At 45.7% G+C, this 121,896-nt stretch overlaps 1 pseudogene; it reads right to left on the bottom strand.

Annotated features, from left to right (window-relative positions):
• Positions 1-226: 226 nt before the first annotated feature.
• Positions 227-66,102, bottom strand: LOC133747695 (peptidyl-prolyl cis-trans isomerase A-like; annotated as a pseudogene).
• Positions 66,103-121,896: the final 55,794 nt, after the last annotated feature.

Raw genomic sequence — 121,896 nt, 5'->3', positions numbered from 1 at the left:
CACCCAGCTTCCTCTGTTTCTTGCTTGAGTTTTTATTTTATAATCATAACTTTGACTGAAATCCAGCTGGACTTGGAGGGGAGGAGGGAAAACATGGAGCTCCAAGAATTGCAGTGAGAGCACAATGATAGGATATTGCAAATCGATGGGGTGGAGGGGTGCTCTCCCGAGCTGTGGAAGCAATGGTCTGGTGGTTCACATAAAAGCACAGGTCAGATTATTAGAATTATTCACAATTGACAATGGTTGGCTTCCTGCTGGTCTCGCCAGAGTGCTCCATGGCTTCCACAATGCTCATGCTCCCTTTCACTCTGCCAAAGACCACCTGCTTGCCTTCCTGCTATGCACTCTGGGCAGTGCAGATGAAGAGCTGGGAACCATTTGCGTTGGGTCCAGCATTTGCCATAGACAAGCTGCCAGGACCAAATTTCTCTCCATGCATGGACTCGCCCCCTGTGCGGTTATGGCATGTGAAGTTATGGCATGTGTACCGCCCTGGTACATAAACCCTGGAATAATCCTGTGAAAGTAGGAACCCTTATAACCAAATCCTTTGTCTCCAGTGCTCAAAGCACAGAAATTTTCTGCTGTCTTTGGAACTTTGTCTGTGAATAGCTTGAAGGAGACATGGCCCAAAGGCTTGCCATTGACAGTGATGTCAACAGAAACTTCAGGGTTGCCTATGGCTGATGCTGGGCAGCTTGGCTGACAACAGTGTCTGCAAAGCTCCCTTTTTGTTTTAAATCTAAACTCTATCTCTCTCACTCATTCAGTCCTCTAGTATCAACATTCTGGGTTCAGATTTTTTTAAAAAAAATTTTAGCTCCCACATATGAAAGAGAACATGTGGCATTTGTGTTTGGTTTATTTCACCCAATATGATGTCCTCCAGATCCATCCATTTTGCTGCTGTGTGACAGGATTTCATTCTTTTTTATAGCAGAATAGTATCCTGTGATGTGTATGTACCACATTTCTTCATCCATTCATCTGATGGTGGACACTTTGGTTAATTCCATATCTTGGCTACTGTGATAAACATGGTGGAATAAGCATCTCTTTGATACAATGATCTCATGCCTTTTGGCTGTATACCCAGTAGTGGGATTGCTGGGACGTATGGCATTTCTATTTTTAGGTTTCTAATATACCTACAGAGCTGGCATTGTGACCCAGCAGGTTAAACTGCTTCTTCAATGCCAATATCCTCTCATCATCAGCATCAGAGTAGTGGTTCAAGTTCCGGCTGATCTGCTTCTGATCCAGCTCTCTGATAGTGCTCCTGGGAAAGCAGCAAAAGCTGGCTCAAGTACTTGGGCCCCTGTCATTGTGTGGGAGAGCAGCATGGAGTTACTGGCTCCTGGATTTGGCCTGGCCCAACCTGGATCCTCGGAGTGAACCAACAGATGCAAGATCTCTTTCTCCCTCTGACTCTCCCCACACCCCCTGCCCTGTCACTCTGCCTTCAAATAAATAAAAATTTTAAAAATCTGCACACTGTTTTCCACAGGGGCTGCATTAATTCCCGCCAACAGTGTATGAGAGTTCTTTCTCCACATTTTCACCGGAATGTTACTTTGTCATTCTGACAGGAGTGAGGTGATATCTGATTTTTGATTTGCATTCCTTGATGCCTACTGATATTGGGCATTTTTAAATATACTTATTGGCCATTTGCAGTTGTTCTTTTTTGACTGGTATTTTATTTTTGAGTTTTTTGAATTGCTGATATAGTCTGGATATTAATCTTTGTCAGCTAAGTAGCTTGCAAATATTTTCTTCCATTTTGTGGGATGTCTCTTTATTGATTGTTTTCTTTGCTGTGCAGGAGCTTCTGAGTTTGATATAATACCATCTGTCTAGTTTTTCTTTCTTGCCTGCACTTTGGGCTCTTATCCAAGGAATCATTGCCTACACCGATGTCTTGAAGTGTTTTTCCTGTATGTTCTAGCAATTTTATAGTTTCAGGCCTTACATTTAGGTCTTTGATCCATCTTGAGTTGATTTTTGTATATGGTGAGAGGTAGGGATCTAATTTTATTCTTCTACATACATCTGTCCAGTTTTGCCAACACTTTTTATTAAAAAGACTTTCTTTTCGCCAATGTATATTCTTGGCACCTTTGTCAAAAATCAATTGGCTGTATGTATGTGGATTAATTTCTGGACTCTATTCTGTTCTATTGATCTATATGTTTGTTATTATGCCAGTATATGCTGTATTAATTACTGTACCCCTGTAGTATGCTTTGAAATCAGGTGTTGTAATGCCTCTGACTTGCTTTTTCCTTGCTTGGGATTGCTTTGGCAAATCTGGATCTTTTGTGGTTCTATATGAATTTTAGGAATTTTTACCTAATGTCTAAAGACTATCTTTGTTATTTTGTTGGGGATTGCATTGACTCTGTAGATTGCTTTAGGTAGTGTGGACATTTTATGGTATTAATTCTTCCAATCCATGAGCAAGGAACATCTTTCTATTTATTTGTGCCCATGATTTCTTTCATCAATGTTTTATAATTTTTATTGTAGAGATCTTTCTTTTTTTAGTTAAATTTAGTCTTAAATATTTGACATTTTTGTGGCTATTGTGAATGGGATTTCTTTTTTCAGCTAGGTCATTATTGGTATACAAACATGCTTTCTATTTGTGTGTTAATTTTGTATCCTGCAACATTAGTAAACTGGTTTATCAGTTCTAACTGCTTTTTGATGGTATGTTTTGGTTTTTCCATCTGCAAACAGGTCTTTTGACATCCTTCCTTCCAATTCTGATGCCCTTTCTTTCCTTCTCTTCCCTAATTCTTCTTCTTTTTTTATTTCTTTTTTTATTTTTTGACAGGCAGAGTGGACAGTGAGAGAGAGAGACAGAGAGAAAGGTCTTCCTTTTGCCGTTGGTTCACCCTCCAATGGCTGCCACGGCTGGCTCGCCGCGCTGATCTGATGGCAGGAGCCAGGTGCTTCTCCTGGTCTTCCATGGGGTGCAGGGCCCAAGGACTTGGGCCATCCTCCACTGCACTCCCAGGCCATAGCAGAGAGCTGGCCTGGAAGAGGAGCAACCGGGACAGAATCCGGTGCCCCTCCTAATTCTTCTTGACAATACTTCTAAAACTATATTAAGAGTGGTGAAAGAGGGGCTGGCACTGTGGCACACTATGTTAATCCTCCACCTGTGGTGCCGGCATCCCATGTAGGCAGCGGGTTCTATTCCTACTTAATTGAAGTTTCTTTTTTTTAATATTTTAAAAATATTTATTTATTTGTTTGCAAGTGAGAATTACAGAGAGAGGGAGAGACAGAGAGCAAAAGTGAGAGAGAATCTTCCATGCACTGGTTCACTTCTGGCTGCAATGGCCAGACTGGGCCAGGCTGGAGCCAGGAGCTTCTTCCAGGTCTACCACGTGGTTGGCAGGGGCCCAAGCCCTTGAACCATCTTCTGCTGTCTTTCCCAGATCATTAGCAGGTTGCTGGGTCCAAAGCAGAGCAGCGGGGACATGAACGGTTGCCCATATGGGTTGCTGGTGTTGCAGGTGGTGGATTTACCTGCCATGACACAATGCTGGCCTGTTGAATTTTGTCAAATGCTTTCTCTGATCATACAGTTTTTGTTCTTCACTCTATTGATATGATTTATGACATTTATTGATTTATTTGTAAATGTTGAACGACTTTTGCATCCCTGGGATAAATCCCACTTGATTGTGATGTGTTATCTTTTTGGTGTAGTGTTGGATTTGGTTTGCTAATATTTTCCAGAGAAGTTTTGCATTTATGTTCATAAAAGATATTGGTTTCTAGTTTTCTTTTTGTACTATGTCTTTGTGTCTCCTTGAGTTTAGTTAGGATCATTATTATGAATTATTTTTCAGGCATTTCATAGATCTTCTTCAGATAAAGCTCTATTGCTGGAGAACTGTTGTGTTCTTTTGGAGGCATCATGCTTCCTTTCTTTTACATGTTTTCTGTGTTGCTATGTTGATGTCTGTGCATCTGCTGTAGTAGTTCCATCTTTTTGTGGAGTAGATTTCATTGGAAAAAACTTTTCTTTTTAGGTGAAATGTGGGGTGTCACTTGAGTTGTTGCTTTGACTTTGGTTCTAGATGAGCCTAGAAATGTAACCCTAGTAATTTTTCAGTTGTAATCAGCAACAGCTGTGTCTGTGAGTGCCACAGTTGTCTAGTCTACAGCAGTTCTGGGAGATGGTAGTATGACCTTGAAGTGGGTGTGAGTTTCCAAAGGCATGCCTTTGTCCAGAGAGTTGGATATCAATTACACTAAGTTTGTGATGGCTGTGGCCATGCTCCCGGTGCTATGGAACACAAAGAAGTCTGCCCCCTTGTCCCACCAGAGAAGTCTGGATGATACTGGGACTTACGGAACCAATAGCTATGGCCCTAGGACTGTATGATGTGGATGGGACATTCCCCAAGCCTGGCTGTGTGGGCATGAGGAATGCTTGGGTTTGTCACACCAACAGCCTGGGTCCCAGCACTGGGGAATGTTAAGGAGATCTAGCCCCAGTCCCACAGGGTGCATATAAAGATTATGCGGGGGAATGAGCACTGGCAGGTATGGACCTGGAGCAGTGGAATGCAGATACATTCTTCCCTAGGAGGTGTAGAGTACTATAGTGCTAATTGTTGCAGGCTTGAAATTGCAGGACACAGTGGAGTCCTTTCCCAGGTCTCACAGAGTAAGAGCCAGTTGTGCTGGGAATTGTGGACTGACAGCCATCAACCAGAAGCAGAAGAATGCATTTAGGGCCTTCCAGATAGCACAGGTGAATGTAACTCTAGAGGTTGTCTCACCAACAGTGATGGTTCCAGAGTTGCAGGGCATGGAAGGGACTACCTCCAGTTCCTGCAGGGCATGCAGGGGTGACACTGGGGCTTGTGCGCTGGCCACTCAGTGCTCTGTACAAGGGGTCTTCCTCAGGTCTTGTCCTCCGGGATTGTGTATGACCTGCTGCTGGTGACTAGCTCCAAGAAACCAAGGGAGCTTCCCTAATGACACAGAGTGAGTGAGCACAGTTCCAGGACGTGTACCCTGAATTCCCGCAGCTGCAGGGTTCCGAGGGGCCTGCTCTCTGCCCTGGGATGTGTCCTTGCTCTGTCTCTGGCAGTTTCTGGCAGTGACAGGGCTGCTCACTGCCTCCTAAGGTAGAGGGCGCTTAGCAGCTTCACAGCAGCGCTGTGGGTCTGGCACTCTGTGGGCTCAGGGAGGCAGTGTTCATTCCTTTCTTGGAGCAAGGTTGTTGCTTGGACCCCAGTCAATGCTCTAGACTGGTTTTGAAGTCAGTGAGGTCTGCAGGAGTCATGGCATTTTCTGCTTACCTCTTTCCAGCAAGATGGTGTCCCCTGGCTAAGGATCCAGGGAAAGAGTGGTGGGTGGCAGCAGCAGGTGGCAGCAGTGGCATGCTTTGTTCCTCTCTGCTGGCTTTCAGAGTCTCTGTGCTATTGGTAGTTTTCATAATTTCTTCGCTAAAGTTTGCCCTCACTCGCCCAGCAAGATGGCATGTCCCTTAATTACTATTTAGCTCATTTTGAAAAGTCATCAGTTTTCTTAAGATATGGTCCCATGAGCTTGTCCCAGAGCTCCCACCCCTGGGCAGGGCTGGTGGTTTCTTTCTTTTTTTTTTTTTTGATAGGCAGAGTGGACAGTGAGAGAGAGACAGAGAGAAAGGTTTTCCTGGCCTGGAAGAGGGGCAACCGGGACAGAATCTGGCGCCCCGACCGGGACTAGAACCTGGTGTGATGGCGCCTCAAGGCGGAGGATTAGCCTGTTGAGCCACGGCGCTGGCCCTGGGCTGGTGGTTTCAAGTGTAGTTGAGTGGACAGAACAAGTGTCAGGTGGATGTGGGGCGGGTCTTGTCTCACTGTCAAACACTGATGAGCAGTAGAGTTTTGGTGGCAAGGATGAGGGTCCCCTAAGTCTCCTCCAGCCTTTCCCAGTGTGACTCCTTATTGAGTGTGCTTTCAGAGCTGGTTGGTTACAAAGCTGGCTTTTTTTGGTGGGGAGCTCACACTTTTTTTGTGGGAAATCAATTGGCCTTTGAATTGGGGCAGAAGCTCTGCCTGGCAGCACTGCCCTGGGCAAATGCCTCCACCTCCCTAGGGCAGGATCTCTTAGCTGAAGAATGAGAATGAGGGGTGTTGTCTGTGTTTTCCCATGGTGCCAGTGTTGTCTGAACCCCAAAGCAACCTGTAATTTTACATGATTGCTTCCCTTCTTGATTAATTCTATGCCATTTCTTTCTCCTCCTCTTTTTTGGGCATTAGTTGCCCATTAGTGTCCATTAGTTAGTTTCTAATGATGGTGATGTTAAGTCCTCAGTAAATGTTGGTTGGCATTAATTATGTTCCAGGAGCTGAGCTAAGAGCTTAATTTATGTTCTCTCTCTGTCACATAGAGCTATGGCTTATGAGACAATTATTAGCTTCTTCATCTATGAAACTGGGCCAGTGAGTCTTGGGCTGTTATCTGCCTCAGATCATATGACTGGAAACCAAATCCAGAGCAAATTGAACTCTTAACCCTTTTTTTTTTTGTCCTTGTACATGAGTGAGATATGACTGTAAAAAGGTAACTCGGATCTGAAAGGAATGAGCAGTGACCCCGTCCATACCTCTACCTGGGGACAAACTGGGACTCCCTTTTTTAGATAAAGGATTGTTTTTAGTTCACAGGCAGAGAGAGAGAGGTTGATTCACCCCCTGAATGGCTGAAACAGCTGGGACTGATCCAGGTTGAAGCTGAAGCCAGTAGCCTGGAACTCTCTCCTGGGTCTCCCAAGTGAGTGGCAGGGGCCCTTGGGCCCTCTTCTGCTGTTTTTCCAGGCACGTTAGCAGGGAGTTGGATCAGAAGCGGAGCAGCCAGGGCATGAACAGTGCTCATATATGGGATGCTGGCATCACAAGCAAAGGTTTCTCCTGCTGTACCTCTGTTCTGAGTTCAGCTTATCCTCGGAGAGGCCACATGTAGGCATAAATCTCAGAAGGTCAAGACTTGAGGGACTGGAAATACTGATTTGTCACTTTTCATCTTTAGAATGTGTGCCCAAGTTTCCATAGGTCTTTTTGAGATCACAGAAAAACTCCACAACCCCTGGTCAGATGAAGGAAGACTTTGGGGCCAGCAGAGAGCTTTCAAAGGACAAGAAAAGGTGAATGGATGAACTAGAAGTCGCTGAGTCTGGCTGGTGGGCTCTGAGGCCTCTTTTTGCATGAGAGACAGTACCAGATTATTCCAGAGGGGTCTCAGAGCTCACTGCTGCTGACGAGGGCCTTGCACTGGAGTGGCTCTGCCCTACCTCTACATACAGCTCTGAAAAACTTCTTCCAGGGAAAAGGCACTTTCCCGATCTAGATTTTGTAATAAAAAGGAAGGCTCTCATTTGGGGCTGTAGATACTAGGAGAGTGAATGAACGGAACTACTTTATTTTTAAACAAAGTTTGCAAAAAAATGAAATTGACAGAATGAACAACACAATTGTCTCAACTCAATTTCCAGTTTTCTTCTTTTTTATTAAAAAAATAGAGAGGAAAAATGTAGCTATTATTAAAAGACAAGACGAAACCAGCAACTTACTAAGTCCAAAAGCAAAATAGAAGATAATTTAGCAAGGCCCTCCAGCCTCAGCCTGCTGCCTGCCTGGTTCCTGTTCACTTGCAGCTGGAGGTCTCTGTGCACCTGTCAGAGTGTGTGATGGTTGATTTGGGCGACTGGAGAATGGGCTGAGAATATGCTGGTTCAGCATCTCTGCACTTGGCCTTCAGGACATTCATGTATCTTGGATATTTACTGGTATTTTTATAGCAAAACTATATAGGTAAGCTTATTTCCCTCCGTGTTTTCCAAAGCTAAACTTGCTGGCAACACATTAAAGGCTCTGACAGGCCTCACAGCGATGTGCCTTGACACACGCCCGCAGGGGGATATAGGCAAATTTTCCTCGAGTTTCTGGCCATTAGCTCTTTTCCACTGAGTCCCTGGTAACATTTTCCAGCCCAGCTGTACCACTCATAGCAAGTGGAAGGCAGTCTCTCAGCCACCGTTTACTGGACATGAGCTATGCACCTGGCACTGTGCCAAGTATCCCCCCCCTTCCACTTCTCATGATGGCTTTGAGATGTTGTCAGGATTTGTGTCCTTTACAAACCAGAGAAAACAATAGTAGCTGCTTGCAGGATGGTTAAGGACGCTTCCCAGGATGGCAGAGCTAGAGAGGATTTCTGGCCAAGGTCTGGAACCACAACTCAGGGCCTGGCTTTCTGCCTCAGCTATCATACTCTGCGTTTTTGTTTGCTTGAAGATTATTGTGTTTATTTGAAAGGCTGAGTTACAGAGAGGGAGAGAGAGGGACAGAGATTTTCCATCCGCTGCCTCATTCCCCAAATGGCTGCAATGGCTCTGGCTGCACTGGCCCAGGCCAAAGCCAGGAGCCAGGAGCCAGGAGCTTCCTCTGGGACCCCCACATGGGTGCAGGGGCCCAAGCATCAGGGCCATTCTCCACTGCCTTCCCAGGTGCATCAGCAGGGAGCTGGATCAGAAGTGGAACAGGGGCCGGCACTGTGGCGCAGTGGGTTAAAGCCCTGGCCTGAAGCACTGGCATCCCATGTGGATGCCAGGTTCTAGTCCCGGCTGCTCCTCTTCCAATCCAGCTCTCTGCAATGGCCTGGGAAAGCAGTAGAAGATGGCCCAAGTGCTTGGGCCCCCACACCCACTTGGGAGACCCAGAAAAAGCTTCTGGCTCCTGGCTTTGGATTTGCACAGCTCCAGCTATTGTGGCCAATTGGGGAGTGAACCAGCCAATGGAAGACCTCTCTGTCTTTCAAATAAATAAAATAAATCTTAAAAAAAAAAAAAAAGAATACTCAGTTAAAAAAAAAAAAAGAAGTGGAGCAGCCAAGACTTGAATGGGCACCCATAAGGGATGCTGGCACTGCAGGTGGCGGCTCAACCTGCCCTGCCGCAGCAATGGCCCCAGCCCCTCATTCTATCAGGTGTCTTGGGCAGGAATCTGTCTCTTGCAGCTTGAAAGAGTCCTGAATACTTTATGCAGATGGTCATAATGCCCTGGGGTCTATTGTAGCCAGGGCCCTTCAGACCTGTGGCCAAGGCACAGGTCTTTGTTGAGTTGCACTCAGCACCCTGACAGATTTGCTGTGGGCGTGCAAGAGGAGAAACATGGCTCTAAACTCAAACATCGTTGCTAACAAGGAGCCTTTGCCCTTTGCTGGCTTCGGAAGACATCCAAGACGGTGGGAAGTTCGCTGGTCCAGTTACAGGCTTGTCTGGAGCAGTGCCTGTTGCCAGCTCCCGCCCAAGGTCAGAGGCCCCTTGAAACGGCTGCGTGGAGTAAACCAGGCAGAAAATAGCAACACCTTTGAAGCATGCTGAACTTGGCTCTAATTGAGCTCTTCCTGTTGATTAGAATCTATTTGCATTTATTTTCCAGCAGAAGGATTTCTCTGCTCCCTCAGATGGCACGGAGCAGTGCAGCAGGCCTGCTCGTGCCGCTGCTGATGCTGCACGGGCAAAATCCGCCAAGGTGTATTAGGCCAAGGAAGAGAGGTCAGTGGCTCACAGGTCACGTTCGGTGGGAGCTGTCTCCTCTCCTCTCCTTTAGGGAAGAGTGGTCTTGGCGGGGCTGAGCAGGACCAGCTGGGTGGAGGGGTGGGAAAAGAGCCTATTTCCGCCTCAGAGATGAAAGGCTGCTTTGTAGTGGTGCAGCTGCTCTCATCAAAGCGCTCAGAAGGCTTTTGAAAATATTAACTCATTAAGCCTCCGTGCTCTTGTCAACAGAGGGAACTGACTCTCCCAGGCCCCAATCCTTAGGCAGTGCAGATGCAAGGTGAGGATCATCCTTATCACTGTGGGCCTTGGCTGTGGTGCATGGGGTAGGGGTGGGGGTGCCAGCAGGGAGCCTGCCTCCCAAGATTTTTCAACAGTCCTCATTTGCAAGGGGTGTATTTTTAAAAGTTCAAGAGTGTTTTTGAGCTCATGGCTGGTTGTTTGCTTCTTCACTTGGCAATCACTGAATTTGAACATTGCGCTGAACTTGGAGCATGGCCGTGAACTCATTGCCTAAGTGTTTGCTCCGTATTTGGCCTCCACACTGTCTTTGTGTGGTTTTGAGAAGATGGGGAGGAAGAGCCTGGACTCTGTCACCATCCACTGTGCGTGCTTTCTTAAATAAGTAGTCATTTGTGAGCTCACACAAAATATCCCTTCCCCATGATCAGTGTAGTTGTCTGTGGGTGGTTAACTGGACCTGGCAAAGCACCTGATTTTGCTAAGGGGGTGTTATTCCCTCTCATTGAGCCTCCCTCTCATTGGCTATGGTCTTGGGAGGATGGGCACTGAAGGTTTCCTGTTCTTTTCTGGCCAAGAGGTGGACAGGTGATATGAGCTTGGGATATTAAACAGCTCTGGGATTATTTTTCTTATAGCCTGTCAAATATTTTTACATATTATGATTATTATAAAGGCAAAAATATCTCTACATTCTTTTTTATTATTTATTTTTAAAAAAGGTTTATTTTACTTATTTTAAAGACAGAGTTGCAGAGGGAGGTAGAGACCAAGAGAGAGAGAGAGAGAGAGAGAGAGAGAAAATCTTCCATTCCACTGGTTCACTCCCCACACCAACCCCAAAACTATCACTTCGTTGCAGAGAAACAAAAAGCTGGGCTTGTTTCAGGTTCTTGGTTCCATAAAGAAAAGAATTCAAGGAGGAATTATAGAAGTGTACAGGGAAGCAAGATCTACTGAAAGGGATTGTACACACTCAGAGGTGAGTGAAGGAACCTCTCTTCTTGGGGAGGGGCAGGCTGCTGCCCTTACCAAAGTCGGGGCTTTCCTTTTAGAGGGTATGGGGTGATGCAGGGGATGGGCCTAACTGAATAGGCAAGAAGGTGGAGTTAGGGCGGGGCTTGGGTGCTACTAGCTTCAAGGTCCCCCCACCCCCTTTTTTGGCATCTCCATGTAGGGTTGGAACACCCAAATGTCATCTCTAGGGAAGTGTCATGGCATCTTGAGCATGATGGGAAGTGAGGCTCAGGTGCAGGAGGGAGAATGGGTGCACCAAACCTGTAGTCATGTTAGGTAATTCCAGCCAGTGTGCATGGCAGGGGAAGGGGGTTGGGGTGCACGTGTGTGCAGGTGCTACTGGCAATCCTCAGCTTCTCCTCATTCACCAGCTAACTACCTGTCTACACCAGTTTCAAGGCTGTTAATCTGGACAGAATTCTTGGTGGTGGTAAACTGATACATAGGTGGAAAGCAGAAACAAAAAATTAAATTGCAAGATGATAAAATGAAGATGCCAACTAAGCAAGTGGTTTCACAGTGCACGAAGTTACATGTTTCATGCAGGAAAAAAATCCCAGCACTTTCACTGTGGAGAGCTCAGCCCTTTAAAACAGAGTCATTCTTTGACTGTGGGAATATCCCGGGAGTCTAGGTCAGGAGAGTGGTGTTGCTCTTGACCTGCTGCTTAAGAGTAGGAGAGCCTGGTGATCAGGTTATTCCGAGTCCTATCAAGCTGTTGGGCCCAACCATCTGATGTTCTTCTGTGCAATGGGGCTACCTTTGTCCCTTTCCTGGAATCTAGAGCAAGTCTTCCTAGGGATATATCTGTGCATTGCTATAGACACTCAGCCAAACTCCCTGGAAGTTTGTTCCTGAACAGGATGACTAAAGAATGAAAGGGGCAGGGGTTTGGTCACTGCCAAGGGCAGGGTGTCATGCAGGTTTCTGCTCCTGCATCACCAGGGCTACTCTAGTTCTGTCTGTTCAGACAGCATTGCCTTAGTCAACAAGCAGGAAGAAATTTACGGGAGAGATCTGGAGTAGGAGCTTCCCAAGCTCAGGGTCCATTTCTAGGGCTTGCGGTCATGGCTCCATCCTCTCCCTCATTCCTTCTTTCTTGCTACTTACACCTTTGTGCATGGCTTCACATGTCACCTGCATGCAGTGTTGACCTAAATAGTGAACAGACTCTGCAGGGGTGAGCACGTTTATATGGGAGAAGCACTGCAATGGGAACACCTGTGCCATGGTATATGATGTGTACATTCAAGGGGGCTAAGGTGAGGGAAGGCTTTAGAAGCAAAATGAAGAGGATGTGTGTGCTACTTTGAAACAACAACCCTTGGCTATAAGGACCAATAGGAAGAGTATGTCAGTTCAAGGTTGCACAGCCAGCTGTGGGGCAGATGTCCTTGCAGAAGTGTTTTCTAAATGAGGTTGTGGCGGCCTTTGTGCAAGTTGTGGTCCTGGCAGAGTCTCCTGTGATAGTTCTTTTTTTTTTAATTTTTTTTTTTTTGACAGGCAGAGTTAGACAGTGAGAGAGAGAGACAGAGAGAAAGGTCTTCCTTCTGTTGGTTCATCCCCCAAATGGCTGCTACGTCTGGCGTGCTGTGCCGATCCGAAGCCAGGAGCCAGGTGCTTCCTCCTGGTCTCCCATATGGGTGCAGGGCCCAAGCACTTGGGCCATCCTCCACTGCCTTCCCGGGCCACAGCAGAGCTGGACTGGAAGAGGAGCAACCTGGACAGAACCGGCATCCCAACTGGGACTAGAACCCAGGGGTGCCGGCGCTGCAGGTGGAGGATTAGCCAAGTGAGCCACGGCGCCAGCCCTCCTGTGATAGTTCTTATTATCAGGCATGAGCATGAGGTCCCCTCCTTCACAACCTCCTCGCTTTATTTTATTTTTTTTTTTGCTTGGGATTTGACAAAAGCAATTCTGTTTTGCTTCTGACAACTTTTACAGAGCCTGAAGTCCAGCTCAGACCCTTCTCCAAGTTCTCAGCCTCTCCTTTTGAGGGAGGTACTTGGGGGTCAGACAGCCACATGAAGGACAAACCGGATGTCTGCACACACATCCGCAGGGATTTGATGTTATTAACCAAGAGATACTCCCCCTCCTCTGAGAGCCCACCCTCCCTCAATCCCAACCTCCAGCTCCCTGGCTCACCAAACCCACCGATTCTGTCCTGAAGTGTTCCCTACAGGCCTCCCTCACCTCTTGCCTGTTGCCTCCCTTCCCTAACTGGTTCCCACACTGGTAGGCAAAGTAACACAAACTCAAAAGCCTTTAGGGTCCATACAGATCACACGCATGTGTGAAGTAGCCTGGAATTAGCAGGAGTAGGGCTTGGTGGGAGCAGTGGCTGATTGAGTCCCCCTGCATTATCTGAGCGCTCGTGCCTTCTCCAGAGCTCTGCCACAGGGCAGTCCAGGTCTCTCAGAAAGTCCTTCATCCAACTCTAAAGTCTTTGAATGCCATGTAAGGAGCTTATTCTCTGGAATGAAGCTTCCCCAAACCTTCCACAGTGGACCTGCCCAGTTGGAGTGTTGGGGGCCTGGTGGGATTTAATGGAATTGCTATGGTGTGGTTTGAAGTATGGTATGTCCCACTGAGCTCACACAGCTCAGTGCACTCACTGCACTCCAAAGTCACGTGTTGATGGTACTGGTGGTGTTTGGAGGTGAAGTGGGAAGTGATCGGATTGAATTAGGTCTTTAGGGTGGAGCCCTCATGAGTGAATCCTGGAGGCTTTATAGGGGTAGAGACAGACATAGACATGCACTCCCCGGCTCTGCCAAGTGATGCCTTTGCCACCCTGGGACTTTGCCAGCAAGGAGGCCATCAGCAGAGGCTGAACCAATGGGGCTTGCTCCATCTTGTACCGTAGGCCTTCAGAACTGTGAGGAGTAGCTGTCTCAGACATTTCATTATAGTAATGGGAAGCTGGCTGACACAGGAATGCTTTGGGGAAGGTAGGTTTGGGCAGGTGACTGTTTTCCCAATGTGTCCTTCTGCTCTTGCCTTGGATTTGCTGGCCCCAGCTGGAATTCATCTTCTCTAAGAAGACTTTCTTTTTTTTTTTTTTTCTATTAAATTAATCTCTCTCAGTCTCCATTTCTTCCCTATTAAAAGGACATACAACCAACCTTTTAGAGTTTTTGTGAGGATGAAAAGAAAGATGGCACATGTTCAAGGACTTAACCAACATTGTAGAATGTGCCGTGGGGAACCATCATGCTAGATGCTATCAGCTTAAAGAGAGGTTTGTGGTTACTCCTAGTGCCCTGGAAGCTGGAGTGGCTGAATGCAGGGAGACTGGAGATGTTCTCTAAGTGTGTGAAATGGGAAGCTTGGGGTAGACAGGGATGCAGGGGAAAGGGCAGCAGGCGAGAGGTAGGCGTTCAAGAGGCGACCCGAGGGTTTCTGGCAGGGTGAGAGGCAGCATCTGCAGTGGCTGTTAGGCCAATACATTATTCCTCTGTGCCAGGTTCCCAGGCTACTGAGGGAAGTCATTCATTTCTCGCTCCAATTGGCCTGATTTTAGAGCTGCTCGGGGCTCCTCCGCCTTGGAATCCAGGGTAACATGTGGGTAAGAGAATCTAGATCATGATAATCTTTTAATGTTTTTTAAAGAACCCTTTCTAGGAATAGGGGCTGTGATCCTATTATCCAGTTGACTAGAGGGGAAAATTGATTTTGGGGGTGTAATTAATGTGACTTCCAAACAGAAGTGACATGGAGAAGACAAGAGTTTGGTATGAAGAGGGGCCTTATCCCCTGGAGTTGTGTTAAGAAAGTCATGGGAGGGGCCGGTGCTGTGTCATGGTAGTTAAAGCCACCGGTTGCAGTGCCAGCATCCCATATGGGTGCCAGTTCGAGTCCCGGCTGCTCCACTTCTGATCCAGCTCTCTGCCTGGGAAAGCAGTAGAAGATGGCCCAAGTCCCTGAGCCCCTGCACCCGCATGGGAGACCAGGGGAAGCTCCTGGTTCCTGGCTTCTGATCGGTGCAGCTCCTGCTGTTGTGGCCATCTGGGGAATTGGGGAATGCGCCAGCTTATGGAAGACCCCTCTCTCCCTCCCTCTCTCTCTCTCTGCCTCTCCTTCTATCTCTGTGTAACTCTGACTTTCAAGTAAATAAATAAATCTTTAAAAAAAAAAAATCCATGGGGGCAGGTGCTGTGTCACAGCGGGTTAAAGCCCCAGCATGCAGTGCCAGCATCCCATATGGACGATGGTTCAAGTCCTGGCTACTCCACTTCCCATCCAGCTCTCTGATGTGGCCTGGGAAAGCAGTAGAAAATGGCCCAAGTCTTTGGGCCTCTGCACCTGCATGGGAGACTTGGAAGAATCTCCTGGCTCCTGGCTTCAGTTCAGCTCAGCTCTGGCCATTGTGGTCATCTGGGGAGTGAGCCAGTGGATGGAAGACCTCTCTCTCTCTCTTTCTCTCTCTCTCAGTCTCTACCTCTCTCTGTAATTCTTTCAAATAAATAAAATAAAATCTTTTTTTTTTTTTGACAGGCAGAGTGGGTAGTGAGAGAGAGACAGAGAGAAAGGTCTTCCTTTGCCGTTGGTTCACCCTCCAATGGCCACTGCGGCCGGCGCATCTTGCTGATCCGAAGCCAGGAGCCAGGCGCTTCTCCTGGTCTCCCATGTGGGTGCGGGGCCCAAGCACTTGGGCCATCCTCCACTGCCTTCCCGGGCCATAGCAGAGAGCTGGCCTGGAAGAGGGGCAACCGGGATAGAATCTGGTGCCCCAACTGGAACTAGAACCCGGTGTGCCGGTGCCGCAAGGCGGAGGATTAGCCTGTTAAGCCACGGCGCCGGCCAATAAAATAAAATCTTAAAAAAAGAAAGTCATGAAGTGAAGATGGAAAAGGAATTCAAACTTTTGAGGCCCTTGGATAATGATTAAGTGATTTGTTTAGGTGATTTGCCAGGAACATAAGGATTTGCAATCATATTGCACTCAAGGTGAGATGTTCAGATGTTGCAAACTGGTGGTCCACAGATGTGCTTTGTGCGGCCTACACAGTGTTTTACAAAATCTAATCAGTTGGGGCTGGTGTTTGGCACAGCAGATATGTTGTTGCTTGGATGCTAACATCTCATATTGGACTTCTTGGTTCAAGTCCCAGCTATTCCACTTCCAATCTAGCTTCCTGCCAGTGTGCTTTCTGGGAGGCAACAAGTAATAACTTGAGTGCTTAGGTCCCCGCTGCTCATGTGGGAGACCTGGAGGGAGTTCCAGTCCTGGCTGTTGTAGGCATTTAGTAACTGAGCCAGTGGACAGATTTCTGTTTGTCTTTCTGCCTTTCAAATAAAGTGAAAATAAGTGAATAATGTAAAAAATCTAATTAGTAACTCAGTTAGAAATGGAATTCCAAATCCCATTAAGGTGGCATGTACCAATGCCATCTTACTAGTTAAAGTGGTCAGTTTAAGTTCATAATTGATCATAAAGATAGGATTAAGTGTCAAAGGGATCACATAAACAAGACCAGTGTCTGCTAATACTAACTGATAGAATTAAAAAGGAGAGAATGATCTAACATGGGAAGCAGGATACATAGCAGATTCAGAATGGCAGATGTCCTAAACAGCATTCTGGCCTTGGAATCAGCATTCGGATCTGCCCAAAAAGCCCATGAGAGTTTCTCAGGCATGGAAAGCCAAGACACTGTGGCAAAAAACAAACAAACAAAAAAAAACAAAAAAAACCTAAATGAAAGATCTCTGTGAGATCCCAGTGGAAAGAACGGGCCATCAAAGAAGGATGTACCTTCTCTGAAGGGAGGAGAGAACTTCTACTTTGATTATGGCCTTCTGTAAATAAGATCAGAGTTGGCGAACTCAAGAGGCTTCTATAGCCTTGGCAGCTCATGACAAGAGCCTCGGGTGATCACTGACTTCATAAATAAGAGTGTCAATTTGTTAAGTCAACAACAGGAGTCACTGTGCACTTACTCCCCATGTAGGATCTCTGTCCTTAATGTATTGTGCCATGCGAATTAACGGTAAAGCTAGTACTCTAACAATACTTTATCCTTTGTGTGTCTGTGTGGGTGCAATCTGTTGAAATCTTTACTTAGTATATACTAAGTTGATCTTCTGTTTATAAAGATAATTAAAAATGAATCTTAATGAGGAATGGGATGGGAGAAGGAGTAGGAGATGGGATAGTTTGTGGGTGGGAGGGTGGTTATGGGGGGAAAAGCCTCTGTAATCCAAAAGTTGTACTTTTGAAATTTATATTTATTGGCCGATGTCGTGGCTCACTTGGCTAATCCTCTGCCTGCGGCGCTGGCACTCTGGGTTCTAGTCCTGGTTGGGGCGCCGGGTACTAGTCCCGGTTACTCCTCTTCCAGTCCAGCTCTCTGCTGTGGCCCAGGAGAGCAGTGGAGGATGGCCCAAGTGCTTGGGTCCCTGCACCCACAAGGGAGACTGGGAAGAAGTACCCGGCTCCTGGCTTTGAATTGGTGCAGCGCTGGCTGTAGCGGCCATTAGGGGAGTGAACCAATGGAAGGAAGACCTTTCTCTCTGTCTCACTGTCTCACTGTCTATAACTCTCTCTCTGTCTCTCTCTCTCACTGTCTAACTCTGCCTGGCAAAAAAATTTAAAAAAAAAAGAAAAAAAGAAATTTATATTTATTAAAAGTTTTAAAAAAAAGAAATAGGGGTTTACATAAAAGTCAGAATATCCATTGTCTTCTTTTTTTTTTTGACAGGCAGAGTGGACAGTGAGAGAGTGAGAAAGAGAGAAAGGTCTTCCTTTTTCTGTTGGTTCACCCCCCAAATGGCCACTATGGCTGATGTGCTGCACTGATCCGAAGCCAGGAGCCAGGTGCTTCCTCCTAGTCTCCTATGTGGGTGTGGGGTCCAAGTACTTGGGCCATCCTCCACTGCCTTCCTGGGCCACAGCAGAGAGCTGGACTGGAAGAGGAGCAACCAGGACAGAATCTGGTGCCCTAACCAGGACTAGAACCCGGGGTGCCAGCGCTGCAGGCAGAGGATTAGCCTAATGAGCCGCGGCGCCGACTCCATTGTCTTCTTAAAACTGGGAAGACGTGGCACCTGGGTTCAGTGTAGTGTATTAGGAGCTGAGAGGTAACAGGTCCCTTTGATCTGCCATGGGCTCCTTCTGGCTGGCTGCTTCTTCTATGGGTGATGTAGCCAGGTGTGAGATCTACCAACTTCTGCAAGAACTGGAATTGAGACTCCTTGCTTTATAATCTTTCTGCCCACGCAGGTCCAGCCAGGCAGATTTTATATGTGACCAGTTCAGGACTGAATTCTGGGGAAAATTTCTTTCTTAGTTACTCCCAAAGGAATAGTCACAGAGAACAGAAGTGACCGGAACTCTATTGTGTCAAATGATAAGTTGTAGTCAGGTTTAGTCTTTTGGTTCCCAGGTGATGATTGTTGTTGTTTTAAAGAGCCCTGAAGAGAACAGCCACCTTCCTGTAGTTTGGGAATAGAGGCAGTTCCTTTTCCCTCCCTTCCTCTCTCCCTCCCTCCCTCCCTTCCTTCTTCTTCTAAGATTTATTTATTTATTTTAAGATTTAGTTATTTATTTGAGAGACAGAGTTACAGACAGAGAAAGGGAGGGACAGGGAGAGAGGTCTTCTATCAGCTGGTTCACTCTCCAAATGGCCACAACTGCCAGAGCTGGGATGATCTGAAGCCAGAAGCCAGGAGCTTCTTCCTGGTCTCCTAGAGGGTGCAGGGATCCACTTGGGCCCTCTTCTACTGCTTTCCCAGGTGCATTAGCAGAGAGCTGGATGGGAAGTAGAGTAGCAGGAACTCAAACTGGCACCCATATGGGATGCCGGCACCGCAGGCCGAGGCTTAACTTACTACACAACTTTCAAATCATTGACAGGCTGTGCTATTTCTTCCTCTAATGACACACACCTTGTCAACAGCAGAACTGTTGGATAGACACTGAACGAGCATGTTGTTCGTTGCACCTGAATGCAGGCAGATCCTGCATAACTGGGCCAGCTGTGGTCGACCCACACCGGTGGCCATGGATGAATGTTATTAATGTTCCAAATTCCTAAAAAGGTTTGGATTTCTTTGGCTGATAAGTTCTTTATGCCAGAGAGCTAAGTGGATTTAAAGCTACAGAACAGTGAAAGCTGTTCAGTGAGAGCATCTAGCATGTCCAATTAGCAGTCTTCAGTACAGAATTATAAACAGCTTAGTGAAATTATTTTATAAATGGAAATAGCTTCATTGCTTTTAACTTTTTTTTTTCCTGGTTAGAAAAGTGGCCTATGGAGGTAGGTGTTGTGATGCAGCGAGTTAAGCCACCGCTTGCAATACTGCATCCCTTATTGGAATGCCTGTTTGAGTCCTGGCTACTCTGCTTCCAATCCAGCTTCTTGGGAAGGCAGCATATGATGACCCAAGTACTTGGGTTTCTGCCACCCGTGTGGGGACCCAGATGGAGTTCCTGGCTCCTGTCTTTGGTCTGGCTCAGCCCTGGCTTTGCAGGTGTTTGGGGAAGTGTACGAGCAGATTGCAGATCTCTTTCTCTCCCTCTCTTTCTGCCATTTTGCCTTTAAAATAAATAAATAAGTAAGTAGATCAATAGATAAGTACTTAAAAACTGAAAAGTAGCCTATGCTTATTGTGATAAAAATTCAGACAACATACAAAGGAAATTAAAAATCATGTTGGGGCTGGCACTGTGATATAGTGGGTAAAGCCACTGCCTGCAGCACCAGCATCCCATATGGGTGCAGGTTTGAGTCCTGGCTGCTCCACTTCTGATACAGCTCTCTGCAATGGCCTGAGAAAGCAGTAGAAGATGGCCCAAGTGCTTGGGCCCCTGCACCCACATAGGAGACCTGACTCCTGGCTTCTGGCTTCAGATTGGCCCAGCTCCAGCTATTGTGGACATCTGGGGAGTGAACCAGTGGATGGAAGACATCTCTCTCTCTCTCTCTCTCTGCCTCTCTGTAACTCTGCCTTTCAAATAAATAAATAAATCTTTAAAAAGTCATGTATAATATCACTACTAAAAGATAACCACTGTGAATTTTTGATGAATATATTTTCAGACGTATTTGTTTATATGCATTTATATGTATGTCTAGGTATTTCTCAATAAGAGTTGCAGGATCCCAAATACATTGTTTATAATCTTTTTTATAATTATTGACAATTATGTCCACAACATATGAAGGGTAGAGGTTCCTCTTAAAAACTTGAAATTTAATGAATATTCATAAATTTTTATCCATCTAAGTCTTACTGAGCACTTACTGTGTTCCCAGTAGTGCTGTGGGAACTGTAGATGCCTGAACAAAACCTTGTAAACCAAGCTGGGACAGAAAACAAGTCAACATTGCCAACTATATTGGTAAGTGACCAAATGTGCAGAGCCAGTTTGACTGGTCAACAGTTACATTTGTTAGCAGCACTTAGGAACTAAATGTGCTCCTAAGCAAAGGTACTTTCTTCATCGATCTCTGTAATTATTTTTATATTATTTAGTGTTCTAGTACATAGATGAACCCTACTTTGCAGATCTACTCTTTGATTATCTGTGCATCCATTCATCCCGCAGTGGACAATGGCCTGCTTCTGTCTTTTGACTATTACTAATCATGTTGTTATAGGGAGTATAATTTTAACATATTCCAGCTTTCAGATTGACAAAGATGAAAAGCTAATTATTTCAACTATTTCTTTGATAGTCATAAGTTTAACTGTACAGTGGTAAGTATATCAAGGATGTTTCAGTTTCTTGTTATGGACAATAGCAGCCATTTGATGTTTTCCATCAACCCCTGAATCTGGAAATATGTGTTGCATTCTTTTTTATCTAGTTCAGGGTTACATGCTGTGGATGTGAGATTTTCAAAAGAAGCATGAAGTAGAGTTGTTTATTTCTTTATCTCATCCACTGCCCCAGCCTGGAAGCATTTATTCCCTAGAGTTTCATGGGAGTCAAGAATTCTGAAATTGTTATTAAGTAATTGATCATGTACCTCTTAATTTTAAATATCTCTTACCACAAATTGTCACAGCAGTTGAAGTCGCACAAAATTCCTTTCCTTAGGCCGGGCACAGGTGCAGCAGGCTGAGCCACCATTCATAATGCTGGCCTCCTCTATCAACCAGCTCAAGTCCCTGCTGCTCCACTTCTGATCCAGCTTCCTGCTCATGGCTTGGGAAGGCAGCAGGTAATGACTCAAGTACTTGGGCCCCTGCCACCCACATGGGAGACCTGGGTGGAGTTCCAAGCTCCTGACTTTGGCCTGGATCATCCCTGGCTATTTCTGCCATTTGGGGAGTGAACCAGCAGATGGAAGATTCTCTCTCTCTGTGTCACTCTGCCTTTCAAATTAATAAAGTCATCTAAAAAAATTCCTTTCCTCAAAGTTGCCATGCAGAATAAATGACATATAGTTATCACATTGGCAGAATTTGGGGAAGCTGTGTTTTCAGTGTTCACCTTCCATATGTCAGTGGACTTTGCAAGTTTCTTAAAAATTAATTCTAAGTTTTAGAACAAGCATTGTGGCATATTAGGTTATGCTGCCACTTGCAACGCTGGCATTCCATAGAGTGCTGGTTCAAGTAATGGCTGCTCCACTTCTGGTACAATGTTGGCATAAATGTTGGACCTGTGGGCTGTATAAGCCTGCAAAATCCTTTGATCTGGTTCTGCCAAGGCAACTGCAGGTGGCGTTTGAAATTCAATAAATCTGTAGTAGATGCATTTTTAAGTTGATAATTTTGTATGGCCTGCAAATGATGTTATAAATATCCAAGTGGCCCTTGGCAGAAAAAAGGTTCCCCACTCCTGTAACAGCTTCCTACTACTGCACTTGGGCAGGCAGCAGATGATGGCCCAACTGCTTGGGCCCTTGCCGTTAATGTGGGAGACCCAGATAGAGGTCCTGGCTCCCCACTTTGCCCTAGCTCAGCCCTGGCTGCTGTTGCAGGTATTTGGGGAAGTGAATGAGCAGACGGAGGATCTCTCTGTCTCTGTCTCTCTCTCTATCACTCTGCCTTTCAAATAAATAAATAAATTTTAAAAGAAGAATTTCAGTTATGCCTTTGTAGGGGGTAACTGTTACATTAATATCTTTGGGAAGTCGGATAACCTTTATAGTGGGTAGTTCCTTCTTTGCTAGTTCACTGTCATATGCCTTAGAATATGATAACTATGAGAGTCAGATACTGAATTTCATCCTTTAACACCTTTGTATTAATTTGCTAGGGCTGCCATTACAAAGTTCTATGGCTGAACAGTTTTCTCACGTTTCTGGAGGCTGGAAATACAAGATCAAGGTGCTGGCAGGGTTGTTTTTCCGAAGGCCTTCGTCTTCACCTGGCCTTTCCTCTGTGCCTGTCTGCCCTAATCTCCCTTTCGTGTAAGGGCACAGCCTTAGTAGATCAGGGACCACCCATATGATCTCATTTTGCCTCTTTATTAAAGGCCTTATTTCCAAATACATTCGTAGTCCCAGGAGCTGGGGAGTAGGACTTCAACATATGCTTTTTGATGGTGGTGGTAGAGGGTGGGGACACCATTCAGTCTATAATCCTTTTTTTTTTTTGACAGGCAGAGTGGACAGTGAGAGAGAGAGACAGAGAGAAAGGTCTTCCTTTGCCGTTGGTTCACCCTCCAATGGCCGCCACGGCTGGCGCGCCGCGCTGATCTGATGGCAGGAGCCAGGTGCTTCTCCTGGTCTCCCATGGGGTGCAGGGCCCAAGTACTTGGGCCATCCTCCACTGCACTCCCTGGCCACAGCAGAGAGCTGGCCTGGAAGAGGGGCAACCGGGACAGAATCCAGTGCCCCAACCGGGACTAGAACCCGGTGTGCCGGCGCTGCAAGGCGGAGGATTAGCCTAGTGAGCTGCGGCGCCGGCTCCAAAGCAGCACATTTGTATCACTTTCAGAGCTTCAAACTACTTCAAAGTGTTCCTAAATTAGGGATGTTTTATTAAACAGATCAACAACCACTGCAATGTTTATATTTATAATGATGAGAAAATAAATCTGTCAAGTCAGTTAACTACCTCATATCATATGTATTCTTCCTTTTCTTTTTATTGAAATATAATTCACATATCATAAATTTCACTCTTTTTTTTTTTTTTTTGACAGTCAGAGTGGACAGTGAGAGAGAGACAGAGAGAAAGGTCTTCCTTTTGCCATTGGTTCACCCTCCAATGGCCGCCACGGTAGGCGTGCTGCGGCCGGCGCACCGCGCTGATCCGATGGCAGGAGCCAGATGCTTCTCCTGGTCTCCCATGCGGGTGCAGGGCCCAAGGACTTGGGCCATCCTCCACTGTACTCCCTGGCCACAGCAGAGAGCTGGCCTGGAAGAGGGGCAACCGGGACAGGATCGGTGCCCCGACCGGGACTAGAACCCGGTGTGCCGGCGCCGCAAGGCGGAGGATTAGCCTAGTGAGCCGTGGCGCCGGCCTAAATTTCACTCTTTTAAAACACACAATCCAGTGGCTTTTTGTATACTCAAAATTGTGCAACCATCAGTTAAATGTAATCCCAGAATGTGTTCATCACCCCAGAAAGGAGCCCTGTACCTCTCAGCAGCCATTTTCTTTCCACTCACCTTCCTGAAGCCCTGGCAATGACTAACCTACTGCCTGTGCCTGCAGATTTTACTGTTCCGGACATTTCAGATAAGTGGAGTCATCCAGTGCGTGACCTTTTGTGTCTAGCTTCTGTCGCTTGGCATAATGTTTTCAAGGTTCACCCACATTGCAGCCCGGATAAGGGCTTCATTCCTTTTCGTAGCTGAATATTCCATTGTGTGGATCTACCCTATTGTATTTATCCATTCATCAGTTGATGGGTATTTGGGTTGTTTTCATTTGGTGACAATTACAAATAATACTGCTATAAATATTCATGAACAGCTTTTGTATGGAAATGTTTTCAGTTCTTTTGGGTACCTACCTAGAGACGGAATTGCTGGGATCATTTTCATATAGTATTTCTGTTGTTAGCTTTAAGAAGAAGTACCAGACTGTTTTCCACAGCAGTTGCACCATTTTACATTCCCACCAGCAATGTATGAGTGTTCTAATTCCTTCATAGCTTTGTCAGCACCTGTTACTGTCCATCATGTTTATTATATCCATCCTAGTAAGCCTACCTTTGTCTTTTTAAAAAATATTTATTTATAGAATTTATTTGAAAGGTAGAGAGTTACAGGGAAGGGATACACACACACACAGAGAGACGGAGATGGAGACGGAAATGGAGATGGAGACGGAGACAGAGATGGAGACGGAGATCTCCCATTCACTAGTTCATTCCTGAAATGCCCCCAACATCTGAGCACTTGAGCCATCACCTGCTGCCCCTCAGGGTGTGCATTAGCAGGAAGGTGGAATCAGGAGTGGAGCTGAGACTCCAACATGAGCTCTGATACGGGATGCAGGTACACCAAGTGATGTCTTACCCACTGCCCCCGGTGCTTGACCTCTACCCTGACTTTGGTTTGGCAGGAGTATTTTGCAGATGATGTGGAGGTGAACACCCAGTCCCGCTTTGGAAGGTCCTGGCTGCTTTGTCTTCTGTGTCTCCTTAGAGGACTTCACTTGCTGTTGTCTGTTTCCAGCTCCGCTTTCCTTCTGTAAATTTTCGGTTTGCAGCAAAGAGGCTGGTGAGATCCCCGTGCAGGGCCTGCCTTCGCTCACCTGGGGTCTGATGAGTTAATGCTTCCTGCATGCGCATCATTCTAGTGCCATTACCTGCCCCGTACAACATTAAGCGAAGCATTAAATGAAGGTGTTTTGACTCCTTTTTTTATTACATTTTTACTCTGAGTCAATAAGAATTTACCCCCTTCTATTTCCTCACCCTTTTCCCAATTATGTGGTTTAACATTGATTTTTTCCCCCTCTTCTAGGCATATAAAGTACTTGTAGCTCTCCTTTTAATGACAAATCAATTCCAACACCTTAATGTTACAGAGCTGGAGAAGAGTTGAGTCCAACACTTTCCCCCTGTTTGCTCCCCCGATCTTTCTGTTTAAAAAGCTCGAGTCATCCATGATTGATGGAGGACATTAGTGAGAGAAGTTAGCACCATTTTGATTTATTTTGTTTACTTTGAAAATAGTTTTCTCACCTGACAAATGGATTAATTATGAGAAACAAATTGTAGGACCGGGTAGTGAGGAAGGGAAGAGAATCCCCAGGTTCAGGGCCCCATTTCTGGGCTAATGATAATTTGTATGGCAGCAGGGACCCTCCCCACCATGGTAAGCTCCTGCCCCACGCTGCGTGTGAGCTGCAGGCCTCTGACTCCTGGAGCATGTTTATTGTGGGGAGTAGTGGGGGTGGGTGGGAGGAGGGCTGGTAAGAGAAAGGACTTGTGTAGTTTTTGGGTTATGTTTCAATTATAATGGACGTACCTCAGGTTCTTTGCAAATGCTGTGTTCTCATATCTCAAAGTACTTTTCCTTTACTGCATTTAAATAGCAGATACAGATGCTCCTTGACTTGCAATAGTGTTGTGTCCTGATAAGCCCATCATAAGCTGAAAATGTGTTCTTGAAAGTGAATTAAATATACCTAAGCTACTGAATATCATAGCTTAGCCTACCCTAAGAACACTTGGGTCAGCTTGCTCTTAGGCAAAATCATTTAACACTAACCTAGTTTGGAATAGTGTTGAGGTTCTCATGTGGCTGATTGGGAGCTGTGGCTCACTGCTGCTGCTTGGCGTTGCAAGAGAGTATTGAACCACATACCGCCAGCTCGAGCAAAGATCAAAGTTTAGAATTCCCAAAGTCTGGTTTGTATTGAATGTGTATCACTTTTGCACCAGTGTGAGGTCGAAAAAATCGTTAGGTCAAACTATGGTGAGTGGGGACCGTCTGTACTGTAATGAGGTAACTGTTATGTGAAGTTAATGATGCCTCCCCTTCCAGCAGGAAGCTCCAAGAAGGCATGGGTTGTTCCTGCCTCGATAGTGGCTGAGTCCCAGCGCCTACATGGCTGTGATACTACTACATGCTCAACAAATATTTGATGAATGAAAGAAGAAAGGAATAACAGCATGAGGGGAAAAGAGAGCACACAAATGGACCTATGATGTGATGGTGGTGATGGGGTGGTGGTCTCTGAAGGAATGAAGGGTGAGCAGGAGCCACCTGGGTAGGAGGAGCAGAAGCTCAGAGAACGGTAAACAAAGGCACACAAAAGCAAACCGCGTATTCAGGATCCAAGAAGCTGGAGCTCCAGGGAGTGCCAGGTGCTGGATGGCTGTGTCTTTTTGTGTTTTGACTTTTGGGGATCATCTTGTGCAGGACAATAAACTAGCCTCTGCCTTAACCTCTGAGCCCCTGAGACAAGAGGATTCTGGAATTTGAGTGCTGGGGAGAGTTTGCCACCTGGAACTCAGGGCAGCTCTGACAGCCTGGGCCTGGATACTCCATCCAGTGGCAGTGGCTGTGGCGGTAGTGGTGAGTCACGCTGCAAAGGGCACCTCCTCCTGAGGGCGGGCCTTCCAGGCACACCTTGGGGTGGAAAGCCCCACCTCCTGGCCAGCCTCCAATCCCTTCGCTGTAATTCTGGGATGGCTCTTTTTCCAGCAGAAATGAAGCAAGGCTGATCAATAGCTGGGGTTGAGTTCTTTGTCACTGTCTCATCCCCCTTTCTGGAGAGCTATGAATTCAGGTAACTGCCTTTGCTTCCTGGAGGAAGGGGCCCCCAAGGACAACCCCGGCTCCTCCTGGTGCTAGAGGGCTGCTGGCTGTCACCTCCTGTTGCCATCTTCAACACTTGGCTTCACATTTGCTTGTCCTCTGTGTCTGTCCCAATTTGTCATTATTATTTTAGTGATAATAGAGATGCCAGTGGGAGTGGAGGCAGCAGGCACCACTGATTCAATGCACGCAGCACCATGAGGGGTGTGGGAGGTACTGGCCTCCGTGCCCTGGCTTCCCTGGAGCTTGGTGCGTTTAGCTCACCTCTGGTTTCCGCTCTGTACTTGTAGCTCCTGGTAGCCACAATCCATCTGGCTTGCTCCGCGCAACCCCATGCTCTGACGAGGGAACCTGAGCTGACATTTTCCTCAGTGTAAACATTTTGAAAACACACATTTGGAAGTACATCATTTCTCGGGCTTGTGTTGTTTCATGGAACATATTAACCCTTCCTTGTCTCTGATGGCAGAAATTTTAAAAGCCCCAGGGCAAGAGTGAGGGAGGATGCTCAGGTCGAGCTGTGGCAGGTTTTGGCTAAGTGAAAGTTAATCTTGGGTATCTCGCACGAGAGATGATGCCATGTATTTAAATCTGCCTTTTGGAAAATCACTGCTGTGGCAGGGAGAGGAGTCACACTCAGCATCTCACACAGACCTGTGCACGAGGCCAGCCCCCTGTAGGGCGTTTCTGCCTTGTTTCTGTAGAGGGAGCGGATTTGTCAGATGTCTTCTGATTTCCTGCAAGGCGACTTCTGCTCTCTGCCCCAGCAGAAGAACGAGGGTCCTGTAACAGAAATGCCATGCCAGGAAATCCAGCCACTTTCCTCAGGCATAACCTGCTTTTTGCTGAGTCCCCGTACTCATGCGAAGTACCCCATGTTCCTGCGCATCTGAGTAACTGAAGTTTGACTGTAACTGCTGTAATTCATGATCTTACTGCAGTTGAGAAGGAAAGCAGTTCTGAGGTTGTGTCTCCCTTTTATGGAATGGTCCAGATGACAAAGCTAAGAATGCAGTAAATTTTAATTATGGCACAGGACAGGCGCCTGGTCTCTGGGGAGGTTGAGGCAGGCCTAGGCAGATTGCAGCAGTTAATTTGGGAAAAGGGGTACAGGGCATTTATTTTACAACAATGGGAATAAGAATGAGAGCGTTTAGAGGCATTAACATGCAGGCGGCACGGAGCACTGTCTAAGCGGCTTTTGATGTCCATGGATGGGAAGAAAGTCCTCATGGGCAAGAATGAAACTTCTGAAAGAATCAGAGATGAAAGGGCTTTACAGAAAGGGCCTCTCCCCACCCCACATACTTCAGGCAGGGGAACTCTAGCCTGACACAGACGCAGCTGTGCAAGGCGGAGGCAGGGGAACAATGCTGCACCGGGGGAATGCTGGAGGCAATGGGATGACGTGGTTCAGGTGCACTAGTACATGCTGGTGGAATGAGATGGCCTGAGTCACGGAAAATGAGCAAATGACTATAAGCAAGTCGTTGGAATACCAGCAAAGATGTGGCAACCTGCTTCCCTCAGGTCTGGGCCTGGCTGGCGGCTGGTGTGACTTCAGAGCTCTCAGCACTGTGGGAGGCAGTGGGACATGCAGAGCATAGGACTGCCTAGGTGGTCTGTGGTGCTGGCCCAGGGCCCCAGGATGCTACAGCAGGTGCTGTAAAGGAGGAGCTAAGCTGCTGTAGCTGGTATAGCATAGAGTACCTACCATTTGGGATCAGGCCCTGGGGCCAGGGATGGAAAAGCATAGATTTTGCCATTAAGTAGCTCAGAGGAGGAGAAAGGGATAGGTACAATACAAGACGCCAGCTCAAATAAAGATGCATTTGCTGACAGTAATAGGCTGTGTAGATTTAAGATAAAAAAAAGATTTAAGATTTAACCCACCATGATGGAGCCTAGAGTTCAGAGAAAGTGTGGGTGTCGGTCCCCGACTGAGCTCAGAAAGCTCAGGAACACCCTTCCTGGACCCTCTCCATGCACCCACTTGGGTGACCTTGTTGTTCATCTCTGTGGCTGCACTTGACTCCTAAGAGGGGGCAGAAGTTTCATTTGGTGAATTTTTTTATTCTCAGGTTTAGTTCTTTTTAGGACCAAAGCGTTCAAATCTTTTCATCCATCCTTAAAGACATACCCTAAGCTGCTGCTCCCAAACCTTTTGTATGTTATCTGCCCCTTTAAGACAGTATCTGATCCACAACATTGTGCATATGTGTGAATCTGGGGGTGGTGGTGGGAGGAAATGTAAATACTGATGAAAATTATGCGGTGAACATGGGCTGGGGAGCAGGCCCTCCAGAGACTCAAGACGAGGTTGGGAAGAGGGACGCCCACGGGAAACAGGAAGGGGAAAGCCTGGCTTTCTGTCCAGAAGGGCTCTGGTGGCACAGCGAGAGAGGCTTGTCTTGAAGCACAATTTTCCTTCCTCTTAAAATGAAATCTCGGGATTCAGACGGGCAGAGGAGGTGGGGAGGTACCAGGATATCCTCCCGCACTTTCCCATCGAGGACAGGGAGTGGTGTGGAGCAGACCCAGCTGCTCTCCTGCTACCCTTCCCAGATAGCCTGATGGATGGGGGCTCCCAGTGATCAGACGGAGGGTGGGGTCCTTGAACATTTGTGTGAGCATGGCTCCTGACTAAGGGGGAGCTGAGCAGAATGGATATTTCTTCCATGCGTCCCTCTCGTGGGTGGGCACTATGTGGTCACATTTGCCTGTGTTCTGAGAGAGGCTGTGCTATTTCCCAAGGACTTCACTGCATGCCATGGACCCAAATTAAGTGGCCCTCTCAAGGTGACCTTTGAATAAAGGCAGCAAGCTGAACTATACACAGGGTCAGCTATGCACTGGGTGCTGGTGCTGCTGGGCGGGCTGAGTATTGCCTACTTTGGGTGGGAGGTACACTTAGAAGAGAGGCTTATTCTTGGCAGCTCTTTTGTTCTCTTTTTAAAAAACTAACATAAAAAAGTCAGTCAAATACTATGTAATGTTTGAAAAAATATAAAAATGCTGCTGAGACAATAAAAATCTCCCACAAATTCATTCCTCCAGAGATGCTCACTCGGGACGTGTTGGGGTTTAACTGCCTGGACTTCTTCGTGTGGCACAGAAATACAACTAAAAAGGTCACACTGTAAGTTTTGTCACCTGCTCACGGGATGGTAGATAGTGCCATCCCAGGTACACCAGGTGTGTCGGAATCTCCTGATGCTAGACAGACAGGCTGTTAGCCTTCCACTGTTGCAAGTGATGCTGCCAGGTTTCGCTTCTAGGAATTTATGTAGAAGAAATCAGTTGAGGACATATGAAAAGAAAGGGTATGTTTTTAAGGCTTTGAATGCTGATCACCAGATTACCTAACACCTTTGGACAATCCCTCCAGCCTAGCAGATATATGTGAGTTGGGGTGTGGCTGAAGACCCAGAGGAAGATGCTTGGGATGTTGGCTGTAGGAAACAGCTGGTTGCTCTTGTTCTCCAAGAGACTGCAAGCTTCCTTTCCTCTCCTGGCAAAACAGAAACAGAAAACCAAACTGCAGAAACAAAAAAACAACTGGAAATGGAAAGTTTAGGTAAAGTAGTTTTCTGTCTGCTGGCAATGAAGATCTGCTTCATTGGTTCAAAACCTTTACTAGGGGAAGGGAATGGTAATGGTGTCAAGGTTTATGATCAGCCTCGCTGTTTGCAGAGAAGAACGGCGTAGAGGGTGCTGGGCCAAGCAGATGAGAGCAGGCCCTCCTAGCTGCACCCACCAAGGCCTTCCGCAGGGCTTTGCCTGATGAACAAAGCAGTGAGCCTCCGCCCTGAGCCCCACCGGCTCCAGATCACACTTCTGTTGTCATCTCTGTGGTCCCCAGTCTGCAGCAAGTGACTCATATGTTGAAAGGATAATTCAGGTTAAATGGAGGTTCTAATGCCAGCATCTAGACACTTGCTTGATGCAGAATAAAATATACTGTTGAATGAGCAAATAAAACCTATCCATTCAAATGCGTTTTTGGCCCTTGTTGACTATCCTGTGTCCTAGGTTAAAAGAGAGACGAAGAATGCTGAGAATGCTAACATCTGTGGCACATTTGTCCTTTTCCAGGATAGGTGTGAAAACATCCTGACAGCAATGTCCAAGATCAAGGATGACTTCCTTGCATTCTTGTTTCCTGTCTTCCCTCATGCCTGGCCTCTCAGGGGAGTGGTGCAGGCTTGGCAGTGCCGTAGAGAGAATGAAGAAGCTGGTGATGCTGCCAGCTGGGTTTTGGATCTCCGTGCAGGACAGTGGTCCCAGGAGGATGAGAACAAGGTGTTACTGTGATCAGATCACCTCTGGGAAGGAAAGGATCCAAGAGCTGCTGTGTTTAGCTGCAAGGGTGACTTAAAGTGTTGACATCTGTTTTGTGCTGTGATCGCTGTCATGCCCTGTTGTCACCAACAGGGCCCTTCACAAGGGGGTGAAGGAGAGGCCTGGAAAACATCTGCTTGTTTTCACCAGGCAACTCAAAATCTCAGCGGAACCAGCTTAATCCTGCTGGGGTCAAGCTCCCAAACTGGAGGACTAATAGCTCTGGTTTAGCTGTGAGGATCAGATGATAAGCCAGAATGGAATGGAGATGGATGGAAGAGGTGGGAGCGGTTCAACACAATGATGAAGAATTGCACGTTGATTGCACGGAGGAAAATGGATTTTTAATAAGGAGAAATAATTACTCAGTGAGTCGAGTATCTGACTTTCCTGAGAATTCAAGCCAGCCTGAGACCAGAACGGGAAACAGCTGGCAAACATTTTAATCAAGGGAAGGCAGCCGCTCTGTCCCCCAACAAAGAGGGGTCGCTTCAATCAGTTCCTGTTGTCTTGTTGATCAGTGGAAGTCAGAGGTGATGTGGCCACCCGGCTGAGAGCGGCTTCAGGCATGAAGACGCTTGGGCACCCGAGGAGGGAGGCAGAAGCTGTGTAAGCTTTTAGGACCAGATTCTGACACAGCCCAGGACTGGGCTGGCCCAGTGGGTGGTGATCTTTCCTGTTGGAGGGTGGTTTGTGCCATAGAGGCAGGCATGGGGTCCCTTGTGGTAGAATTTCCCAACCATTGCAGAGCCTTTCCTGGTCTGCAGACTCCTCAGGTATGCAGTTACAGGATCAGCAAATGCATACTGCAGGCGCAGCATAAAGAGCTTTGTCCAGATGGTTGCTGAGGATCCTTCCAGCACTGAGCTGTCTTAGTAACTTCCTTTCAGGGGCACACAGAACATAAATGCAAGTGTCTTATTAGGGCAGTGGGAATGATCATAATTTTATTTATTTACTTTTTTTTTTAAGAAACAGAAAAACTATCTACTAGTTTACTCTCCAAATTCCTGCAAAGGCTGGGAAGGGTTGGGCTGAAACCAGAAGCTAGGAACTCAGTCCAGGTCCCCGGGGTGGGTGGCAGGCAGGACCCAGCCACTGAAGCCATCACCTGCTGCCTCCCAGAGTGTGCATTTTCAGGGAGCTGAAGTCAGGAGCTTGAGGTTGGTGGGGATGCAGGTGACCCAACCAGAAGCTTAACTGCTAGGCCAAATGCCTGCCGTGCTGATACTTTTATTTCTCATTTGTCTTCTCTTTTTCTGCCTCTAGGATTGCAACAGAGGACAAAACTCTATCGAGGTTTAGCTGATGGTGCCGTGTGGCCCAGGAGAGACTTCCTGCAGAGCTGGAAATGGCACGATGACTCCATCTGACTCTCCACCAAGGCCTGCCTATTTCCTTTAGGATCTCCCTGGCACTTAGGATCCCTCCTGTCAAAACCCATTTGTTCATTCAGTCATTCAGTGTGTATTTTGCTGGTGGAGGGTTTTCATACATTCACTGTCCATCTTTCTACCTACCCCACAAATTGGAGTTGCTTCCAGGGGGACCCCATGCCCAGCATTAGGATCACCACTTGAATAAAACCTCACCCCACACTCAAAATTTGTTTCTTTTGCAAGGAGTGAAAATTACTTCCATGAATATGTCTCATTTCAAACCTAGACATTTCCCAGAAAGCCAACTAAACATGCAATGAAAGAAATAATAATGGAACTTTATCAAATAAAATTCTTTCTCCTGGTCCAAGACACAAGATCTGAATTCAGATTTCTTTTTGGAGGGCATGAAGACCCTTGAAGATTGTTCCCTTGCCTGTGCTGCAGTATCAGAGAGGATTTTCAGTGTTCAGAGGCATGGGCAGTTACCAGGTTGTTAATGTCCACTGTTTTTGTTGCACACAGCCTTGGCTCAGGAAAGACCACAGTCTGTGAAAGGGATGTTAGAGAATCTGCAGAAAACCCCAGGATGAGGGAAAAAAGTCAGTGCAGCCCCATCTCAAACTAGCTCGATCTTTTCTGCTGGGAGGACACCTTCATTGACCAAATCCTTGGTCTCCAGAAGCATCCACTTATGAGCCCTCTCACTCTTCACCTGCAAAGCAGGATTTTCAATCTGGCTGTGAGCCCCATCGTGCTGCTGTGCTCTGATGGCTGATGTGCATAGGCTGGTAGGAGTAGGAGTAAAAATGAATTCTCAGGCAGATATTTGTGCAGTAGTTAAGTCATTGCTTGAGATGCCCAATTTTCATGTTAGAATCCTTGGGTTTAAGTCCCAGCTCCACTGCCAGATCCAGCTTCCTGCAGATGTGACTGGGAGGCAGCAAGTGATGGCTCAAGTATCGGGTTCCTGTTGCCCACATGGGAGACCAAGATTGAGTTCTTTCCTGGCTTCTTGGCTTCTGGGTTCAGCCTGACCCAGCCCCAGCTGCTGTGGACATTTGGGGAGTGAACTAGCAGATGGAAGACTCTCTCTATCTCTCTCTCTTTCTCTGTCTTTCAAATAAATAAATAAATAAATAAATAAAGTAATTCTCTCACTTCAAGGTCTTCAGAATGACCCATCCATAATCAAGCCAGGCACTTCCTTTGCTAGGTGTACCTTTGTTTTCCATCTTGCTTTCCATTTTTTTCTTGTTCTTCTTCAAAGATTTATTTATTTATTTGAAAGGCAAAGTTAGAAAGAGAAAGAGACAGACAGAGAATAAGATCCTACATCTGCTTGTTCACTCCCCAGTGGCTGCAATGGCTGGGACTGGATCAAACTGGAGCCAGGAGCCAGGAGCCAGGAACTCCATTTGGGTCTCCCAGGTGGGTGCAGGGGCCCAAGCACTAAGGCTATCCTCTACTGGTTTGCCAGGTGCATCAGCAGGGAGCTTGATCAGAAGTGTAGCTGTCAGGACTTGAACCTGTGGTCATAAGGGATGTCAGTGTTGACACAGTGGCAGTTCAATCTTCTGTGCCACAATGCTGGGCCCTCCCCTTTCTTCTGGAAACCACATGCACTGCGGTGGAGGGTTGAGGGACTTCAATTTGCTACATTCCTTCTGACAGCCATGTGATATAAACACCCATCTCATCTGGGACATAGCCATATTTTATATGAGAGAAAAGCTCTTTCTCCTCATAAAATGCAATTATACATAAATAGTTCATGTCATATGCTCTTGAAATTTTAGCAGCAGGACTTAATGCTGCTGGTTACCATGGTAACAAGCAACATTGGTGATTTGGAATACTAGTGTATTATTCTGTGTTGGGAAAGTTCATTTCTCTCTGTCTCTCTCCCTCTCCCTCCTTCTCTCCCTCCTTCTCTCTGTATGTGAAGGGTCATGTTGTATATAGAGGATAATTGTTTTACAGACCACAGTGTGGGAGAAGTTGGGAGGTGAACACATTGGAAATGTCAAGCCCAGCACTAGTACCTCCTATTTCTTGGTCATATCCTTTCTTTCCAGGACCTTTGCCCCACTTCCCCCACCATGCTGCTGATTTATTAAGATACAGTTGACAAATAAAAATTGTGTAGTGTACAGCATGATGTTTTCATATATGTATACATTATAAAATGAGTAACCAAGCTAATTCATATCTTTTATTTATGGTGAGGGCATACTAGGTCTACTCTCTGTGCACTTTTGAAACACAGACTACATTTTCACTAACTGTGGTCATCATACTGACCTCCAGAACATACTCATCTCCCACACCCCCAGTGCCTGGCTGGTTCATTTCACTTAGCACAAAGCCCTCCATGTCTAGACTACTGTGAAAGATCCTGCAATGCCTGTGGAAACTGTCTTTTTGACAGACTGATTTCACTGCCTTTGGATGCTTATTCAAAAGTAGGGCTGCTGGGCTATATGGTACTTCTAGGAGTCTTCAGAAAATTTATGGGAAATGAACATTATCTTTTTAAAAATAATGTTTTGTAGCCACTTTTCACTTGTGAGAAGCTTATACCATTTTTAAAAGAAGATTTATTTACTTATTTGAAAGTCAGTTACAGAGAGAGAAGGAGAGGCAGAGAGAGGGGGAGAGAGAGAGAGAGAGAGAGAGAGAGAGAGAGAGAGAGGTCTTCCATCCTCTGGTTCACTCCCCCATTGGCTGCAACAGCTGGAGCTGTGCTGGTTGAAGCCAGGAGACAGGAGCTTCCTCTGGGTTCTCCCACGTGGATGCAGGGGCCCAAGGACTTAGACCATCTTCTACTGCTTTCCAAGGCCATAGCAGAGAGCTGGATTGGAAGTGGAGCAGCTGGGACATGAACTGGCACCCACGTTGGATGTTGACACTACAGGCTGCGGGTTTACCTGCTACACCACAGAGTAGGCCCCTGAACATTATCTTTTAATTTCATTTATCCATGAATATGTTTCCATGTATTTTTAATTTTTTGAAGAATATCCATACTGTTTTCCACAGGCTGTATTAATTTATACTCCTACAAACAGTATACAAGTTTCTCTTTTTTCTACATTCCCACCAATACTTATCCTTTGTTTTTGATTGCTTATTTAGTGGTGAGGTAGCAGAGTTTACTATAGAGAACACACCTGGGGCTGACTTTGTGGAGCAGTGGGTAAGGCCACTGCCTGCAATGCTACCATCCCATATGGGTGCCAGTTTGAGTCCCACCTGCTCCACTTCTCATCCAGATCACTGCTAATGGGCCTGGGAAAGAAGTGGAGGATAGCCCAAGTGCTTGGGCCCCTGTACCTGTGTGGGAGACCAGGATAAAGCTCCTGGCTCATGATTTTGGCCAGGACCTGCCCTGACTTTTGCAGCCATTTGGGGAGTGAACCAGCAGATGGAAGATCTTTCTGTCTCTCCCTCTGAAAGGGCGGGGGGGGGGGGGAGAAACAGAGAGAGAGAGAGAGAGAGAGAGAGAGAATACATCTGACAGACCAGGTGGACATCTCAGGGAAGAACTGAGAGGTCAGTCTGTATTCAGTCTGGAGTTTTTATGGATATGGGCATGGGGTATGGGTAGGGGTAAGGGTCCTGCATTTTTCCTCCCTCTCCCTTTCTGGGATATTGTTGTGTGGAAGTTTCCTGGGTAATAAATTCTTTAAATTCCTCCTGGAACTTTAACAGTACAGTGTTATTGAACCTAATAGCCCCCTTGGTGCAGGGTATGAAAAATTTCTCTAAGCTACCCATGGGAGATTGGAGCCCACCTGACAAGGTTATTGAACAAAGACAAGACTTTTGATGTGCAAATTCTGGTCTGCCTCCAAGGCTCACTTATGTACATTTTTACTTTCCTCATTCAACCACAAAAAAGTTCTCATTTTCTTAAAAATTTCAACTTTCTTCAGTTCCTCATACATGCACAAGCTAATGTCTGCTTTGCTACCAAACATCTTCCCTCAAGAGAAGTAACCCATAATCTTATGGGTATAGAATAGGTGAAGGTCTGTCTTCTGTATCTTCTTCAAGCTGGCATATGGGTGTAGAGCTGGTTATGGGTAGTCCTCTCTTGCTTTCTGTGCTGTAGTGTTTGCAGGTGGCCTGGGAAAAGATTGTCCTGCATGGTCAATATGGCTGATCACATTGTCCAAGGAGAGAGGTTGGAAGCCCTGCCCATATGGAGCTGGGTAGCCTGTATTCACTGTTCTCATTCATTCCTGGCTGCCTTTGCCAAATATGTTATAGGAGATAGCTGATCTGAGGTTTTTGTCTTCATGCAAGAAAGAATTCAGACATGAGACAGAGAGTAGTGGTAACTGAGGTAGCAAAGTTTAGTAAAGAGAATATGCTTGACAGACCAAGTGGCATCTCAGCAAAGAATTGAGAGCTGAGCTCAAGAGCCCAGTATGCGTTCAGACTGGGGCTTATAAGTGAATGGGGTTCAGTTCTTCCTGCTGTTTCTCCTGTGCACCTCTTCTCCTGGACAAGAAGTTTCCTGGGTGTGAAGTAGATAAAACTCTTCCCAAGGTTTTACTACTCAATGTTATCAGACTGGGTAACCCTCTTGGTTCTGGGCAGAGAGGATTCTCCTGGGTAGAGAGGATTCTCCCAGCTTTCTCTGAGGGAAGCCTGGGACCACCCATAAAGTTTGAGGTATGGGCAGAACTTTGTAGAATATTGGGTGACTTAAGGTTATGGGGCTTGGGTAGGACTTTGTAGTGTAGAATAGTAGGCTGCTTCCAAGGTGTGCTTCTGAGGCTGCTAGCGGCTAATGCATTCCTTTCCACAGGTGAAATTTCCCCCCTTAGGCACCTTTCACACACATAGGCTCATTTCTATTTTCCTACCAAACAGTATGATGACTCCGTTTTGCTTTTTCTGTTTCTTTTTCTTCTCTCTCTCTTTTTTTTTTCTTTGCTTAAGATTGCTTTGGCTATTCAGGCTAGTAGGATGTTTTGTGGTGCTCTACCAATGTTGGGATTGTTACTTTTGTTTCTGTGAAAATATACATTGGAATTTTGATAAATATTGTGTTGAATTTGTAGATTGCTTTGGAAAGCATGAACATTTTAACCATATTAATTCTTCCAATCCATGAACATGGCTATATTTCCATTTATTTGTATTTTTCCTCAATTTTATTGTTTTATTGTTTCCAGTGTACAGCTCTTTCACTTCCTCAGTTAAATTTATTCTTAAGTATTTTATTTTATTTATTTATTTATTTTTTTTTTGACAGGCAGAGTGGACATTGAGAGAGAGAGAGAGAGAGAGAGAGAGAGAGAAAGGTCTTCCTTTGCTGTTGGTTCACCCTCCAATGGCTGCCGTGGCCGGTGCGCTGTGGCCGGCGCACCGCGCTGATCCGAAGGCAGGAGCCAGGTGCTTATCCTGAACTCCCATGGGGTGCAGGACCCAAGCACCTGGGCCATCCTCCACTGCACTCCCTGGCCACAGCAGAGAGCTGGCCTGGAAGAGGGGCAACTGGGACAGAATCCAGCACCCCGACCGGGACTAGAACCTGGTGTGTCGGCACTGCAAGGTGGAGGATTAGCCTATTGAGCTGCGGCGCCGGCCTATTCTTAAGTATTTTGATGCTGTTAAAAATGGAACTATTTTCTTGATTTATGCTTTGGATAGTGCACAGAAATGCTGCTAACTTTTGTATGTGGGTTTTGTATCCTGTACTTTTACTGAATTTTTTATTTTGGGTGGAGTCTAGATTTTTTAATATATGTATATCATCAGCAAATAGATAATTTCAATTCTCCTTTCAAATTTAGATGTTGTTTATTTTTTTTCTTGCCTGGTTACTGTAGCTAGGACTTTGAGTATTATATTGAATAGAAATGCTGAGAGTGGTTATCCTTCTCTTCTTCCTGATCTTAGAGGAAAAGCTTTCAACTTGTCACCATTGAGTATAATGTGGCTGTGTCATATATGGTCTTTAGAGTGCTGAGTCATGTTCCTTCTATACTTGATCTGTTTTTAATCCTGAGATGACATTGAATTTTGTTAAATTCTTTTTTTTTTTTTGCATCCATTGAGATGATCATATACTTTTTGGCCTTCATTTTATTAATGTCTTATATCACATCTATTGATTTGTGTGTGTGTTGAATCATCTTTTGTCCTATGGATAAATCCCACTTGACTATGCTGTATGATCCTTTTAATATGCCATGGAAGCTAATTCATTAGTAGTTTTTGAGGATTTAAAAAATTGTGAGAGACAGAGAGGGAGAAAGAGAGGCTTGAAGTTGGGTTCTGGGAATCACTCCAGGTCTCTCACATGGGTGGCAGGAGCTCGCCAGTTAAGCCAGCACCTGCTGCCTCCCAGGTGTGCTGGGATCGGAAGCAGAGCCAGAATTTGAACCCAGACACTCTGATATGGGTTAATATCCTAATATGAGATTAAGACTAGTATCCTAATCACTAGGCTAATTCTGCATCTCTGTTGAGGATTTTTATATTTATGTTTATCAGGGATACTAGCCTGTAATTTTATTTTCTTGTAGTGTTTTTTGTTTTTCCTCACATTCACTCTGGACTCCTAGAATGAGTTTGTAAGTACTCCTTCCCCTTCAATTTTTGGGAAAAGGTTGATTCTTCCTTAAATATTTAGTAGAATTTACCAGTGAGGCCATCAGGTTATGGGCTTTTCCTTGTTGGGAGGTTTTTATTTATTGACCCAATCTCCTTACTTACTATTGGTAGGTTCAGATTTTCTATTTCTTTATGATTCAGTCTTGGTTATATGTTTTAGATTTATCTGTTTCTCTAGGTTATTTAATTTGTTGCATGTAATTGTTAATAATAGTCTTTTGAAATCCTTTTTTATTTATGTTGTGTCAGTTGTAAAGTTTCATTTTTTCATTTATAATTTTATTTGCGTCTCCTCTCTTTTTCTTAATCTAGATGAAGCTTTGTCAGTTTTGTTTATCTTTTCAAAAATCATTCATAACTTCCTTGATATTTTCTATTGTTTTTCTAGTGTATTTAATGTATTTCTGCCCTACTGTTTATTATTTTCTTCCTTTTTCTGACTTTGGACTTAGTCTATGCTTTTTTTTCCTATTTCCTTAAGTTGTAAAGTTATGTTGCTTATTTTAGACCTTTCTTTTTTCTTAATGAAGATATTTGTTGCCATAACCTTGACTCTTAGAGCTACCTTTGCTATATCTTTATGGTCCTAATATTCTGTGTTTCCATTTTCATTTGTCTCAAGATATTTTTTGATTTATTTTGTGACTTGATGGTTGTACAGGATTGTATTATTTAATTTCCACAGAATGTGAACTTTGATTTATTTCTGTTTTTGACTTTTATATTTCTATCATTGTGGTTGGAAAAGATACCTGATATTATTTCAATCTTATTCAATTTGCCAAGACTTGCCTAATGGCCTAACATATGGTCTACACTGTAGAATATCCTTAGGTACTTGAGAAGAATGTGTATTCTGCCTGTGTCAGATGGAATATTCTGTACATGTTTATTAGGTCCATTTGGTCTACAGTGCTGTTCAAGTCTGGTATTTCCTTATGGATTTTCTTTATGAATGATCTTTCCCTTGTTTACATAAATTTAAAATGTGTTTTCTAAAAAAGTTTAAAAAAAAGAAAAGGAGGAGGAAAGACGGGAGAGGGAGAGATGGAGGGAATATTAGTATGTTCTTAGAATTATTTCTACAAACCCTATTTTTTTTTATTTGACAGATAGAGTTAGACAGTGAGAGAGAGAGAGAGAGAGACAGAGAGAAAGGTCTTCCTTCCGTTGGTTCACCCCCCAAATGGCTGCTATGGCCGGAGCTACCCGATCTGAAGCCAGGAGCCAGGTGCTTCCTCCTGGTCTCCCATGCGGATGCAGGGGCCCAAGCACTTGGACCATCCTCTACTGCCTTTCCGGGCAACAACAGAGAGCTGGACTGGAAGAGGAGCAGCTGGGACTGGAACCCGGCGCCCATATGTGATGCCAGTGCCGCAGGTGGAGGATTAACCAAGTGAGCCATGGCCCTGGGCCCTCTACAAACCCTATTGAATCTATTAAAAACTAATTAAAATTAAAAACAAAATAAAGTCCCCACTATTGAAGTCCCCACATGTATCAAGTTATCACACTGTACCCCATTAATATTTTTATTTAAATAATAATTTTTAAAACAGTGGGGTCGGTCTGGCGCTGTGGTGCAGTAGGTTAATCCTCAGCCTGCAGTGCCAGCATCCCACTGCTGCTCCACTTTAGATCCAGCTCTCTGCTATGGCCTGGCAAAGCAGTGGAAGATGGTCCAAGCACTTGGGCCTCTGCACTTGCGTGGGAGACCTGGAAGAAGCTCCTGGCTTTGGATCGGTTCAGCTCTAGCCATTGAGATAATTTGAGAGTGAACCAGTGGATAGAAGACCTTTCTTCAGCCGGCGCCGTGGCTTAACAGGCCAATCCTCCGCCTTGCGCCGGCACACCGGGTTCTAGTCCCGGTTGGGGCGCCGGATTCTATCCCAGTTGCCCCTCTTCCAGGCCAGCTCTCTGCTATGGCCCGGGAGTGCAGTGGAGGATGGCCCAAGTGATTGGGCCCTGCACCCGCATGGGAGACCAGGAGAAGCACCTGGCTCCTGGCTTCGGATCAGCGAGATGCACCGGCCGCAGCGGCCATTGGAGGGTGAACCAACGGCAAAAAGGAAGACCTTTCTCTCTGTCTCTCTCTCTCACTATCCACTCTGTCTGTCAAAAAAATAAAAAAATAAAAAAAAAATAAAAAAAAGAAGACCTTTCTTTCTGTCTCTTCTTCTCACTGTTTGTAACTACAACTCAGATAAATAAATAAAATCTTAAAAATAAAACAATGAAAATAAATTCTCCAATCAAAAGGTATGGATTAGCGGGCCACTGTTGTGGTATAGTGGGTAAAGCCACCTCCTGCAACCCCAGCATCCCATACAAGAGTCCATTCGAATCCCAATTGCTCCACTTCCCATCCAGCTCCCTGCTAATGCACCTGGGAAGTCCCCACCCTTATTGTATTACTTGCTTTTTCACCATTCATTTTAATTAATGTTTGCTTTGTATATTTAGCTGCTTCAAGCTGGGTGCATATATATTTGTAATTTTTATATCTTCTTGATAATTTGACCCCTTTACCATTATATAATGAATTTCTTTGTCTCTTATGACAAGTTGTTGACTTAAAGTCTATTTTCTGATATAAGTATAGCACTTCAGCTCTCTTTTGTTTACCATTTATGTGGAATGTCTTTTTTTTTTAAAAAAAGGATTCATTTATTTATTTGAAAGGTAGAGTTACAGAGAGAGAAAGGTTTTCCATCTGCTTGTTTACTTTACAAATGGCCGCAATGGCCAGAGCTGGGCCAGGCCAAAGCCAGGAGCCAGGAGCTTCTTCTAGGTCTCCCCCCTGGGTGCAGGGGCCCAAGCACTCAGGCCAACTTCCACTGCCTTCCCTGGTGCATTATCAGGGAGCTGGATGGGCTTAGTTATCTCAGTGGGGCTCACTTAGGTGTCTGTAGTCAGTTGGAGGCCATTTGTGGACTGACTGGTCTAGGAGACCTTCATATCTGGAGCCTGGTAAGCTGTCAGCTGAGTTGTCCAAGGTGTTTGGGTCACATGGTGTCTCACTCTTCGGAAGGGTAGCCTGGGTTAATTCACATAGCAGTTTCAATGTCCCAAGAGACAGGATTCCTTCAGTGTCCACGGAGGCCTAGGTTTGATATTAGTGCATCAATTATGCTCCATTCTCGCCCCCCTCCAAGATTTATTTTATTTATTTGAAAGTCAGAGTAACACACAGAGAACAGGAGAGGCAGAGAAAGAGAGAGGTCTTCCATTCGCTGGTTCACTCCCCAATTGGCCGCAACGCCGGAGCTGCACTGATCCGAAGCCAGGAGCCAGGAGCTTCTTCCAGGTCTCCCACTTGGGTTCAGGGACCCAACGACTTGGGCCATCTCCCACTGCTTTGCCAGGAAGTGGAGCAGCCGGGACTTGAACTGGCACCCATATGAGATTCCTGCAATGCAGATGGCAGTTTTACCTGCTATGCCACAGAGTTGGCCCCCAATTATGCTACATTTTGAAAGTGAATTATAAAGGCATAAAGGGCCGGCGCCATGGCTTAACAGGCTAATCCTCCGCCTTGCGGCTCCGGCACACCGGGTTCTAGTCCCAGTCGGGGCACCGGATTCTATCCCGGTTGCCCCTCTTCCAGGCCAGCTCTCTGCTATGGCCCGGGAGTGCAGTGGAGGATGGCCCAAGTCCTTGGGCCCTGCACCCCATGGGAGACCAGGAGGAAGCACCTGGCTCCTGGCTTCGATTCTGCGAGATGCGCCGGCCGCAGTGGCCATTGGAGGGTGAACCAATGGCAAAGGAAGACCTTTCTCTCTGTCTCTCTCTCTCACTATCCACTCTGCCTGTCAAAAATAAATAAATAAATAAAGGCATAAAGACAGAGAGGTGAAGGGCTGTGGTATATGAGTGCAAGGGTAATAATAAAAAAACAAAAACAAAAGCAAAGCAAAAACCACTAATGTTTTTGAACACTCAAAACAGAGTCTGGTGCGTGATAAGTATTTTGTATGTATTAATTTCAGTATGCCTCAGTTTCCTTATTTTTTTTTTATTAGACAGGCAGAGTTAGACATTGAGAGAGAGAGAGAGAGAGAGAGAGAGAGAGAGACAGAGAGAAAGGTCTTCCTTCCGTTGGTTCACCCCCCAAATGGCTACTAAGGTCAGTGCACTGCACCGATCTGAAGCCAGGAGCCAGGTGCTTCCTCCTGGTCTCCCATGTGGGTGCAGGGGCCCAAGCACTTGGACCATCCTCCACTGCCCTCCTGGGCAACAGCAGAGAGCTGGACTGGAAGAGGAGCAGCTGGGACTAGAACCCGGCGCCCATATGGGATGCCGGTGCCGCAGGCGGAGTATTAACCAAGTGAGCCACGGTGCTGGCCCCAGTTTCCTTATCTTTAAAATGGGGACAGTAATAGCATTTACTTTATAGAATTTAAGGACCCTGAATGACCAAAGCAATCTTGAACAATGAGAAGCAAACTGGGGCAGCAGTTGTGATGTAGTGAGTAAGATGCTGCCTATGATGCCAACATTCCATATGGGTGCTGGTTCAGCTCCCTGATGCTCTACTTCCAATCTGGCTCCTTGCTAATGTGCTTGCAAAAGCAGCAGCAGATAGCCAAAGTGCTTGGGCTCCTGCCACCCACAGAGACCTGATGGAGTTCCAGGCTCTTGGTTTTGGTCTGGCCCAGCTCTGGCTATTGCAGCCATTTGGAGCATGAACTAATGGATAGAAGATCTGAGTGTGTGTGTGTGTGTGTGTGTCTCTAATTCTATCTTTCCAATAAATAAATTAACAAATTAATTAACCTTTTTCTTTTTGCTAAAAAAGAACCAAGCTGGGGGCATCACTCTCTCATAAAAATAAAAAAGTACACATTTACCAATGGAATAGGATGGAGGTACAAAAGCTTATGGTCAACTGCTTTTTTAAAAGATTATTTATTTATATATATGTGTATATATATATATATTTATTTATTTAAAAGACAGGGCATGAGGGGAGGAGAGAGAGAGAGAGAGAGAGAGAGAATCTTCCATCCTTCAGTTCATTCCCCAAATGGCTGCAACAGCCATGGGTGGGGCAGGCTAAGGCCAGGAACCCAGAACTCCATCTGGGTCTCCCATACGGATGTCAGGGGTCCAGGGAGCTGGATTGAAAGTGGAGCAGATTTGACTCAAACAGGTTACCATACCAAGTGGTAACTTAACCTGCTGTGCCACTGCAGTGCCACAACACTGGGCCCAGTCAACTGAGCCTGACAAGAGTCACAAGGATACACAATGGAGGAAAGGATAGTCTCTTCAATAATGGTGTAGAACACTGGATATTGATAGGCACAAAAGTGACACTGGACTCTTCTCTCTCACTGTTTATGATAATAAAATCAAAATGAATCAAAGGTATAAACATAAGACCTGAAACTGTGAAGCTACTAGGAGGAAATGTAGGGGGAACACTCCATGAGATTGGTCTGGGCAATGATTTCTTGGACAGGGCTTCAGAAGTACAGGCAACAAAAAGCAAAAATAGACAAATGGGAAAGCATCAAACTAGAAAGTTTCTGCATAGTAAACAATGATCAGAATGAAGAGATAACTCATGAATTAGGAGAAAATATTTGCAAATTTGTTAAGGAGCTAATATCCAGATTACATAAATAATTTAAAAAAAGCTCAACAGCAAAAGAACAAATAACTTGATCTGAAATGGATGAAGGATCTAATGGACATTTCTCAGTAGAAGAAATATGACAGTGTTTCAAAAAGTATGTGAAAAAAATGCAGTTAAAATGAAACATTTTGGTAAAAAAATGCAGTTTTTTGAAGGCCCTTCCTACAAACAGCCAAAAGGTATATAAAAAATGCTGAACAGCATCAATCATAAGGGAAAAGCAAATTAAAACCACCATGTGATATCACCTTATACCTGTTAGAATGGCTTTTAACAAAATGATGGATGAGAAGAGGTGAGTCCTGGTGAGGATGTGGAGAACAGGAAAGCCTGCACACTGTGGGTGGACTTATAAATTAGTACAGACACATTGAAAATACTATGGGGGATTCTGGAAAAAAAAAACAAAAAATTATTCACAATAGCCCAGATATGGGATCAAACAACCTAAGCGCCCATCCATTAATGAATAAATAAAGGAAAAGCTATAAATACTTTGTGATACTGTACAACCTCAAAAAGAAGAAGACCTTGTTGTCTGTGACAACACGGTTGGGACTGGAGGATGTTATGCTAAGCAGAATAAGCCAGGCACAGAAAGACAAATACTGTGTGATCTCACTTGCATGTGGAGTCTAAAAGTTTGATCTCATGGAAGCAGAGACCCAGAGGCTGGGTGGGGGTTGCGTGGGTGTGGAGAAAGGGAGGGTATTGACACAAGGTGTAAAGTTTGAGTTAGACAGGAGGAGAAAGTTCTAGTCCCCCATTACACTGCATGATGACCTTTATTAGACTGATGTATTGTTAAATTTCAAAATTGCCGAATATTAAAGATTTTTGATGTCTCCATAAAAAGAACAACGTTGGTGAGGTGACAAATACATTAGTCAGCGTGATTAAATCTTTCTATAATGTGTATGAAGATACTCCTAAAAGTTCAGAGAGGAAGAAATTACAATATAATGTGCCTTTTTACAAACTTTTTGAAGTTCCTTCTTATGTAGATCAAAACACCTTGGGTGCAGCTGTTTGGCTTGGTGGTTATGATGCCACTTGAGGTGCCTGCCTGTTTGGGACCTGGCTCTTCTGCTTCCTATCCAGCTTCCTGCTAATGTGCACTCAGGTAGGCAGCAGAAGATGGCTCTGGTAGTTGGGTGTCCACCACCCATGTAGGAGACCGGGGTTGAGTTCTGGACCCTTGGTTTCAATGTGGCCTAGCCCTAGCTGAAGCTGGCATTTTGGGGAATGAACCAGCAGATGGAAGAGCTATTTCTGGTGGTCTCTCTGTCTCTGTGCCTTTTCAAGTAAAATGAAAGTAAAGTAAAACATTTAACGTAATCACATTGTATCCCATAAATATGCAGAGTCATTATTTGTCAATTACAAATTTACTTTAAAAAGTGAGCTATGTGGCCAGTGCTGTGATGTAGCAGGTAGAGCCGTGGTCTGTAGTACCGGCATCCCATATGGGCACCAGTTCGAGTCTTGGCTGCTCCACTTCTGATCCAGCTCTCTGCTATGGTCTGGGAAAGCAGTAGAAGATGGTCCAAGTGCTTGGGCGCCTGCACCCACGTGGGAGACCTGGAAGACGTTCCTGGCTTTGGATCAGCTCAGCTTCAGCCATAGCGGCCATCTGGGGAGTGAACCAGTGGATGGAAGACTTTCTCTTTTCCTCTCTCTCTCTCTCTCTCTGTGATTGCCTTTCAAATAAATAAATAAATAAATAAATCTTTTAAAAAAAAGTGAGTTATGGAATATGCCCAGAATCTTGTGGCTGGTGGGTGGTGGAGGCTCTGGGGCTCAAGGCAGTGTGATGATTATCTAATTCTTTCCTGTCATCCACACAGGAGCAGGCCCTTCTCAACATGTATTTAATTGAATGAACAAAATGTAAATGCAAGAGAACTGCAAAGAGCTTATCTTACCACCCCACATTTTTTTGGTTTTAAATTAACAACAGCAACATTTTGGCATTGGTAGTCTGTGCAAATACTCTACCTCAAAGAAGCAGAGAGGTGCAGAGGACTTCTTCACCCTGAGGGTGAGGGAGAGGAGATGGGGCCCTCAGCCCTGTGTTTTGTGTCCTTTGGTGACTGTGCTAACCTCCCTGCAAAGCCTTCCTCTGTGACTGCAGTCCAGGTTGATACCTCTTGTCAAAGCTTCACACAGTTACCTCAGCTGCTTACTGAGACGTACAGCCCCAAACAGTGGGAAGCAGTATTCGGCCAAGCTATCACGTGACACTTTGTGCTGCACATTCTAGTACATTGTGTTAGATATAATATCTTCCCCTATCCTCTAATACCCACCCATTCATTAGTTGGATTTTAATTCATCAATTCATCATCCACTGATCTATCCATTCATCCAGTTATTCATGTGGTCCATTCATAAGTGAATATGCAAATGTTCCATTCCCTCCATCCATTCATATCTACATTACTTTAGCCATCCCATCATCTTTGTGTGCATTTATCCGTTCAGCCATCAATTTATCCACTTTGCAGTCATCTACCTATCCACCAGTTTCTTTTTTCTTTCAAAACATATGTCAAATCTTCTCTGTATCTATTTCTATCCATTTCCCTTTCTTGGTTACTTTATTCCTCTAACTATCCATTTATTTAGTAGCTTATCACTGTGTCCTTCCAATGACCCATCCTTCCATCCATTCATCATCAGTGCACACTCCCAACCTTCTGCATCCACTGTTTCCTGCATTTATGTAATTTTTGAGTACAAGGTATGCTCACACATCCCTCTGTACTTTACCTCTCAAACCAGTCCTCCCTTTCTCCATCCATTTATTCATCCTGGCCATCAAACTTCCATACATGCATCAATCCATCCATCTTTCATCCATCCCTCTATGCTTCCCATTAGTTTTCTGTTCTCCCCTCCATCTCTCACCCATTATTTATCCAAGTATCAATCTATCTACTTCCCTATCCAGATCTCCTTTCATCCATCTATTTAGCTTTTAGTCCATCTAACCATTCATCCAACCATCTGTCTCTGCCAATTTGACTGATGGATAGGATGGCCTAAATAATGAACCCTTATTTCTCATAGTTCTGGAGTCTGGGAAGTTAACATCAGGGTTCCAGCATGATTAGATTATGATGACGGCCTTCTTTCTAATTCATATAGTGGAGAGGAAACAAACTCATGTCTTTCTTACAAGGAAACTGTATTAGCTCTTCATTACCACAACCATGTACCTATCAGAGTTACTGAAGGTTCACGGTCCAAGATTCAGCAGCTCCAGTGGTCTGGCATCTGATGAGGCCAGTGGACAGGAGAAATCATTCAGAGGATGGATTATTACAGAGCACATATAAAAAGGAAGCTCACTGATGAGCCAGGAAGCAAAGAGGAACTGGACCCAGTGCAGGCTTTATGACCAATGCTCTCATGAGAACTACCTTCAAAGGGCCTACCCGCAAAGGTTTAAAGTCCTCCCAGTAGGCTACTTCCTAAACACCACGATTGGATAAAGTCTCCACCTTCCCAGTACCATTCATCTATGACTTTGGAGATTAAACGTTTGCATAAGTTGGGGAGTCAAATCATGTCCAAATTTCAGTGTTTTCAACCCTGTCTCCCTGAAATTCATGCCCTTCTCACATACAGAAATCAGTCAATCTTCAGTAGTTTCAAAGCCTTAACTCAGTCCAACATTAATTCAAAAGTTCAAAGTCTCATTTGAGACTCAAGGCAAACTCCATCAGCTGTGAACGCCTGTGAAGTAAAAGACAAGTTATGCAGTTCCAAGATACAGAGTCAGGGTGGGCACAGGGTATGCATTCCCATTCCAAAGGGGAAAACAGGGAAACAGAAAGTATTAATCAGATCAAAGAAGGCCAAAATCCACAGAGCAAACATTAATTCCTGAAACTCCTTGTTCATCATCTTGGGCAAGTGATGGTGAGCATGCTCCCAAAATTTTGGCAGTCCTACCTCTGTGGTGTGCTGGTCACAGACCCACGCTTCAGTTGGCACAGTTATAATCTCATCTCTGCAGCTTCACCAGGTATTGCTTTGGTGAGGACTCTCTGCAGCAGCTCTGAAAACATATTTCCATTGGGCATTGCCCTAGTGGAGGTTCTCTTAGTGAAAATGCCATAGAGTTTCAGAAAATGATACTTCTTGGCTGGCAATGTGGCTCACTAAGATAATCCTCTGCCTGCGGCGCTGGTACTCCGGGTTCTAGTCCCTGTAGGGGTGCCGGTTCTGTCCCGGTTGCTCCTCTTCCAGTCCAGCTCTCTGCTGTGGCCCGGGAAGGCAGTGGAGGATGGCCCAAGTGCTAGGGCCCTGCACCCGTGTGGGAGACCAGGAGGAAGCACCTGGCTCCTGGCTTTGGATCGGCGCAGCTTGCCGGCCATGTTAGCCATTTGGGGAGTGAACCAATGGAAGGAAGACCTTTCTCTTTGTCTCTCTCTCTCTCTCTCACTGTCTAACTGCCTGTCAAAAAACAAAACAAAACAAAACAAAAACAAACAAACAAAAAACGATACTTCTATTCCAGCCTTGTGGGCCTGTGGTGGGAGGGGCATCTTGGATGATCTCTCAAAAATGTCTCCCAGGTCTTTCTTCTATTGTCTTGTCTAGAATCACAGGGCTCTTTTTCACTTGTACTAATCTCTTTAGCAAGTAAATTTTCCACAGCATTATGTCCCAAACATCCTTATTCTTCCTTCTTTCATTCTCTGATCAGGATCTTATTTTCCAAAACTTTCTTCTCTGCTCCTTCCTCCTCTTCATCCTCACTGTTAATCCTTCTGACATCAGCCAACAACATCCCTCTTGCAGCCTGAATGCTTTCTTGCCTTGAAATCTCCTCCACCAAACCAGTTCACCATCTTCAAGTTCAGTCTTCCACAAAGCTTCAGGACATGGACACAGCAAAGCCAGGTTCTTTGCCATGGGTAGCAAGGATGGCGTTTAGGCCAATTCCCAATAGGATCCTCATTTTTATCTGAAATCCCATCAACATGGCCTTTACTGTCCGCATTTCTACCAGCTTTCTGATCTTCTGGTTCATCAGCAGAATTGTCCCAATGCTGTTGACAGTACTCTAGGATTTATACAGCTATTGCCTACCAGCTCTTCCAACCTTTCCCAGCAAACCAATCCCAAAGACTTCTCCACATCTCCTGGTACAGTTAATAGCAATGATCTCAATTCTTTGCCTATTTTTTGTATTGGTCAGCTTTTCATTACTGCAACTAAATACGTAAGATAAGCTACTCACAAGGGAAGGAGGTTTATTTTGGATGACAGTACATCACAGGGTGAGCCAGGCAGCAGAGAGAGACAGGAGCATGTTTATCCATGTGGTCTTTCCTTATAAAGCCACCTTGATTCAATCCTGAGGGCTCTACCCTAAGAACTTAATCCAGTCTAATTGCTTCTCCAAGGCCAGGCCTTAACTGGGTTAAGTTTCCACTCTGAATCCATTAACATGATTAACATCCATTAACCACTAACATAAAAATTGGGGGACCATTTATTTAACATTTATTGGTATTATGGGGACTCCCAAACTAATATATTATAGCAAATTATAGCTGACTCCCATTATGAGGGTTCTACCCTCAAGACCTAATTACCTCCCCAAAGCCCCCTTTCTTAATATCATCCTCTGGAGAGTTATGGTTTCAACATATGGATTTTAAGGGACACCAACATACTGCCCATAACATCATCCACTCATCCATGCTTTCCTCTTTACCTATGTGGCCCAGTGAGAAAGACTGCATTCTAGACTTGCTTGAGTAAGAGCTCTTTTAGAAGGATTAAGTTGGGGGGGGTAATTAGGATAGAAATTTGGGGTAAAGGATAGAGAAGCAGAGACAACATATTTGGCTGAACTTGCTGTGTGTGTGTGTGTGTATGTGAAGGTCAGGGTGTAAGTGTGTTATGATTAGAATGAACATGGAAATTTTAGGTGTGGATATACAATGGGTCTTAAAAATGTTCATGGAAAATACACATATCTTTTAACTCTATTTTTCATGAACTTCAAAAAACTTATTTGAGAGTCAGAGAGAGAGAGAGAGGGAGAGAGAGAAAAGACAGGGAGGTTTTCTATTTGTTGGTTCACTTCTCAAATGCCTACCATGGCTGCGGCTGGGCCAGGCCAATGCCATGGTTGGAAACTCAATTCAGGCCTCCCATGTAAGCAGGGACCCAACTACTTGAGCCATCACCTGCTGCCTCCCAGGTGCCCATTAGCAGGAAGCTGTAATCAGGAGCAGAGCTGGAATGTGAATCCCAGCACGCTAATCTGGGAAGTGGGCACCACAACCTGTGACTTACATAGTAGGACAAAAGTCTGCCCCTCCCATGGACTTTTTGTTTTAAATATATTTATTTGAAAGGCAGAGTTACAGAGAGAGGTCTTCCATCTGCTGGCTCACTTCTCAAATGGCTGCAATGGCCAGGATTCAGCCAGGAAGAAGCCAGGAGCCAGGAGCTTCATCTGAGTCTCCCATGTGGGTGGCAGGGGTCCAAGCACTTGGGCCATCCTCTGCTGCTTTTCCCATGCCATTAGCAAGGAGGTGGATCAGAAGTGGAGCAGCAAGGACTCAAACCAATGCCCATATGGGATGCAGGCAATTCAGGCAGTGGCTTAACCCACTAGGCCACAATGCTAGCCCCTCCCATGGACATTTTGAAGTTCATATATTCTCCTACAAAGTAGGTAATTATAGCCCAGTAGGAGAAGCACATTTTTCCTATTAGACTTCAGTCCTCATGGGTACAAAGACTGTGTTTATCTTGGTCACAGTTTTGTCCTAATAATTTGCAGGGTGTCTTACATGCACTAAATACTTAATGAGTGTTTACCGAATGAAGAGTGCAGAATTTATGAATATTTTTGGCCCCTACTCCTGGGAAAGGTATTAGGAGTGATTTAGAGAGATTCAATGTGGGCAGGAAGAAGATGCTTGGTAAGGAATGGAAATAAAGTCACCCTTACTCTCCTATAGAGCAAACAAATTCCACCCCAGGGACGAGATTCAGGGATGCAATACAACTTCCGTTGTTACACTTTACAACTGCACGGGTGTAGACAACCATATCATGCACATTTCTTTAACTTAAAAATTCATTTTTTTCTCATAAGTTTAAAACACTTTTGCATGCTCCTAAAAATATTGTGGGCCTTCAGCTCTGTACCTATGGGTCCACGTTCCCTGGAGCACATTGACAATGACGGTGCAGGCTGCAGTGGGGAGCCAGGGTTCTCCAGAGGAAAGGCCCCAGGGATAACCCAGCTGACTCATGTCCTTCTACTGAGAAAAAAAAAAAAAAAAACAAGTTGTTTCAAGATGGCCTTCTTCATTAGTCGACTTTCTGTTATTAACAGAAAATACATAAGGCTGAGTGCTTTACAAAGAGAAGAGGTTTATTTAGCTCACAGTTGTAGAGATTCAAGGACAGGGAGCTGACACTTACCCTGCTTTAGTGAGGACCTCCTAGTGGATCCTCACAGCAGGAGTTGTGTACAAGAGGGAGAGCACACACAAGACAGGAAGCAGAACAAGGGACAGGGCTGATCTTGGAAAAATGAACTCAGGGACCCATGACAACTGCCTCGACCCTTTCAAGGACAGGGCCCTCAGCATGACCTTCCACAGGTCCCACCCATCTCCTTAAGATCCTAGAACTTCTTAACTTTGTCACACTGGGGACTAAGTTTCCAGAGCATGAATTTTTGGGAAACACATTCAACATTTGTTGATGATGATGATGGCAATGTTTTGCTTTAATTTGTTGTTGGAAAGCACTGGAACTTCAATGTGCTTAAAAATGTGGGTTTGAGAGGCAAGTGTTGTATAGCAGGTTAAACCACTGCTTGAAACACCTGCATCCTATGTCAGAGCACTGGTTCCAGCCCTGGCTGCTCTGCTTCCTAAGCAGCTTCTTGCTAATTCTCCTGGGAAGGCAGCAGTTAATGACCCAAAGTACTTGGGCCCCTATTACCATGTGGAAGGCCTGGATGGAGTTCTGGGCTCGTGGCTTCAGCCTGGCCCGTCCCTGACTGTTGTGGCCATTTGGAGAGAAAACCAACAGATGGAAGATCCACCCCCATCTCCCCTTGTTTTTCCATCTTCTCTGTCACTCTGCTTTTCCAATAAGTAACTAAACAAACAAGCAAACAAATAGACTTTTAAAAAAAGTATGGGTTTCAAAGGAAATTAAATCAGCATATGGAAGTGATCTGTACCCCCATGTTTATTACAGCTCAATTCACAATAGCTAAGGTATGGAATCAACCCAGATGTCCATCAGCTGAAGACTGGATAAAGAAATTATGGTATATACACACTATGGAATACTACACAGCAGGAAAAAATGAAATCCTGTCATTTGCAACAAAATGGATGCAACTGGAAACCATTATACTTAGTAAAATAAGCCAGTCCCAAGAAGACAAATACCATATGTTATGTCTTATCTGAGATAACTAATACAGGTCCTAAAAGGTAATCTATGGGAATGAAATTGACACTTTGTGATGCGATCATTTTGAACAGCCCTTGTCTTGACTATTGAGGAACAATGTTTTTATTTGTTTTTTGTTTTTTCTTCATATTATTTCCTGAACTCAGTGTAGGGTTAATCTTATGTGTATACAGTTAACTGAAAATAGATCTTCGTAAAAAATAAGAATGGGAATGGGAGAGGGAGGAGGAAGACTAGTGGGAGTACAGGAATGGGATGGAAGAATTGTTATATTCCTAAATTTGTACGTATGAAATGCATCAAGTTTGTATTCCTTAAATAACATGTTGTTTTAAAAAAGTGTGGATTTGGTTTCAGAGAGTCTTGACTCCCCTGTGTTCCTTGTCCTCTGAACACCATTTCTCTCTTTCTTGGAATAGCGTTTTCCCATCTCTACAGGAAGTCTTTACTCACCCGTTGAGATTCGTCTTGGGAGGGCTTTCCAATCAGAGTGAGCACATGACCCAAATGTGGACAATTAGACTCGTTTTGGGACTCTGAATCTTGAGTGGAGCAATGCTGGGCAGCAAAACATTGGGTAGGGTCCTGACTTTGAAAAGAATGAACCCAACAAAGCTGCCGACTATTTCCTACCCTCCCCAGACCTTCCAGGCACAGCAGGGATCTCACTCTATTTTGAACTTGGTTCTTCAGCCCAGCTGATTGTTTGGTTAACTCAGGTAGAATTTATTGGAAGGCTATTGAGTTGCTCAGTCAGTTTCCCTTGTTTGCCACCAAACAACCTGAATGGATACAGCCCCCAAGGGAGCCCCAGTGGCAGTGCTTGGAACAAGGGTATGTCTTATTATTTATCAAAAAAAGCTGAAACTCTGCAGGCCCTGACCGGGAGATCCTGGCTCTGCAGAGCTGCAGCTCTTGGCAGGCCTTCTGGGGTAACTGCCCGGAACTTGGGAGATCGCTGTGGGAGCTTAGTGTATTTCCATACAAATGGAATTTTAAGTCCTTATCAGGGTAACAGAAACAAAAAAGAATGTCACACAGACACATTTAGGGTAGCCTGGTTGAGTCCTTCCTCTTTTGGAACAAGTACATTATCAAGATTATGCTTCACTGTCTGTTAGACTCGCTTCTGCTGGGAAGCAGATGAATTGATTTTGAACTTCTTCTATGACACGCTTAGTGCTTTGTCAGTAAAATGACTGTAATATCTTCTGCCATCTGTCATACTCCCTTCTCACAGCAAGAGCCTTCTCCCACCACAGCGCTCCCAGAAAGCAGAATTTTGATCTTCGGGGCGGTTTGTATGCAAGCCCACGCTCCGCAGTGCCCCTGCGGGCTGGCTGGGGAGGGGGTTGAAGAGGTGGAGTGGCCCAGGTTTGGATTTCCACACGTGGAGAAGCCAGGACCTGGGATGATCTCTGGGCTGGAGCATTGATGAGCTCACGCAGTCTGGCAAGCATCCCCACGGCTGGAGGGGGTTGGGAGGGGATAGATGGGGGGTGGTTTGCAGCAGTGGGGCTGGAACTAGAGTGAGGTGGATGAGATAACTGAGGCATTTGCCTCTGTAGCAAAATTTGAGGAGGTGTCAAAAAACTCACTGATCAAAGACAAATAATATTTTAACATGATAGTAAAAAATCAAAATTAATGCAAAAATCCACGATCAACAAAATATCAAATATTTAAATAAAGGCAGACTCAGTGGCAACATTGCCTTGAGTCATGTTGGAGCCTGAGGCGGAAGGAAAAAGCAGTAATGCTGCTCTCCCAGCACCCCTCACCTGCAGCTTCCTCAGGCCTTGCCCTCCTGGGGTTGCAGGTGCTCCCCGCTCTGCCTGCCTGTCTGCCTCAGCCACAGACCTGGGCTGGCACTGAGTGTCAGAAACGGCCTGGGCATGGCAGCCCCTGTGGGGCCCTACCCTGCTGAGGGTGTCTTAGTTTTCTCTCATGTTTAAAAGCTGGTTGAAGTAGACATAAAATTCTTAGTTCAGAGCTTTTTCCCTCAGCACTTCGGATGTACAGAAAACACTGGACTGGCATTTGAGCACTGAGCAAAGACTGTCTACTTCTTCCTCATTTTTGGGTGATCTATCTTTTTTTTTTTTTAAGATTTTATTTATTTATTTGAGAGGTAGAGTTATAGATAGTGAGAGAGAGAGAGAGAGAGAGAGAGAGAGAGAGAAAGGTCCTTCTTCCGTTGGTTCACCCCCAAAATGGCCGCTACGGCCGGTGTGCTGCGCCAATCCGAAGCCAGGAGCCAGGTGCTTCTCCTGGTCTCCCATGCGGGGGCAGGGCCCAAGGACTTGGGCCATCCTCCACTGCCTTTCCGGGCCACAGCAGAGAGCTGGACTGGAAGAGGGGCAACCGGGACAGAACCGGTGCCCCAACTGGGACTACAACCCTGGGTGCCGGCGCCGCAGGCAAAGGATTAGCCTAGTGAGCCGTGGTGCTGGCCAATCCCAATTTTATCCTGAGACTTTCTTTAAGTCAAAGTTCTCAGGGGTGGGTATTTGGCACAGTGGCTAGGATGCTGCTTGGGATGCCTGGATTCCAGCCCTGGCTCTGCTTCTGATTCCAGCTTCCTCCTAAGGCACAGGCTGGGAGGGAGCAGGTGATGGGTCCCTGCCACCAGGTGGGAGACCTAGGGTGAATTCCAAGCTCCTGATTTTGGCCTGGCCCAGACCCAGTTGTTGTGGGCATTTGAGGAGTGAACCAGTGGATGGGAGAGCTCTGTATGTCTCTGTCTCTTTGCCTTTTAAATAAAATAAAAATAAATGAATAAAAATTCAAGTGAATTGTTCTACTTGGCTACACATTAAAATCACATAGGGAGCGCTTGCAAACTACTTCAAACACTACAAACTACTTCAGTGAAGCTGTCTGGTCTGGGGACCGAGGCATAAGTACTTTTCGGAGCTCCCACATAATTCTAATGGACAGTCAAGGTAGAGAGGTAGAGAACCATGACAGTGCTTCTCAGACGTCAGTGTGTGTGCTAGCCACCTGGGGCTCTTCTTAAAATGCACACTGTGATTCAGGAAGTCTGGCATGAGGCCTGAGACTCTACATTTCTAGCAAGTTTTCAGGAGATTCTGATGCTGATGTGCTGGTCAGTAAGTCATATTTTGAAGAAACACTCAATGATCTCCCAATTCACTAATTCATTTTCCAGCTACATACATTCTCTATCAGCCGAGCTATTGAGCTCTGTATTTCCATTATTATAATTTTCATTCTCATTATTTTGAATTCGATCATGTTTATAACAGCTTAGTCAATAGTCTTTTATATATTTCTGAGTTTATCATGCTTGTTAGAAACTCTTGTTCTAAAGTGTCAAAGATAAACAAAGTAGGACTCAAAAGTGGCAAGGGCACAGTTTAATCGGTGATGACTCTCACAGTAGGCAGAAGAGCCCAGTGTGAACCAACTCAGCTTTGATTTGTGGGGCGGTGAATGATGTTTCAAAGGGAGAGTGAGGGCCAAGGGTAGGGGCAAGCGGGGGCTTAGCAGAGTTAGGGAAGTGAAAATTCCAAAGGGTTAGTGTAATGAGATTGGGCAGTGGTATCAGTAGCTGGCAATTATTAAGTAGGATTCTCCCCTCCCACAGGGGCTCTGTTCTGTGCTCAGGTGTCAGCTGGAACAGACAGCAACTTCTGGCAGCCTCGAGGGATTTCCAGGTGGACTGGGGCATCTCATGGATGTGGCTTTGAGTTGTTGGGACCCATGTCAAGTGTTGATTCAAGTGTTTCTGGACCGAGGTTGAGGCCCAGAGGAGAAGAGTGTTTGGGGGAGGCTGGGTGGAGTCTGGTGAGCAGGAATATGTCATGCAGGTTGGGTGTGCCCTGCCGTCTTTCATAGAGGAGCATCTCATCATTTTTCCACTCAGACTTCCTATTTCCCTGGACTGATCAGCTACTTTGGCTTCTAAAGGTGTGCCATGGGGGGGCTAAGCCTGAGCCCCAGCTGTGTGCCTGGTGCTCAATTTACAAGAAAAAGGGACTAGGAGAAGTGGATTTGGAGGGGACCACTGTGGGGCAGAGAGTTTGTGTCACTGCCTAGGCTTGCCAGCTCCCATCTCTCTCTGACCCACAGCTACCCTGCTCCCCAGGCAGACATCTCAGCACTTTTGTCTGGATCCTCCTCTGTGCCTGGCGGGTCCTCATTGCTTGTAATCCCTGAGCCTGAGGAGCTGGGGGCTGAGCAGCTGCAGAAACAAGCTGCATAAGACCACCTGCGTCTGATTTTATCTCCTACCACCCAGACAGGCTCCCGGTCACCTGTCATTATTACTGTAACACAGAAAACAACTCAGTAAGCTCAAAGGCACAGGCACTGACCACCTATGGAAAAGCTCACGAGAAACACAGAGCTCTCTCTAAGCTGTCCTCCGGTGTCTGGCCCGTTGGGCTGCTGTGTCTCTGACTCAGGACCCAAACTCACCCTGCTTTGCCAGGATGCTTCTCAGCTTCTCCTTTGCTGTTTCAGATCCATCTGTTGGTTCACTCCCCAAGTGGCCACAATAGTCATGATGGGCCAGGCTGAAGCCACAAGCCCAGAACTCCATCCAGGTCTCCCACATGGGTGACAGGGACATAAGTGTTTTGGGTCATCTTCTGGCATTGCCAGATGTGATTTTGGGTGAGGAATCCAGCACCCTGGCTGAGTTTCCCATCTTGTCAGGACTTCCCACTACGTGCAGTCATGTGGACCGGGCTCCACTCCATGCGCACATCCAGGTAGCCTGCTCAGGAGGAATGACCACCACAGCCTCAACCACAGCCACCAGCTCTGGGATATGGAGCCTGCCCGCTCATGGGGTGCTTACCAACCGCTTATGGGTCAGCCAGGCAGTTTGACAGAGTGTGGTCAACATGGACAGGTGTCACTGCAGCACAGAGTGGTGGCATCAGTCCCAGGATTGTGCCCCTGGGTGGGCGGGGCAGTTACTGTGATTGTCAGGGAAGACTTGCCTGGAAAAGGTGGCATCAAAGTGATGCTTGAGGGATGATTTACAGAGCTTGAGTCTAGGCAGAGAAAATGGTGTGGACAAAGACCAGGAAGTAAGAAAGAGACCAGCGTGTTTAGAAAGCTAGAGGGAATGATCAGGGCTATGGTGAGGGTCTGGCGAGTGAGGCAAGTTCAGGGTGGATCCTGTCATCAGGGAGGTTTTGCACTAATTTTGATTTTTAAAGATATTGCATTAAAAAGTTTTTATAATTAAAAAAGTATTTATTTATTTGTTTGTTTGAAAGTCAGAGTTACAGAAAGAGAGGGAGAGATAGAGAGAAGTAAAGACAGACCTTCTATCTGCTGGTTTACTCCCCTCCAACCCTCCACAATAATCAGGCTGAAACCAGGAACCAGGAACTCCATCCGGATCTCCCCTGTGGGTATTAGGAGGCCAAATACTTGAGCCATCATCCACTGCTTTTCCAGGTGTATTACCAGGGAGCTGGATTGGAAGTGGAAGAGGCAGGACTGGAACCAGGCACTCTGACATGGCATGTTGGCATCCCAAGCAGTGGCTTAACCCACTGTGCCACAATGCCTGCCTTCCATGAATTTTTTTTGATCTTTTGTATGCAAGGATTTCAAAAGGTTTTTGTACCAAAGTAAATGTGTCATATTTTTTTTTTTTTTTGACAGGCAGAGTGGATAGTGAGAGAGAGAGACAGAGAGAAAGGTCTTTCTTTTTGTCGTTGGTTCACTCTCCAATGGCCGCTGCAGCTGGCGCATCTCGCTGATCCGAAGCCAGGAGCCAGGTGCTTCTCCTGGTCTCCCATGCGGGTGCAGGGCCCAAGCACTTGGGCCATCCTCCACTGCCCTCCTGGGCCATAGCAGAGAGCTGGCCTGGAAGAGGGGCAACCGGGATAGAATCCGGCGCCCCAACCAGGACTAGAACCCAGTGTGCTGGCGCCGCAAGGCGGAGGATTAGCCAGTTAAGCCACGGCGCCGCCGTCTTTTTTTTTTTTTTAAATGGTTGTTTTCATCTACTTGAAAGGGGTGAGAGAGAGGAGGTGGGGAGAATCATTCTTGCATCTGTTTATTCATTCCTCAAATGATCCTCAACAGTCAGCACTGGGTCAGGCTGAAGCCAGGAACTTGGAACTCCATCCAGGCATCTCAGGCGGATGTCGGGGATCCAGGCACTCAAGCCATTATCTACTGCTTCTCAGGATGTATTAGCAGGGAGCTGGGCTGGAAGTGGAGTAGCTGGGACTTGAACTGGCCCTATGGGATGCAGGCATCAGAAACTAATCTTTTAATTCCACTTCCACCAACGTGTTGAAGTGCCCTCAGATGCCTCAACTCTCCTATGGTCCATTGGTGGCACATGGCTACTCTTGAAGAGTCCAGTTTGGTTTTCCAAGGATTGTGCTGGTTTCAAGGGGCTGAGGGTGCAGCCTGGAGGGGCTTCTTCCTTCCGACTCCCTCCAAAGGAGCCCTTGCTGCAGACTCTAGTAGCCCAGCTATCTGGACTTGGATGTCGCAGCCCTACTGGAAACTGCGTGTAGATCTCATTATCTGTTTTCCTGCAATGTGCATAAGGCGGATGCAAGATTAGCTCATTGATTAATCGTTGGGAGCCCCATCTCTCCCCACTGCATTTCACATTGCAGAGAGACTGTTAAAAGAATATCAATGAGGTTGTTAATGTAGCAATCAGGATCTGCTGGTGGAACCAAAGCTTTAAGAATCAATAAAACATTAAAAAAGGTTAAACACTTTATTGGATAAGTCAGAACATATTCTTTAGTTAATGGCACAGCTTTGGGGGAAATGGAATATTAAAAGGCAAGGTAATATCACTCTGTCATGGGAAAACCCTGCTTAAAAAGGATTATTCTGTCAGTCTGATACTTGGAGTCTGTGCGACGCTCTTTGTGACACACGTTGGCATAGCAGAATAAGCCTCCGCAGGGGCAGTAGCAGCAAGACAGCGGGAAGCTAAGAATGCTAAAGGAGCCGGCTGTGTGAACTCGGGCAAAATGCTGATTTCTCCGAGCTTCAGTTTTCTTAATTTATGGGCGAGGTTGATGTACCATGTTCTGCTCCTGTCTGGGGCTGCGGTGATGTCTTGGGGGAAAAGAAGGGTAGCAAGTGTCATATCATAGTAGAGTTTTCATCTACAATCACGCTCACCTGGTATAAATCACAGGGAGGAATCTGTGCGGATGCAGAGGAAGTAGAGAAATAAGCCATAGAGTGACATAGCCACGCTGGTGGGGGTCCATTGTCTAACGCTTTGGCCTGTCAGTGGATAAGAATTGCCGTGACTGTGCGTTTTCTCTAAGATTCTTGGGGATTCCTTGTGTATTTCCATCTGTGGATCTTAGTTCCTTCTCCTGGAAAGCATATGTCTCTCCTTTTTCACTTCCTTCTTTTTTTATTTATTTGAGAGGCAGAGAGACAGAGGAGAGAGAAACAGAGAGACAGGGAGAGAAAGACAGACAAGAAAATAGTTGCTATTTGCTGGTTCTTTTGGGTCAGGCCAAAGCCAGGAGCTGGGAACTCAATCTAGGCCTCCCACATGGTCGCAGAGACCCAAGCACTCGAACAATCACCTGCTCCCTCCCAGGGTGCACAGAGGCAAGGAGCTGGACTTGGGAATGGAGCTAGGACTGAAACTGAGGCCCTCCGATATGGAACGTGGGCCTCCTGAGTGGTGTCTTAACGGCTCTTCCGAACCTGACCTTCAGGGCCATTAAGCCCCTCTTTGTTAATCCCCTAAAACTAGGAGGTGTTTATAACTATAGAAAACATGACGGAACTGTCAAAATGACATCACTTAGTGGAGTTAACTGGGAAATGTATGTTCTCATCTTGGACAGTGTCTGCATGCGGAAGTTGCAGATTATCTTAGAAAACGAAACACGAAAACCCACGGGGAAGGTTGGGAAAAACGCCAGCGAGGCTTCAGTCTTCACCCCGCTGTGCCTGTGAGGGCTGAGGCTCAATGCTCCCCTGCCTCCTCCAGGAAGCCCTCGCGGACAATCCCAGCCATTGACGACTTGCACACTCCTTGGGCATTTGCTGTTTGACTCTCACAGTTCAGCCTGAAGGCCACATGGTTCTGGGTGAGTCCTCCGTGGCTGTGCAAGCACGAGACTTGATTTTCCTAAGGCGACTATGAGCTCTCTGAGGGCGGGACGTGTCTTCTCTTGTGTCCCCTACAGCAAGGCAGGCTCAGATCTCTTCCAAATGAGGTCACTGATGTCCTGAAAGGGTCCCGTGCTTCCGACGACTTTCCACTGAGGGAAGGTTCTGGAATGACTGCTACTGGAAGTGATGCTGAGGGGCTGTGCTGCCTTGTGGCGCTTGAGCATGTTAAGAGCTGCCTTGGGGATGGAAAGACAACCAGGGACATGGCGGCACGTGAGCATCACTCTTAATGAGACAAGCAGGAGAAAAGGAGTAGAGGCAACAAGGGCTGAAGTTGCAGTCAGAGGACAGATCAGAGAAAGCCCAGCGGGGGAGGAAGCACTGGGGTTTAGAGATGGGAAACACACCCAGGCAGGGGCAGGTCTCTGCTCAGTCCCAAGTTTGCATCTGCTTCAGGTTGCTCTGGGGACCCCTGGTTAGGTTGATTTGCTCAAGAGCAGAGTATGCTGTTCCTGGGGGTGGGGTGCAGTCACTCATGCAGGAAACACAGACGAAAATCCCGGGTATTATGGGGCTCACAGTCCAGTGTGCGTGTGGGTGGTAGAGATCACAAACCAAGGAGACAGAAATGAGTGTGTCTCAGGGCCCTGGGGAGGAGGTAAAGCAGGCTGGTGTTCCCAGGGTTGGCAGGCAAGGAGGCTGTTCTGAGGCCACAGGGATGCTGAGGCTCTCACCTAGGAAGTCAGAGCCCTCCATGCAGAAGACCAGGTGATGAAGCCCCGAGCAAGGACGATCTGGTGCGTTCTGGCGACCTGAGGGATGGGGACAAGATCAGCGGTAGCCGGGGAGGGGGAGAGGGAAGGGCAGCAAAAAAGAGCTAGAGGAGGAAGGGGCGTGGCACAGGCATGTAGTAAGGCCTTGTTGGTCACGCAGGGAGCGTGGGTTTCATTCCAAGGGCAAAGGGAAGGCAGAGTCCTCCGTGGTTGGTGGAGGATGGTGAGATGGCTGGGCTGGCATGGAGGCCTGGCCAGGAACTCCTCTCTTTTCACCTGGTCAAACCTGTCCCATCCACAGCCACACAACCCACGACCTGTGCCAGGACCCCAGCCAGTGAGGTTGTGGAAGTCCCTGGGCAAATTCCCGAGCTCTGATATGCAGCCCCCTCTCAGTAAATAGAGCTGGCAACGGGGTCCCACTCACAGGGTGCTTGTAAAGATGAGAAGAGGTCCCTTTGGCCCCAGAGGTGGGGACGAGAGGGACCTGATGCAAGAGTGGCAGGCCCCCACCCGCGTCCCTTGTAAAGAAAGCCCTTGATTGCCAGCTCACTTGGCTAATTCTCCGCCTGTGGTGCTGGCACCCCAGGTTCTAGTCCCAACTGGGGCGCCGGATGCTGTCCTGGTTGCTCCTCTTCCAGTCCAGCTCTCTGCTATGGCCCGGGAGTGCAGTGGAGGATGGCCCAAGTTCTTTGGCCCTGCACCCCACGGGAGACCAGGAGAAGCACCTGGCTACTGGCTTCGGATCAACGTGGTGCGCCGGCCGCAGCGCACTGGCCACAGTGGCCATTGAGGGGTGAACCAATGGAAAAGGAAGACCTTTCCCTGTCTTTCTCTCACTGTCCACTCTGCCTGCAAAAAAAAAAAAAAAAAAAAAAAAAAAAAAAAAAAAAAAAAAAAAAAAGAAAGCCCTTGATTAAGAATCCTCACCCGGACACACATCCTGGGAGCCATTCCTGCCAGAAGCTGTGCTCCGGTCCAGCACTTTCCTCGTGTGTTGCAGTCCCTCCAGACCCAACTCCAGCCTCCCCTGGAGAGGAGCAGCCTGGCTTGATGGAGAGCAGGTGGTGACAATGCTCCCTCCTTGACGACCTCCTCACACTGCTCCCCCAGTGTTTCTCATGAGCATCTAATAGGCTGCATATCAACAAATTTCCTTTTAAAAAAGCCACTGCCTGGCCACTATGCCCACACAGTGATGGTCATGTGTGGGTGTTCCGTGCAGGCATCCATTGAAGTTAATGAGGTACCTGTTGGTGCAGGCTTCCTGCAGAAGACTGTGGGTTGAGATACAGAAGAAACCACCTAAATGTCAGGGAATGCACAAAGCTAATCACAGTTCCTGTAGCTCTTAGGGGATGCTTCCTTTCTTCCCTTCTTGCCTTGAATGTGGATGTGATGTTGGAGCTATGGCAGCCATCCTATGACCATGAGCAATTGTTGTTTGCTGGAAACTGTGCCCAGGGTTGCAGCCTACAAGACAAGAACTGTTACTTATCCCATTTACAGATGAGGAAACTGAGGCCCAATGAGAAGAGCACACAGGTATTATATAATAGAGATCGAGTTTGAATCCAGATCTGGCTAATCCCATTTTCACTGGTATTAACTGTGAGCTCTCTGCTCTCCTAAAGCCTGGGGCAAGGAAAGGCTGTACAGGCCCTCAGGTCCACAGAATCTGCCTTCTATCTGCACTGGTGTGTTCTTCAATTTCATTCTTTCTTTCTCTGAGAACAGGTGGGCTGACTGTGGGAAGTCTGAGGAGAGAGACTGGGGAGTCTCCCTGGGAGTGCGATGTTTAATCACTTGTCTGTTTAACTCCAACAAGTCAGGGTGCAAATGTGACCCAAGGTGTGTTGTTTTAATAATAAATCAGAGGTGAGTGCTCACAATTTCTTAATTATGTATATTTTTCTTGGGAAAAGTTTAAGGACCCCAGCAGGTGCCTGCTCTCTGGGCCTCATTACTTTGACAAAGCTAGGATTTGTGCATTCTGAGCAGCAGGATGCAACATGTGTGCAGGGGTTGGGAGGCTGCTTCTGTCTCCCCTGCTATTAAAATGTCACCTCGGGGTAAATAATATGTGCTCACACACCAGACGAATCTCTCAGGCTTGCTTCTTTTACCTAGTCTGAAAATAATTTAACTGCTTGGAACAACTACATGACTACACATAGTGAGTTATTTAGCCTTTCTGAAAAAAAGTGACATTTTCTCACCAGGATTATTCCATCTCATTTAATTCAATTGTGAAACCCACAAATTATTAAAATGAGCACAACTTGCTTTCAGTACTCATTTCCCAAAAAATTCTCATTGTTTCGGGAGTTGTTGATTTCGTTGGAATAGAAGGAAACTTTTCTCTCTGGTGACCTTGTTTAACGCCCTTTGATCAACCAGTCCTGGATGCTGCTTTCAGTTGTCATGGCTACTGGGGTTAAGCTCAATGACCAGCACTGGAATTTGGCTCTAAGAGACTCCTGTTTCTAATCCCCTGTCTCTTCCCTGCTTCTCTGCTGTAGAAGCTGGGAGGAATGTGTAGTAATTGTCTCAGACTCCCTTGCAGCTAGGTCATGTGCTCTGGCTCTAATGAAATATAATGGAGGCCGATGCCGCGGCTCAATTGGCTAATCCTCCGCCTAGCAGCGCCAGCACACCATGTTCTAGTCCCGGTCGGGGCGCTGAATTCTGTCCCGGTTGCCCCTCTTCCAGGCCAGCTCTCTGGAGGATGGCCCAAGTGCTTGGGCCCTGCACGCCATGGGAGACCAGGATAAGCACCTGGCTCCTGCCTTCAGATCAGCGCGGCGCGCCAGCCGCGGCGGCCATTGGAGGGTGAACCAACGGCAAAGGAAGACCTTTCTCTCTCTCTCTCTCTCTCTCTGTCCACTCTGCCTGTCAGAAAAAAAAAAAGAAAGAAAAAAAAAGAAAAAAGAAATATAATGGAAAATCCTGGGGGTATTTGGAGGAGGTTTCAGGGAAACATCTGGTTTCCTGAAACAGGCTAGCTGGTGTCATCTCCTCTCTACCTTCCTGTCTCAGTGTGAATGTGATACAGCAGCCACCCTATGACCAGGAGACAAGACATTGAGCCCACGAGAGAGCTGTTATGCTAAAGATGATGAAGTGGAAAGGAGCTTGGATCTTCAAGCTCATGGCATCATTAAACAACTGGTGTTTGCAACTGTCTACCGCCGGATTTCTTAGTAATTAGAAAAACCATCTCTTATCTTTTAGCTGCTGTAGTTGGGTTTTACAACTGAACACATCTCTGATTGATACTTACTCTATGGGAAATAGAATATGGGAAATAGAACTGCTGCAAGCTTCACCATATGGGCAGTTCTGCAGAGGAATTAACCCCATTTCCATACATCTTTTCCCTGTGCTGGGAGACACAATGATAAATGATAGGCAAGTTCCTTTTCCTTTGTTAAAGAGAGGCTGGTAAAAAAATAAAGCAAGATGGTTTCACAGTAGCAAGTGGTCAGTGGGAAACAACCAGGATGACGCAGTGGAAAGAAGGGGTGGGAATGGAAAAGTCCACTTTAGGTGGGGTGGTCAGGGAAGACTTTTCTGAGGAAGTGATGTTTTTGGCTGAGTGCTGCATGACCAGAAGCCAATCATGGAAAAAAATTCTGGGGATAGTGTTCTGGGCATATGGAAGAGCAACTACACAAGTGCCTAGGAGAGAAAAGCTTATCCTGGTTAGGGAAATAAAGCAGGACAGTGTGGCTGGAAAGCCATGAGGAAGGCGACTCGGGGAAACTTGGGTTGGAGAGAGGCAGAAGCTGGGTCACGTAGGGCCGTACGGGACTCAGTAACTCATGACTGTTGTCCCAGAAAGCATGGAGCCATGTTGACTGGAGAGAGCCTCAAGGGGCTGGCCTGGGCTCTCTGTCCCAGCTGGGACTCTAAGTTAGGGGTCTGACCACCCTGGGATTAGCTTGGACTCTCAGGTTGCAAGAGATAGAAACTTGACTTGAATTTGTTTAAACAAAAAGATTTTTTTGGAAGTCCCTCTACCTTATTCCAACTGAAGGGCAAAGGACCTGAGCTATTTATCCACCAAATACCCATCTTATCCACGGTTGGGATCTGCCCTGGGGGGCACCTTTCAGCTTGCCTTGTTTGGCCAGAAAAAGTCTTCAGGCAGAGACTCCTGTACGAGTATTTGCAAGAAGCCACTTTAGATTCTAGAGATGCAGTCCAGGGCAGGCTGTAGGGTACCACCAACATCTTGGCCAATGCTCCTGGGCAGAACTCCTCCCACTGCTCTCCTGTTTGCTAACTATGGACACAGATGTCAAGATAATGGCTCTGCTTTTGCATTTTTTAAAATGGTCTTCTTGGGTCTCTGTGTAGATTGGGCTAATTGCTTTAAAATAGAGTTTGGCACATGTTTCTATAAGGGTTAGACAGTAAATATTCTGGTCTTTGTGGACCATCTGGTTTCTGCTGCAGCTACTCACGTCTGCTGTTCCAGCAGGAAAGCCCCACTGACAACGCATAAAGGAATGGTTAGGGCCGGGTTCTCGTAACACTTTAGTTATGAAAGCAGGCAGAGGGTTCGCTCTGGGTATGGGCAATGGTTTGCTCGTTCTTGCTCTGGAAGATCAAATCCTCTGGGTTCACTATGGGAAACATTACTGGGAAGCTTCCTTCCTCAATTGAGCTAAAGAGGCTTGCGTGTCAGGGATGTCAGATGCGCTCTGTGGGTGTGAGTTGGGGATGTGCAGCAGAGCCCCCTTTGTTGGTGTGAGGGTACAGTGATGGGGGAAGGGCTCTTGGAAGATAAATGCTAAAGAAATCAACCATCATCAGGGACATGACAGCCCAGTCCCCGAGGAGATGGGTTTTACTCATGCACTGTTCCATTTTTTTCAATTTTAGATTTATTTATTTATTTGAAAGTCAGAGTTACAGAGAGAGAGAGAGAGAGAAGGAGAGGCAGAGAGTGAGAGAGAGGTCTTTCATCTGCTGGTTCACTCCCCAACTGGCCGTAGTGACTGGAGTTGGGCCAATCTGAAGCCAGGATCAAAGAGCTTCCTCTGGCTCCTCCCACACTGGTGCAGGGGCCCAAGGACTTGGGACATCTTCTGCTTTCCCAGGCCATAGCAGAGAGCTGGATAGGAAGTGGAGCAGCTGGGACTCGAACCGGCACCCATATGGGATACTGGCACTGCAGGCAGCGGCTTTACCTACTACACCACAGTGCCGGCCCCACACTGCTTCATTGTTCAATTCTTTTCCAGAGTCCCTGAAGAGCAGGCACACTTTGGCCATAGTTTCTTCCACAGGTCTTCCTAGGCCATGCAGCTCTGTGTCATTTTGCAGCTCTGTGAAATGAGAGGACCGGTTGTTCCTAATCTTCTGCTGATGGATGTCCTATTGAAATAACCATCTCCAAAACCTTGCAGAGCCTGTAAAAGTTGTATTTGCCATCTTGTGTACACCGTGATCTGCTTGTGCTTTGATAATCCTGTGGGTCAAATATACTTATTGGACCATGATACTCAAACATGGCCCTCTGTAACTTCCAGTTCTGCATCCTTGGGTTCAACCAAACTTGGATCAAAAATATTCAAAAACCATGTCTGCACTGAACATGGACAGACCTTTTTTCCTTGTCATATTTCCTAAATGATGTAGTAAAATAATTAATTACATTGCATTTACATTGTATTAGATTTTATAAGTAATCTAAAGGTGATTTAAAGTACATGGATGGGTGAACTCCACAAGCTATATGCAACTGCTACCCCATTTTATTTTATTTTAAAGATTTATTTGAAAGGGAGAGTGTCAGAGAGAGAGAGAGAGGAAAAGAGAGAGAGAGATACAGAGATAGAAAACATACATACATGTATAGAGACAGACACACACAGAGAGAAAGAGAGAGGGAGGGAGAAAGGGAGACACACACAGAGCGGGGAGTGGGGGTGGAGAGAGAGAAAGAGAGAGAGAGAGAAAATCTTCCATTTGCTGAGTCACTCCCCAAATGCCTGCAACAGCCAGGACTTGGCCTGGCTGAAACCAGGAGCCTGGACTCCACTTGGGTCTCTCACATGGACAGCAAGAACCCAATCACTTGGACCACCTTCAGCTGGCTTCTTAGGTGCATTAGCTGGAAATTGGATCAGAACCAGAGCAGCCAGAACTTGAACCACCTCCAATATGATATACTAGCACCACAAGTGATTGCTTAACCTGCCACACCACAGTGCTGGTCACTTCTCCATTTTATATAAGGCACTCAGATTTTGGTATCTGTGGGGGACCCTGGAACCAATCCCTGCAGTTACAGAGGGGTGACCGTATAATGATAGCATAGATAATCGCGGCCAAGTAAGTGGATGGGTTTGTGCCATTCCAACTGTGCTGGCTGTCTGGCTGGACGTGAGAGACACTGGCAAACCTTCATAGGTCCCAGCAGTGAGATCAGGGTTTCTGAAATGGTTATATTGTTCCAAAACACCTTATGCTACGGGATGTTATAGGCAACAATTCCCAGTCTTGCCTGACCATGGAACCTTATCATGGAGCAGAGCAAAGTTTGGAAATTCTTGTTCTTTTTATCTTATATTTCCTATGAGTAGTGGTTTATAGCTCTGCCTCAAAGAACCCTGTCTCTCCTATATGGTATTAAAAATTGGAGAAATTTAGAATCTTCAAGGAACAAGGTTGGGCATAGATTAGGTTGAGTGCTAGAAAAAAATGAAATCATTGAATATGTTCAGACTCAATAGGGTATCATAAAACCCAGATCAGATTCCTACTAGCCCTTGTGGGGGACAGGTAGAGAAAGAATTGGGGTGGTATTGGAGAGGATTGTGTAACTGTGAGGCAGTCTTCTGAGACAGGCTGAAGGTACACCCTGTTAAGACTGTAGTCAGATATGCAAAGCAAATAGGCCTGATTCTTAACATGTGTTTATTGAGTGTCTGCTGTATACCAAGAACTGTTGTAAGTGCTGGGTATATAGCAGCGAGCCAAACAAAGTTTCTGCCCTCATGGAGCTTACTTTTTTTTTTTTTTTCAGTGGGGGGGAGTACAAATAGATGTAGAGTAAGTCAGAAAGTGAAAGACTGGTCAGCATAGGTCAATTGATTGTTTTTGATGCAGGATGCTGGAGAAGTCTTACTAATAAGCTGACGTTTGAGCAGACATTGGGCAGAAGGATGCGAGGCATGTGGCTATCTAGGGCAAGACCGTGCTGGGCAGGGGAGAACTGCAGGTGCCAGACACTGGGGAGCAGGTAGAACGAGTGAGCACAGGAGTCAAGGAGTCAGACAGGGACAAGGCAGGTCACTAAGGGACTCCTGGCCTCACTCACATGGGAGTTTGAATTTCCTTCTAGGTGTGAGGGAAGCCGGCTGACGGTGGAGGACAGTGAGGGGCATGGTTTCTTTCTTCCATGCTTTAGAAATCTCACTGCACCTGCTACCTGGAGGCCCAGCTGCTGGGAGGGCTGGGAGGCTAATGGCAGCCCTAGGGGGCTATAAGTGAAGTCAGATGCTCACGGGTTTTAAGGCTAGAGCCAGCGGGGTTTGCTGATGGGATGATTGTGTGAAGAGAAAAATATGGGAGTCAAGGGTCACCGCCGTGCTTTTGAGCTGAGCAGCTGGAAGGACAGAATTGTTATTTAGCAAGATGTGAGGGTGGGTGGAACAGCTTGGGATCAGGAGTTCAACACTGGACCCGCTGAGCTTGAGACCCAAACCAAGGTGGATGCCCGTTTGGAAGTTGGAGCTCAGGGAGGCGGTTCAGGCTGGAGATCTGCACACAGGAACCATCAGTCCTCATCGTCTTCCTCTATCCCTGCTGCCTGATGAATCTCACCCAGCTTCCTGGCCTTAACAGCCATCTACATAAGTCTTCACACACTCTGACATTTAGAGGGAAGGGGTTGAAGAAGGATTCCCACCTGGTGTGGGAGTGGGGGGTGGCAAATGCGGGGGAGGCATTTGCCATTGGCTTGAAGCATTTTTGTTTGCCACAACTGGGATTGGGTGTGCTACTGCCATCTAGTGGGCAGAAACCAGCGATGCTGGTAAACATCTTAGAATGCACAGCATTGTTAAAAAAAAGCAAAACAATCTGGTCCCAAATTTCAACTGAGAAACTCTGCTATGATGGCGTAAGAGTGGTAAGTGGTCACTGAAGAGTGGCTGGGGAGAGGGAGAGATACACGAGGGAATCTTCTGTATGCCATTGTTCTTTATTGTCTGGGGACTGTTGTAGAGAAGGTCTCCGAGTAATAGCAGCTTGCACAAGCTCTGGCCCCCCAGCAAGCCTTGGTGACGCCTCATTGATTGAACTGGATTTTACTCACCCATTCAAACACCAAACAGGAAGACGTGCACACCTGCTGTGTCTCCACTGTGTGGCTGTTTCCCAAGGGAACTTGCACTTTCAGTTAGTCCTTTTCATTCATTCCCTCACTCAAGTGCCTTCTATGTACCAGGCGTTTTGCTCTCTCTTACTGAACTTCCATTACTAGAGAGGAAGACACACAGAAGAAACACAGACAGGAAGCAGAGACCACGGGGAGTGCAGGGGGAGGTGGGGAATGGCAAAAGCTGGCAGGTGGCCCTTCTGAGGAAGCAACATGGATCTCAAAGCTCTGAAGCCACTCAGCCAAAAGGTGGGGACCATGAGTGTTGAAAAGCCTGGAGTGGCCCCTACCTTCCACCTTGGCAAGCTCCAAGGGAAAGACATAAGCTTGCCCTAGCTGAGAATTAGAGAAAAAGGCAAAAAGTACTAAGAAATGAGGTCAGAGGAGCCGTCAGGGGTGGTGCCGGCCCAGGAAGTCCAGTGCTGGGAGTTGGGGCTCTCTAGGAGGGGCAGTGGGGGCGGGGCATGGATGGCTGCAGGTTGTGTGGGGAGCTTCGGAACCACTGAGCTAGACCCTTCCTCTGCTGGGCTCTGGGGTCCTCAGGACAGCAAACCCCTCCCATTTGGGGCATTAGTTCTCTTTGGTGGTGGCTGTTTCCAGGAGGGGGCAGGTGGTAAGAAGCCCTTAGAAACGCACACCAGAGCCGGCATTGTCTGTGCAAGATGCTGTCACAGCCTGGCTCTGAAGACTGGTTTGGTTTCCAACCCCCGTTTCCCCATCTATTACTTTCATTAGCCTGTGATATCCTTTAAAGAGCCTTAATTAAATGATGTTAGGTCTGTATGATTCCACTAAGACTGTTAGAGTAAAAATAATAAGTAGAAAATTAACTATCTTCGCTTAAACCTCTAATTGCTTGTGGGAAGGCAGAGAACACTCAAAATACCCACCTGCAGGGTTTTTTTCAGATCTTAAGATTAAAGAAGAGATTTCACTAAGGTGGTTATAATCACTGCTGGAGAACAATTTTTCCCCCTTCAAAACAGAAGGGAGAAAAATCTAATGAGGCTGTGACAGCTCTTCCTTTTGTTGCCGTGCGGTTTCTGAGGCCTCTGATGAAAGGCTGGCCGGAAGCACTCACTCTGATAATCAAGCCCCATTCCGTGTGAGGGAGTGGGCACAGGCTCGGGGGACAGGCAGAGTGATGGGAGACAGTCCCGGGGCAGTTGTATTGCTGCAGTGGACTTGGCTCCTGTCTTTCAGCCCCTGTCCTTCCCAGCCCAGCACTGTCCTGGCTGCACCTGGGCTCCTCGCTGAGAGCATCACACATCCCCAAGGGGTTTCCCACATGCACGCTGCACATCTCTGGCCCAGACCACACAGCCTCTCTGATGGGAGGAAGTTTTTTTTAAATAAAAAGATTTATTTTATTTATTTGAAAGGGAGAGTTACAGAGAAAGAGGAAGAAATACAGAGAGATAGAGATCTTCACTCCCTAAATGGCCACAACAGCCAGGGCTGGACCAGACTGAAGTCAGGAGCCAGGAGCTTCATCTGGGTCTCTGAGGTGGGTGCAGGGGCCCAAGCACTTGAGCCATCTTCTGCTGCGTTCTCAGATGCATTAGCAGGGAGTTGGATTGGAAGTGGAGCAGTCGGGACTTGAACCAGCATCCAAATGGGACACTAGCATCCCAGGAGGCGGCTCAGCCCAGCTTCACCACAACACCAACCCCAAAGATGGTTGTCTATTACTCAAAGTGACATTCCTACCCAGGTTACACTATCTCTGGTGAACCAAGAATTAATTAATGTGTCTTCTTACAAGTTCTGTAATTAGCATGTAAGCACCAGCCACATGATTTTTTTTTAGTCTAAAAAATATCTTTGTTGACTGTTAGTATTTTAAGTACAACTTAAGGCAATGTGGTGGGAAGGAAAGATAAAAGAGAGTTGGAAAAATGCTGATAATTATTGAAACTCAGTAATTTGTACTTCGGGTTCATTGGACTACTTGATATTTGTGTATGTTTAAGATGCTTCTCTTCAAATTGAAAATGAATATTGATGTGAATGGAAGGTGAGAGGGAGCGGGAAAGGGGAGGGTTGCGGGTGGGAGGGAAGTTTTGGGGGGGAAAATGCCATTGTAATCCCTAAGCTGTACTTTGGAAATTTATATTCATTAAATAAAAGTTAAAAAAAGATGCTTCTCTTCTTAAAAGATTTATTTATTTATTTGAAAGACAGAATTAGAGAGAGAGAGAGAGGGAGAGAGAGAGAGGCAGAGACAGAGAGAGGTCTTTCATCCGCTAGTTCATTTCCCAAATGGTGACAACGGCCAGAGTTGGGCCAGTCTGAAGCCAGGAACCAAGAACTTCCTCCATGGGTGGCAGGGGCCCAAGCACTTGGGCATCTTCTGCTGCTTTCCCAGGTGCCTCAGCAGGGAGGTGGATTGAAAGTAGAGAAACTGGGACTTGAATCATCACTCATTTGGGATGCCGATGTCATAGGCAGTGGCTCTACCTACTGCACCAAAATGCCGGCGTGGAATATGCTTCTTGTAAGAGAAAATATGCAACCACAACACTATGTTTTGTAACTATTCAGTTTTTATTATAGAAAGTGGTCCTAGGCCCCTGATAAGTTCTGAGGACAGAGCGTAATGTCTTTGCTGACAGAGATGAGGAAGAACTTTCTGGAAGGCTGATGAGAGTCATGGAAAATATTCCAGTGGAAGGCTTGAGCCGGACTGTAGCTGCCAGGCAAGCATGGTCTCCATTTGATCTCTACTGTCTTGCTGTGTTGCACCTGCAGATACGCCACCAGAGGATAGCAGGGCTGGTGGGAATTCCGGGGAAGTCCTCCCTCTCTCTTCACCCTGTTCTCTGCACGCTGAAAATCACCCTTGAAGCCTTCCCGACCACCTCCACTGAAAGGGGATGCCCCTCTCCTTAGTACTTCAGTTTCTCTTTTTCTGGTGTTGGAATGAACTCTGAGGTTGTTTTGGGGGTGGGTGGGGCCTTTGCCCAAGGGGACAGGTATCGGTCGCTTGGAGGTGGGCTCCAGCTCCGGTGCCGTCTCCTCTGAGCTCCCTCTGCCAACACTGGACTTTCCGGCAGGGTGGGGGCGACTTGAGTACTAAGTGGCCTTGGCTCTGCAAGGTGGGCTCCCTGGGCTCCTTTTGCCTTCGATGGAGTCCTGCTGCTCCTCTACACCGCGGAGAAGCGTGATGCAGGCAAGAGGCGAGGGGACCCTTACCCGGAGGCGCTCACAGCCTGCCTGCTGGAGACGCTAATTACCAGAGGCACTGCAGCAGGCCTCAGGCCAGCATGTCCCCACATTCACACCCGCTGACGGTGAAGGCCTTTCCCGTCACTCCCCAGCGGAGGGGGCAGGGGTATTTTCGTGGGCACAGCCCTGCTGGGCATGGACCCAGCCTGGAGGAGTCCATGGTGGAGCAGCCTCCTGACCTCAGCGGGGAGAGAGAGAGAGAGAGAGAGAGAGAGAGAGAGAGAGAGAGAATCTCCTATCCCCTGGCTCACTCCCCAAACACCTGCAACAGATGGGGCTGGGTCAGGCCCATGCCAGGAGCCAAGAACTCCAGCTGGGGCTCACATGTGGGAGGCAGCTAACCCCCCAGCTGTGCCATCACCTTCCACCTTCCACGGTGTGCATCAGCAGGAAGCAGGATCTGAAGCAGAAGCTGGACTCTCACCCAGGCACTCAGATATGGGACGCAGGCACCCCAGGCTGTGGCTTAACCTGCTGCGCCAGAATGCCAACTCCATGGAGATGCTCTCTGACAGAGGGTCTTCCATGTCTGTCCTTTCCTACCCATCGAGCCGTGTGGAGCCTCAGTGATGCAGCTTGTCCTGAATTACAAGCTCCTCTCCTGGTTCTGGGGTTTTCTGCCAAGCCTGGACACTCTCCCTGCAAACTTGGATGTTCATACATAGGCAACCACAACCATATCAGCCAGCCGAGTAGTGGTGGTGAAGCTGCAGCCCCTATCAGAGGGCTGAAATGTGAAAACAATTGAGTCTTAGAATTGAATAAATATGATAACAGCCAAAGTGTTATCCAGAGGCAGGAGTGAGGGCAGGGCGTGCAGGACAGCTGCTGTGAGGTCCCAGGAGGGAGACAGTGTGCAGGCAGGAGTGCTTAGTCCAGGAGGGCTTCAGGGAGGAGGTAAGCCTGCAGCTGGACAGTGACAAAGCGTGGAGAGAAACAGGCAGGGCATTTGGGGTAGGGGCAGTGGCAGGAAATCAGGAGCAGTGCCAGAGCAGAGGTGAGCCTGGACTGCAGAGGGCCCAAGGGTGTGGAGGAACCAATGAATTTCTCAGTCAGGCAGCGCTGAGTAGCGTAGGGTTCAGATTGTGAGCAGAGACAGAGGCCAGGGCAACAATCAGGAGGCTAAGGAGGGAGCTGAACCTGGAGCAGGGGATGGGGTAGGGGAGTTGGGGAGGCCGGAAGCACGAAATAGCCAGGGGTCTCAGCCACACTGCCCACATCTCTTTTCCTGGGCAGCCTCCTCCATGCTAAAGTTCAGAGGGTTTTTTTTTTTTTAATGCTCATCTTCGCTTTTATTTCTACTAATGCCTTAGAAAATTCTTTGGAAGAAAATGCTTAAATGCAAAGATTGAAATTTCAACTGAATTAATAAGAACAATAATAACAATAGTGATAGTAAAACCTTATATCTGGACTGTGATTTACACTTGTACCAGGTGGCAAGAACTCCGAAGGATTGGAGACTTTACCCTATTTGGAAACTAACAATTCAGTCTGCCAGTTTCATGGATGCTGGCAGAAGCCATTAACCTCCCGGATCAGAGACAAAAGACAATGAATTACTCAGAACAATAGCAGTAGCCAGAGTGTCTTCTTTTATATTGCCCCAGATCTACAAGCCCCAGTTTCCGCAGGGTGGCCCAACATGGATCAGGAGACACCTGCATATTCAATGTGTTGTATTATAGGAGAGGAGGAGCCCCGAGTTTAGAAAATCCTAATCTTTTTCCTTTGCCCCAGAGATACTCTCCCTCCCAAGGCTGTCCACTATGCCAACATTCACAAAATAATGCCCACAATAAAAGACTAGCAATGCCTCTGCATCCATTGGAAACAGATGCTCACTCTCCAGGGGTTGCCAGGTGAGGACACAGGGAGGGAGGAAGATGGAGAAAGCTGCAGGAGAGCTGGATGCCTGGGGAGAAGGGAGCTAGTTTGGGGCATGGTGTGGCAGGGAGCCCCTCAGTGCTGCCACAGGTCCCGACGGCTGTGCTCCCTCTGGGTCAAGGCCACCTGAAGGCATGGTGCTGGCCCTGGAGGTCCCCCTCACTCTCACATCCCCGTGTTTTCCAGGGGAAACTTTCCTGTCTCTCAGGGGTGCCTTCAGGGGCAGTGCTGGCTGCTCTCTGCAAGGACTGGATTGCAGCCGTTAAGCTTAGATCTGCTGTGACTGAAGACAGATTGAATTCACCCCAGAGGTGAGCGCTAAGTGCACTGATTAGCTGTGTCATCCTGCCCAGGCAGAGGGCGCTTGAAGGGTGTGTTAATCGCTGAATTTTCAGATGGGGTTTAAAATAAACACTTCTTCAAATTTGGAAGGCTTAAATGAGTCATAAGATCATTCCAAATTACATGCTACTATAACATTCAGTTTCAACCTGTTTCGCCACCTTTTGCAATGTGCCTGGATTCCTTCACTCTTCGCTGTGATAACTCGAGTTCATTGATGGTAGACAGGAACAGGGATTTGTTGAGAAGAGTTTCTGTGGGGGAAGGTGTGGGCTATATAAAAGTGTGTGTGTATGTAAGGCTGAAGTTTTGGGGGTGTGCTGCCCTCATGCACACCACTGTTGGCCTGTGCAGTGAAGGCAAAGCTCAATCAGAGCTGTGCCTTTGCAGTTTGACCAGTGAGCCACGCCTTAGGTGCACATGCAGGTGTCTGAGGACCTTGATCTGGTATGAATTACCTGGTATGATGGCGGATGCCTCTTGCTAAAAAGTTGCCTTGAAAAAAATCTCGTAAATCCCCACCCAGTGGGATACATGGGGTTGTGTGTGTGTGCAGCACTGTGCTGAACCCAGGGAGGTTGCTGCATGGCCACATTCCTTTTAAGGTCACAACCAACTCCCTCCAGGGGAACGTGGAGATGGCTGTTTATCCTTGTAAGGATGACTCTGTTTGATTTTCATGGTGAGCCTTTTGAACATTGATTTCTTATGCTAGACTTGCTTCTTGAAGTGACGCTCACAAAGGGTATGAGGTCACAGCAGTGCATGCTACAGTATAGTGATCCTCTTGGCATGTGGCACACAGTAAGCACTCAGCTAGAATCTGCTGTTACTGCCATAAAAGAGCAATTTCGGTGTTTCCTCTGTGGGTGAATCATGGAATGTCAGAGGTGGCGATGACTGCAGAAATGAAGGCAGGAAATGGAAGAGAGGTTTTTTTTTTTTTTTTTTTTTTTTTTTTTTTTTTTTTTTTTTTTGGCAGAAGCAAGACCCAAAACTCAGGTCTCCTGGGTCCTCCACACATCTGCTGTTCCCTTCAGTCAGTTTGGTTGACATCCTCAAAATGTTTGCTCAGCGCTGGCTGGTCTCACTGTCAATTCTCCAGCCCTGGATCTATCATCATTGGGTAAAGTTACTCATTTATTGAATCTATGGGTAATTTCTCCTGCTTGAATGTAAGCACCACAGGGCTGGAAAATAGTAGGTGTTCAGTAAATATTTGTTGAAGAAAGTGAGTATCTTTCTTACACACACACACACACACACTCTGATGACCTTAATAAGGCCCGGCAACTATCAGTCCCAGGAACAAACAGATGTCACCTAAGCTCCGAGTCCAGCTCTATTTGTAAGTCATTTATAAGTGACTTTTTCCCATTTACAGAGGAGAAAACTGAAACTAATAATATCAGTCTAGTAGGGTTGTTATAAGAATGAAATAAAACAATGCATGTAAAGCACTTATCCAGTGTTTCTTATTTTTGGGGCCTACTTAGGCACTTTTTATATCAGCTTACTGAATTCTCACAGAGACCCTGAGGCACGTACTTTTGTTCTTTTTTTTTTTAAAAATATTTACTTATTTATTTGAAAGTCAGAGTTACACAGAGAGAGAAAGAGAGGCAGAGAGAGAGAGAGAGAGAGAGAGAGGTCTTTCATCTGCTGGTTCACTCCCCAATTGGCTGCAATGGCTGGAGCTGCGCCCTTCCAAAGCCAGGAGCCAGGAGCTTCTTCTGGGTCTCCCACGTGGATGCAGGGGCCCAAGGACTTGGGCCATCTTCCACTGCTTTCCAGAGAGCTGAGTTGGAAGAGGAGCAGCCAGGTCTTGAACCGGCACCCATATGGTAGCTTTTACCTGCTACCCCACAGCACCGGCCTTGATATTCCCATTTTAAGAGGTGAGAAAGCTGAGGCACAGAGAGAGGCTGAGCGGTTGCTGAAGGGCAGGCAGTTTGAAGGGATGGAGCAGAATTCAGATCCCAGCAGTCTGGCTCTGAAGTCTTTACTCTTGTACACTTGGGAAATTGTACCCAATCGAACTCAACAGATTCCGAAATCTGGGTGCCTTTGTGGAACCTCCGACTTTTCCTGGGAAGACTTTTGCTGTACTGCTTTCGGCCATGTGGCCTCCGTGTCCGCATCAGCTGCCATATTCGTACACTTTGATCTACTTCAGATGATTGCCTTTTGTAGTCACTCAGGCACCATGTGCCTAATGCTTTTTTTAAAAAAAGTCTTGAATATTCATAAGGAATATGTCTTTATGAATATCACAGTTGCTTTGTCTGTCACTGCTGTTCTTGGCAATCATTAGTATTAGTTATTGACTATGTCAGCTGGTATTGGCTCTCAAAGCCTTAAAGAAATTCTGTGCCTCTAATAAACTGTCACAATTACAGTGTCCTGCATTTATCTCATTGGGATTAATGCCTCAAATGTCCACAAGGTGGGGTAGTGGAGAGCTCACCTGAGGTCCATCTAAACGGGAATGCATTTTTAAAGTCTCATGGGTGTGTTCTGTGAGAATCCTTACTTGTTTTCCATCTGTGTGACTTGTTTGAGTTTCTCTCATGACAAAGGGGCGTGTCATTTCAGATCCACATGCATGAACAGAGTCACAAGTGGAGTCAAACCAACATCCCAGTCCCACTAGATTAGGGAAGCTTGCTTGCTTGCTTGCTTGCTTTCTTTCAGTAATTGCTTCTTTTTTAAAGATTTATCTATTTGAAAGTCAGAGTTAGAGGGAGAAGGAGAGGCAGAGGCAGAGAGAGAGAGAGAGAGAGAGAGAGAGAGGTCTTCCATCCACTGGTTCACTCCTCAATTAGCTGCAATGGCCAGAGCTGTGCCGATCCAAAGTCAGGAGCCAGGAGCTTCTTCCTGGTCCCCCACATGGGTTCAGGGGCCCAAGGACTTGGGCCATCTTCTACTGCTTTCCCAGGCCATAGCAGAAACCTGGATCAGAAGTGGAGCAGCTTGGTCTTGAACTTGTGCCCATATGGGATGTCAGCATTGCAGGTGGCGGCTTTATCCACTACGCCACAGCAGCAGCCCCGAAGGGAAGTTTTCTTAATGCAGACCTTTCATCCAACAGAGGAGGACAATTTGCAAAAAAGGGGAGGCTATTTTTTTGTACATGAGAAGAGGTAGAAAAGTCATTCTAGGGACAATAGGAAGGACTTGGGCTGGAATACAGAGAAGAACCGATGGGAGCCTGGGGTACAATGAAGGTACTTGGGTTTTGAGGAGGCAGGAGACAATGCAGTGGCTAGCTAAGAGCACCTCTTCTGGACTGAAACTCCCAGCTTGAACACTTGCTGACTGTGTGAGCCCACGAAATGACTCAGCCTCTCAGGTCTCAGTTCCTAAATTTGTGGAATCCTAGACTCTTCTAAGATTGAATGAGGTGGGACTGCTATAGAATTGGCCTTCAATAATGTAGTTTTCAGGACACAAGCTCCAAATACAGTGGTTCCCAAAAAAAGCAAAAAAACAAAAACAAAAACAAAAACAAACAAACAAAAAAACCAACCAAACAAGCAAACAAAAAAACAACAAAAAACCCAAATCCAGGTTACCTGAGGGTGTTGAGCTAGCACTGTAGTCTCCTTCATTGGTTTTCTCATCATGATGGTTTCAGGCTGCTCTGGACAGCTGTGATGGGCAAGACACCCTCCCACCCCAATAACCTTGTTAGCTTTCTCTATCTCTTCTCTCATACCCAGTAGCCAACACAATCTATGCTTTCCTCTCCAGCTTCTCCCAGACTTCCTACTTGCCTGTGGCACCTGCTGTTTTGTCCAGCACTGCTAACTCTGTCACCAGAGGATCCCCACTGCTCTCCAGGGGAGCCCGTTTCTACAAACTGCCTGTACTTCCTGGAGATCTGATGGTGACTTGGCCAGTGCTGGGAGCCCCCACTGACCTGCAGACCTGAGGACCAACTTGAATCCAACCTGGCCGAGGCTGCTTCCTAGAGGATCTGACTTTGCGTCTGTTTAATTAGTGCCGCACCTTTATCATACCCATGGGAAGGCCGGGGCCTTTTCCGTTTGCTAATTTGCCTTTTCTTGGGCTTCTTTTCAATTCTACAAATTAGCAGGTCAAGCTGTTGAAAAGAAGTTAGCATTGGTGTTTGTGCCATGAGTCCCCTTGAAAACTTTCAGCTGCTTCCAGTGCCCTTAGAATGAAATCTCCACCAAGTACCTCGGTCTGAAGGTCTTCCATCACCTGCCCTGCTAGCCTCTCCTTGTCTCCTTGAATTCTCTCCAACTCCTTACTTTCTGGGCTGCTTCGACAAGTTTCTCAGATGTGCTGACTCCCTCCTGTCTGCAGCTGTCTGAACTGTTGTTTCCTCACTAATATTTCCCTGGGTGGCTCCTATGTATTCCCCTTCCATCCAGAGACGTGGGATGGGAAAGCCATTCTGAACAAAGCCTGTTCGCATGTTCTTCTCATCTACAGCATTCACAATTATTTGCATCAACACAAATTGTGGTGTGTTTATTTGACCTCAGTGTCTGTGGCTCATCTGTAGGTTCCGTGAGAGCAGGGACTGTGTCTTGACACATCTACTGGAGTGTCTGTTACTATGCTGATTTTGTGAAAACTAGGCACATTCTTACCACCTGCTACAAAGTTAGGAAAGTAAGTACAGCGTCCCGCGCTATTTATGATGTGAGTGATGACACCACACAGAGATAGTGTTTTTGTGCAGTGCACAAATTGCACAACTACACATACCCTCTCCATCACTTTACCACAATGCATAGTGTATAATAATTACTTGTTGAATAAATTAATTAGTTAATGGGAAAGCTCTGACATGAGAGTCAGGTAAATGGGTTCAGACTCAGGCTGACTGAGTTTTGGTTCCCACATTCATCACTTGCTACCTTGGCCAAGTCACTTACCTCTTGGAAGCTCTGGTTCTCCACCTTTAAGATGGAGGTCATGACCCCTGACCATTACTGTCAGGATCATGTGAGGTCAGAGTGCTTCAGTGTGATGCACCCTAGACAGCAGCCTGCGCTGGAGGATGCACACCTGGATTAATGCTTTGGAGGGGTGAGTAGGGCGGACTTGCTCCACAGCTCCCCAGCCAGCCCCACGGAATCCAGTTCAACTACACACCTACGGAGGCTCTTCTCCCTTCCCTGTCTCACTCTAGCTTCCTGGAGTTGAAGCGCAAAAAACCAAGCCGTGCCTAAGTCCTTGCGTCAGCTCTGCTATCAGGGAAATCACCCTGGAAACAGGAGGACGCGGCTGGTGGGCAGGATCTGCTCCGTATTTTTTCACTGCAACATTCCCAAGGAAGAGGCTGCCTTTTCAGCCCAGTGCTGGGAACCCCAGGGCCTTTGGGCAGAAGAGCAGTGAGAGAGGGGGTCATAGAGTGGCCCACAGGGATTCTTCCGGGGTTTGGCTCCCTGTTGTGGGAGGGGGCAGAGATGAGGGAAGAGCGGGGGTTAGGAGCAGAACCCGGGAGACGCCCTTGGGATGGTTTTTCTCTCAGGGGAGGACTGTTCCCTGCCGGCAGGATGCCAGTTATTCCAGCCTGGGACTACACGGAAGGGTCTTCCTGGAGGACCGGGGTCGGCCCACACTTGCTTGATTTTATCAGTTACTGCTACAAAAACACTATGTGGTGAAGCGCCCCAAAACTCAGTGGCTTAACACCGCATTCACTTCGTGGGGCTGGCGCTTCCTGGCTCTGGGGTGGGCAGCTCTGCGCCACATCGTTTCCATTCTCGGGGTGCAGGGGACAGCACAAGCGTGAGGAGCTTCGTCTTGGAAGGGCCCTTCACGCGGGCCACCTTTCATTGGCTGACATAAGTCACATGACTGAGTCCAGGCGGCAGCCCTTGTCTTAGGACAGCAGGGAGACCCGCTTGCAAAGCGGGCGGGCTCAGGAAGTGAAGGAGGTGGAGTGCTCCTGCGCTCTGACGCGGGCATGGGAGAGAGGATCCCCACTGCTCTCCAGGGGAGCCCGTTTCTACAAACTGCCTGTACTTCCTGGAGATCTGACGGTGACTCGGCCAGTGCTGGGAGCCCCCACTGACCTGCAGACCTGAGGACCCATCGGTGGGTCTGCTTCCTAGAGGATCTGACTTTGCATCTGTTTAATTAGCGCCGCCCACCAACCCGAGATACAGGTGTAGAACTCTGCCTGCCTCTCTAACGAGTCACCTGTCCAACAGGGAAGGAAGCGCAGCGTTTCCTGATGCCCTTACTGGGCATGGCTCAGGAGCCCCAAGGCCAGCAGGCTTTCTGTTGGTCATTGCTGTGCTTCTTGCTCCCAGGGGGCAGACCCTGAGCCAGGGTGGCCCTCTATTTCCAGCCATCCTAGAACTGACCACTTCCCCTCCACCCTCTCACCCCCTTGGCCAGGCACCACTTGGGACTCAGCTTAGTGTGTGCGAAGTTCTTTTCTGGGCCCCCCGAGGCTCAGGGAGGGCCATCGTCTTGCGCCAGATGGGTCTCATTCTGTAAGGCTCCACAAGGCAGGGTCGATCTTGATGCTGTCCCTCCCAGGAGGTTCCTTGGCCTCTTTGCAAAAAAAATCTTGCCATCCTCCTCGTACCCCACCTTCCCCAGAGGCGCTGGGCCGCCAGTGATGCCTCTCAGCTGTGCCGTCTCCCGCTGTGAGCCCCAGAGAGGGCACTCAAGTGACTGCTCAGAGACCTGCTGCAAGGTGACATTGTCCCGCCGCCTGGCTGGCAGCTTTTCTTGTAAACAAACAAAACCATTTTTCATTCCACCACGTTGGTGCATTTGTTTACATTTTGCTCAAAGCTGTGTTGTGCTTAGGGTCCCCAGGGGAGGGACAACCTGAAAGCTGGACCCAGGGGCCTGTGCTGCTGTGACACATGGTGGCTGTGCTTTGAAAGAAGTGTGCATTGAGCAACGAATGTATTTAATACGATTCCACTGACAGACCAGGGTGGACTCCTATTGGGTGTTGGCTGACCCCACAGGTGCATCCCTGTACTTTGTCCCTTGTCATCTGAGTTCCAAACATCTCTCACCCTTGAAGCTGGCCTAAAAAGCGTCATAAAGACCAGGTTGGTGGGAGGAGGCAAGGGGAGGGGGAGCATGGCTGGGGGAGCTTCGGAACTGGGAACATTCAGGCATCTGCGGCTGATTTAAGACCATTGTAATTTAGCAGCTGTCTTGGTGCAGCTGGCCGCCCTGGTGTATACCAGCCATTGAGCAAAGAATGTATTTAATAAAATTTATGCATGCAGTACCACAGAAAGTTCCCAACTAAAATACAGCCTTGAAGGTGGAAGCTGTGGACAGAGGTTTTGGCTTCGGTTTTGGGGCTTGGATTCTCTTGCCCTTTGGAAGGTGTGTGTGTGTGTGTGTGTAGAAAATGGAATAAAGAATTTTGTCTGTTACTACAGGTCTGTCTCACTTAACACAGGGGATATAGCCTAAGCAATGTGTCATTAGATGATTTCATCTTTGTGCAGACATCACAGCATGCAGTTACACAAACTGGATGGTTATGACGTCACCAGGCACTATCATCTTGTCGAACCGCCTTTATCCTTGTGGTCTGCTGTTTACTGAAATGTCGTCATGTGGCGTGTGACTCTGTATTCCATTATTTGTCCCTTTATCCCTCCATCCCTTCATCCAGACATCCATTCAATACTTACAGACCAGGCTTGTACTGGATGCTGGGGTGGAAACACCTTTGCCCTCCGAGCTGGTGGCTTATCGGATGCCTCCATGCTGCCTGTGGCCCTGCCATGTTCCCTGGGGCCACACCAGAGCCTGACTGTAGGGTTGCTTGGCTAATGCCTATGTCCTGATGCCTTTCTAACTCCGACGCTGGCGACTTCCTGTCTGAGCCCTGTCTCTGGCTGTGAGGGCTCCAGGCCTGTGGCCCACAGGGCTCTGCTCAAGAGGAGGGAGAGGTTAACTAGCAGCTGACCCATGGTGGGTTAGTGGGAGTGGGTGGATGGATTCCCCAGATTCCTGGGCCCTTTGTGCTTCCATAGGTAATTCTGAGTGTGTTCTGTGAAGTCCATGGGAAGGTCCTGAGCAGGACTGAGTGCCGTTCAGCACAGTGGTAGCCTGCTCATTGTCCCCAGCTTTCCCTCCTTGTCTCACTGCCCCACTCCTTCATTGTGGCTCTTGGGGTCACCTCCGAAGTTAGCTTCTTGCCCATGAGTTCTTGTCTCAAAGTCCAACTTCTGGCGGACATCAAGTGGACACGATAGGGAAAGGAAGACGTGTGCATACAGAGCAAGACCAAGGCCCTGCCTGAGAATTCCCAGTGCTCCTGACGTTTGGGGGAGGGAGGAAGCATTTATGATCTTCTAGCAAAGCATATACTTAGTTTAAAATAAATCAAATAGTTAGAAACTGTCTTATAATTTAAATTGGATCTTCTGGTCTACCTCTCCTATCTCCCACTCTTTGAAGTTTTTTTTTTTCCCCCTGGGATTTGTCATGGTCTTTCCAAATAATATTCATAAACTATTCTTATTGTAGATTAAAAGTCAGTGTTCTTTATTCCTCACTTTCCCCTACCTCCTCGATACTGTCAGTGTACATTAGTCCGGCTATGAAGTATGGTTCAATGCTGGGGCAAGTCCTGCGCTGTGGTTGTTTCCTCTCTTGTAGAGCCTTTTCTTTCCTCGTGCTCACTGTCACTGAAGAGGAATTGTGTCATTTCCACAAACTCTTGCTAATTCTGCCTGACTGACTTCCCTTGTCTTTCTGTTCCATCTGGATGGTTATTCTCTGGGTTTGTTAGTGGATTATCTTGGGCATCCTCTTCTATCAATCTGGGAATTTCTTTCACCTTTCTCCTTTGGTAGATCCTGTGTTTCCTAAATCTTGTGTCTTGCTTTTTCTTAGATTACCCCCTTGTTCTGTGGAAGAACATCATCTAGTAGCTTGCTAACAAAGGGTATATCCTTGGTATGTTTTTTAAGTCCTTTAATGTCTGAAAGAATCTAAGTCTACCCTGATACTTGTTTGGTTCATTGGATGCAAAGTAGTAGAATTTTCCCTTCGGCTTTTTGTGTTGTGGTTGAGACTTCTGATGCCATTTTGCTGCCTGGCCTTTAGTGTGCTAGTGTTGGTGGGAACAAATGAATCCCCCAGCAATGCCGGCTGTGGGTCCTGGGCAGCTGCTACAGTGTGATGACAAGGGCGACTCCTGCTATTTTTTCCTCATCTCTTTTTCCTTCCTTCCTTCCCTTCCTCCTACCTCCCTCCCTCCCTCCCACCTAGCCTCCCTCCCTCCCTCCCTCCCTTCCTTCCTGTCTTTTTCTAATCTTGTGGCAATACCATCCTGTTTGAAGTATCATAGTTTTAAATTTTATTTTCAGAAATGTTTATTTGTGAACATTTTGATTAAGTATTCATTTTACATGATAACCAGTCTAATTGGTATGAAGGGCTTATGATGCAAGTAGATATTTCCAGTGCAGCTACTGTTTCCAGTCCTTGTGGATCCTTCCAGATATAGTCTATGCACGTGCAAGCATCTCTGTGTGTATTCCTTAAGAAAAAAAATCCCCAAAGCCAGAAAACCAAAACCAAAGCAAACAACTAAACCCCAAAGCATATGTTTCTGTACCTTGCAGGTTCTCTGTCCCTGGGGAGTTGACATATTCTGCAGGGAACTGACATTTAACATGATTCATGCGTTAAGGTGCCATGGCAGTCGGCAAGGCCTTTGTGGGAAGTTGAGACCTGAAAGGGGATAGGAGCTAGCAGGAGAAGAGGGAGACCGCCTTATGCTCCACACAGAGTGAGCATCAGGTTTGTGGGCTCTGAAGGGCAGGAAGTGAGTGGTATCAGGTGGAGAGAGGCAGTTGGAGAGGAAGGTGTGGGTTGGATTCTGGGGGGCTCTGCCTAGCAACCTTTTCTTCTTGGAAATTAAAGGGATGAATTGCTTCCTTAGGGAGCAAGCCCTGCCATGAGTAAAACTGAAATAATAAAAGCAGGTATTAATTGAGTGCTTACTGCATGCCAAATACTATTCTAAGTCCTTTACCTGTATTAACTCTTTAACCTTCATAATAACCTTAAGGCATTGGCACTGTTACCATCATCATCTTCATTTTACCGATGAGGCACAGAAAGATTAAGTAACTTGTCAAAGGTCACACAGCTAACACGAGGCAGAGCTGAGTTTTGAACCGGCACTCATGTAGGATGCGTGGGGCTGCCGGCGGAGGCTCAGCCCACTACACCACACTGCCGGCCCATGAACACAATTGATTTAAAGGAAACCCACATTCATAGCACAGCAAAGAAACTTCAGATGGGTCCTGAATGAGTTCTGGTACCCAGGATGCTCAAGGGTCATGGTCCTTTAACAACTCGAGAGCGTGAGAACAGTTCAGGTTAGCTGCCTCCTAGGCAGGCTGTACCAAGCAGGGGCATTTTCCACTTACCCATCATGCTGGTTTGAAGTTGGGGAGCCTGCAGAGGAAAGACTGGGCAACTTGTCCAAACTCACGAAGGAACCAGAAGTGAGCCCAGGTCCACCTTCACAGAGTCTGTGCTCTAAGCTGTCGTGGTCTCAGTCTGCTTCCTGGGGCTGTAGCAGGGTACTGCGGATTGGGTGATTTATAAATAGAAGACGTTTATTTGGTCTACAGTTCTGGAGCCCGGGAAGTCCAGCAGCACTGATGGCTCTGATGTTTGCTCAGTGCCTGGCAAGGGCCTCTTACATCACCACGTGGTAGAGGGCATCACTCCATGAGACAGCAAGCTGCTGGCTTCGCTCACTCTCCCTGTGCTTACAAAGCCGATGATGCCATTATGTGGGCACCTCGTGACCTCATCAAATCCTAATCATGCTGGGGCCTCATTGTGGCACAGCGGGTTAAGTTACCTCCTGCAACACCCACATCCCATATTGGAGTCCTGGTTTATGTTCTGGCTACTCCGCAGCTCCTTGCTCATCTTCCTGAGAAGGCAGCACATCATGGCCCCACTACTTGAGTTCCAGCCATCCGTGTGAGAGACCTGGGTGGAATTCCTGGCTCCAGGCTTTGGTGTGGTCCAGCTCTGGCTGTTGTAGCCATTTGGGGGGTGAACCAGCAGGTGGAAGATCTCTCTCTGTCATTTTGCTTTTAAAATAAATAAATAATAAATCTTTTAAAAAGACCCTAAGTATCTCCAAAGCCTTGCCTCAGAATACCATTAACATATGAATTTGGGAGACACATTAAAATGAAACTCATTGCCATTTAAAAAGAAGGTTTTTTTTTTTAAACAGTTTTTACTTGAAAGTCAGAGTCACAGAGAGAGAGAGAGAGAGAGAGAGAGACAGATACACACACACACACACACAGAGAGAGAGAGAGAGAGAGAGAGAGAGAGAGATCTTCCATCCGTTGGTTCACTTCCCAGATGGCTGCAGCAGCCAGGGCTGAGCCAGGCTGAAGCAAGAGTTTCATTTAAGTCTCCACATGGGTGGCTTGGAGCCAAACACTTGGGCCATCTTCCACTGCATTACCCAGGTGCATTAGCAGGGAGCTGGATCAGAATTGGAGCAGCTGGGACCCGAACCCGTGCCCACGTTGGGTGCCAGCATTGCAGGTGGAGGCTTTATCGACTGTGCTGCAACCCCAGCCCCTCCCAGGGTATTCTCTAGTCTGAGTCAGGGGAATGGAACTGCAGGCAGAAGGCACGGGTGGGAGGTATGTTTTATAAGGCAGAGGCTATTTCTCTGTGTTCATTCCCCTTCTCAGAAGTTCTGGGGTTCTACTACACAGTGGGGTGACTGTGGATAATGTCAATGTACTGTATATTTCTCTCTTAAAAACAACCTGGAAGATAATTCCAGCAGAGAGCAAATGGCCTGCAGGACTGGAAAGGAAGCCAGCCTCGTGGGCTCCCGCCTGGTGGCGGGAGACAAGTGAAACCTTGAGGAGCTGTGAAGGGCTCTGAAACCTTCCCGATTTCCCCTGGAAGCAGCACCCTCACTGCCTGGCTCTTCTCCCTAAAAGCCCCATTTCCCCTCTGTCGTTACTATCCCCAAAGCAGCAGCAAGGAGGGAAGCCAAGGCCGTGCTGTCAGCCTAGCTGCAAATCAAAATAATTTGACACATTCATTTTCGGGATTTCATGTGGATCATGATGTTCCCCAAAAGGAAATGAACAAAATCTATAAAAGGGAGAAAAAGAGTGTTTTTTGCCTTGGATGATCCACATATGGTATAAATTATTGTGGAATTAGCATTTCTACATAATACCAGCAGCACGCGCAATCAATAGAAAGTAATGAATCCCATGCAATCAATAGACAATAAATTCGGGGATCAGGAAGCTGCATGAATTCAAAAGGTTCCACGAGAGAGACATTGGCATGGAGGAAGAGGCTGGCTGGGAGGGCTCTGCTGTAATTACTGATGCACCTGGGGAGAAAGACGAGAAATGAAGGAAATAAGTGTAAAAGCAGCAACGCCAGGGCCACCTTGTGCCCCAAAGATTCCTTGAAGATGAGGTCATAAATCCTGCAAACAGCAGGCACTGGGCAATTGGCCTCGAGGGTGGCTTGCTTGGTTTATGGACTTCAGCTGAACGTTGATTTTGGATTTGGGGTCAGAGACTGATTCTCAGTTTTGATTTCTCATTATAACCAACTGGGGAGCTTTTGTAAAAAGTACAGATTTCTTGAACCCTATTCCCAGAAATTCTGACTTGATTGGTCTGGGGTGGGCCCTGGCATTGATCTGTCTTTTCAAAGCCAAGTGGAGATTCCAAAGTACAGCGGCTGGCAGCCCCTGGGCTGGAGGCTGAGTCGTGACTACAGAGTTTGAGAGCCTGCTGCTTGTCAGGTGAGGATTTCATGGGCTCTGAAGGAGCAAGGAAAATGTATCTTTATTTCTCTATAACTAAAATTAATTTTCCACCTTCACATTTTCATTTAAAATTTAAATGTATCCATTTAGGGTAGACTCAGATTATCTTGAAATTTATTCATTTATTTTTTATTTGACAGGTAGAGTTATAGACAGTGAGAGAGAGAGAGAGAGAGACAGAGAGAAAGGTCTTCCTTCCGTTGGTTCACTCCCCAAATGGCCACTATAGCCTGAACTGCGCTGATCTCCTGCACGCCCACGCAGGTGCAGAGGCCCAAGCACTTGGGCCATCCTCTACTGCCTTCCTGGGCCACAGCAGAGAGCTGAACTGGAAAAGGAGCAGCCGGGACTAGAACCGGCGCCCATGTGGAATGCTGGCACCACAGGTGGAGGATTAACCATGTGAGCCATGTTGCCGGCCCCCTATCTTCCTTTTGATCCCTGGCTCACTCCAGCTGGGTGCAGAAGGGGAGTGAAGGATGGGGGCAGGGGTGCTGTGCCTCTCTGTTACCCGTGGCGGAGTCTCATGCGTTGGACTGTTTTTTTTTTTTTGTTTCCAAGTTGTTTCATTTATTTGAGAGGCAGAGTTATACACAGAGAGAGGAGAGACAGAGAGAGATCTTCCACCCGCCACCTGCTAGCTCACTTTTCAAATGGCTGCAATGGCCAGAGCTTGGCCAATCCAAAGCCAGGAGCCAGGAGCTTCTTCTGGGTCTCCCACACGGGTGCAGGGGCCCAAGGACTTGGGCCATCTTCTGCTGCTTTCCTAGGCCATTAGCAGGGAGCTGGGACTGGAACCAGCGCCTGTATGGGATGCTGGCCCCACAGGCAGAGGCTTAACCTACTAAGCCACAGCACCCACCCCTGCCTGCCACCCTTTTGCATCCCTCCATGGGGACTCAGCAAGGGTCCTTTGGGTGCACCTGCCTGAGAGCTCCCTCTGCCTGGAGGCTCTGTGGGACACCTTTATGGGGTGCTTGCAGGCTCTGTCAAACAAAGCAGAAGCTCAGGGCTCCTTCTCACTCAGAGTTTCGATCTCAGGAGAAGGAATCTTTCACAGGGATCCATAATGATTACTCACCCTAAGTGTGTCTATTTGCACTCTTGATAAACTGTCTCCCCTCCTTCAACCAAGGAATGGTCTTTTATTTTTTGGTTTTGTTTTGTAAATTACCTCCCCATGACACAGGACTTTGGCAAGCCATATCCTCTTCCAAACTCATTGCTTATTCTAATTGCAAGAGAACATTCGAGGGCCAGGGGCAGGAATCCTCATGAAATCTTACAACAGCATCCCATTGTGCCTGGTTATAAAAATCACATCCTAGGAGCAGGCATTTGCCTAGTGGCTAAGACACACGCGTCCTGACTGGGTTCGGACTGGCTCGCTCCTGACTCTAGATTCCTGCCACTGCACACCCTGGGAGGCAGCAGTGATGGCTCAAGTGATTGGGTTCAGACCATCCATGTGGGAGACCTGGCCTTTGTATTTGGTGAGTGAGCCAGTAAATGGGAGAGCCCTCTGGCTGGCTGTTTCCTCTGCCTGTCAACAAAAAAGCCACATCTGAAAAATGGGAAGGAGAAACTTGGGCAGAGATGGAACTTGTCCTGCAGACTCAGGCTGCAGCTCATGCCCCGCCTCCTGCCTGCACTTGACCTTGTTTGACCATCTGGCAAGGTTTCCCTCTTCCAGGAAGCCTCCCTCCATTGCACAACCAGCATCACTCCCACCCCAGGATCCGTGTCCCCCTCATGGTGAACTGCTTGATGGCAGTTCTCACGGCATTGTCCAGAGCTGCTATTCAATTTCTTTTCAATCTCCTTTAGCCTTTGAAAAGCAGGCCCATATTTAATATTTAATTCAGTTTTAGTCCCTGTATCTAGCTTGGAATGTGGTTAAGTTCTGAGAACTAGTGACTGAATGGGTGAGATGTTTACGCTCTGTCTCATCCAGGAGACTGCTTCACTTTCCTGCAGTCATGTCCATTCTTGCAGAATGAGATAAACAATTGCATTTGTAGTGTGTCCTTTGTCTATTGGATAAATGTAAATGTTCTTGCACATCTCACAAGGTCTCCTGTCTCCCTGGCCTGTTCATGCCTGCCTGGTCCCATCTCCTAGCCTTGAACATCTTGCTCTCTCTCTTTCCTTTTTTAAAATATTTTATTTATTTATTTGAAAGGCAGAGTGACAGAGAGAGTTGTGAGACAGAGAAAGAGATCTTTCATTGGTTCACTACCCAATAGTTCAGCACCTCAATGGCCAGGGCTGCAGCCAGGAGACAGGAACCCCATCTGGGGCTCTCATGTGAGTGGCAGGGGCCCAAGCACTTGAGTCATCTGCTGCCTTCCCAGGCACATTAGCAGGGACCTGGATCTGAAGCAGGGACTCAAACCAGCACTGTGATATGGGATGTGGGCATCCCAAGTGGTGGCTTAACCTGCTGTGCCCCAAAGCTCACTCTGCCTTTTTGTATTTAAATTTCTATATATCATGTTGCATTGCCTTGACAGGGACTCACGGTGATTCTTCAGCTTATGAGTGAGCATCAGGGCCCATCTCTCTACTGAGTATTAGTCTTTTCTTTCACATAGAGTTGCACCAATGTCACCTCCCACCAGCAATATATAATCATCCCAGATAGGCATTTGGAATATAGATATACATATTGCTTCAGTGAATCATAACATGTAAATGACAATATGCACTTCTTTTAAAAAAGGAAGAAATGGGGGGGAACAGTGAGGACCCTTGGGGTAGTAGTAATATTTTAATTTGGGTACTGGCAAAAAGCTCATTTACTTCAACACATATGTGCATTTCTTGGGAAGTATACTGTACTTCAATAAAATATTTTTAAAAATTCCTAAGAGGATCATTCACATTCCCCCCCTGCAACACAATGGTGATTTACATGGTGTGTTTGCTGTCCTCTGAGACTTGAATCCTTGCTGGCTGGGGCAGAGGTGGTTCATGGCTGTAGCCATGTTACAGGCGAGCAGCATCCATTCATTCAACTCTCAGAAGAAGGAGCCCAAAGGAAATGGGTAGAAGAGTGTTCTGGGTGCTCTTGGGGCCATGCTTGTCTGCTGGCTGGGGTTGTTTCATAGTGCCATAGGAGCAGAGATGAACTTGTAGATTTTGGTCTAGTTGAGATGCAAAAATTTCTTTTTAAAATTTATTTATTTATTTGAAAGGCAGAGTTGCATAGGTAGAGGGATAGACACACAGAGAGATATTCCATCTGCTGGTTCACTCCCAGATAGTGCAATAGCTAGGTCTAGGCCAGGCTGAAGCCAGGAGCCGGGAGCTTCATCTGGTTCTCCCACATAGTGGCAGGATCTCAGACACTTGGGCCATCTTCTGTTGCTTTTCACAGGCCATTAGCAGGGAGCTGGATTGGAAATGGAGCAGCTGGGACATGAACTGGTGCCCAAATAAGATGCTGGCGTCACAAGCAGAGGCTTTACCTGCTATGCCATAGTACCGACCCTGAGATGCAAATAACTTCTAACTGGTGGAAAGATAACCTTAAACATTATGGGTTTTTGGCCGAGAGGGTATTAACTAGTTTGCTATCTAAGGTAGTGATCATTCCTAATGTTATTTTAAGTTGCTTAAAATATCCTTCCTCTCAAATTTCATTTGATAGGATTTTAAAAAAGATTTTATTTATTTATTTGAGAGGTGGAGTTACAGAAGGTGGGAGGGAGAGACAGAGAGAAAGTCTTCCATTTGTTGGTTTACTCCCCAAATGGCCACAATGGCTGGAGCTGAGCCAATCTGAAGCCAGGAGCAAGGAGCTTCTTCCAGGTCTCCCATGTGGGTGCAGGGGCCCAAGCACTTGAGCCATTTTCCACCTCTGTCACTAGCCATTAGCAGAGAGCTGGACTGGAACAGGAGCAGCTGGAACTAGAACTGACAACCACATTGGATTTCTGGTGCTGCAGGGTGGGGATTTAACCTACTGCACCACAGTGCCGGCCCCCATTTGATAGGAATTTAACATCTGACTGGTTCTCTCTTAACAAGCTGACTGAAATATTCGACATATGCTTATTTTATATTTCCATGAGAGTCAAGATTTTTATCTCTTTGAAAATTATACTTGAGCACAACAGTAAAGTATTAGGAGAAATATTAATCCACTAATAACTCATAATGGGTAGCTCATTCAAGGCAAGACTATCATTTTTTATTTAGGCAAATTAGTGCTGCAGTTATTATTGTGCAAGTAGCAGGGCCAGGATCTGGTTGTTAGGAGGAATTTCTACTTCTCTGGTGCGACTAACAGAGTCTTTGGAGGAAGATTAACACTACGGTGGGGAGTTGATTTTGCTCTTGGGTATTGTGGAAATAAACCAAACTTTCTGCTAAAGAGAATCTTTAATCTTTAAAATTTTTAAAAATTAATTAACATAAAGAGAACAGATTTCATGCACTTTACAGGTACAGTTCCAAGAAGACAACCACACTTCCTCACTCCCCTGCTCCTCCCAGGTCCCCCCACCCAACCTCCCCTTTCTTCATCAGTTTTTGCAACTCAACCATGGCATTATCTGTGTACACAAAGGCTATTGATTTCTGAGGGTTGATTTTATATCCTGCAGCTTTTCCAAACTCTCTTATGAGTTCCAGTAATCTCGTAGTGAAGTCTTTTGGATCCCCTATGTATAGAACCATGTCATCTACAAACAGGGATAATTTGACTTCCTCCTTTCCAATTTGTATTCCCACCCCCTTCTTCAAAAGTCTGTTAGAATTCTACAGTGACGCCATCTGGTTGGTCCTGGGATTTTCACTGTTGGGAGCACCTTTGTTACTAATTCAATCTCTGTCTTCTTTATTGGTCCATTTAGGTTTTCTGTGTCTTCATGATTCAATTTTGGTAGATTTTATGTGTCCAGAAATCTATCCATGTCTTCTAGATTTTCCAGTTTTCTGTCATACAACTGTTTGTAGTAATTCCTGATGATTCTTTTTATTTCTGTGGTATCTGTTGTTAAATCTCCTTTTTCACTTATGATTATATTGATTGGGGTCTTCTCTCCCTTTTTTTATGTTAGTTGGGCCAATGGTGTCACAATTTTGTTTATTTTTGTACTTTTTGTTTCAATTTTGTTTGTTTCTTCTCTTCTCTAATTTTAATTGTTTTTTTTTCCGCCTACTAATTTTGGGTTTGGTTTGTTGTTCTTCTAGGTACTTGCGATGCATTAATAGATCATTTATTTGATATCTTTCCAATTTCTTGATGTAGGCACCAATTGCTATAAATTTCCCTTTTAACACTGCTTTTGCTGTACCCCATAGTTTTGATATGCTGTGTTGTCAGCTTCATTGATTTCCAGGAAGTTTTTGATTTCTCTTTTGATTTCTTCTATATCCTACTGTTCATTTAGAAGCATGCTGTTCCATTTCCACGTGTTTTCATATTTTCTAGAGTTTTTTAAGTTGTTAATTTCCAACTTCTTTCCATTGTGGTCAGAAAAGATACATGGTATAATTTCAATTTATTTGTATTTGCTGAGACTTGCTTCATGACCTAGTGTGTAGTCTATCCTAGAGAAAGTTCTATGCACTGATGAAAAGAATGTGCATTCTGCAACTGGGGGATGCTCTGTAGATATAAATTAGATCCATTTGGTGTATAGTGTAGATTAGCTATGTTGTTTCTTTGTTGAATTTCTGTCTAGTTGATCTTTCTATTGGTGAAAGTGGGTGTTGAAGTCCCCATTATTTATGTATGGGAGTCTATTTCTTCCTTTAGATCCATTAACATTTGTTTTAAATAGCCAGGTGCCCTGGCATTGAGTGCATATACATTTAGCATATTCACATCTTCCTGTTGGATTGATCCCTTAGTCATTACATAATGCCCTTCTTTGTCTCTTTTAATCCATTTTGTGTTAAAGTCTATTTTGTCTGATTTTAAGATGGCTACACCTGCTTGTTTTTGCTTTCCATTAGCATGAAATATCTATTTCCATCCTTGCATTTCCAGCCTGCATATATCTTTGATGGTGAGGTGTGTTTCTTACAGGCAGAAAATAGATGGGTCTTGTTTTTTCATCCATTCAATCTGTATCTTTTAATTGGAGAATTTAGGCCATTTACATTCAAGGTTATTGTTGATAAGTAAAGTCTTGGTCCTGCAATTTTTTTCATAAATGTTCCTATTGTTTACTTTGGGTTTCCTCTGTACTTTCATTAGGAGATTTTCTGCCTTCATTATCTTTCATAATGATGACTATCATTCTCTATTTCTGTGTGTAGTACATCCTTAAAAATCATTTGTAAGGTTGACAAATGGTGACAAATTCTTTCAATTTCTATTTGTTTTGGAAGGTCTTTATTCAACCTTAATTTATAAATGAGAGCTTTGCAGGGAACAGTATTCTAGGTTGACAGTTTCTTTCTTTTAGTACTTAGATTATGTCTCTCCCCTCTTGCCTAGCCTGCACATTTTAGAATCTTTTCGTTATGTCTCATGGTGAAGATCTCTTCTGATCATGTCTATTGGGAGTTTGATGTGTTTTTTGTACTTGGATATCCCCTTCCCTTCTCCAAATTGGGGAAGTTTTCTGCTATTATCTCGCTGAATAAGCCTTCTAAGCCATCCTTCTCTTTCCAACTTCAGGAACTCCTAAGACATATATGTTTGATCATTTGATAATATCTCATAAATCTTGAACATTACTTATAATTTTTTAAATTTTTTCTTCCTTTTTTTAATCTGTCTGAGATATTTTAAGGATTTGTCCTTTAGCTTGGATATATTTCTTCTATTTCACCAAGTCTGTTGTTAAAGCTTTCCACTATATTTTCTATTTGACATATTGACTTCTCCATTGCTTATATTTGTTTGATTTCTCTTCTATATTTCTATTGGCAAAATCCATATTGAGAATAGATTTCTGTATCTCATGAATTTGTCCCTCTGTGTTTTTGGGTAATCTTATGGTCATTCTTTTCAATTCAATTTCAGGCATTTCATCAATCTCTTCATCTTCACAGTCTAATATTGAAGTGTTGTTATACTCCATTTGGGGAGTTATATTTTCCTCCTTGTTCCTATGTCTTATATTTTCTGTGTTTATTTTTTAGGCATTTGTGGAAACACATCCTGGTTTTCTCTTCTGATGGCTTTTATCTTTAAACTATGCCTCTGTGGGTTAGTGGAGTATCTGCTCCTCCAGTGGATATCCAGAGGACTGTGTTGGGTTGGGTCCAAGGAGCTCTGGCTAGTGCTGAAAGGTTGGCGAGGAGTCCGGGGTGTAAGTTATATATTTCCTCTATTTTCAGCAGGGGAGAAGGTGTAATCATGTCTACTGGCATAATCATAGGTAAGGCTATGATTATGATTACCTCCTCTCTTCCAAAGTGATTGATGCCTGAGGTTAGCCCACAGTGGCTACAATCCCCACCCACAAAAGGCACAGGAACCACATAAAGAATCTGTGTGGGCCTCAGGGTGAGCACAGAACCCTCTGTAATGACTCACCCAAGGAAGTCAGGGAACTCAGCCTCTGAAGCCAGACACAGTGCCCAGAGACCCAGCTACACTCCATGCCCTATTGTGCAGTCACAGAATTCCTGGTCATAGCGAGCAAGCCTCCCACAGTAAGAGTGCAGCTCTGTGAGCCTGCCCCCGCCACAGAGAGAACAGAGGCACTCTCAGAGCTTGCTGCCTGTGGGTGCTCTGCCTTGGTGGTTTGAGCCCTGGAGCCTGGATAGAGTGTGGGGGGATGGAAGAGCCTCCCAGTCTTAAGTGGATGCCCAGCCCCCTGCCAATCCTCCAGGCCAGACTCAAAGTCAGTGGGGAATGTGGATTTATCCCTCTGATAAAATCCCCTAGTCATGTGTGCATGTGAGCCTCCACAGCCTCTGCTTGAGTTAAGATGGAGCTTTCTCCACGCTGGTCTCTGGGTACCTTCGCTCTCAGAAGATGGTATCTCCTCCAGTGCCCAGCTGCTGCAGTCATGTGTAGTGGCCATGCTCACTGCTGTGTGTTTATTCTGTCCATGCTGCTCCACAGTGTCTCTCTTCTTTCTATGGAATTTCCACTGCAAACTTCTCTCCAACTACCCTCTGCAAATGCACTTCCTCCACTTTTCTTTTGTTACCCTCCCCTGGTCAAAATCAGCACATCTTTTTCATTATTTAGCCATCTTGGAATCCAAAAAGAAGCTTAACTGGTGTCAAAACATTTGCCATCTCCTACATTCATTGCTTTTGTGGGTCTGTTTTCATTAGAAAGAAATCCTTTCTGCCTTGGCCACCTGGGGTAGGATGGGACCACTTCCAGGTCATTCTCTCTGACCCGCTATGGTCTGTCCTGCTATTCCTGGGTTATATATCCAAGTTGTATATATAAAACTTCTTTTTAACCATTTATCTTACCTGGCTCATAAGGTGGTTAAAAAATAGTGATTTTTACCTGCCAGTGATTTTTGTTCCCCAGGAGATATCTGGCAATGCCTAGAGACATTTTATAAAGGAAAAGAAACTTTTCCCTGTGAAATGGGAGGGTAAGTCAACAAGGATGACTTTAGTCTTCATAAACAAACATCAGCTAAGCCAGAGCCATAGGGCATGCATGACTGCTCTCTGCCCAACAGCTGGCATTATCCATTGGCTCTGGGAGCTGAGTAGATGAGGAATGAAAACAAACTGTTGGTTCCAGGGAGGTATGGGCAGCTTTTTAAGAAGATTAAAATTGCCTGTCTCCTGGGGCTGGCACTGTGGTGCAGCAGGTTAATGCCCTGGCCTGAAGTGCTGGCATCCCATATGGGCACTGGTTCAAGACCTGGCTGCTCCACTTCCAATCCAGCTCTCTGCTATGGCCTGGGAAAGCAGTGGAAAATGGCCCAAGTCCTTGGGCCCCTGCACCTACAAAGGAGACCTGGAAGAGTATCCTGGCTCCTGGCTCCTAGATCCTGGCTTCGAATTGGTGCAGCTTTGGCTGTTGCAGCCAATTGGGGAGTGAACTATCAGATGGAAGACCTCTCTCTCTCTCTCCCTCTCTCTCTCTCTTTCTCTCTCTGGCTCTCCTCTCTCTGTGTAACTCTGACTTGTAAATAAATAAATAAACAAATCTTAAAAAAAAATTACCTGTTGCCTAATCACATTCCTTTTAGCTGATATCTCTAAATGAGGGAAGTGATTAGATCACAAGGGGAGGCCTTACGAATGGGCTCAGAAGAAGAGGCCAGGGAGCCTGCTTTCCTGCCTCCACCAGGTGAGGATGCAAGGAGAAAACAGCCATCAGCAAACCAGGGAGAGGGTCTTCACCAGACGCTGAGCCTTGGTTTCATACTTCCCAGCCTCCAGAACAGTGAGGAATTAGTTCTTGCTGTTCAGAAGCCATCAGTGTAGTATTTTGAGATAGTGGCCTGACTGCCCAGGACATGTTTTTTTCATGTCTGCATCTGATTCTCCTTACTGCTTGGCTCCCTAGAAGGAACCACTCATACAAAGATATTTTGCACATACCAGAGCCTAGAGCTCCAGTATGTCTCAGGGACCTATATTCTGAATCCCTGATTAGACAAACCCTTAGGAATTAGCTCTCTTTGCCCTCTTGCCTTTCCCAGTAGGAATCAACTTTGATGGCTCTTCTCTCCTCTATAATGGACATCAGTCCTTTAGCCTGAGCTTCTGCTCCCATTCTTGCTCACCCAGTTCCTTTGGAGGTGATCCTCAGGGGTTGCCCTCATTCCTGGGCCTGTCCCAAGCAGCTCATCTCAGTAGCTCCTGTAAACAAAAGCAGGGCTCTGGCCACACAAGGAGAAATTCTAGCCTTCAGAGAGTTCTCCATCTCACTCCCTGATCCTCATTTCCTCATTTCCTCACTCCCTGGATCCCTGCTGGATCTGACCTGGAAGCTGGGTGGTGACTGCTTCATCTCCGCACTTCCACTTCTACTCCTGTGCCAGCTCTTGACAAGCTCTTGACTTATATGAGTGCTCAAAACCCACCCGATTGGATGAAGATGAGATACTCTTCTTGCGGGAGTCTGTGCCACGATAGGTTGAGGGTCTTAACTCCTGGTTGAAAGGACAGACACCGGCTGCACTGTCAGCTCCCCTGTGTCTTTGCTGTGGCTCGCTGAGGGAGCTTTTTTCTGGACCCAAAGAGAAAGAACAGAGGAGAGTGATCAGGATTCTTTCCTTAAGAATTCCCATGCCCAGGAGGGAAGGGATACATGATAGCATGAGGAATTCTGTGGTCAGCAGAGTAGAAAAATGAGAAGTAAGAAAGTTCTTCTATAGAACTTTCAAACTTTCAGAGAAGAGAAACTTTATTTTCTCATTGTGTGATGCCTCAGACAGTGGAAATTGTGAAAAGAAAGCTTCCAGGCAAGTTTTATCAGAATCTAAAAAGTGGAGACTCTTAATGAAAAAAAGGTTCATTTCAGCAATGGCACTTAACAAGAATATAGGTTGCTCATTAAATACATTGCTTGCCTGTGTCCAAAATTTCAGGAGGTCTTTCTAAAGTTATACCATGCTTCAGTGTCATTCCAAAGTATTTTCTTAGACCTTGACATTTAATCATTCACGACTCCTTTTTACTGCCTCATTTATATTACCATCACGAGCATAATATTATCATGCAATTAAATGGAGTAATATCTTGCAAAACTTGCTATCTGCCAAGTAGGTCCTGGGTACTGGTTTAAACAGTTGAGTTGGCAATCAATGGAACATTAAAGTATTTTATGGGAATTAAGAAAGACAAGATATATTGAATTTCAATGGCTCCTAGCTAAATCTTCTAACTCCTTGGTGAAGCTTGTTTGCCCAGTATCCAAATTAAGTCTCCAGTTCCAACATCCGTCTTCAGAAGCAAAGTCTAATCAATTTCACTTGAGGAAACAAGAGAGGAAAATAAGAGGTAAGTGAAGCAAATTCAACTAGGTCACCTTGAAATCTTTAGGTGGTCTTCAAGTTTGTTGAAAAGAAAAAAGAACTCTATAAGGCATAGAAGTGAATGAAGAATATAAATTAAAGTTGGTATCACTTGGAATTCTGGCTTCTGGTTGGGCATGTAGGAGATCAGAAGTCACCATACTGTTCTAACAATCAGCAGGGTTGGATTGAACAAGCTGAAAAAATCAACAGCTCTTCTTATAGCTGTCAGAAAATGAGGTCACAAAGTAAACCATCATCCCCAAACTTCAAGACACAGGTACCAGAGAAATGTAGCTCACTGGAGCATAAACCTACAAACTGAAAATTCCATGGAACGAGTGCCGGGCAGCGAACTGTGCTGACAAATGGCCAGAGGCTCATGAGGAAAACTTGGTGAGTTAAAAACTCCAGGAAACCCAATCATGCGGGCTTTGCCTCCAGGAGCTCTACCAGATCCTCACGGTAAATGCAGGAGAAAAATCCTCTAATGCTTCCAGCAGAGGAGGGGAAAGTGAATCATTTTGAAATACACCATAGCACTCTGCTGTTCTTCACAAGGTCTGACCTCAGGAGGGGCTTTCTTGCCAGAACGTTCCCTTCTGGGAATTTAGCAGAGCCCAATATGTCCGAGGGTAGGAAAATACCCAATTCCAGCTGGCTGTAGCCTTCCAACCAGGAGAAAGGAAATTTCAGCTGACAGGAATTCCCAACTTCAGCCCACTCTTGTCACCCTGTTCCACCTAAGCAGCTAGGAAAAACTGAGAAGCAGTCGTGAAGTTCATAGTCCAGGGGCACAGACTTATCAAACGACGGAGACCTAATTCTAGAACTATAGGATGCTTTTCCTCTCCACATCACATCACTATATTGTTGGAAGTCTAGTTGTCACAGCTCCTTTTACCCAGTACATCATATATATATTTAAGGATTTATTTACTTATTTGAAAGGCAGAGTTACAGAGAGGCAGAGGCAGAGGCAGAGGCAGAGGCAGAGAGAGAGAGAGAGAGAGAGAGAGACAAAGAGAGAGGTCCTCTATTCTCTGGTTCACTCTCCAAATGGCCACAACAGCCAGAACTGGGCCAATCTGAAGCCAGGAGCCAGGAGCTTCTTCCAGGTCTCCTTTGTAGGTGCAGGGGCACAAGGACCTGGGCCATCTTCCATTGCTTTTCCAGGCCATAGCAGAGAGCTGGATTGGAAGTAGAGCATCCGGTTCTTGGACTGGTGCCCATATGGGATGCTGGCACTACAGGCAGAGGCTTTACCCTCTATGCCACAGTGCCAGCCCCACATCACATATATTTTTCAGTAAAAAAATTAAAGGCCTTCTAGTATTAAAAGGCAAAAAAAGTTTGAAGAGATTGAATAAGCATTAGAGCAACAGTTAGATATGACAACAATGTTGAAATTCTCAAACAAGAAAAATTAAAAAAAGAAACTGATGAATATGCTAAAGGATTTAATAGAAAATGTAGACAATATGCAATAACAGATGGATAATGTAAGCAGATGGGAATTCTAATGCAGAATAAAAAAATGCTAGAGATCAAAAACACTGAAAGAGATGAAGAATGGCTTTGATAGGCTTATTAGTACACTGGACATGGCTGAGAAAAGAATCTCCAAACTTGAGGATATGACAACAGAAACTTCCAAAACTGAAAAGTAAAGAGAAAAAAAGACTAACAAGGGCTGGTGTTGTGGAATAGTGGGTTAAGCCACTGCCTGGAGTGATGGCATTCCATGTAGGCATTGTTTCCAATTCTGGCTGCTTCACTTCTGATCCAGCTCTCTGCTAATGGCCTACAAAAGCAGTGGAGGATGGTCCAAGTGCTTGGACCCTTGCCATCCATGTAGTAGACATGGATGAAGCCCTTGGTTCCTGGCTCCTGGTTTCTGTCTGGCCCAGTCCTGACTGTTGTGTGCATTAGGCCCTTAGGGAGTTAACTAACCAGCAGACAGAAGTTTCTCCCCTTCACTCTCACCCTGCCACGCCATAACTGTATCTTACAAATAAATAAATACATCTTTAAGAAAAATGTTCCCACCCAGGACATTATATCCAGGCTACAAAGTAGGTAAATGGTTAACATGTATAAGATGGAATACCAGCAAGAGAAGAAAAGCATTACAAAACAGAAGCAGTATTTGAAGTAATAATAGCTGAGAAGTTCTCTCAAATTAATGTCAGACACCAGATAACACATCCAAGAATCTCAGGATAAATGAGAGAGAGAGAGAGAGAGAGAGAGAGAGAGAGACAGAGAGAGACAGAGAGAGAATTTTCAAAATGTGGAATATCAAAGATAAAGAAAAAAATTCTTAAATAATCCAGAAGAAATAAATCTTATCTTCAGAGGAATAAAGATAAGAATCATATGCAACTTTTTCAAAAATTATGCAATTGTGCAGTGTTGAGAGAAAACCCACAAAGCTAGAATTCTGTACCTTGTAAATTTACCCTTCAGATATGAAGAAGAAATAAAGCCTTTCTCACACAAGCAAAAATTGAGGGAATTTGTTTGCAGTAGACCTGTTTTGCAAGGAAAGAGATTATTCAGAGAGAAGGGAAATAATGCAGGTCAAAAAACTCAGACTGGCAGAAAGAAAGAAAGAAAGGGCATTACAGAATGAGATGCCCTTGTTAAAATAAAACCTTTTATTTTTCTCATTCTTAAAAGATCTAGCAGATAGCAATTTGTTCAAAATAATAACAGCAGCAGCATTTTAAATCATGTAGATATAGACGTATACATCACATTTCTCTATGTGTAAGTGAAATGAATAGCAGCAGTGATACAAGGAGCAGGAGGGATGAATTAGGAATTTTGCACCACATGTGAGGTGGTGTGGCATTATCTGAAGCAGACTTGGGGTTGCTGTAAATTTAAATTGCAGACTTTAGTGCAGCCACTAAAAAAGTGAAGAAGGGGAAGTTCCCCATTCCTACTAGTAAGAAACTCAAAACCTTCCTCTGAAGATCAGGAAAAAGGCAAGGGTGGCTCCATAACTGCTGCTTTTAATACTGAAAAATCTATCTATTGCAATAAGACAAAGAAAGGAAACCAAAGGTAAAAACAGATTGGCAAGAAAGGAAGAAAAATTTTCTTTTGTTTCCAGATGACTTAATTGTTTATGTGGGAAATCTGGAAGAATCATGCACAATAATAAATCTCCTGGAATTAATAAGCAAGGCTGTGGGAGAGAAGGTTAATATACAAAAGTCAATCACTTTCCTATTCTCAGCAACAAACAAGTGGAATTTAAAATTATAATAAACATGTTATCATTTGTTAGTACTCCCCCAATTTGAAATACTTACATAAAAATCTAACAAAATAGATAAATGCTATATATGAAGAAAATTACAAAACTCTGTTGGCAGATATCAAAGAAGAGCTAAATAAATGAAAAAAATAGTCTGTACTAATCGATAGACTAGTATTGTCAAGATGTCAATTCTTCCCACTTTATTTAAAGATTAAAAGCTATCTCAATCAAAATCCCAGAAAATGATTTTGCGAATATCCACAGACTCTAAAATTTATATGGAGAGCCAAAAGGCCTAGAATAGCCAACTCAAGCTTTTCAAGGTAAAGCTTGCTATAAAGCTAAGGTAATCAAGATAGTATGGTTTAGTGAGAGACTAAACAAGTATGTCAATCGGGCAGAATAAAGCAGAATAAAGAGCCCAGAAATAGGTCCCCATAAACACAGTCCATTGGTCTTTGACAAATTAGCAAAGGCAATATAATAATTTCAACAAGTGGTGCCAAAAAAACTGGACATCCACATGCAAATAAATGAATCTAGAAAGATATTTTATGCTTATCACAAAAATTAACTCATACATCATATACCTAAGTGTAAAACAAAATTGCAAAACTCCTAGAAAAATAGCATAGGAGAAAAAAAATCTAGGTAAATGTTGTAGTGACTGTTTAGATACATATTAAAGGAATGATCCATGAAAGAAAGTATAAGCTGGTCTCCACCAGAATCAAAATCTTCAGTTCTATAAAGACAATGTCAATGAGAAGATAAGCTGTCAGTTTGTATAAAATATTTTCAGAAACTTCTCTGTTAAGGATTGTTATCTAAATATCAAAGGATTCTTAAAACTCAATACTAATAAAATGAACAATCTGAAAAATGGCTCATGAGTGGGTTTTTGGTGCAGTGATTAAGACACTGTTTGGAACAACTGTTTTCCATATTGGAGTGCCTGCTTCACATTCTGGTTCTGCTTCTGATTTCAGTTTCCTGCTAATGTGCATCCAAGAGGAAGCAGGTGATGGCTCAAGTACTTGGGTCTCTTCCACCACTTGGGAGCCCTAGTCTGAGTTCCTGGTTATTGGCTTTATCCTGGCTGCTGTAGGCATTTGAGTAATAAGCCAGTGAATGGAAATCTCTGTCTCTCTTCCTCTCTTTGTCTTTCAAACAAAATGAAAATTTAAAAAAATGAGCAAAATACTTGAATAGACACTTCATCAATGATGACAAGTAAAAATAGGAAAAGATGTTCAAGGAGAGAGAGGGAGGGAGAGAGGGAGAGAGGTAGATAAGGAGAGAAGGAAGAGAGGGAGCGAGGGAGACAGAGAAAGAGAAAGGGAGAATATCTTCTATCCACTTGTTCACTCACCAAATAGCCACAATGGCTGGAACTGGGCCATGCTGAATCCAGAAGCCTGGAACTCCATCTGGGTCTCCCATATGGGTGACAGGGGCTCAAGCACTTGGGCCACCTCCAACTGCTTTCCCAAGTGCATTAGCAGGAGATGGATTGTATGTGGAAGAGCAGGGACTCTAACAGGAGTTGGAGTTGGATGGATGCTGGCGTTGCAGGCCATGGTTTAATCCACTAAGTCACAATGCTGGTTCCCAACATATATTTTTAGACAATAATGGATTAAATTACATTAAAACAATTGAATTAAAACAATAATGAGATACCACTGCACATTTATTCAAATGCCCAAGTCCAAAACACTGAGAACAGGATGTGGAGCAACAGGAATTCTTATTCATTGCTAGTGGGAATGCAAAATGGTAGTCATTTTAGAAGACAATTTGGCACTTCCTGACAACACTGAACATATTCTCACCATATGATCCAGCAATTGTGTTCCTTGGTATTTATCCAACGGAGTTGAAAATTTATGTCTAAGTAAAAACTTGCACATGGATATTTATAACAGTTTTATTCATAAATCCAAAACTTGGAAGCAACCATGATGTTATTAGAAGGTGAATGGGGGAAATAAACTGATGGAACCTGATAAGGAAATGCTACTCAGTGCTAAAAGGAAATGAGCTACTGAGTCATGGGACCTGAGGGATCTGACAAGTATATATATATATATATTCTTAAGAGACAACCTGAAAAGGCAACAATACTGTATGATTGCAATTACATGATCATCTGAAAAAGGCAAAGCTGTAGACTAGTAAAAAGATCAGTGTTGCCAGGGGCTAGGGGACAGGAGGGCAGAATGGACAGATTTTTAGGGCAGTGAAGCTATTCTGGATGACAAGACAATGGCAGACACATTTCATTATGCATTTGTCAAATCCTGTAGACAGAAATGCCAAAAGTGAACCTTATGTAAACTTGGACTTTGGGTGATAATGTTGTCAATTCAGACTCATCAATTAAGACATATTTAGCACTGTGGTATGGGGGGGGGGTGTGTGTGCCTGTTGTGCGGACACAGATTATATGGGAATTCTGTACTTTCTTCCCAATTTTGTTGTGGGCCTACAACTTCTCTGAAGAACAAAGTGGGGACTGGTGTTGTGGCACAGCAGGTGAAGCTGAGGCCTGTGATGTCAGCATCCCAAATGGGCGCCGGCTCGTGTCCTGGCTGTGCCACTTCCAATCCAGCTCCCTGCTAATGGGCCTGGGAGAAACAGCAGATGGCCCAAGTGTTTGGGCCCCTGCCACCCATGTGGGAGACCCAGATGAAGCTCCTGCCTCCTTGTCCCTGGCTTCAGCTTGGCCTGGCCATGGCCAATGCAGCCATTTGGGGAGTAAACCAGTGGGTGGAAGATCTCTGTCTCTCCCTCTCTCTGTGTAACTTTGCTTTTCAAATTTAAGTGAAGAAAATTTACAAAGCCAGTTAATGTTATAGTTATATTTATAAATATGTGTGTTTACGTTTAATGTCACTTAGAACAGTACAGGGGAGATAACACTTGTATGTGTTTACTCAGTTATTTAGCACTCTTAATAAACCTATGGTATAGGCATAATATTATCAGTACAACCCATTCTTTATTTTGAAATGCGTGGAAATAGGTCTGGAAGAGCAGGAAACATTGATTGAAATTGTTGAAATAATTCCTGGAAGAATCTGAAGGGATTATATTTGACCATTTTTTTCTCTTGTTTATTTTTATTTTATTAGTTCTCTACAGTGAACATATATTGATATTTCTCAAGAAAAAGCGATTTTTCTGTTTTGTTTAAATTATGTTTTTCAGTAGATAGCTCAAACTTCTCAAAAGTATGTAGAGTACAAAATATATAGAGTGCAAAGGCCCCCAGTCTCTTTACTTTCCCCAAAGAGAGTTAATAGAAGTGGCTCCTAGTGAATTTTGTCAGGGTTATTTCTGTATTTACAAGTATACACACACACACACACATCTATCCATCCCTGCTTCAGTCCCTTGGAAATTCTGTATTCAATTCATTCTTTTGCCTTTTTGTTTTCTTGTTCAGTGGTATGTTACAGAGCTTGCTCTAAATCCATACTTATAAAACAACCTCTTTGTGTTTTTTTAAAAATACTATTTTTTTATTTGAAAAGCAGAGAGAGAGAGAGAGAGAGAGACAGACAGACAGATAGACAGACATAGGTATTCCAACCATTCATTTATTTCCCAAATACCTGTAATAGTTGGGGCTGGGCAAGACTGAAGCCATAATGCAGGGATTCCATCTGGATCTCTCACATGTATGGCAGGGACCTACCCACTTGAGTCATCATCTGCTGCCTGCCAAGTATTCGTTAGCAGGAAGCTAGAATTAGAAGCAGAGCTGGGACTCAAACCAGATAGTGTCTTTTTTTAAAAAAATTTTACTTATTTTATTTGAGAGAGTTACAGACAGTGAGAGCGAGAGGCAGAGAGAAAGGTCTTCCTTCTGTTGGTTCACTCCCCGAATGGCTGCAACAGCTGAAGCTGCGCTTCTTCCTGGTCTCCCACGTGGGTGCAGGGGTCCAAGGACTTGGGCCATCTTCTACTGCTTTCCCAGGCCATAGCAGAGAGCTGGACTGGAAGTGGAGCAACTGGGACTCAAACCAGCACCCACATGTGATGCCAGTGCTGCAGGTGGAGGATTAACCCACTGCGCCACTGTGCCACGGCGCCGGCCCCAGGTAGTGTCTTAATTTTGCTGTGGTAAATGCTTGTCCTCTCACTGTGGTTTTTTTTTTTTATAGTTCAAAATATATCATTGTTTGGATTCATTATGATATTTAACATGTTTCCTAATTGTAGACGTTTAGGATGCTTCTAGTCTTTTTCTACTACAGATATAAATATTGCATTAAATATCCTTGTACACACTATTTTTTACATATGTACAAAAGCACTTGAGGTACAGATTTCTTGGGATTAAAGTACTAGGTCAAAGAGTAAATGAATCTATGAGTTTTGGTATTTGTCAAATAATCATCAAGAGAGTGTGTGTGTGTGTGTGTGTGTGGGGTGACACTGTGGCGTAGCAGGTAAAGCCACTGCCTATGAAGCTGTCATCCCATATGGATGCTGGTTCGTGTCCCAGCTGTTCCACTTCTGAATCCACCTGCCTGCTAATGGCCTAGGGAAAGATGCAGAAGATGGCCCAAGTGCTCGGGCCTCTTCCACCCATGTGGGAGACCTGGATGAAGCTCTGGATTCCTGGTTTCAGCCTGGGCCTGTTCTGGCCTTTGCAGCCATTTGGTGATTGAATTAGTGGATGGAAGAACTCTACCCATATCTTCCTCTCTCTGTGTACCTTTGACTTTCAAGCAAATAAATATTTTTAATAGAAAACTTCTATTTAATAAATATAAATTTTAAAAGCATGACTTTTGGATTATAGTGGTTCTTCCCCCCATAACCACCTCCCACCAGCAAACTATTCCATCTCTTACTCCCTCTCCCATCCCATTCTTCATTGAGATTCATTTATAATTATCTTTATATACAGCAGATCAACTTTATACTGAGTAAAGATTTCAACAAACAAATAAATATTTTAAAAAGTGTGTGTGTGTGTGTGTGTCTGTGTGTAGGGGTGGTGTATTGTGGCATAGCAGGTTAAGACACACCACTTTTTACATAGTTACTCCATCCTGGCTTCTGATTCAGCTTCCTGCTAATATGCATGGGAAAGCAGAGGAAGATGGCCCAAGTACCCACATGGGAGACCTGGATTGAGTTCCTGGCTTCAGTATGGCCCAGACTCTGCTCTTGTCGCCATTTGGGAAGTGAATGAGCAGATGGAAAATTCTACCCCCCACCCCCCATCACTCTGCCTTTCAAATAAATAAATAAATATATAATTTGAAATGCAAGTTTGTGTTGGGGCTGGTGCTGTGATGTAGCAGGTATAGCCAGTGCCTGTGATGCCGGCATCCCATATGTTCAAGTCCCAGCTCCTCCACTTTTGATCCAGCTCCCTGCTAATATATCTGGGAAAACAGTGGAAGATGATCCAAGTGCTGGGGCCCCTGCACCCACATGGGAGACCCAGATGAAGCTTCTGGCTCCTGGTTTCAGTCTGGCCCAGCTCTGGCCATTGCAGCCATTTGGGGAGTAAACCAGCAGATGGAAGATCTGTCTTTGTCTCTCTGTCTCTGTAACTCTGTCTTTCACATAAATAAATAAATCTTAAAAAGAAAACAGCTTGTGCCAGTTGAAACTTCCAGCAAAATGATTGTGCACCTGTGTACCTAATGTGTAGCTATGAGAGATAACTAAATAACTGTATACCCCTTTCCTCTCCCAACAGAGTGTTGTCAAATATTGTAAATAATGACAAAAAGATTGAGCAACATTCATTTCAGACCTGATCTAGCATTTGTATTGAGGTTACCATAAAATGTTGAGACTGGAATGAAACTATACCTGGACCCAGCTGTTTTCAAAACAAAGTGAGAAATTCTTTTATATACTGCTGAAGGCTTTGCAGAGATGCAAATTACAAGATTGTTCAGAGACACTGCTCGTTCTGAGTTTCAAAGAAAGTCACACACCAAGGTTTGGCAAGTAGGGGGTCTTCTGGCCAGCGCTCATCTGTATTACTTGCTTTCCCTAGAGTTTCCATAGAATCTTCACCTGATGAAAAGGGTGTTGGTGGGACCCACACTTTCACTGCTGCTTTAAACAATTAGCTTATGGATCCTCACTGTTTGGGGTTCCTGTAATGAGTCGGCCATCGTGATGGGAGGACATACTCCAGTTCCACCAAGCCTGGAGGTTAAGCTCCCAACAATCATCAGGATTAGTAATTACTTCATAACACCATACGGCCAGGGCATTGATTTAGAAAAAACCCAAGTCAATGTAATCTGCTTTGCACAGAAGGAGAGGGAATTCTGTGAGCAGGTGCAATTTGAATTGAATTATTTCATTATTTCTTCATCATGTTTGACTGCTGCCAGAAGAAAAAAGATGCCTCAGACTCTTTCTCTCCTGTTTCTTTTTTGAGACCGTTAACTTCATTTTGTCAGATGAGCATGAGACTCACATAACTCATTTAGACAGTCCAACTCGCAAATATCTAATTATTATTTTCTTGGGTATTTATTGGGTTTTGTGGACTTTGTAGAGTTGGCTCTATTACATGTTTGATAAGCAAGGAAGGCTGCGGGAGGGGAGATGGGGACGATTTGCTGCCATTCTCTTCTGGTGGAAGAAGAAAGCAGGTTCTGGTGCTGCTATGAGTAGCAGACGATGATGCCAGTGTCCTTTATGCTCTCTTTTGGGGGGTTGAGGTCTGCAGGTGTAATTGATTCTTCACAGCAATCCCTGAAAAAGTTTTGGGTATGTACCAGGCTTTAGAGAATCCTTGAATTCATTCTCTCTCTCTCTCTCTCTCTCTCTCTCTCTCTCTCTCTCTCCCTCACCCTTATACTCAGGTCGACTATTTGAAGCAGTGCAGACCTTGCCTTTTGGGTGAGCAGCACAAATCAGATGCACGGCTTTTGCTCAGACACCTCCAGGGCTTCCTGAAGACACATGCTATTCCCCTGGCCACAGGGATGGAGTCAGGAATGGTCAGATGACCCAGTCACAACCCGAGATGCTGCAAGGCTTTTTCTGTGACTTCTGGGAGAGGGACTCATGGTTTTTTCCACTGTTCTTGAATAGCAAAGGTTGGGTGTTTTGGAGTTGCTGATGCCACTGAGAAAGACTGCTTGATGGTGGAGCCAACCTTGGTGGGGGAGAGGGAGAGGGAGAGGTGAAAAAGCAGTCCTGACATAGTCAGAACCCTGTGTCCAGCTGTGCCTGAAGGCAGACCAACCTCTAGATGTCTCAGTTACTTAAAGCAACTACATCCATCCTGGGCTAGGCTTTCTCCAATTTGTATCTAAAGAGTCCAATACCCAGTTTTTCCCCCAGGAAATCAGGGGTCCCAGTTCTCTTCTCATTTCCTACCCATAAGTGGCTCTACCACTCTGTAGCCTCCTCCTTCCTATCTGACTGCCCTAGGGACAATATTAAAATTCTCATGCTCCGCTGGGAATAGATTTGCACGTAAGGCCTTATGGCTTATTACATTTTGATTGAACATTTACAGACATTTGGGGAAGAAATTTGATGTTAGAAGATTAAGAGAATAGAGAATAGCTGCCACACTACAAGTTCCATGAGAGTAGGGAGTGGGCTTCCCTCAGCCTTCCTTACATCCAGTGTCCCTGAGGCTGAGTGTGCTGCCTGGCTGAGTTAAAGGATCAAGCTTTAGCTGGAGTTAGGGACCCAAGGGTCCTTATCATTCAATGCTCTCATTGTTTAGTTTGAACAAAATAGGAGAGGAGGGAGTATGGGGAGGTTCTTTGAGTTGAGGGACCCATTCTGGTCCTTTTAGCACTGGCTTCTCCCCTTGTGTCTCATAGCACATTTTTAAAATTTATTTTTATTGTTAAAAAATTTTATTTATTTGAAAGACAGAGTGACAGAGAGGGGGAGGGAGGAAAGGAGAAAGAGAGAGAGAGAGAAAGAGAGAGAGAGAGAGAGAGAGAGAGAGAGAGTTCTTCCATTCACTCCCAAATAACCAGGTCTGGGCCAGGCTGAAGCCAGGAACCAGCAGCTTCATCCTGATCTCTCATGTGAGTAGCAGGGACCCAAGTACTTGGGCCACCATCTGCTGCTTTTCCAGGCACATTAGTAGGGAGCCGGACCCTAATGGTACATTAACAGCTCCTTTCAGAATTGAGTGAGTGTTGCAGTGGTTAAAACAAGCTGTTTGTGATACAGCCATAGCAGAGTACCTAAATTCCAGTCCTGAATCTGCTTCTAATTCCAACTTCCTGCTCATGTGCACCCTGGGAGGCAGCAGGTGATGGCTCCAGTACTTTGGTCCCTGCCACCCATGTGGGAGACCTGAACAGAGTTTCTGGCCTGGCTTTAGTCTGGTTCAGAACTGGCTGTTGCAGCCATATGAAAAGTGAATCAGAAGGTGGAAGACTTCTCTCTGTCTGCCCATGTCTGTCTCTTCAACTTTCAAATAGAGTGAAATAAATAATTTAAAAAGTAGCCCCTTTCATCCACTCATCTATCATAAAGGACATGATCCCAGAGGACACATATGCTGTCAGAGAATGGGTTATAAAGGCCAGAAGGAATTTGGTCAATGAGGAATTGAGGCCAAATGTCCCTTCTGGCCCTAATTCTGGACTTAGCTGGAGGTGTCGGTAGGCTGATTTTCAGCTCAATCAAAGGCCTTTGGGCAAGTCACTGATCCATTGTTGAAGACGCTGGAGTGTAGTTCTCCGGTGAAGAAGCTCCCTGCCTTGGGCACTTTGCTTCAAGGAATCAAGTCATCATACTGGTACAAATACTTTGAAGATTATAAAGCACTCTGCACACGTGTGGCTGTTACTACTGCTGATACTATCCATTTTAGTGCCAATAGTGTGGATCACAATAATTTAAGCTGGCCTCTCCCTGATGAGCAGAGGAAGAATGTGAAGAACTATGTTTGTAGGGTTCCTACTGCAGGATTTCCTAGGCTACACAGTAGAGAGAGCGGCTGTGACCCTTCCCTTCCAGGTTGTCCCAGTCCTTGAGGGGAAAGCTTGCTTTGTTGGCTGCCCAGCCTGGACACCCTGAGCCTTAGGTATGTCTTACCAGTCTCAGGCTGCTTGTTCTGAACATGGGGAAGAAGCGATAGGGGAAGCAGGGCCAGGGCAACTTGGATGGTTCCCATAAGGAGGAGGAGGAAGGGAGAGGCTGGCGACAGGGCACCTAAGCCTGTGAGTTTGGAATTTGGTCTCAGGTAACTGGATGGGTCTATGTGGCCACCCAAGGTCCCCCACTTGTGGCCTTTGCTTTCTGGCCTTTTGAAGGTCTGGTCGGGCTTCCTCTAGGGCAGGTAGGCATCTTGGTGGATGATTCCCTTCCTCCCTTTCAAAGGTGAAACTAACGTGCAAGGCCACTGTGAGCTGTGGGGATCCATCAACCCCAGAGGGAGGGGGGAATGTGAAGTTGCAGGCAGGGATTCTCACCACAATTTTTGATATAAATACTCTTACTCCCATTAAACACATAAGAAAATGGAGGCACAGAGAGATTAAATTAATTGCCCAAGGTGTTCCTTGGCTCAAAAGAAGTGGAACAGAATTTGAATGTATAGATTCCAGCTCCAGAGTCCAGGTCCCTAATGACTGTGCTGTCTCTCTTTCACAGGAGCTTGCATTTCTCTCTGTCTCCTGGTTGCACACACTGGCCCAGAGCAGATGTTTAAGTTTGTGAAAACGATGATGAAGTTCAGACATAAATGAAGAAGGGACATCTTGTTGGTAATAGCTGCTTCTGGTGGCAGAGACTCGTGTGTTCACAAAGCAGGACTTATTTCTCAGCCTCTCCAGCAGTGAGGGGGGTGTCTACGGAATATGGGCAGAAGCAATTAGGGTCTCTTTGTTTCTGTACATGGAAACTCCAAGCAGTGTCCCATTTTTCTTTCCCCTTCCCCTTCCATTGGATTCCTGGAGTGGACTTAGAAGGCCTGAGCAGAACAGAAGTACAGGATGTAAGCAATCATGCGTACTTGTGTCACTGCATGGAAGAGAGCTACCCAGACGTGGCCCGTCCAGGAGCTCACACATTGGGCTTTTGTCTGAGAGTACTAATTTTGTAAAATTGTGTTAAGCTAGTGAATATTTTTTTACTCCAACTAATATATTTCTTTAAGGAAGATTTATTTTAGATAGGCTTTGAGTGTTTAGAAATCTTTAATATAGCTTGGAGCACATGAGTTTGAAAGTGTCACTTTGAATCTATTCAAAATAAAGTTGCTTGTTTATCTCCACTGTGTCCAAGTCCAAAATTCTTATGTACCCCCTTTTTCCTCCCATAGCTACTAAGAGAGATCTCTCCACCAGAACTCCATTCAGAACTGAATTTTATACTGGCTTATGTAATCTATTTTCAAACGAAAAATTTTCAGCCAGCTGAAGCTGTCTCCTTCATTTACTTTCAAGGAAGCTCTTAGAATGAAGCTGCTTAAAGCTGAAATCTCTGGGCAGCATAGCAGATAAGTGCATTGCTATTTAAGAGGAAACCTTTTGGGTAATGCCATTCTGTGAGCCTCCGAAGCACGAAGGGTGATTGGCACTATACCTGCTGCAAACAACGGGCTTTGTCTGCCCAAGGCGTGGATGTGCAGAGCATCGGTGCCTGGGAAATCTGCAGAATCTTGGAGAAGACAGGAGGAGGATAGCATGACTGACAGCAGACAGAGGCAGGGTTGTGGTGATGCCTGGAGACAGCCACTAATGGAGGAGAAGAAGGAAATCATGGCTATTTTAGGGTCATTACAACTGATATGGGAAATGGGAAAAGCCATTACGATATATGAACTGCTTAGTAGAATCCAAACTCCCCTCGCTTTCCCTAAATCACAGACTGGCTTGGTCTGAGGTCGGTAGATGTTAAGCTGGTTATGTCACCCCCTAATGATACAGGAGGACCCTGAGGGCAATACGATGACTTGCTCAAAGTTGTGTCAGTGCTAAGTGACTGAGCTTTGACTTGGACCTAAGTCCTTCTGTTGCCAAAGCCAGGACTTCTGGTGGTGTGACCCTGCCTGGCCAGTGCACATGTGTCTGCTACGACTCTTCCAAGGAATTTTGTCACATGAACTGTCACCATTCTGCCCCTGCCAGCTTTCTTTCTTTTTCTGTTTATGGTGACCCCACTGTCTTTTCATCTGCTACCAAGATTGAGGGATGCGGCTGTCCTGTGTGGGGTACATTTGCTGGGTTGTGCAGCACTCAACCCCACTTGCTCACTCACTTCTTCTGTGAGACTTAAAAAAAAATCAGGGCTTGGACGCCACCATCAGGGTATCTGATTTAATTGGTCTGGATCAGGGCTTGGGCATTAACATTGTTTTAGGAGGCCCTAGGTGGTTTTAATGCCCAACCAGGCTTAAGAATCACTGTCTTGGGGTTGACCTTTGGCTTTGGGGTTAATAACTCCCATTAAGATGCCCTCATCCCATATCAGAGTATCTGGGTTTGGTATCCAGCTCTGCTCCTGACTCCAGCCTCCTGCTAATGCAGACCCTATGAGACAGCAGTGATAGCTCAAGTAGCTGGGTCACTGCAACCCATGTAGGAGACCTAGATTGAATTCCTGGCTCCTGGCTTCAGCCTGGTTCAGTTCCAGCCATTGTGGGCATTTGGGGAATAAATCAGCAGATGGGAGCTCTTTCTGTATCTCTCTCTCGCTCGCTCTCGCTCTCTCTCTGTCTATATATGTTTCTCTTTCTTTGCTTTCAAGTAAATTTTAAAAAGAAAAGAAAATACAGTAAATTAAAAACAAAAAAGATCAATGATTTTAGCTCATTTATTTATTTTAATTTATTTTTGGTAACATTTAAGAGGTATTGGATGCAGGTGTCCTAACCATCACCTTCACTGCCTAGCCAAATACCTGCCCCAACAACCATTGTCTTAAGGGCATCTTTGGACAGAGAACGGTGCGAGGAAGATGAAGAAATTCATATAATTAAGTCTAATGATGAATTTTATCCCAGGGGAATGAACTACAGAGAATATACTGTGATTGATGGCCAGAAACTTGATTTAAACTAGTTTAAGCAAAAGATAGGAATTTAGTCACACAGAAACAAAGGGCTCATGTAGGCTGGGTATATGGCTCTCAGCATCATCAGGCTCTCTCTCCCTGTTTCTTGCCTCTGCTTTCTCTCTGTGCTGGCTTCAAGCTGTAGACTGCTTTCCTTTGTGCCACTAACCATGGCTGCCTTTAGCAGCAGGCTCATACCCCTTCAGTCTGGCAACTGTGGGGAAAATGACTGCTTTTCTCAAATGTGTGCGTGTGAAGATTCTTCAAAAAGTTTGTGGAAAACTGAATCATATTGGTGCAAAAGTTTTTTGAAATCCAAGCATTGTTTTTTATAATATGCATTTTCATAAACTTTAAAGACCCCCAGTAGTAATCTAAGGAAAGTCTTGGTCATAAGTGTACTCTGGGACCAGTCACGCTATTCTTGTAGTCAAGGGAACATTGGTTCTACTGCCCCCAGTATCCTATGGAAGACAGGAGGAGGAGTTTTCCAAGGCAGGCAACATAACAGATACACCCCTGACATTCTCAACTGAGCATGGTAGTTTGCAAAAGTAGAAAGTGGGGGCCGGCACTGTAGCGTAGCATGTAAAGCCAATGCCTGCAGTCCCGGCTGCTCCACTTCCTATCCAGCTCTCTGGTATGGCCTTGGGAAAGCAGTGGAAGAAGTCCTTGGGCCCCTGCACCTGCATGGGATACCCAGAAGAAGTTCCTGGATCCTGGCTTCAGATTGGTGCAGCTACAGCCATTGTGGCCAATTGGGGAGTGAACCAGCGGATGGAAGACCTCTCTGTCTCTCTGTCTCTCTCTGCTTCTCCTTCTCTCTGTGTAACTCTGACTTTCAAATAAATAAATTAATCTTAAAAAAAGGTAGAAAGGGAATAAAAAACATTCTAGGAAAGGGGAAGAGCTTGTGAAAGGCCCAGAGATGTTAAGGAGTGTGCTGTGCTTAGAGCACTGTGTGTTCTGGGGGCTGGAGTTCAGCACTGATGAGACCATGGTGAGGATGAGGGTGGAGAGATGACAACAGAGAAGGGCTGATGAAGAACATGCTTAGAACTCTGGAAGGCATCTTACAGGTAATGGGCCTTACAGAGCTTTAGGTAGGAGAGTGATAAGATTAATTTGATTTTATGACATTTACCTACATTGTGCACTGTGAAGGGGAGAGGCTGGGCTTGGATCAGACTGCCTCAGCTCTTTCTGGCACTGTGTGGGAACCTATTGAGAAGACCCCAGTAGTCATCAATGAAGCACTTTGTAGTTGCCAAAACACATCCTTGTTCATTATAGAATTTTAAGTGAGTTGACGGATATTGCCTTTGTCACTTAGGTATTGTGAAAATATGTTACTACTCCAAGTCTTACCATTTCACTCTCCTCATGGTCTCTCTGGATTGACAGAAATTCTTATTTTTAATTTAGATCACTTTATCAGATTTGTCTTTTATGGTTCACATGATCTGTGCCCTGTTTAAGTACTTTTGCTTACTCCAATGTCATAAAGATGTGACTTTTCTTTTTTCTTGTCAGGAAGACAAGAGAAGGCCTTTCTAAGCAAAGGGCATGGAGCCGAGTCCTCCAGGATGCTGAAGAGGGGGCCAGGCACAGCGGCCTCCTCTTGCTCTGCCTTTTCCCTCTGGATCCTGTCTTTGGAACTGCAAATCTCCTTTTCCCTTGGTTAGACTGGAGCAGGGAGAACAGAGAGTGAAGCAGAGGAAAGTAGCAACAGCATCATTTGTTCCAGAGTCCTCTGTGCTGGAGGTTTATGCAGGTGTCAGGAAACAGCAGCGTCAAATGCTTGAAGTATTGCCGTCAGGTTGACAGAGGTGGAGACAGCAAGCTGAGGTAATGCTTTCAGGACAACTTTTGGTCTCCTGGGCCATTTAGAAGAAAAGACACACCTTCAAAGCACCGGAGACAAACAAAGGACAGTCCCCTCCCCTCTGAATTTCCTAGCAAGTTTGATTTGATTTAAGAGGCTTTTGTGCAAAGTGGAAATCAATACAAACAGAACTGGCAACATCTCCTCAGCAGCGAAGCTGTGAGTGAATACCCCAGGAATGTCACTTCTTGGATATTTGGCTCCAGATCCTCGGCCAGGAGACAGAAGCTGGGGTTGGGTCCTCCAGAGTTGCACTTAAAAATTTTTTTCTGACAGTAGATTAGTTTGAGTTTATTCATCAGCAGTTGGCAAGGGGACAGAGCAAGTGTGAAGGGACAGGGTTGTCTTCAGAGACAGAAGTAGCCACAGCCTCAGGAGCACTCACGTTTTGGAGTTGGTCCTAGATCAAGGAGCAGCAAAGCAATGGTTTGAGGCTTGTTCAATTCTGAGCACTGCCCACCTGGGTTGACAGGGATTGTGATGGAACTCTGCGCTTCCTTTTCCTCATTGGCAAAATGAGGATTAGAAAGGGTATGCTGGCCGGCGCCGTGGCTCAACAGGCTAATCCTCCACCTTGCACACTGGGTTCTAGTCCTGGTTGCCCCTCTTCCAGGCCAGCTCTCTGCTGTGGCCCAGGAGTGCAGTGGAGGATGGCCCAAGTGCTTGGGCCCTGCACCCCGTGGGAGACCAGGAGAAGCACCTGGCTCCTACCTTGGGATCAGCGTGGTGCACCGGCCACAGCGCACTGGCCACGGCGGCCATTGGAGGGTGAACCAATGGCAAAGGAAGGCCTTTCTCTCTGTCTCTCTCTCTCTCACTATCCACTCTGCCTGTCAAAAATTAAAAAAAAAAAAAAAAAAGAAAGGGTATGCTGAGAGGATGAACTGAGTGCATGCAGGTAGAGCACCTGGAGCAGCGTCAGTGTGGAGCCAGTGTGCAGTAGATACTCATCACTATGACTCTCAGTGTAGTCACTAGATCTATTGGAACAAGCACGGAATCCTAGCTTCCCAAGCTATCCTGGAGTTCCACCACAACCAGAAAGAAATTATCAGAATATTTCAGATACCCAAAAGCTCGCTTGCCCAAAATACTCAGAGAAAGGAGGTAAAATATGAGGCCATAAACTACCTTTTAAACAATTGCTTTGATTCCCCACTTCTTGTTGGTCCCGGCATGCTCTGTGACCTGGAGACCACTGGTCCTTGGGAAAGGAGGAAAGCCCAACTACCCAGCCATTTGCTGCTCAGAGAAGCACAGCCCTGAAGGAACCCTCTTCAGGTTAAATCACAAAGCATCAGTTCATACTTCCCCCGGAAATCCACCTCTGGTGGTTCCGGTCCCACCTCACCACCCCTTGCACGTTGCAATATGGTGGAAAATATGTCAACCCCGTAGCAAACTCAAAGGATATTGAATTAAAGTAATTAAATTAAATTGACATATGATTTATTTATAAATGTTTAAACATTAATTTCTTTGGTATCACTAGAAGGCCCCTGGGTTCACACAATGGTATAAATGACAGACTGAGGCCGGCGCTGTGGCTTAACAGGCTAATCCTCCACCTTGCGGCGCCGACACCCTGGGTTCTAGCCCGGGTCGGGGCGCCGGATTCTGTCCTGGTTGCTCCTCTTCCAGGCCAGCTCTGTGCTATGGCCCGGGAAGGCAGTGGAGGATGGCCCAGGTGCTTGGGCCCTGCATCCGCATGGAAGACCAGGAGAAGCACCTGGCTCCTGCCTTGGGATCAGCGAGATGCGCCGGCTGCAGCGGCCATTGGAGGGTGAACCAACGGCAAAAAGGAAGACCTTCCTCTCTGTCTCTCTCTCTCACTATCCACTTTGCCTGTCAAAAAAAAAAAAAAATGACAGACTGAGTAAGCAAGCAAAGTGGTCACCAGGCGCCTGGCTGAATCAAGAGCACATAGGACGTCCTAGGATGAAGACTTGATTTCATTACAGTCATCTTCATAATTTGAAATTTATTCCTTTGTTCCTTGAAAGTTTCAGAATTCCTTGGAGCCCCTTGAGATTAATCATCACTAACTGTTTACACAGGAGGAGAAAGCAGAGGGCACCAACTTCAGCCTTGGATGTGAGTTCAAATCTGTCATTTATCACCTGTGTGATTTTGTCATTCAACCATCTGGGCCTCAGTTTTTATTTTCAAAAATGAAATAATAATGGACCATCTGGTAGGTTCTGTGGCTATCCGCAATTTTTAGTATAGTGGTAGGCTCCTATAAAACTTCTGGTAGCTGTTATCTGTTAGCTTAATTATTACATGTTGTCCATAAATATTTGGTCTCTGAAGTTCAAATCAGATCTCTGAGACTAACATGCTTATTTTTGGGGCCAAATTGAGGAGCATAGGCATAATTGTTAGGAGTGATCTCTGGTGGGAATTTCAAGGAGGAGGTGCCCCTTGTTCTGGGCCTAGAAGAAGCACAATATAAAAATATCAGACTATTGTAGCCAGCAAAAGGAATCCCAACCAAAGTGGATTAAGCCAAAGGAATTTACTGGCTTCTGTAGCTGAATGGCTGAGAAACTCTTGAGGACTTAGCTCTTGTTTTCCACTTTGGCTGCACCATTCATGGTAGCAAGAAGCTATATTCTCACTAGTTTGAGTTTGATAGGAAGGTTTCCCTGCGGTAATCCTAAGCAAATCCTGAGGTTCACTCTGATTGTACTGGCTAGTCCCTGCCTGATTTCATCATCGTAGCTGGGGGCTGTGATGGGCTTAGATCTGTATCACATAAAACCACTTAGTTCACATGGACTGAGAAGGTTCAGGTAGATGCAAACAAAACATGGAGGCTGGGGCCAGTGTCGTGGTGAAATGCTGTTGCTTGTTCAGCAGCTGCTTGTGATGCCAACATCCCATACTGGAGCGGCAGTTGGAGTCCTGGCTGCTCTATTTCCAATCCAGGTCCTTGCTAATGTGTCTGGGAAAGCAGCAGAAGATGCTCCAAGTACCTGAGCCTTTGCCACCCACATGGGAAAGATCCAGTTGGAGATTTGATTTTCAGGCCTCAACCTGGCCCATTCCAGGCTGTTGCAGCCATTTGAGGAGTGAACCAGTGGATTGACTATCCCGTCTCTCTCTCTCTCTCTCTCTCTCTCTCTCTTTCTCTGTCGCTCGGCCCACTCTGCCTTTTAAACAAATAAAATAAATCTTTCAAAAAAAAAAAAAAAAAGAAAAGAAAGGAAAGGATGGAGGCTTTTACTGGAAGAAAGTGGAATAGGTACTGTACACACAATTGATACACATTCACCACAAACATTTTCACTGTAAAACATAAAAAGGAAATTTTCTGACAATTTCCCCTACTTTCTTATCATCCCTGGGATAATTACTATAACAGATTTGGCTACTTTCCTCTGGATGGCTGATTTTCCCATATTAATAGGATGATACTTCAAAAAATTTGTGAAAAAGTAGAATTAAAAAGTAAGTTTATTTCAGTGTAAACAAGTTTTGAATCCTATGTATAGTTTTTCTATAATGTGAATTTTCATGAAACTTTTAAAGAATCCTCATATACATAAATTTCATTTTTCTGTATCAAAATTAGATTTCTAATTTTACTTTTCCATTAACTTCTGGAAGTATCCTTTTATTAATGATAGGAGATATTTTCAAGTGAGATCATTCATGCATGTTGCTAGGCAACCTTTTGTTGCATTTCATATGTCTTGGTTATTTTACTGCCTTACTGGTGTAGATATGCTTTATCTTATTTACTATTTGTACAGTACTGCGAAGAATGAATGCAGCCTATTGATTTAATCAGAGCTGGGCTCGATTTGGAATGATGCAGAGGAGTGATGATTATACAGTGCAGGCTTGGGGAGATAGCGAGCAGTACACACCCTCAGCAGTGAAAATGCCAGGATTGCCACATCAGGGGAGGGCAGGGCTCAGCTCACGTCCTCTAGGCCATGATTTGCTGCCCTCTGACAAATCAAACTGCCCAGAAGTGTCATCGAGACCTCATTACCAGTGCTGTATTAATGAGCAGCCGGAGCTGCTACTGTTGCAGAGCTCAAGAAATTACAAAGATGTCACTGGCAGAGTCTCCCTTCCCTTTCATGGATGTCATTCCCCATAAGAGGTCTGAAAGGATGGAAATGTTATGATCATTAGCGCTGTGATAATAGCAGAACAATAAAAGAAATAGAAATCACCCACCAAACATCTTTGCAACTCACAACAGCAGGAAGGACACCATAGCCTTCTCAGTCTGAAAAGCCAAATGCCATAGCTTGCTGAGAGAGAAGTAAAAAAAATCAATTATTAATGCTGCCTTAGCCTCACTTGTGATTTTCACAGAAAACTAGGTCTTTTAATTCAGGGAGGGAAGACGGTGAGTGGGTAGAGGAAATGGTGGTAAACAATGATCAAAAGGCATTGCTATCATTTGCGGCTTGTCATAGCAACAATGTTCAAAGACCCAAGGAGTAGTCAAATGGAAACGAACAAATAAAAAAAAAGCCCTCTAGGGAGATGCAGCAGTAGCCACACTGCCTTTATGGTCATTTAATTAAATGCAGAAACACCCTTCTAATTTGTGATCCTTTCCTCCTTTTTCTATCCAGCACCCCCACAGCTATGTCAGGGAAGAAGGGGATATTGAGGGTCACTCAGGGCAGGTTGCAACCTCAGCACTACTGTTAGTTTGAGGAGATATCTTTGCTGTGGGTAGCTTCCTTTGCGTTGTGGGATGGCTAGCCTCTACCCACTAGACACAGTAGCACCCTCCCAGGTGTGGCGATCAAAAAGGCGCTGCCAGAGTTCTTTGAGGGGCAAAAGATCCCTGGTGAAGATCCAGGGAAACGATTCTGAACACAGTGTGCCTTAGCCCTGGGTCTGAGGAGGAAAGCAAGATTCCCCATCCTGGTCTCCCCCACCAGTGCAGCCAGGCTTCATCTCACTGTGTCTAAAGCTCCCGGAAGAACAAAGCAGATCTGTTCACAGAAGCCCCATCATGTTGAGGTCAGAATGGCTCAACATCTCCAGCCACTGGAACCCTGCTCTGGCACAGTCCCCGTTCCATGGGTCCTTGGAAGCTTGGAGGATACACCAGTCTCAATCCCTGTGACCTGGACAAGACTGCCGGGAGGGCTTCTAATGTCAAAAGTAGCCCCAGTTTGCTTTTTCCCTCTTTGTGGGCTCATTCCTGTTGGCAACTCCAACATTCCAGAGAAAAGCAAAGTGAGAGCAGCTGGCAAAGCAGAGAGATTT

This window comes from Lepus europaeus, chromosome 19 (assembly GCF_033115175.1).
Source record: "Lepus europaeus isolate LE1 chromosome 19, mLepTim1.pri, whole genome shotgun sequence".
Classification (NCBI taxonomy): Eukaryota; Metazoa; Chordata; class Mammalia; order Lagomorpha; family Leporidae; genus Lepus; species Lepus europaeus.
This window is presented reverse-complemented; position numbering and strand designations above follow the sequence as displayed.